The 144,179-nt window shown below is 39.0% G+C and overlaps 1 protein-coding gene across 1 annotated transcript; it reads right to left on the bottom strand.

Moving 5' to 3' along the window:
• Positions 1–48,473: 48,473 nt before the first annotated feature.
• Positions 48,474–140,130, bottom strand: LOC124776683 (acyl-coenzyme A thioesterase 9, mitochondrial-like). The gene is made up of 11 exons (XM_047251786.1): positions 139,789–140,130; positions 139,619–139,671; positions 113,144–113,268; positions 100,988–101,108; positions 97,599–97,714; positions 83,162–83,384; positions 77,669–77,871; positions 76,051–76,136; positions 60,904–60,991; positions 52,389–52,539; positions 48,474–49,106 (listed from the first exon to the last, which is right to left on the bottom strand). The coding sequence occupies exons 1-11, from the start codon at positions 139,857–139,859 to the stop codon at positions 49,021–49,023; spliced, it is 1,323 nt and encodes a 440-aa protein (XP_047107742.1). The 5' UTR covers positions 139,860–140,130; the 3' UTR covers positions 48,474–49,020.
• Between the last annotated feature and the right edge of the window lie 4,049 nt (positions 140,131–144,179).

Genomic DNA, 144,179 nt, shown 5'->3' with positions numbered 1-144,179 from the left:
ATCAGTGACCATGACACGATTGTGGCAACCATGATTACCAAAGTACAAAGGACAACTAAAACAAGCGAAAAGATATATATGTTAAGCAAACTAGATAAAAAATCAGCAGTGTCATATCTCAAACAGGAACTTGAAACTTTCAGCTCAGGTCAGTAGCATGTATAGAAACTATGGCTCAAGTCTAAATGAATAGTTGACAGCACACGGGATAATAGATACCCAGCAGAACAGTTTGTAATGGTAGGAGACCACCATGGTATACAGTAACTGTAAAGATACTTCTAAAGAAAGAGATATTACTGCATAATAGGTGTAAAACAGAGCGTAGGGCTATAGACAGAGATATGCTGAATTAAACACATTTGGCTGTCAAGACAGTAATGTTTGATGCCTTCAATGACTACTGTAGCAGAATATTGTCAAATGATCTTTCAGAAATCCCAAACAAGTTCTGGTCATATACGGTAAAGGCTGTTAGTGGCACCAAAGTTAGTATCCAGTCCCTAGTGAATGAGATGGGAACTGAAACTAAGGGTAGCAAAGCAAAAACTGAAATGCTTAACTTCGCTTTCCAATGTTCATTTACAAAGGAAAACCAGGAGAATTGCCACAATTTAATCCTTGTATCACTGAAAAGATGAATGAAAGAAGTATTAGTTTCAGCAGTGTTGAGAAACTGCTGAAACCGTTAAAATCGAACAAAGCTTCATGGTCCAATGGAATCCCTTTCAGATTTTGTACTGAATTTGTGGCTTAGTTGCCATAATCTATCACAGATTCACTGAACGAAAAACCATGCCCCAGTTATTGGGAAAAAGCGCATGTCACACCTGTCTACAAGAAGGGTAGCGGAGGTGGTCCACAAAACTACCATTCAATATCCTTGACATCGATTTGTTGTAGTATCTTATAACATATTCTAAGCTCAAACATAATGAGGTATCTTGAATAGAATGACCTCCTCAATTCCAAACAGCATGTATTTCGAAAACATTGATCATGTGAAACTCAACACACACTTTTCTCACATGACATATGGAAAGCTTTAGATCAAGACAATCAGGTAGGTGCTGCAGTTCTTGATTTCTGAAAAGTATTTGTCTCAGTACCATGCCTACTCTTATTGTCAAAACTACAGTCATTTGGGGTATCAATTGAAATTTGTGACTGAACTGAGAACTTTTTCGGTAGGGAGGATGCAATATGTTATCTTGGGTGGAGAGCCAACAACAGCTGTAGAAGTAACTTCGGGTGTGCCCCAGGAAAGTGTGTTGGAACCCTTGCTGTTCATGTTGTTTTTTAATTATCTTGCAGACAAATTAATAGTAACATCAGGCTGTTTTACAGATAATGCAGTTATCTACAAGGAATTACTATCTGAAAAGCTGCATAAATACTCAGATCTTGGTTGGTGAGGCGCTCAAAATCGTGGACTTCAGCTCCCATACAGCGTCTAAATCTTTCCATTTCCAGTCTCAGTTCTCCCCGAATGATGATGAGATGATGAGAACAACACAGACACCCAGTCCTTATGTGGAGAAAAATCCCCAACCTGCGCGGGAATCGAACCCGGGACCCTGTGAACCAGAGGCTGCAACGCTAGCCACTAGATTGGCAACTTGCTCTAAATGTTCAGAAATAGAAACTTTTGCACTTCACAAAACAAAAAAATACATAGTATCCTATGACTATAATATCAATGTGTCACTGTTGGAATCAGCCAACTCATGCAAATACTTAGGTGCTACACTTTGTAGGGATGTGAAATGGAATGATCACATGGGTTCAGTTGTATGTAAAGGAAGTGGTAGACTTACGTTTATAGGTGGAATACAGGGCAAGTGCAAACAATCTACAGAGGAGTTTGTTTACAAATTACTTGTGTGACCATTTACAGAATATTGCTCAAGTTTGTGGGACCCATACAAGACAAGAGTAACAGGGGTATTGAACATATTCAGAGAAGAGCAGCACAAATGGTCACAGCTTTTTTTAACCCATGAGACGAAAACTATCCCAAGAAAGTTAATAACAAAGATTCAAGAGCCAGATTTCAATGATTACTGTAGGAATATACTACAGCTTCCTATGTCTCACTCACATAGGGATCGTGAAGTTAAGATTAGAAAAATTACTGCACATACTGAGGCATTCAAAGATTCTTTGTTCCTGTGCTCCTTACGTGAATGGAACAGGAAGAAATCCTAATAACAGGTAAAGTGGGCTATACCCTCTATCGTGCACCTCACGCTGGTTTGCAGAACATAGAGGTAGCAGCAGATCGATTCATATCAGGATTTCACCTGAGTAAAGTACGAACTGGTTTTCACATTACTGATGTTTTTGGAAACCACGCTGGTTATCATCAAGGAGCTTATTCTGTTATGTACTCCTAATTATCTTTGAGTTCTGGATCTTCTGTGATCTTATAAAAGCCTTGGATTCACAAAACATTCCTTGCTTATCTAAAAATTACATAAATATGGGATAAAGGGCAATGTCCTGTAGTGGCTTACTCATACCTGCAGAACAGAAAACAGAAGGTAACTATCTCATCAAATGCAGTGAATTAATATTCTAAATGGAGTACAGAAGGAGTGCCTCAAGGCTCTATTTTATAGCCAATCTTCTCCTTCACATTCTGCATGAATAGCTTATCTATAAATGTAAATTTCCCATCGGTTCTTTTTGTATACAGTTCTCCTCCTTTAATTGAAATGGTGATGCCATGAGTACACTGGACACCCTGAAAAAATGGTTCCAGTTAAACGGGTTGAAACTGAACATAGCAAAAAAAACATATGTTACATATCAAGATGTTGATGCAGGTGACGGTAAATAAATACATGTGGTTATTCAAAATACATTTGTTCACAGCAATAGACATGTACTAAACAATTATAACAACAACAATGGAAATGTCTGCATTGGGTGGACACATGTCCTTTGTCTTCTGTAGCCACAATTCTACACTGTGTGCTCGATCATGGTGGAGTGTACACCCTCCAGGATCAGTGGTCGAGCCATCAGTAGGGGAACAGGCTATGTTCTGGTGCATTTTGTTAATGTGGGTTGCCTACATCAGGGGCAGGTATGAACTCAGGGGCAAACCGGTTTTTCTCCTTTGATAGACAGGTACTTAACCTGTTGTTCTCCTTTGATTGACAGGTCCTCAACCTATTGTTCTGCTAAAAGGATCCTTTCTTTTGATTGACAGGTCCTTAACCTATTGTTCCCCACCCCCTCCCTCTTTCCCCCTCATGAAGCTTCCAACCCACCCCCTCCCCCTCGCTGTTACAAGTAAACTTTGAGGTCTAAGTTATTGGAATAGCCCCACTCACTCACATCAATTAGATTGACTACTTAATTAAATTGATCAATTAATTAATCCCCTCCCCCTCTAGTAAACATCCCCTCCCGGAAATTGGCGGGAAAAATACTCAGTTGATCGGTCATTTGGAGGGAATTTGATTGCAGTGTATGGAATACTGTTTAAACAATTTACACAACGTATGAAATATTGTTTAATTATTTATGGTACTGTAAGGAATATAGTTTATTTATTTAGTTAAGGAATTTGTCAGGAAATCGACAACAGTTTATGGAATATTGTTTAAACAATTAGACAATTAGACAATGTGTGGAATATTGTTTATTTAAACAATTTAGGGGATTCAAGGCAGTGTATGGAGTATAGTTTATTTATTTATTTAAAGAATTTTTCCGGAAATCGAGCGCCCCACAACCACACCCACCCCTCTCCCACTCCCCTCCTCTACTTGCAAACTGGCGGCGCGGTGGTTGAGAGGAAGGGTCTCACGAAGGGAAATTCAAGGGTATAATGCTTATTTGTAAAAAAGTCACTTTGTGATTGTTGTTTTTCTCTTGCTCATCATTGTCCACTGTTTGGAAAGATGAAGGTCTTGTAGGAAGAAAATAAATCGATCTCCCTTCTTTTTATTCCGATTGCACAGGGAATACAGTCATGAAGCACACATCACAAGAAATTACACAGTTAAAAATCTTTCGATCACGAAGCATGTAGAGCCTGCCATCCCAGTCAGGGTGCACAGGCGGCCCCCCACGAAGTGATGACGCGGCCATCAGCTGCTGAACCATATGCAGGTGTCAGTTCGAGTCCCGCAAGGATGAGGCGATGGCATCTCTTTCATACATGACACCTGAGAAATACCTCTCGAAACACATGTTCACCTACGCACCGTTGCTGACGCAATGATGCATACCTGCTGGTCCAGCGCCGGCAGGGATGTTTGCATAGTGGCTAGCCCTCACAGATGCAACTAAAAGGTTTTCAGTGTTAAACTGACGTCACATCTCTATGGAAATAACAGCCAAGTCTCCCTCTGAACTCGCTATAGGAATATGTTGCGATGCTTCCCACAGTAATACAGGGTGCATTCTCCCTAGTGATCCTAGTGGGACAGCTCATCCATTACTTTTCAGTACCATCTCTGAATTTCTGGGGAAATAGTTAACGGTCTCTTTTGTTGTTGTTGTAGCAGATTTCGTGATGTCTCAGTTTGTCTGCATGGACAAGAACTCCCGCCAGAAATTCACGGCATGCTCATACTCTGCATCCGTTATGTTATCGCCTGTAAGGTTGCTGGAGAATGCAGTTATGTCGGGTAACCTGGTTTCGTTGAGTTTCGCCATACTATCCACATACTCTTATGGGTAGACCCACTTCCTAGTGCAGCTTGAACGATATGCATATCCTCCCGAGGTAGAGTTTAATGAGTTTCTGGAGTGACACCTGCATAAGACGTAGCATATCAAGGAAGTGGAACAGAATTCTTGGTGCCATTCGTTTGGGGAATTAAATGTGTTATTCGGCGCTCTCAGCTAGGACACTGACCTGATCTTTCTCCAAACCGAAATCAGCTAAGCGCTCAACTAGAAAATGAGCGTCATACCCGCTTAAATTGTGAAAGAAAACGGGTTTGTGCCTTAGTAGCTGGTACTTCAAAATGCATGCGTTGTGAGCTGCAGCACCGAACTTTCCCGTCAGATGATAGTGGTCCCTATAAGGAGTTTCTGTTTTTCTGTCTAATGGCAGGCCACAAATATGATAATCAACCGTGTTATTATACAAATCTTCGTTCTTCTTTAATTTAGTCGTGGGAACGTTGTTGCTGTAAAGCTTATCAACCTCCCATGAAAGATTTTCGAGCTCAGTGAGCAGTCAAACAGTAGGATTATCCTCAACATAAGTTTTCTGGTGGTTAAGACTGGAATCATAGGATGGTACAATTTGGTACACTGCTGCATATGGTATGTGATTTTCTGTAAATGTGGTAAGTGAGGCTGTATGGTCACCATCACAGCAGGTCACAGGAGCGAGGAAGCATTCAAAGTCAGCGTACACTACAAACAGGCATCGAGTCTGGTGGTGAGCATTCTTAAACTTTATGAATTTGTTTTCCTCAGTAGGCATATTAACACGCACTGGGGCCTTGGAACCACAGTCTACTAGATACGCTACTAATAACTTGTCTGAGGAGAAATAATACAGGCACCTTAAGCAAATATGCTTTACATGATAATCTGTTGGTAGTTGGGATTAAAGGAGTCAGGACATGTCCTTGATCCAAACATAGTGATAATTATCACCTTCAGAGAAGAGCAGCATATTTACATGCAGCTCATGCTCACCAGCACATTTTAAGAAATAGAGGAGCCAACGACAATGTGCTTGTCTTGCTCATCCGACTTGCTTTTCATCTCAAGGCCATAAACATGAACTGATATTTTGGTATTCTGCGCCTCAAATTTAGGTATGACCTGGATTTTGATGAGGAACTCGATACCATGAAAGTTATAACACTTATGAGTGTCAAGGTATCTACTGTATTGGTATGTGCACTCTGGATTCTGTTTAATATTTCTTTCACAAGCCAGGATTGACCATCCAAAACAAGCCTGATCCTTTCCATTTTGGACATTAATGCATACATGCTTATTAGCTATATCTTTAAGGAGCTAGATATAGCTAGACCCTCCATTTATCGAGTCACAGACATATGTATGGATGGCCAGGTGTAGTATTTGGATGAATGCTCTAGCTGACACTCTGACTTCCACCTCAGAAAAGTATAGCACTCAAGGTGGATTTATGAAACCACTCGGCGATTGAGGTACTCCACATTATCACGCCATTTTCCCCCCAAAGATAATGAAGAGTTGTCTCTTCAACACCAGAATCAACTTTGGGGGGATGCAACAGTTCGATGCAGAGAACCACACTGCATTTAATGGCGGGATACCGCGTATCATTGACTACTTTGAGGAACACTTTTTCCTAGACAGGAAGGCATGCCATTAGAAAACGAACAGGGTCACAGTACAATCCTGCCGGGTTCCCCATGAACAAGATTCAGTCCTCAAAGGCGTCTGCTATCATTGAGTATTCTAGCTGCGATATGGACTCACTGACCTAACGTCCTTCACTAAAGGGATGGGAGAGGGAACTGCCACTAGCCATAGGATTTTCTCTTACTAATACTATAATTACTAGTCAACGGACTTGGTGAGGTGGACAGGGGTATGTCCTGTACCTCAAGTGATCGACGAAAACGTGCTGGTGGAGGAGGAGGAGATGCTGCGAATTTGGGTAGCTGCAAGCAGCCTGGTTGCTGCAGTCCTGACCTGCTAGCCTGATGGAGGGTGGCTTATGGACGCCAGAGCGGTGCTGTGGCGGGTTGGAGATGGCGGCGGCGGCGGCTTCCCATGCAGCTACCAGCGGTGCTCTTGCTGATGAAGCATGGCGCACAGGGCCTCCTTTAGATGTTATAGGCTTCGCCGCCCCCTATACCTGAGCCACGGAGTATTGAGGGAATTACTCCCCCAATGCAGCCATTGTAGAACAATGAAAAAAAAAAAGTACAACGTTCTAGACATCGCCTCCTGTTGCTGCTGCTGCAAGAAAAGTAAGGATACTGATTATTTGTAAGCTGAGTGAGTATGTATAGCCTATTTCACTCTGGCTCCTTGACATTTCCCTCATCCCCTCGCAACGACAAAGGTCTCTCTCCATCTCCTCCACCCACTATGGCATTTCGCCCTTACCTGAGTTGGGGTGAGACCCTCGATTCATTTCCCCTATATCGCTCGCAATAATGATCTAATAATAAAATCATATACACACAGGAACTACAGGCAACAACAAAAAAAAATTTAAGAATGTATACTTACATGAGTGCACATGAGTGTTTATCTCCAGCACACACCCCTCCCTGTCCCTCTTCTTCGTATGCCAGGAAATCATCTGCAACAACATAAAATACGCACCATATTACATATATGATAAAATATAATTATGTAGACAGAGTACTATGGATGCATATACTCCATCAATACGAAATTCTTTCTGAAAGGAAAGAAGTAACGTTTTATTGTTTTTTATCCTCGAAATCATCTACAACAACACCAGCGACAACATGTTATGTAAATTATGATTTTTTTTTTAGAAAGAAACTACATATACACGACTTATACTGCACCAATACGAAATTCTTAGTGAAAAAGTATCATTTATCGATTTCGGTTCTTCTAAATCATCTACAACATCATGAGGCACTTTGGTCGCAACACATTACATTTTCGATGAAAGACATGTATTTTTCTTACGATGATATTGCTGCTGTTGCTGCAGTTCATGCCACTGTTGCTGCTGGTGCAGCTGATGCCACTGTCGTTGCTGTTGCAGTTGCAGCCACAGTTGTTGTTGCTGTTGCTGCTGGTACACCTGCAACCACTGCTGTTGTTGCTGGCACTGCTGTTGCTGTTGCCCCTCAGCTTCATCAGTTACCCGCTGGATGTATGCTGTGTAATAGGATTACCGAAGCGGGTGACGTGGTCGGGGTTGTAGGGCATGGCTGGGTAGAAGAAGGTGGCTGCTTTTAGCAATCTTCCTCTTTGTATTTGGTTCTTCCAATACATTTGCTGGTAGCTCAGCCCCACCGCTTGTGTTGTGGTGGAGACGTGCTGATGCGCGCAGCCCGGGGAACGCGACGCTGTGCTCGGTCAGCGACTGCACAGATGGTAGGAGGTGAGCTGCATGAGACCCATCCTAGCTCGCCTCCTGCAGACGCTGCGGCTCGTGACGACGCTGGGAATCGCCAGTGCAGCAGCAGGCAATGCCTTCCTCCGGCCAGTCCTCGGGGACAGTGTCACTGATGACAACGATGTAACAGCGACTGAATATCCAATCGGTCGAACCGACGCTGACGCCCACCTCTGATGCCCTTAAATAGCGCAGACCGCTGCTGGATCCGCCAGTTACGCGGCGCCGTGTTTATTAGATTGTTCTCGATGAGTTGGCTAATGCAACCACGCCACACACGGCCCGCGCCTGCGTAGTTCTGCTAATGCTGCGTTCTGGCTGTTGATGGCTGCCGCGCACATACACACATACCGACGCTCGTTGCAAAACTGTGCCACCTGCATAACGCGCCAGCCAGCCTATGTCGGCCGTCTGCCGTGAGGCTGGCGCATCGCGCACTGAAACACGCTAAATCACAATTTCGCACCATATTTCCTAAGAATAACCCCTTGTCCTCTACAGCTGAAACAATAACACATGTATTCAATACGAAATTCTTAGTGAAAAAAAAGTTACCGTTATCGATTTTGATCTCTCTCGAAATCATCTACAGTCTAGCTGGTCTCACCAGTACTACAAAAATGGGATATATGCTTACAAAGCTGCCGATGCTGCTGCTGTTGTCGCTGCTGATGCAGCAGCTGCTGCCACTGTGTCTTCTGTTGCACGACAGGGTTCGTTTCATCCACGCTTTGTTGTTGGTGGATATGCGATGAAACAATAAGAAGAAGATATATATTCAATACTACGAAATTCTTAGTGGAAGAGAAAAGTTACAGTTACCCATTTGAATCTATACTTACCAGGTCATTCCCCATCGTGCTCTAACGACCTCTACCGTTTGCGGCAGCTGGCACTACCGATGGTGTTTGATATTGCTGTGTAACGTTTAATTTTTTCACCTGTACTGCTAAAACGCATGCCAGAAAGGAGCAGACTGACGCACACGAGGGAGAGCAAGACGATCGACCTCACACTACGCTGGCTGACGACGGAATGAGGACGACTGGGAGTGGAGTGGCCCTTCTATACCCTCTGCTCCTCCTCCATTCACCACTTCCCTCATGGAGCCAATAGGGACGCAGCATTCTACCCCACCAGCAGCTGAATGTTGGTCTGAGCGCGCTGTACAGGTCGGTGTAAGTCTGACCCCGACGGAAAAGTCTGTGCCGGTCTGCGACCACTGCCTGTGTCCAGCTGGTTGTGGCATTTTTTGCTATTCGACAAAACCGAACGTAAGACTAAATGCAGGTAATGCTCGCCCCTATTTCGCTATAACTCTACTTTCAGCTTTCTATGTACCTAGGGTTGCTACGATTTCTGTCTGACAAACTGGAACATTTGTCTCAAACTGACTAAAAAATGCACGTAATTTGGGATTAGAAATCGGGACAAAGCGGGCTGTTTCTCTTAAGCTTAAAAAAGAAAATATTGGAGGAAATGCTGCTTTTAGTTGGGAACAGCTGCAGCTATACCAAAAAAGAATGAAACTTTGAAACGTCACTGTGTATTTGTTTGACAAGCGCTAAGAATTATTTCATAATTCTATCCTTTTGGTCATGTCCAACATACTCTCTTTTGCGTCTTCGGAAACATTAAACAGTTTGCCACTTAGAGTGAAAGTATAGTTCACTGATTTCAAGGACATGATGATGTCTAACGGTGTGGTAGCACATTGCTAATTTCATTGTTGTTACTACTTGCCCCTGCTTGAACGAATTCGAAACAAAATAACTGTCCAATTCTTTAAGTGCTTTCAGAGTGAATGGTTGATTTGTGCTTTACATCAGCTAAATGACCCTTAATATCTGCTCTTCCCCCATCCACAACATAATATCATAGCACTTACAAATTAGACACCCTGCTTCATAGTCGCGCTTCCCTCGTTTTATGAAAAACCATTCGTCGAAGTATTTTTCTTGGAATGAACACTTCGTCTTCGGCACCTTGAGTTCACCTTATTAACAAATTAATCGGGGCACGACTCAGATAAACAGAGAATCACGTTGCTGTAAAGCTTAAACTAGAGCAACGTAAGGGACACTGATGGTGGTCCATCAGTGTGGCATCACGCATTCGAGTCATAGTGCTCAAAGCGGGGTTCATGCATTGAAATAGGTCGGGTGGCAAATAAAATAGATGTCACATAGTAATGGTACACGTTGTGTAGGGAACATGTAGTACTCAGTTTGTCATAAATATCCGAGAGCACATTACACATATTTCTTGATTTCACCCACGCAAACACGCTGTAAGCAGTAACATTCTCTTTTCCCTGCAGATCCATAGCCCTCAAGGTGAACTGTCGTAACATATTGAGGAAGTAAGAGCTCTAGACTATTTTTTCGAATGTGTGGCTACAGCTCTGTTCTTGAACAAGTAGAGCTGCACAGTCGCTATCCCCCTTTAATGTTGTTGTTGTTGTTGTGGTCTTCAGTCCTAAGACTGGTTTGATGCAGCTCTCCATGCTACTCTATCCTGTGCAAGCTTCTTCATCTCCCAGTACCTACTGCAATCTACATCCTTTTGAATCTGTTTAGTGTATTCATCTCTCGGTCTCCCTCTACGATTTTTATCCTCCACGCTGCCCTCCAATACTAAATTGGTGATCCCTTGATGCCTTAGAACATGTCCTACCAACCGATCCCTTCTTCTAGTCAAGTTGTGCCACAAACTTCTCTTCTCCCCAATCCTATTCAATACCTCTTCATTAGTTACATGATCTACCCACCTTATCTTCAGCATTCTTCTGTAGCACCACATTTCGAAAGCTTCTATTCTCTTCTTGTCCAAACTAGTTATCGTCCATACAAATACTTTCAGAAACGACTTCCTGACACTTAAATCTATACTCGATGTTAACAAATTTCTTTTCTTCAGAAACGATTTCCTTGCCATTGCCAGTCTACATTTTATATCCTCTCTACTTCGACCATCATCAGTTATTTTACTCCCTAAATAGCAAAACTCCTTTACTACTTTAACTGTCTCATTTCCTAATCTAATTCCCTCAGCATCACCCGATTTCATTTGACTACATTCCATTATCCTCGTTTTGCTTTTGTTGATGTTCATCTTATATCCTCCTTTCAAGACACTGTCCATTCCGTTCAACTGCTCTTCCAAGTCCTCTGGTGTCTCTGACAGAATTACAATGTCATCGGCGAACCTCAAAGTTTTTACTTCTTCTCCATGAATTTTAATACCTACTCCGAATTTTTCTTTTGTTTCCTTTACTGCTTTCTCAATATACAGATTGAATAACATCGGGGAGAGGCTACAACCCTGTCTCACTCCTTTCCCAACCACTGCTTCCCTTTCATGCCCCTCGACTCTTATAACTGCCATCTGATTTCTGTACAAATTGTAAATAGCCTTTCGCTCCCTGTATTTTATACCTGCCACCTTCAGAATTTGAAAGAGAGTATTCCAGTCAACATTGTCAAAAGCTTTCTCTAAGTCTACAAATGCTAGAAACGTAGGTTTGCCTTTTCTTAATCTTTCTTCTAAGATAAGTCGTGAGGTTAGTATTGCCTCACGTGTTCCAACATTTCTACGGAATCCAAACTGATCTTCCCCGAGGTTCGCTTCTACCAGTTTCTCCATTCGTCTGTAAAGAATTCGCGTTAGTATTTTGCAGCTGTGACTTATTAAACTGATAGTTCGGTAATTTTCACATCTGTCAACACCTGCTTTCTTTGGGATTGGAATTATTATATTCTTCTTGAAGTCTGAGGGTATTTCGCCTGTCTCATACATCTTGCTCACCAGATGGTAGAGTTCTGTCATGACTGGCTCTCCCAAGGCCATCAGTAGTTCTAAAATAGCAATAACTAAAGAATAACCATACTTTGTACAACACACTTACTACCACTTCCCAGATTCACTATTAGAACTACGACAAATACCTTATAATCAGACATTCTGCACACACTTGAAGTTGAATAACTGAATAACGATTAATTCATAGTGATTATTCAGTTTCATAAAGCCAGTGCACTGAAAGAGACAACCTGAAGTCTATTGCATGCTTGTAATAAAGCATTCTTTGCATTGAGACGTGTGGGAGGTTTCTACATAACACGATATTCCTTTTTGAAAATTCTGGTCCCACACAGGCATGTTACAGGATCTAAACAGGTCTGTATCAATAAGTAACCATTTATCGCACATGTAACAAACAAAATCTTTGCATGACGCTCTAACAGGCTCTTTTGTTTTTTTCATATCACACTCAGTTTTGCCAGCTGAAACAACAGATTCGTCTTGCAGTGATCCTCCTCCTGCTCCAAAATGTTAGACAGGTACGGTGCTTAGCAACAGGAACTTCAAAATGTGCTTGGACTACAACAGTTTTGCGGTTTCCCCACCCATCTGCTCGGATCTGAGTGGTGGTCGCTATGCGTGGAACGCACTGACACAAACCCCTACTTGGCGATCTGTATATATAAAAGTCACCAATGTGTGTTGGCTTGATTTATAAATACCGAAAGTACAACAAGTTTTCGTGTATTTTTTTCCAGTGTGAGAACGACACCCAGCTGGTGCGAGTGCGGGCGTATCTTAATTTCTTTATATACCTATAGTTGATAGTCAGAAGCGTTATGTTGCTGCTTGAACGTAAAGGTACCGTAGCTTATGTTCCAACATTTCACCAGACGTTTGTGGGAAGGAATCAAACTACAGGGAGTCCCAAAAAGAACGACCCGATTTTAAATAGAATTATTTATTAGGAATAAAGGCTTAACACCAACAAATTGCATACTAAATTACTCAAAAAAGACAGACATTTATAAAAATCCATCATAAATGTTCAACATGTCCTCCATTGGCTGCACGGACGACATCCCACGCCCAGGTTCCCGGGTTCGATTCCCGGCGGGGCCAGGGATTTTCTCTGCCTCGTGATGACTGGGTGTTGTGTGCTGTCCTTAGGTTAGTTAGGTTTAAGTAGTTCTATGTTCTAGGGGACTGATGACCATAGATGTTGAGTCCCATAGTGCTCAGAGCCAGCCACGGACGACATCTAGCCGATTGCCGAATTCATCCTAAACTGAATGTAAGGTGTCTTCTATCACTGAAGCTACAGCAGCTGATATTCTGATTTTTAGTTCATCAATGTCACAAGGTAAGGGAGGAACGTAAACGCATTGTTTAACTTATCCCTACAGGAAGAAATCACATGGTGTTAGGTCAGGAGACCTAGGAGGTCTTGCAGTCCTGTATGCCCTGTCCAACGTTGAGGCATGTTGGCATTGAGGAAACTGCGCACGTTGTTGCGCCAGTGCGGAGGTGCTCCATCTTGTTGATAGATGAAATTATCAGAATCAAGTTGTGGGAATAACCAGTTCCATAGCATTGCAAGATATGAGTGTCCTGTTACAGTTTCTTCCTCAAAAAAGTAGGGTCCATAAACCTTGCTTTGTGAAACAGCACAAAAACATTCACTTTTGGTGAATCACGTTCGTGTTCAATTGTTTCATGAGGATTTTCGAGCCCCCATATACACACATTATGACGAGGAACCTTACCGCTAATATGGAAAGTTGCCTCATCGCTGAATATCAACTGTGATATAAAAGTGTCATCTTCCATGTCCTCTAGATAGCATTGCTGAAGTCCACTGTCTTCACTTTGTCAGTATCTCGAAGAGCTTGTACCAGTTGTAATCGGTGTGGTTTGAGGGCTAAACGACGCCGTAACACACGCCACACTGTCACGTGTGGTAACACAAATCCTCGCCTAGCACGACACGTAGACTTGTGGGGGCTTCTCCGCTCAAATGCTTGTCGGATTTGCTACACTGTTAGTTTAGGAACGCATGGCCAGCCAGATCTTTTGCCTTTACAGAGGCACCCTGTTTCTTCAAACTGTTTATATCACCATCGAATGTTCTTTGGTGATGGTGGTTTAGCACGAAATCGAATATGAAACGTCTGCTGAACTGCGTTCACTGATTGAGTACGACTAAATTCAATAACACAGTACACCTTCTGCTGTGCGGACGCCATACTACGCGAGACTGGCAGGTCCGTGCTCGTAGCGACATCTAATAGATTTTTTCTGAAATTCTAGACTATACCGATTACATCTAGTGCAGTTTCAGTTACCTAGTGACATTTATCTCAATATTATTATAAGTTAAAATCGGGTCATTCTTTCTGGGACACCCTGTACTATTCACGTAAAAACAAAAACAAAAAACAAAAAAAAAAAAACAAAAAAAAAACGTATGTCTAGTTGTAAGGGAAGGATAGAATTGACATGGTGGATTACAATTTCAACGCCTTGAGGAATATATCGAAACTTAATGGGTGACACAGCTGCACAATATAGCAGTGCAAGGGCTCAACTGGACCTGCTAAAGTGTACAAACAGGAAGGGTAGTAAGGCTGTAAAAAAACGTCCTCTCATCAGCGCCCCTAAGCGTATCCTAGTGTTTTCCTTATTGCACTATCGACAATGCTATTGATTACAGTACACCAACCCGTATCGGTCATGTCTTTCCAACCCTGTCGTCCGCAGGGGCGTTGTTGATTATCACGTAGTGCTGGACGCCTGTGCTTTGTTACACTTGTATAAAAGACTCTTGGCAGGCTGCAGCACCTTCCGGACGTGCTGACTGGAAAACTTAAACGTCAGATACTTTCCTAGGACTGAAGAGAATCAGACGCGTAGCTGGAGTGAGTGTGGGCATACCATAACTTTTTCGGACACTGTACTCATATAAACGATAACTGCACTGTTTGTCCGAAATGGTTATATGTCGCAGTGTAAAGTTACTGTGCCTTATGTTCCAGCATGTCCAGAGAAAATGATTGTGTGTCCTATCATACGGGAGATGTAGATTCAGCACGTGGATAACTGTAAGGGGAATGAAATACGTTTTTTATGCAGAAAATTATGTGCACTATAAACACAGAGATTCGTTCCACAACCATGGCTGTCAAGACGAGACATTTCCTGCACATCACTTGGTGTCAGATTGCAGCAGCAATCCTGTTTAATTGTAGTTACACTGATAAATATGTTCCTGGTTCCTAATATTCTTGTGAGTCTGGAGATGGCTGCAGAAAGTGTAGGAGCAAGCAAGCAGGTTGGGGCCAGAAATAACATCTCAGCAGACGCCTTTGTTCTGAGAGGGGGCTTGCCCATCCTTTGTTCACCAGTTCAGAGAATCCGAGAAAGCTTCTGGCTTATGACGATTTGGCTCGGAGCTCCCCCCGATGGGAGAATACTGAACTAATATCTAGTTTGTGTATACTCTACGGAAATTTGTGAAGATTCAATATGACGAATGTATGCATATTGACAGTGTTCTAACTCGTACCACTTAGGTCTTCCTGGGGTGGGGAGTCGTCCACGGCCAGCTGGCCTCTCTCTGCTGACACACACTTCTGCGACTGCAGTCATGGGCCACGTTTATGGCGGAAATATCCTCTGTCGCCACTGCGCTGCAGCACGGTGAGAATGTGGGATGTATTTGACGTTCTGTAGACCACTTTTGCGGGATTTAACTGACAGCGCAATATGACGATCTGTACAAAATAATTTTGCCATTGAAAGTCTCATCTGCAAAAACAATGGCGGACAGCGCTCCCACACTGGCAGCAGCAACAGTTTTATGGGCATGGGCAGTCGATCGCAAAGCATTCACAGCCTGCCGTCGCAGTGAGGGTGCACCAGCGGCCACCGCAAAGTTACAAAGTGGCCACCATCTTCCAAACCACGCGCAGCCCCAGACTGGTTGTCCCGTGAGGATCATCAGGAAGAATGCATTCGGTGTTATTTGAGGACATTTTCGTAAAAAGGTCTTTTGATCACAAAGCATGCACAGCCTGCCATCCCAGTCGGGGTGCACCGGCAGCCCCCACAAAGTGACAATGCCGAACCACTTGCAGGTGTCGTTCGGGATCTGCAAGGATGAGGTGGTGGCATCTCTTTCATACATGATACCTGAGAAATACCTGTCGAAACATATGTTCACCTAGGCACCATTGCTGGTTTGATGAGGCATAGCTGCAGGCCCCTCACCGAGAAAGATGTTTGCATAGCAGCTCGCTCTCACAGATGGAGCTAAAAGGTTCTCAATGTTTACCTATGTCACATGTCTATGTAAATAACGGCCCAGTCCGCCTCTGACTGCACTATAGAAATCTGTTGCAGTGCTTCACAGAATAATACAGGGTGCATTCTCCCTAGCGATGCTAATGGGACAGCCCATCCATTACTTATCAGTCCCATCTCGGAATTCGTAAAAAGTCCCAGAAATAGTTAACGGTCTCTTTTGTTGTTGTTGTAGGAGCTTTCGTGATATCTCAGCTTGTATGCATAGAAATTCTTGTCCATTTTAGTTGCATCTGAGAGAGTGAGCTGCTACGCAAACATCTCTCTTGGTGCTGGGCCCACAGCTATGCATCATCATACCAGAAACGGTACCGTGGTGAACATTTGTTTTGACAGGTATTTCTCAGGTGTCATGTATGAAAGAGATGCTGCCGCTGTCTCATCCTTGCGGGACCCGAACTGACACATGCGCGGGTGCATGCTTCGCGATCGAAAGATTACTTGTGATGTGTGCTTCATGACAGTATTCCTAGCATGATCGGAATAAAATGAAGGGAGGTCGATTTATAACTTCTTACACTACCTGCATCTTTCCAAACAATGGAGAATGATGAGCAAGAGAAATATAACCCCCACAAACGGAATCTTTTTCAAATAAATAATATACCCTCGAATTTCCCTTCGTGAGACCCTTCCTCTTCACTGTAGAGCCGCTAGTTTCCAGGTAGAGGAGGGGGGAGAGGTGTGGGTGTGGTGGTGGTGGGGGGTCGATTTCCTGAAAAATTCTTTAAATATATAAATAAACTATGTTCCATACAATACGTTGAATCCCCTAAATTGTTTCAAGAAACAATATTCCACACATTGACAATATTCCATACACTGCAATCGATTTCCTGACAGTTTTCTTAACTAAATAAATAAACTATATTCCATACAGTGCCACAAATAATTAAACATATTTTGTACATTTCGTAAATTATTTAAACAGTATTCCATACACTGCAATCAAATTCCCTCCAAATGACCGATCAGCTAAGTCGTGTTCCTGCTAATTTCCAGGAGAGTGTGTGTTTACCAGAGTGGGAGGGGTTAATTAATTGATCAATTTAACTGAGTAGTTACTGAAATTGATAAACCTGAGAGGGGCTATTCCAATAACTCAGACATGAAAGTGTGCTTGTAGCAGCGAGGGGTTAAGGACCTGTCAATCAAAGGAGAACAGTAGGTTAAGTACCTGTCAATCAAAGGAGAAAAATAGATTTGTCTCTGAGTGCATACCTGCCCCTGATGTAGGCAACCCACACTAACATGCACCAGAACATAGCTTGTCCCCCTACTGATGGCTCGACCACTGATCCTGGAGGGTATACACTCCTCCATGATCGAGCGCACAGTACAGACTCGAGGCCACAGAACACAAAGGACATGTGTCCAGTTGAGTGTGCAAATGTTCACTTGTGTCATGGATGCCGTTTAACTCATGGGTGCGAGAAACATAGTGAACAGGTGGCGGCTGTTTGATTTGTGTACGTGACAGTGGGGATTGCGCGTTGTACTTGACCCACATGGACTGTGGCTATTGAGATCTCAGAACGATGCGGATGTCTGTTGAATAACAGTGGCTAGCTCGCACTGGACATGTGTGAAGTGGCATGTCACATTGGTGAAAGCACCGATGGGCGTGTGGGTTTGTCTCCCTGCTTTGATGTGCTGGCATGCAGTGTAGGCCCGTGCCCACAAATGACAGTCCTTCTGGAGTGTCGACCAGACGAAACTTGCATGAGTGACACCATGGCGTTTGCATTGGGACTTGATAACCCATCGACAGAGTCGAAAGAGCTGCACTGGAAGTTTTTCGGGAGAAACGGTCGATGTATGCCTCTCATGAAGTTGCACCAAATCTTCCAGGAGGGGCAAGGGATGGGCACCAGTTCTAGATGTAAGCCAGTGGAGGAATTGTGCCAGAAGTTGTCCAGTTCTCCATCGCTCTCCTGTTCTTGTGCAACGTCTTTGAAATTCAACAGGGATAAGATAACAGCACAATCGTGGGACATGCAGTCGGCAAAGACGTTGTCCATCCTGAAATGTGTCGGATGTCTGTTGTGAACTGGGACACATATTCCAACTGCCTTAGCTGGTGCAGTGAACAGTCAGTATTGTTGATCCAGAAGGTATGTGTTTATTGCCAGTGACGATAATGAATAAGCGGGCTTCTACCTACAAACAGAAGCGTTTCACTAGCTGATACAGGACGAGCAGTTCACTGTCGTATAAACTGCAAGAGCGCTGCGCTGCTGTGGCGCACAGATGGGCGAGTTAGCTCCAGAAATTTGTGTGAAACATCTGTGAACAGTCTGGAGTATGCCACAGAACAATGAAGGAGCCTGCACACTGTTGTTGTCCTGCTATCTTCAGACTTGTCATAGTGTAGATCACCTGGGCATCTGCGATATTCGCAAGCAACTGGTAGTGTCTGAGAAAATCTGCACCCAGTATTGGCTCGGTGACGTCAGCCATGGTGAACCTCCACACGAATGTGTGACACAGTCCAAGATCCACATTCCGATGATGAGTGCCATATGTTTTTATGGCGGAACTGTTTGCTGTGGTGAGGCACAGTGTTTTGGCCTTCCTATGATCCTTGCATATGGTTCTGGGGAAAATAAATAATCTGACCCAGTGTCTACCAGGTGCCTCACGCCCACACTCTGTTCTACCACAAACAGATGCTTCAATATAACACTGCAGCTGGATGCATCTAGGTCTGGTCAAAGCTGGCATTTGTGTGTGAGCAAGCGGTGTTGCACTTGGTCATTTTCCTGCCAAAATGGGCGTGGTACCAGCAGATGCTGCTTGGAGTCTGCTATGACATCAGTGGGATACTGCTAGAGTGGCTGTTGTTGTGGTTCTGGCCGCACGAGCTGCACTGCACATAGTCTGGGCTGCTGCTGCTGCAATACCTGGTGCCCTCTTCCCACGAGCACATCAACCAGTCGATGTGTGTGCTGAGTGCTGCCAATCGTGCATCCTGTCTGCCAGGTTTGCTATGGCATTTATCTGCATGTCAGTCTGTGCAGCTATCACAGCTTGCATCTGGACAGATAGCGTGCAACAGCTAGTCCAGAACCATGTCAGACTGTGCAAGGCTCCGTAGATGGGACAGGAACTGCGAAGGCCTCTGGTCGCCGCATTGTTGTTAGTGCAGCAGCTGCTGTACTCGCTGCTCATCGGACAACGAAATCCAGATTACCAACTCATCCTTAAGGCGCTTGTTGGAGGACTGCTGAGCAGGGTGGTTATTGCATCCCACACTTCAGCTGTGTAATTATGGTCCAGTTGACTCACAACATGTCCTTCATCTGGCTAAACCACACGAATGGATTGTGGGGCCAAAAGGATGGCGGCCTAACCACTACACATCTGACGCCGGTCACCGGTCCAGTGATGACAGAGAGCGGCGGTGTGATGCTGTGTTCACGAGCGAATTTTCATGGGCTGGCATCAGGTTTCTGCGCATGGGCTGTGCCTGCAGCCTGCTTTCCAGCAACAGATCACGTGCCAACAGTCCTTCTAGTTGCCTTTAGAGATCCTCCATAGTCGCCATTGTTCTATTTTACTAAGTTCTCAGGGAAAAGGGACGTACTAAAAGTACCGAGATACACGCAAAGAAACCGCACACAAAAAGAATAAACGTTCAGGGTCCAAATGTTGTCTGTGTGCGAATAAAGACGAGCATACAAGCATTCGACAGTGAGTCCGCTGACAATTGCTCGTCACTCACGCCGATCGAGTCCGTCACCACGTGTTTTTACCTGTAAATGATCAAGTCTGGCTCAGAACTGACGCGAGCAGCCCATAGTTCTTTGCAACTTTCAAACATATCGTACTTTGGGCCAGCTTACTGCAGTGACCACGCGTAAGTCCAAGCTGTAGGCACGGGCGACAGGAATTAAATAAATGTTGTTATGCACAACACATTTATTCACAGCAACATATATACACTGAAAAGTTGTAATAATTACACTGGAAATGTCTGCGTGGGCGATCGCGTGACCTCGTTGAACGGCTTGAACACTGATCCTGGAGGGTATACACTCCCCAAAGATCGAGCGCGCAGTATGTACTCGTGGCCGCGCAGGACAATGGACGCGTGTCCTCCTCAGCATGCGAATGTTCTATCGTCTCGCGGATGGCGTTACTTTGCGCGCACGAGAAATGTAGTGAACGAGCGGCGGCTGTCCGGTTGCTGTACGCAACGATGGGGAGGGTACGTTGTGCTCGACCCACGTTGACCGTGGCTGGCGAGGTCATGGAGGCTGCGCGCCCGTCGCCGCCGCATCGCTGCCGTGCTTTGGAAGAGTTGAAGCAGGGTTCATCATCTACAGTAGGGAGAACAAATTTTACAGTTGTCGCTTTTTTTCGTCTTAGCTAGCGCTAGTACTACCACGATGTTTTTCAATCGATACTAGTACTATCGAAGGCGAAAAGACCGACATACGAAAAATTGGTTGGTTGGTTGGTTGTTTTGGGGAAGGAGACCAGACAGCGTGGTCATCGGTCACATCGGATTAGGAAAGGATGGGGAAGGAAGTCGACCGTGCCCTTTCAGAGGAACCATCCCGGCATTTGCCTGGAGTGATTTAGGGAAATCACGAAAAACCTAAATCAGGATGGCCGGACGCGGGATTGAACCGTCGTCCTCCCGAATGCGAGAAAAATTGGTATCCCATACTTTAGTTGATCTACACTCCTGGAAATGGAAAAAAGAACACATTGACACCGGTGTGTCCGGACACTGCGAGAGGGCTGTACAAGCAATGATCACACGCACGGCACAGCGGACACACCAGGAACCGCGGTGTTGGCCGTCGAATGGCGCTAGCTGCGCAGCATTTGTGCACCGCCGCCGTCAGTGTCAGCCAGTTTGCCGTGGCATACGGAGCTCCATCGCAGTCTTTAACACTGGTAGCATGCCGCGACAGCGTGGACGTGAACCGTATGTGCAGTTGACGGACTTTGAGCGAGGGCGTATAGTGGGCATGTGGGAGGCCGGGTGGACGTACCGCCGAACTGCTCAACACGTGGGGCGTGAGGTCTCCACAGTACATCGATGTTGTCGCCAGTGGTCGGCGGAAGGTGCACGTGCCCGTCGACCTGGGACCGGACCGCAGCGACGCACGGATGCACGCCAAGACCGTAGGATCCTACGCAGTGCCGTAGGGGACCGCACCGCCACTTCCCAGCAAATTAGGGACACTGTTGCTCCTGGGGTATCGGCGAGGACCATTCCCAACCGTCTCCATGACGCTGGGCTACGGTCCCGCACACCGTTAGGCCGTCTTCCGCTCACGCCCCAACATCGTGCAGCCCGCCTCCAGTGGTGTCGCAACAGGCGTGAATGGAGGGACGAATGGAGGCGTGTCGTCTTCAGCGATGAGAGTCGCTTTGTGCCTTGGTGCCAATGATGGTCGTATGCGTGTTTGGCGCCGTGCAGGTGAGCGCCACAATCAGGACTGCATACGACCGAGGCACACAGGGCCAACACCCGGCATCATGGTGTGGGGAGCGATCTCCTACACTGGCCGTACACCACTGGTGATCGTCGAGGGGACACTGAATAGTGCACGGTACATCCAAACCGTCATCGAACCCATCGTTCTACCATTCCTAGACCGGCAAGGGAACTTGCTGTTCCAACAGGACAATGCACGTCCGCATGTATCCCGTGCCACCCAACGTGCTCTAGAAGGTGTAAGTCAACTACCCTGGCCAGCAAGATCTCCGGATCTGTCCCCCATTGAGTATGTTTGGGACTGGATGAAGCGTCGTCTCACGCGGTCTGCACGTCCAGCACGAACGCTGGTCCAACTGAGGCGCCAGGTGGAAATGGCATGGCAAGCCGTTCCACAGGACTACATCCAGCATCTCTACGATCGTCTCCATGGGAGAATAGCAGCCTGCATTGCTGCGAAAGGTGGATATACACTGTACTAGTGCCGACATTGTGCATGCTCTGTTGCCTGTGTCTATGTGCCTGTGGTTCTGTCAGTGTGATCATGTGATGTATCTGACCCCAGGAATGTGTCAATAAAGTTTCCCCTTCCTGGGACAATGAATTCACGGTGTTCTTATTTCAATTTCCAGGAGTGTATATAGGTCAACTGAAGAATAGGGTACTAGTGCTAGAAAAGACCAAAAAAGGCAACATACGTAACATTGGCATCCTGTACCTCACTTGAACTATGAAGATAGCATCATGTTCTTCAGTTGACCTACATAGGTCAACTGACGACTAGGATACTAATGCTAGCGAAGGTGAAAAGGTGATTAACGATAAATTTGTATCCCATACTGCAGTTAGTCTATACAGATCAACTGAAGTTCGAGATACTACTCATATATGTTAACTGAGGTATTCCATGCCAACGCTACTTCATTTCCTTTTTTTTTTCTTTATTTTTTGCACTATTATCCCATTCTTCTGTTTAGTTATATAGGTCAACTCAAGCATAGGACAGTAGGACTCAAAGAAGCAATATACTTGATATTATCTTCGAAATATCAATGTATGTGATATTTGTCTACAATCTGTTTTCTCTGTCTTGCATTCCTTTGGTTCTCAACATTCGTCTCTGCTGTTAAATCTGTGCAATACATCATCTCAGGTAACTTATGACGTCATTGGTCAAAGCCAGCGGGTTCTATCCCACAACGACCTAGTTTATATACCTCCTTGGTATCCCATTTCCTTCCTCACGAAAGACGAAGGTGCGGCCTGAGCACTGGGTTTACTTTGGCCGGTGGATATGTGTGAAGGGTTCCTATGCCACACTTAATAACTTGCTACACCTAAACTTATGGCTCAAAACAAACAGTTTCATGAGTGCTTTCAATTAATCGGATGTATTTGAATGGCAAAATGTGATACCAATTTGTTGTCGTATCCACATCTATATTTCATTCAAAATAATATTCACAACTGCATTGTATGTGGAATAGGACTGAACTTTGGTCCTATTCTCATAGTAATAATAAAGAGGACTTCTTCGTTAATAAAATAATAAATAATTATTGTCAATGACATAATTTAATATTTTGTAAAAAATTATACCTCAGACAATACCCACGTAAATAATAAAAATCTCAATCTCTTTTTATCCATGATTTTGTAGAAAATCCTTCTTCTTGTTCGAACTGTTGCACTCATAGGTTGTGACTGATATCTCGTAACACGAGGGTTTGTAAAAAACTGGACTATGTTGCTGACTGATACTTGAAAATAGAGTTATGTGTTATTGAAGTGTATCTTCTTTGTTTGGAGTTTTATTTTATTGTAATTCTCGTTCTATGTGAATGTTTAGTTTTCTGCTCAGCTAGCGAAGAGCGCAGCCTTTACCGCTATTGATCTTCAGCGCAATTTATTGATAAATGGTGAATATTAACATGTCTTGCAACATTGAGAAATATTTTCAAATGTTAATGCATATAGTGAAGGTGAGAAAAGATTTAATATATATTATTATTATGAGTAAAACACGGCCTGAAGCAGAATCGATAAGTGATTGTCTTATGTTAACCGCCATCTTAGTGATAAATTGCAGCGGCAGTTATAAATTGATTTTCTATACAGACTTGAATGTTGTTGGTAGTAATTGCAATAATAATTGTGTATTGGTGGCGAAGGACCAACTGTGAGGTAATAAATTCCAGTTAGACTGTGAATGTATTGAACTTCTATGAATACAAACAGCCTCTTACGTATAAATTCTCATCTGCTGATGTATGAAGTCTGGTAATTTCGTAACAACTTTTATGAAATATTTTAACAGGAAAATACATTAGTGTTGTGTACGTGTGCTATTGTGTGACAAAACTGTTCATTTTGCTTAAAGAAAAGTGTTGCCACCTCGAATAACAGTAGCGTTAATTCTGGTAAACGATCTGCAACTAGCTTAGTCTTTTAAATAACAGCACTGAAATTACTGAGAATCATTAATATCGTTTAGTAGCTTGTTTGTTACTTTTGTCAATGAACTAGATGACATTTACACTGCTTGACAGACAACATTGCTACACGTTCACAGTTGGAGATTTCCTTGACGAAATGATGTTCGTTAGCCAGGAAAAGCAGTGATTAAATAAAACCTAATGGTGCATTAACAATTTTATTGTAATGTTGCTGAACTTGTAAAACACAACACATGCACAATTACACCACACGTCACATTATTGAGGCAGGAAAACTGTCCAATACGGCACAAATCATTTGACTCTGAAGCGGCGCACGCAGTATGAGCGATCGGCAACAACCAAGAGGCAAGAAGAATATAGTTGGTTCGCACGACGCGAGAACTACGCCCCTAGCAGATGAAACTGGAAACTGTGACATAAAAATTTTTGTTTGGAGGGGGCATAAATTTCATTGTATTCATTTATGGACAGTGTGGATGGAGTCTAACTTATTAATTCAGCAGCACTGTAAAGAGGACATTGTAATAATTGCACTATATTAATGCGGGCTTGAGTCCTGATTTGAGAAGTTGTACCTGTACTTAAGAAATTTGATGGAATGATCGGATTTCAGAAAGGACCTTTATGGTAAATATGTACCCAAACTGAACTTTCCTTTCATGAAATTGCATATACATACGGTAGCTAACGACAATTACATTTTTATTTTCTTTTTTAGGTGAGAGTCATATGATGTTAATGATTGCCAAAGAAACGGCTCCTGTGAACGTAAAATCATTTTCAACAAAAAAAGAACTAACTAAAACACCCGATACTGTAGTTTACAAACAAAAAGAGAAAAATTCTAATGAAGCAGTAGAACAAGTGGCTCCTCTATAAGAAGATATTTTTAAGAATTCAGTGTTAGATGTCAAGTTTTTTTTAAGGGTATCAGTAACGTTTTTCATCAAACATTTCCAGACAGTGACATTGCGAAACAGTTTTCATGTGGACTAACTAAGTGTACATATTTAATAAGCTTTGGGGTAGCATCATATTTCATGAATATACTGCATGATAAAATTAATACTGTGGATAGTTTTCACCATGCTTCGATGAAGCATTAAATAAATTGTTATAGGCCAAATAAATGGATGTACACATCTGTTACTGGGGTGATGTAAACAATATAGTAGAAACACAGTATCTATTTTCTGCTTTCCTAGGTCACAGTACTGTTGAGGATTCTATATGACGTTTTATGTTCTAACAAATAAACTGGACTTACGAAAGTTAATTCAGATTTCAATGGATGGCCCAGTTGTTAAGTGGAAACTATTCAGAATGATTCAAGGAAATTTAAATCAAGAGCTCAATAAACAGGTGCTTAATTTTGTCAGCTGTGGTCTGCATAAGATGAATAACGCTTTTAAGAAAGGAAACAGAGTGGCAAAGTCTAGATGCTTTGTTTACAGTAATTTACTGGCTGTTCATGGATTCTCCTTCATGTAGGGAGGATTTCTTAAATCTTCAACCAGTAATGCCACACGAATTTTGTAGCCATAGGTGGCTTGAAAATATTCTGGCAGCGAGAGGACGTTAGAGATATGGCAGGATATGGAAAATCTTTCTTGTGTGGAAAAAAAGCAAATTAACAAAACCACATTCAAAATATTATGAGACAATACAAACAGTTACCAAAGATAATTTGATAACTGTGAAACTTAATTTTTTCTTATCTGTTACCAGAATGTTAACCACATTCTTAGAAAAGTACCAAATCAGTTATCCAATCTTACCTTTTTTGCTGAGGATCTAAGAAGGTTTGTTCTTAATCTGCTTAGACGTTTCAATGTGGTAATAAAAGAAAGCACAGATAAACTGACCTCTGCAAACAAACTAATAGAATTTGATGTGGAAGATAAATCAATGCATACAGAAGTTCATAAAATTTGCTTAGGCTTTCTAGGAAATCTAATAGCAACAAATTTACTTCTTGAGAGAAAAGTCTTGGAGAAAGATATCTTTAATTTAAAATCTGATGCTCATAACGTTTTGATTTCATTATTTAAAAACTTGCTAGAAAAATCTCCAGTCAACTCACAAATGGTCCAAAGCTTATCTTCTTTAGAGCCAAGGCAGATGGCATTAAATTGCTTTGATTGTTATGCTAAAAAGAAATTGGTATTAAGAAATCTTATGAAGGTGGAAGTTATTAGAGAAGATGAGTGTAAAGTGTTGCTGATAGATTATAATAAATTTCTAAGTGGGCAAGTATCATCTATCTATGATGTCTTATAAAGTTTTCAATCCTTCAGAGGAAAGACTTGATTTTCTTTAAGTAAGTTCTTGACTCCAAATTTTTCAAAGCTTTACAGTGTCATCAAAAAGTAATTGATTTTATTTCAAGAGCATGCAGATGTAGAAAGAGGTTTCTCATCAAACAAATTGATAGCTAAGTGAAACATTTTTTGCCTAAAGAGTAATAACAATCACCTAAATTTTACTGGGGTATTAGTTAATTTTGAAGTGGGCAAGGAACTTCATTTACCCTCTGTTAATTCCAGGCAAAAATACACAATGTATCTTGAAGAACAGAAAAAACTTAGACAAACTGAAATCCAAAGTTCTAAAAGAAAAGCATTGTTAGATGAAATAGGTCGATTGAAAACGAAAAAGAGGAGATTAGAAGATGCTGTAAGTGAAGTAGAGAAATATGCTGATGATTTGGCAGAAAAAAGTTGAAAATATGGGAGATATATTTTCCAATAAAAAGTTTAAGAAGATCATCGAAGGACAAAAAAGAACTAACAGGAGTAATCACTAAAATTGAATCCATGCTGAAAGATATGGAAGTAAATTAGAATATGTAATTATAATTAATGTGTATATAGATGGTGGTATAATGTGTATATAAAATTAAAAGTACTTATAAAATACATATTTTAAAGTGACTCATAATGCTTTTTCAATTATGTGGAACTAGTGAATATTTTATCTTACGTTTGCAGCTTCTTTTTTTTAAGTTTTATCTTTAGAATGCATGTGTTCACAGGCCTCAACAAGGTCCTTATTTTCAGATTAGAAAAAGAATGGGAAACAGATTGCATGACTATGAACAGTTTTTAAAACATTCAACATAATAGATCATTGACGTTAAAATTGGTGCTTTCATAGATTAAAGATCACATTCATTGTAATCTATTTCGTTACACCACATAGTGATTCTATAAATTAGTCCAAAAGTTTTATTAACAAGTTGTTTGCTTTATAGTCCTAACCAATCTCACCAAAAAATGGGTTTGTATACTCTTGTATCAAACAACGGCGACTGCAAAGCGAAAAACCAGACAGTCTTGGTATTCCCATAATAGTTACATACATTGGTTAAGGTTAGTGATAATCTGGATCAATTAGAATTATTCTTACAATTTTGGTCAGATATTCCTTTCAGTAATTTTAAGTTCAGCCAAAATGTGCTTTTACAGTATGGTTTGTTTACTATGTTTCAAATCCTTTATGTAATGTTCTAATGCATCAGTTAATGCTTAACCCACTCAGATATGCCAGTGTGTTCATTCTCTGACACAGTGCTGTTTCCAGCTTCCACCACTAAGCACAACGCATGATTCGGACCAGGCTTTTCCAATCACTATGTTTTTTTTCCCTAGTGCTCTAAACTTTAAAATATGATGATTGTTTTAAGGTGACATGTAATATTTTATAAACATTTTCCATACAGTTTGTGAGGTGGAAGGACTGGTATTTGATAGTACAGGGTGCCCATAAACTAAGTATCCATTTTGCGGAAAACGTATATGTGGATTATACAGGAACCGTGAAGAGACATCACAATGTTAACAATTGTCGAAAAAAATCACAATTCTGGAGCATTGTTTACGTGGTGAAACCTATGCTGAGGTCCAGAGGCTGTTTGAGAGAAAGTATCGGAAGGATGCCCCTACATGACTTGCCGTTCTGAAGCTCGTCAACAAATTCCAGCGTGCAGGATCTGTAGCTGATGAGAGACACACTGGGCGACCACCAGTCAGCCCACAATCTGCACAGTATGTGAGGGAAGTTTTTGAAAGAAGTCCAACAGAATCTACCTGCTGGCTGAGTCGTGAACTATCCACGCCAAAATCTACAGTGTGGAAAGTGCTTCATTACACCCTTAAAAGAAGGTATATCATATCCAGGTGCTTCACCAGTTGGAGGATGAAGACCATGCAGTACGAGCAGCCATGTGTCATGATCTGTTGGGGGCTGTAGCTGAGGAGGACCTGATGAATCATGTTATGTTCAGCGACGAGGTGACATTTCATGTCTGCGATGTCATCAACAAACACAATTGCCAGATCTGGGCAGAGGAGCAACCCCATGAATGCACTGAGTGGCAAAGGGACTCTCCCAAAGTCAATGTGTGGCTTGGTCTTATGAAAGATAGGATCTATGGTCCATTTATATTTGCTGAAAAGACAATTACCAGAGCAATCTACCTGGACATGCTGCAGTTGTTCTTGGAGCCACAGTTGCAACAGGATGGTATCCTTGCCTCTGTCTTGTATTAACAAGATGGGGCACACCCCACTATGCAAACATTGTGCTGGATTACTTGAATGAGACCTTTCCTAACAGCTGGATAGGTAGAGCTGCAGGTCACATGTGGGCTGCTCGCTCCCCCGATCTCACTCCCCTGGACTTTTTTGCATGGGTTTTTATCAAGAGCCTAGTTTATGCTACAAGAGTGCCACATTTGAATGTACTGAAATGGTGAATTTGAGAGACATGCTTTCTAATAACCGCCCAAATGTTACAGCGTGTGTTCCACGCAACCACAAGGCGATAGGAACAGGGTCTTGCCAATAAAGGTGGACATGTTGAGCAGTATTAGCTACTCTCTCTAAATATAATGTTTATTTTGTTGTAGCACATATGGAAAATGAAAATGGATACATACTTTATGGGCACCCTGTACTCTAGTCATAGGTATCTGCAAGAAGATGGGGAGAGGCAGTGAATTTATTTTATATGTGAGAAGAATTGTAATAAATCCTGAAAAAAATAGGCCATGGTATGCTATATGCCTGCTCATTCATGCTTTATGTGTGGATTCAAGAGCAACAGTGCAAAAGAGAACGCTCCATTTTCTGAATTAGAAAAGAGAAAAAAAAAGCTTGGAATTTTTTAAAGTAAAAGTATGTCCTTTTTAAATCCTCTTGACCTCTACTGGGTGCAAGACAGCGCAACATATAGCTGCAGAGTTACAAATTTGGCAGTCCAGTGAGCGCTGCTGCGTAGTATGGTGTTTAGCTAGGGAGGTGAAGATACTCGTGGTTCAGTCTTAAGATGTTAATAGTCAGTTATTTAGGCCAATATGAAGGTAATTTTGGGAGGTTTTGTCACATTCATGTAGTTGAATGCTGGGTCTGGGGTGTGGTTACATAAAAAACTAAAAAAAATGTAGCTTGCAAAACAATTTGCTTGAGCTTTAATTATCTCAAGTCAACATTAATAAATAGATATCATGAAGATAATGTAAGAAATTCATTTAAAGGATCGTATGTGAAGCTTTGTATGCAAAGTGTTACAGATTGCATCAAAGTTAAATACTGATAGTTTTGAAGTTTATGTCCTGCATTCCACTTTGAGGAGCATTGCTCAATGATATCTTTTGTTAGTTATATTTGTTGATTTCCCATATTAATTTCTCAGTTCTGTTCTTTTTTCTCCTACCATTATTTCAGATTTTTTATTTTTGCTGTCAGCCTAATAGTATTGGCTTATAAATAAAATATGTTTTGTGTATGTAGCTTTATATCCTAACTCATTAGATACTCAGATAAAAATTAGGATCATTATTTAAAAATTGAGCAGCATCCATAATTTAATAATATAAATATAAAATTACATAATTTGTGTACCCCAATTAAATATACTAACCTGCCAGTTATCAAGGAAGTCTGCCTGTCACTCCTTTGAGTTACTATATGTTTTGCATTTTCTTCTTGGAGCACAACACTCACTGAATCAGCTATACCATTAGTGGCAGTTTTAGAATTGCACACCCTGTTAGGTAATTCCCACAGACACCCAAGGTTCCAGTCTTTGATGTTTATGTCAGCTTTGTTAATTAATGAAGAAAGAAATTCTCATTGGTACATGTACAGCAAATTTTATGTCTTACTATACAGCAACATTGTAGGTTAGCAGAATCTGAACACTCAGCTGTTTTGGAGGAATACTGAATTGTGAAGCTGATGTTTTGAAAGCATTTTTCACTATGTTCATAAAGACAAATGTTACGAGAAGGCTCTTCTTTAATGTGTGATGAACAATATTTAGAAGTTACATTTAACAATAGTATTATATTGACTTGATCAATGATACTATAGAAAGTAAATCAGTTCCTTAAAAATGAAATCGGTCACAGATGTTAATTTTAAGGAGGGTTACATCATTTTCTGTGAGGTTCCAGTATTAGATACTTTCTGTCAATGACTGGAACCATGGTGTTATTTTTACATTGAATTAAAAACATATCAGTTACCAAAATTAATTACATTACATCCCATGGAATTTTATTTCTATGCACATTTGTTCCAGTATTTGACATGTGTTGATCACTGCAACAAATAAGTGGAGCATCTTGTTGCAGGTATAGGGCCCAAAAGAAATGATAGAAGCTGTCCAGGCAGGCACACAAATGGTTACTGCAGCCAAAGAGTTTGGTGTGCCAAGGGTGGCACTGTATTAGAAACTAAATAGCAAAAGTCCTGAACTGTGTAACTTTGGCCCATCTGTTATACTGACTGAGGATGAAGGAAATATTCTAGTCTAGTGGCTTTTGCCAACTTAAAAAGTACACTATGCAGTCCTGGTAACAAAAGAAATATTGCTGGACAGTGTACAGTGGAAAATAATTAAACACAATAAATAAAGACAAAATCCATTTAGTAATGGAAGAGCATCCAGGATATGAAAAAAAAACATCCAGTTCTAGCTGAAAAAAAATCACACACTACTTGACAACTTACCATGAAAATGTGACTGAGCAACAAATTCATAACTAGTTTTTGGGAATGGAACAGCATTTGAGACAATACAAAACAAAACAATAGTTGAACAAGAAATCCAATGGCATATCATTTTTCATTGATGGACCTGTATCTCACATGACTTTTGTCTGAGATCTGTTTGGAGAATGGGATAGTGCTTATTGCATTGTTCCGTAACTCAAATATTTTCATGTTATAATTACCATAGAATTATTTAGAACCCTTTAAGTCTGTGTTCAGCTGTCAGTGACTGGTAGGCATACATGATTGTCCAATGACTGTTACACATGAAAATCTTGCTTATTGAAAACTGGTTCTAAGCCTTGGCTTACAGAATATTTTTGAAAAGTATTACAAACAATTTTATCATAAAAAATTAGTCATGGTATTCAGTAAATCCCCAAGGGAGCTCTAAATTATGAATAAACATGTTTTTAAGTAATATGTTGAGAACTGTGTATGAAATATATGTAATACTATACTGTCAAAGACTTACAAGTCCGCACCTGCAATGGTGGGAAATTGTCAGTTCTACTTGGTAATAAAACATAATACAGTGGTTACCTTATTCTTTCCAATGTATAAAAACAAGAGTAACAACACCCTGGACACCCGGTGAGTTTTAGGGATGCATAGCCCAAGTAGGCAGTTTCAAAAATTCTATTTTCGTTTTATGTTGGAGAGTTTTTATTCAAAATAGACAATGATTCCGTCAGTTTTCTTTTGGGCTGTATATTTTCGAGAAGAAAATGGTTGACTCTTTCTCACTAGGGACCAAAGTAAACTAGCAGTATGTTGTGCAGCATAGGCGACAGAGTGAGACCTACTTGGATGACAAGTGATTTCATGTTGAGTAAAAGTGAGGCATGTTTTGTTTTTCTTAGAAGCTGTCGCTAACATAATTTTATACTTATTATGAATAGCCATAATAATGATGTGCAGGCTTGTTCAATGTAAGGCTTAAAAGTTTTAAACATTAATTTCAGAAAGGGATTTGGAAGAGTGGGGACAGGGTATGGTATTCCGTATAGCACTGACAGTGAGACTCATGACACAAGTTGCAGAGATGCAGGCCTGACCTTACTCTTTTGATTAAATGCCATTCTGTGCATATTATGCCCTAATTGGATTAGGCTTACTAATGGTTAAATCTGTAGGTGGGTGTACGAGTACTGAAATTTATTGAAATGTTACTGTTCTGATGTAGACTTTTTTTCACTTTTTGTGTCAAGCATAACTGAAGTCAAAACATTAATCTAATACACCAGTAGATGCAGATAACTGCTGGAAAACCGTACATCATGACCGACTTGAAACAGCCTGGGGCCAAACTGGGACAGCATTCATCGACACAATCTGAACACAATCTTTTCAAACTTTATTGTGTAATTACCTCAGAAGATTATTATTGTGTTGGGAGAGGGGGGGGGGGGGGGGAAGACTGTCATTTAATCATTTATGTGTGTATAACAATTGACTTTTCTTGCTGTGTGAAATTATCTAATGAAAGTCCATCTGTGGCACATAATGTGGTTTTAATGTCTTGACTAATGGTTTATAATGTTGACCACACAATTTAAAAAGAATGGTGCATAGTATCTTTTAGTTGTTAAATTAGTGAAAGTAAATTTTATTAGAAGTTACTTTTACATATTATATGGAGGTAAAATTACACATTTAACAAATAAGTGTGTATTGCTGAACAGGTGCCATATAGTTCAGCGGAGCTATGGGCTCAATGTGACATTAATTGGCCCTTGACCCCTCCTAACTTGAACTATTCTTCTAGGTGTAAATCTATCCAGTCAACTATTTTTCTAAACTTACGTCACGATTTTTTTACTCACTCCTGTCCAGACTGAAATGTTTCAAGCTCCTCCTTGAAATATTACACCACTGCCTCTTTATCTAGTTTACTGAACACGTAAATATTCTCTCACTAACTACCTGGATGTAGACATCCTTTCATCCTTCATATGAATTTTTCAGTTTGTTTTAGTTGCCCTTGTACTATCATTGTTGCAGCTGCCTAATTGTTACTTATACCAGTTTCAGTGTAGACATTTGAAAAGAGGTCAGGTCTGTTTGTTGCTATTAGACCTATTATGTTTCTATTACAAGTAGGCTTCCAAACAATCTGCTCTAGATAGCTTTCAGAGCAAACACTTAGTGTTGTTTTGCCCGATTTCTTGCCATGCTCACCACTTAGAAAATTGCATGCTGCAGATTGTGAGCTTTATTGAAATTCTCCAAGAGCAATTAATCTTTTCAGCCTTTTCTTCCAGTCACTGGATCACTGGAATGATTCTAGTATGACTTGGGAAGCCCAGATGACAGGCACCATTTGTACTGAAGTGTGCTACAATCTACAGTTGGTTGCACTTTGTTCTGTCAATAGCTGCCTGAACAGCATCACCAATGTTTTGAATAATGCCTCCATATATCCATGCACGCACGCACACAGAATACACTAGATGTGCCTTGCGGTCCTTATTGCCATTTCCCAGAGGGCTACCATTATTTGACACACATTCACTGCTGATGATTAACAGACCCCAACCCTTTCATACATGTTCCCCCTGACATGGGACATAATAGGCTTCCCAACAGGTCAAGTGTGACTCACTGGTTAAGTTTCAATTTCAGTGGAAGACAGCATCTCAACTTTTTGGTAAGAAGATGAGCATAATACCCAAGGTTCTTCTTGGTGCCGCCCTTCCCTTTACAAGGCCCTTAGACCTACCACTGATATGGCACTTACAGCCAAGTAGATGAGTAGTAATAGATCCTGCATTTCTTTTGGTGGAGACTGTGTCTGTTGGAGAAGATAATATTTGGGATACTTTTAGTACCTCGGGTATGTGTATCTCAGTAGCTCTCCCGACACACCAACCAAGAGTAGTGTCCAATTGCTTAGCATCATTCAAGGTGATTTATAGCTGCTTCCGAACAGCATGTAACTCATTATGCTCCTGAGTAGGGCTGCATTGTGATGGTACAATGTTTTTATCATCCCATTGTTTATTTTCTGTCTATATGTATGCTATTAAAATATTATGTAATTTTGCTATTATTAAGTTAAGCAGTTAGGAAGTGAGTGTAATTTTGAGTTACAAGTCCAGCATTTCGAATAATAACATGTCAGCTGATAGAGACTGCCAGAAAAGTACTGTAGCAGAAGACAACAGCTGGGATATGAAGGATATAATATTTAAAATTATTATAATCCCCATCCGCTGTAAAGGATGACACACACAAAAATAAATGAAACACCATACAGAAAAAAGTAAAAAGACTAATGATAAAAATATGTACTAATGGCCATTGAAGCATATTATTTTCCAGTATCACTAGCAATATTTGCAATTAGCCATAGTCTTATCTGTGGCCCAATGAAACATCAATTGGATAAATGTCTCTTAATTGGATCCTTCTATCGCCCACTGGACTCATCTCCTGATGTAACTGAAAACTTCAGAGAAAACATCACTTCACTTGTACGTAAGTTCCCCAGTCATACTGTAATCGTTGGTGGAGACTTTAATCACCCAACAATTAAGTGGGAAAATTGCAGTTTTGTTAGTGGTGGGCATGATGAGACATCCTGTGAAACTTTACTAAATGCTTCTCTGAAAACTACTTAGAACAGCTATAGTTAGGAACCCTACTCATGATGGAGATATATTGGATCCAATGGCAAAAAATAGATCTTTGAGGATGTCCACATCGAAACTGGTATCAGTGACCATGACGTGGTTGTGACAATGATGAGTACCAGAGTACAAAAGGACAACTAAAACAAGCAGAAAGATATACGTGTTCAGTAAACTAGATAAAAATCAGTAATGTCACATCTCAATGAGGAACTTGAAACTTTAAGCACAATTCAGGAGCATGTTGGGGAACTCTGGCTCAAGTTTAAAAGTGGACCACACACTAGATAAATACATACCCAGTAGAACAGTTCATAATGGGAGATAACCTCCATGGTATACAGTCACTGTAAAGAAACTTCTAAAGAAATGGAGATTACTGCATAATAGGTGTAAAACAAATTGTAGGGCTATAGATAGAGAGATGCTGGATGAAATGCGTTTGGCTGTCAAGAGAGCAATTTGTGATGCTTTCAATGACCAACATAGCAGAATATTGTCAAATGACATTTCACAAAATCCAAAGAAATTCTGGTCATATATAAAGGCTGTCAGTGGGACCAAAGTTAGTGTCCAGTCCCTAGCGAATGAGACAGGTACGAAATTGAGAGTAGCAAAGCAAAAGATGAAATGCTTAACTCCATTTTCAAATGTTCCTTTACAAAGGAAAACCCAGGATAATTGCTACAATTTAATTCTCATAGCACTGAAAAGATGAGTGAAATAAGTATTAGTGTCAGTGGTGTTGAGAAACAGCTGAAATTATTAAAATCGAACAAAGCTCCAGGATCTGTTGGAATCCCTGTCAGATTCTATACTGAATTTGTGGCTGAGTTAGCCCCTCTTCTCACTATAACCTATTTTAGATCCCTAGAACAAAAAACCGTGCCCATTTCTTGGAAAAAGTCACTGGTCACAACCATCTACAGGCACAGTAATAGAAGTGATTCACAAAACTACTGTCCAATATCCTTGAGATCAATTTGTTGTAGAATCTTAGAACATATTCTGAGCCCAAACAGAATGTGGTATCTTGAAGAGAATGACCACCTCAATGCCAAACAACATGGATTTCAAAAACATCAATCATGTGAAACCCAACTCGCACTTTTCTCACATTACGTACTGAAAGCTGTGCATCAAGGCAATGAGGTAGGTGTAGGTTTCTTGATTTCTGAAAAGCATTAATGTCAAATGTACGATCACATGTGATGTCAAGTGATATTTGTGACTGGATTGAGGCCTATTGGTTGGGAGGACACAGCATGTTATCCTGGACGGGGAGTCATCATCAAATGTAGAAGTAACTTCGGGTGTGTACCCCAGCATAGTGCTTACAAGTTACTAAAGTGACCTGTTGTAGAATATTACTCAAGTTTATGGAACACGTATCAGATAGGACTAACAGGGGATATTGAAAGTGTACAGAGAAGGGCAGCACGAATGGTCACAGGTTTGTTTAATCTGTGGGAGAGTGTCACAGAGATACTAAAGGAACTGAACTGGAAAACTCTTGAAGGTAGATGTAAACTATCTTGCAAAAATCTAATAACAAAGTTTCAAGAATCAGCTTTAAATGATTACTCTAGGAAGATACTACAACCTCCTATGCGTTGCTCACATAGGGTCATGAGGATAATATTAGAATAATAACTGCATGCAAAGAGGCATTCAGACCATCATTCTTCCCACACATCATACTGAATTGTACAGGAAAAAACCCTAATAATTGGTACAATGGAATTAACCTTCTGCCATGCCCCCCACGGTGGATTACAGAGTATAGATGTAGAGTTATGCATGCAAAGACAACTGTGTTTCATTGGAATATTGCTCAACTTAAATTGTCTGGTGATGACAGGAGCTGTCTTGAGTCAGTAGATTTACTTATAAAGACTTCCTCTATTGAGAAGGTTGGCAGAACAGACAAAAAATGTGTTGGTTTTTATCAGAATAAATTCTCCACATTGAAGAAAAAAACCTGCCAAAGACTTTGAATTATGTACAGAAGAACCCGGACTGTCTCTTGCCGGACATATGTTTAATAGAATGCCAAGAACACAATATCTTGCTGTGTGTTGCAGGGGCATGCTCAATTGATGTCTTTTAAAAGGGGTTGATCTCAGAGTAGAAAGCAAGATGAATTCCATGTCCCCTGATACTTTACAAGAAGTGGTATGACTTGCTTTATTAATGGAGGGGCAAACCAATTTGTAACAACTGCAAGATGTGCGACTGATGCTGTGCACACAATTTCTGAGCACCATGTTGCAAGCATTCACATTAGTAGTCCATATGTAACAGGAATGCCATAGACTATGGTATCAGCAAAAAAGGAATCTGACGAGTATCAGAGGCACTCACAGAGGAAATAATAGAGGCCGAAATGCATTAGGAGCTGGAGTAGTCAAGAGCTTGAGCTCCCATTGATTCGGATTAATTTGGTGAGGAACCAAGGATTAGAAAAGGCACGAAATGTGATGTTGGTCGGAGAATTAGATAAGAAATAAGTGAAGATACTTTATGACATTGGAGCACAGGTGAGTTTAATATTAGCCCCCCTTAAAGACAGGTATGTCTTGTGACAGCCTCACTGTCTTCTGAGGGGGTTAGGAGGTGAAATAATACTCCCTGTAGGCTCATGGGAGATTAATTTGAAGATTGATTTGGAAGTAGTTGTGCTTACCAGTAGAGGTATTGTCACCGGAAAATACAGATTTTGATATGCTTCTGGGGAGTGATTTCCTGTGCTGCGTTTGCAGTACAGTTGACTTTTTTAGCATACTTTTTGAATAGGTGATCAAGAACTCTTGTTTGGCAGTGACATTAGAGCACAGGCATCTGAGAAGGGCATGAAAGAATCCATCCTAGCATCTGAAAAGGGCATGACAGAATCTATCCTACCATTACTGAAAGATAGAGTGCTTAAAACAACTGAATACGAAACTATACTCAGTGACATGAGATGGGCTCCCTGGGTGAAGGCCAAATCTAAATTCCCAGCACACCCTTTTTATCTGGGGGATCCGGTCCCCAGCAATAAGTTGCAAGTGCATATGAAAATAATTATGTGTCACCTGTTTGTACTGAATGAAGAAATATTTTTTGCTGTTAGTACTGATAATTTTTGTAGGACACATGCCATGATACCCAAGGGAACATTTTAGTGAGTGTACGAGAGTTGCCAGCAAATGAAACTGGGAAACGGGAAGACAAAGAAAAAGAAGGAACAGGAGAAAATTAAGATGTAGAAGAGAATATGTATATAATGTAAATGTAGATGTCATGACCACCTTAAAAATAGAACAAAAATGTGTTGTATTCATTACTTGAAAAATTTAGTTGTGTTTTTGAGGAATGGTAAGATTTGTCTGCTACAAATTTGATTCATAATGAATCGCTACCAGAGATGCAATGCTGACCAGTCAGAAACCATGTAGAATTCCATGTTATTTGCAATCTGTGGTTGAACACAGCAGTAGAGGACAGTTGGAAGGAGGGATAATACAACCATCATGCAGTACCTGGTGTTTGTCTATTGCCATTGTCCCTAAAAGGCACAAAATTGAGAAAAAGCTTACTGAATGTGTGTCAACATAAGTGGACTGAATAAAGTAACCACTCCAGACTCATATCTCCTCCCAAGGATAGACAAAACATTTTGGTCCATTTCGGCAACTGCCAATACTTAACAGTGTTAGACATGTATTCTGGATATCACCAAATATCCCTCACCCGTAGCAGATCACGAGAAAACTGCACTTGTAGTAGTACTGTTAGGGCTTGAAGAGTATTTGAGAGCTTCTTGGATTACGAAACGCACCCGCCACATTCCAGTGGTTTGTGTGTTTATTGTTGAGGGGAACAAAATATTTCATGTGCCTAGTGTACCTAGACAACATCATTGTTTTTTTCCACTTCCCTAGAGGAACATGCACAATGAACAAGAGCTTTACTTTCCCATATACAGAACACAAATTTCAGCCTGAAATAAGGGAAGTGTAAATTTGCGGAACCACAAGTTAATTCAAACCTTCTTGGCAGATTAAAACTGCGTGCTGGACTGGGACTCGATGCTGGGATCTTGTCTTCTGTGGGCAAGTGCTCTACTGACTGAGCTGCCCAAGTGTGACTCATGACCAGTTCTCACTGCATTACGTCCACCACTAGTTCATCTTCTACCTTCCAGACTTCACAGAAGTTCTCCTGTGTCATTTGCAGGATCAGCTCTCCCAGTCTGGAAGATTATTTTTAGGACGAATTTTCATTCTGCAGCAGAATTTTCACTAAACTTCCTGTGTGCTGGACCTGGACTTGAACCTGGGAAACAGTCCTGCAGGTTCCTTTCTTCCAGGGGATTTAATGCTGGAAGTTTTGCAGGAGAACTTCTGTGAAATATGGAAGCTAAGAGATAAGTTACTGGCAGAAGTAAAGTTGCGAGGACAACCTGCGAGTTGTGCTTGGATAGCTCAGTCAGTAGAGCACTCTCCCCATGATTAGCAAAGGTCCCATTGGAAGTCTCAGTCCGGCACACAGTTTTTACCTGCTAGGAAGTTTTGCATCAGTGCACACTCCACCACAGAGTTAAAAATTCATTCTGAGCACAAATTAATTATTTGGGCCACTTAATTTCAGTGGATGGGTTTTAGCCTGATCTACTATTAACTGATGCAGTAAAAGGCTTTCGTTCCCCATGTAATATGAAATAGTTACAGTCCTTCCTCAGTTTGGAAAATTATTATCATAATTTTTTGATGGAATGCACCAGTATTGACAAACCTGTTACCAAAATGTTAAAGAATGGAGTAATGTTTACATAGTCCTGAGTGCAAAACAGCAATGCTCCAATTAAAAGAAATTCTCACACAGTCACCTCTTTTGAGATCCCTGATTTTGAGAAACCAGTTACACTCTCGTGCGAAACCAGTGATTTTGCAATCGGGTGTGTTTTTGGTACCAGTTCATAGGGAATTTAAATAGCCTATTGAGTATTGCATCTAGGCAGTTAAATCAGGCCAAGCTCAACTATAACACAACAGGGATGGAGGGTGAACTAAATGTTATTTATACGGGAAAAGGTTTACAGTTGTGACTGGTCATGAACCGTTAAAGTAATTGTTGAGCATCAAGGACACTAGTAGTAGACTGGCTAGGTGGGCTCTGAAGTGAAGTGAAAAAAAAAAAAAAAAAATCTGCTTGTACAGGCTATGAAGGAATGACCGGCTGGCTACCATGTCATCTTCATCTCACAGGCGTCACTGGAAGTGCATAAGAGGAGCATGTGGTCAGCACACTGCTCTCCTGGGTGTATGTCAGTTTATGGGGCTGGAGCTGCTACTTCTAAGTCAAGTAGCTCCCTAGTTTGCCTCAAAAGGGCTGAGTGCATCCCTCTTGCCAACAGCGCTTGGCAGACTGGATGGTCATCCATCCAAGTGCTAGCCGAGCTTGATAGTGCTTAACTTAGGTGATCTGACGGGAACCAGTGTTACCACTGCAGAAAGGCTGTTAGCAAATTAAGTGAATATGGTCCCTTAGTAAGGGACAAACCAGGAAAGCTCCATCAAAGTGCTGATGTCTTGAGTCGAAAAGTTCTGTATATACAAGCCAACAAGATCCTGGCTGCTGAACTACAGAAAGACTAGCTAGAGCATGATGAATGTAAGTAATTTGCAGCATCACCGGACTTCATGGTGTTGATGAAATTATTTACAGTAAAACACACCAAGGCAGTCAGCCGGTTATTCTGAAATCCTTTAGAGAAAGAATTTTGCCAAAGCCACATGATAGTATACAAGCATGCCACAGGGGTAAGAAGACAACTAATGGAAAAATAGCCTCACAGTTCTGGTGGCCTACTTGTAAGGAGGACATTAGAAGTTATGTACACTCTTGCTTATAATGTGAACAAAGGCACAATATATATTACCAAAAACCCCCTTCAAACACATCCTCACTAAACTATTGACTTGGTGCCTTTGACATTGTGGGACCATTTCCAGTTTCAGCTGACAATGGTAAATATGTTTAATTAATTATTGATCACTTTCTTGTTTTTAATTATGGTGCCTCTGGCAGATATGATTGTAGAATCAGTTGTCAAAGCTTTTGTGACACATGTCATTTTGCCACATGGAAGCCCTGAAAACATCATAATAGATCAAAGGAGCAACTTCTTATCATCTCTTTTCATGCACATTTGTAAGTTATTAAAAATCAAGAAGTGAGGTACTACCCCCTTCCATCCAAAAAGTAACAGGCGTGTTGAGTGTGTCCATAAGTCTATTCTCAAAATGCTGTTGCATTATTTGAATCAAAGTTGTACAGACTTCTCTGGTTCACTTTGTCCACATATAATGCAGGAGAGCATGAACTGACTGACTGGACAGCATTCGAGATGGTATATGGATGCAAACTGTATTCGTCATTTGAACTAGATAAGTTTTCCCCAGATGCTGACGTAACAGCGGCAAAACAATTGTCCCTATGAGTGAGAATTATATGGAAACAGGTACTGCTACTGCTGTTGGTAGACAAGTAAAACAAGGCCAAAAGAAGGCAAGAATTCTTGATTATCAGCCTGGACCTCAGGAATCTGGACCGAATAATATGCTTAACCTCTCAATTAAATGCAGGTTTACAGATGCCAGGGTAAATATTTGTGGAGCACTTTGAATGGCTGCAACTTTGCCAAGGATGACATGTCAGTGACCAGCAGAAATCAGCTGATACAGTGCCCCAGACCCAGAAAGGCCAGCTGGCAGTATACTGTTATGCTCCGCTATAATTTACAATCAACTCCCTGTATCAGCATTGGTAAAATGACTGAGCACCTACCAGATCTGAGAGTAAATAGATTAAGACAGTTATTGATTAAAATGATATGCTATTCACTTTGTACCTTGTTTTATGTGTACTGAGTGAGAAATTACATATGTGGTGGGTAACTTTAAGTATGGTAAGGGTTCTAATGTTTTATGTTTGAAGAAAATGTCTGTAATTGATGCGATCAATAATGTTAGCTTTGGCATGTAGTATAGCCTTATGGCAATTGAGACATTAGTGGATGTGTTGGCAGGAGGACATGAAGCCATGCAGCACTCGCATAGTGACAGTCCTGAGAAATGAGAATTGGGGAGACTTAAATTTTCTCTGACCCTGTATAAAGGAAGAGAGAATCTGGTTTTGGAGTGTGATCTGGTAACATAAGTAATCGGAGGATGAAGATATAGGTACTTTTGTGTTCTTGTGATTTATTTGTACCTAAGGCAAAGCCTTCTGTAAGAACATAGCTTTTGTTTATCCACCGGTTTTCTCTTCCTCTGGGAAAGTACATAGGTTTCAATGGGACATCAGGATGGTATTAACACACAACATGTATAAAAAGATGAGCTAGATTTGTGTGCTCCTTGCATTTGAACCTTAGCTCATTATTATCTTTCTGCAGCAGCACAGTCTTGTGTTTCTGATGAAAGGAAAATGGCCTGACTGGCCAGTAGAGTCTGTCTTCCTAGCCCATCATGATTTCACATATTCGTTGGAGGCTTTCCGCATTCTAGTGGTATCCTTAGGATTATTCCCTTTTTTGGATAACATGTTAATGCTAAAACAATACCCACTGTTTTGATATTTCTACTCTATTGATCACATCTTTTTTTTGTACATTAATGTCAGACCTTAAGAGGGACTAATCAGACCAGTGTCATATAGAACCCTCCAACCATGCAATAATACCACTAATGTTCCCTTATACCTATTGATATATTTTCTAAAGTACATTGTCTCATTTCCCACTGAAGAGCAGAAAACTGGTGCATCAGATAACAGACATCACTGATAATGTGCAGTATGCAAGAACCTTTCCTAATTTGAATTTTCAACATTGAATTCAATTGCTGTGTGCATGCTGATTTCACAAGTAAGCTTCACAGTGCCATAAAGTCAGTGCTTTTGCATAAACGAGTTGACTGTGAATGCCTGTGGTGACACATGCAAGTGTTGCCTGTCAGTCACACAATGAAGGCTTTCACGACCGGATGTTTCAGCTGCCAAGAATTCTTCCGGGTTGTATGGCCGTGGTCCATGAAACTCTTCAATCCCTGATGTTTCGTCCAAGGCTACGTTGAACATCTTTGGAAGTGCTCCTGGTTTTGCTGAGTCTTGCCGACTGTTGGCAAGACTCAGCAAAACCAGGAACACCTCCAAAGATGTCCAATGTAGCCTTGGACGAAACATCAGGGATTGCAGAGTTCCATGGACCAAAGCCACACAACCCGGAAGAATTCTCAGCAGTTGCCTGTCAGTGTCGCACTACTGCACCTCGTCTCAGGTCAGCACTTCTGTTTTTGTTCTCACAAACACTTTGGCATCACTAGCAGCTACTAATTCTTATTTCATTTTTACATGTTTTCCATCTACCAATCTAACTTGTTATAGTTTCCACCTTTCATGCTCAGTTTAGAACATTCTGACCTTTTACCAAAACTGCCTAATTCTACTAATGGTGAGTTACTTACAACTCTCATAGGAAAAAAGCAATTCCCTATTTCCAGAGTAGCGTTATCATACCAAAATGCTTACTCCAATTTACATCATTTACAGTTGCAGATTTATTAATCATAGGAATATTGGAGTAATTGTAGAATGAAAGATACCCCTTTGCCTGCTGTTGCCCTGCCTAGTCCATATACTGAAGGAAATTGGAGCCTCCCAATAATCAGCTGATACTAATGAATAACTGTGTATTATTAATCCAATATTTTTTATCCTTACACATGTGCAAATTATATATACCATATTAAAGCATAGTAAAAGCATGCAAAGTGTGGCACCACATTTCAATTTGTTCCATGTATGTTAGTCATTGAATTTGAAAGAAATATTTTTACTTAATATTTTGGGAATTTATTCACTAATTTATATTTACCTCTATTAAGGAACAGATCATGCTACGTTATATTGCTGTATCTTGTGCCATTTGAATGATGTACCCATTTGAGAGATCAGTATACTTTGAACAGCATACATGGTATGAAGGAAGTCTAAAGTGGCATTATCCCATCTACTTCTCCCCATCCTCCCTCACAATTGAAAGTCATTGTGTTCCACATGTATTATACTTACCTTTTGGTTGTTGAATAGCAAGCATAATTTCTGAAGAGTTGTGAGTGCTAACAGACAAGCAACACAGCATGAAATAACACATACATCAATGTGGGACTTATAATGAACGTATCAATAATGACAGTGCAGCGAAATTTGGGGCTAATGGACTACAGCAGCAGACAACAGGTGAGAGAGTCTCTGCTAACATCACAACTCCACTGCAGCTTGTCTCCTGGGCTCGTGATGATATCGGTTGAACCCGAATTGAATGCTGTCAGCCACTGTGTTGTCCATGGTGAGAGGTAATGCCTGAAATTGGTATTCTTGGCACTCTCTTGACACTGTGGCTCATTCCCTAACAATTTCCAAAATGGAACGTCTCGTGCATCTACCATTCCATTTTCATAGTCTGTTAATTCCTGTTGTGTGGCCATAATCATGTCAGAAATCTTTCCACATAAATCACCTGAGTACAAGTGACAGCTCCACCAATGGCTGCCCTTTTATACCTTGTGCACACAATACTACTGCCATCTGTGTATGTGCATATTGCTGTCCCATGTCTTTTGTCGCCTCAGTGTACAGGCACCAGGAATGTTCTACTAATTTCACATTCACATTAGCACTGGTCTAGCTTTCCTACAATAACCCCATTGCTGAAGAGCTCAATTATATGTAATTCTTATTTTGTTTCACGATTTATTCTTGCGAGTATGAGTAACTAGAGGAGAATGTTGTGGCAATTATGATACCTATGTAGGAAACCTCTCCCCATTTTATCAGTTAATTCTGAAGATAAAATTGGTCATTTTGCTATATTTAACTTGGTCCTAGATGAGCAAAAGAGATCAAACTAATGTCCACTTATTTTCTTAATCATTGTTAAGGTAGTTAATTTAGAACCTAATGAAGCACTGGGAATATGTAGCTATCTAGTGATTTACATGTGCTTACAATGGATTATGTAGATCTAATTTATTTTGATTTCTCACAATATGCAGAAAGATATATAAACTACTTAACTTTGATTTTGTGATTGCTATTCTTAAAGCAGTAATATGTTGTTATTTCATTCTCAAAGCAAAAAAGTAAAAACCATAGTAATTACTGTTAACTTCTAAAATCTCGGTTTAACCAAAAGTTTTAAACTGTAATTTTCCATAGCCCTGCCAGCAGGATTATAATGCAGTAATTCCTCAGTCACTATGCTTGTATGATTCATACAAGTTTCAGCTCTGCTTCACATCTCTACCGGTACCAGCCTGGCAGTTACTCTGTTCTATCTACTGTCCCCATCGCATCGCCAGGCCACAGCTACCGCTCTTTGGAAGGCCAGTTACATAAATGTTATTGTTATTGCTGCTTTCATGGCCTTTGAAAATTGCATATTGTGAATGTAACACCATTAAACCCTTCTTCATCTTCTTCTTCTCCCATAGTTATAAGTCTCCATTCACAGCAAGATCACCATGTCACATGGGCCTTTGTGAGATGGAGAGGTGTAGAATGTAAAATTGTTATCAAGTATTGTAACAGTCCTGAAATTTTTGATTCTTCCTCCCGAGGCAGGGGTGATGGGGTGGGGGCCCTCATGCCTTACTGCCAGTGTGGTATCAGCATTGATCGTGTGGCATTTCTGAGACGATCAATGAGCCTTCCCTCACTTAGATCAGGCCAGTTATAGCTATAGTGGACCTGGGAGTCACATTGCTCTCTCTGTTACTGGCCTTGGTATGCATAAATTTGCAAAGAAGGAATGCAGACTGGCATAAATTCTAATTTCCAAACTCTCCAGCAGTCTTTATGCTAGCTGATCTGGGGGTGTGCAAAAGAATTCATACTGACTGCAGAGATGACTGTAGTATTGCCTCCAAATATGAGGAAGATACATGTGAAAAGACCTCCTTTACCAAGTATAACTTTACAGTAAATAATAACATTTAAATTGCTGAAGTAGTATTGTGGAGGTAGGTCATGGCTGAATTGAAAAGTTTACATTTCAAATACATTTACAACAGATATGACAAATATTTTATACTTAAGTCAATGGTGAATTGTAACCATAATTCACAGTTCTCTCTCAAATGGCACGTTTACAAACCTATGTTTGGTGCAGCATTTTTGCTTCTATTGTCATATACTTTCACCTGTGTTAATTTTCACTACCAATTATAATACATCCTATACATAAATTCACTTCGGTGCCTATACAATACTTGCACGGGGAGTCTGTGGCGCCCCTTTCAGCTGGATGCTTCAAACAGTTGCTTGTGTCACTTGGACCTTAAACTGGTCCTCAGTATCGCTTATGCCACACATGTACAATCAAGATTGCAATTAATTTGTACAAGATTTCCAAGTATTATTTGGGGAACTAGTCCATGTACGAGGTGCATTCAAGTTCTAAGGCCTCCGATTTTTTTTCTAATTAACTACTCACCCGAAATCGATGAAACTGGTGTTACTTCTCGATGTAATCACCCTGCAGACATACACATTTTTCACAACGCTGATGCCATGATTCCATGGCAGCGGCGAAGGCTTCTTTAGGAGTCTGTTTTGACCACTGGAAAATCGCTGAGGCAATAGCAGCATGGCTGGTGAATGTGCGGCCACGGAGAGTGTCTTTCATTGTTGGAAAAAGCCAAAAGTCACTAGGAGGCAGGTCAGGTGAGTAGGGAGCATGAGGAATCACTTCAAAGTTGTTATCACGAAGAAACTGTTGCGTGACGTTAGCTCGACGTGCGGGTGCGTTGTCTCGGTGAAACAGCACACGCGCAGCCCTTCCCGGACGTTTTTGTTGCAGTGCAGGAAGGAATTTGTTCTTCAAAACATTTTCGTAGGATGCACCTGTTACTGTGGTGGCCTTTGGAATGCAATGGGTAAGGATTATGCCCTCGCTGTCCCAGAACATGGACACCATCATTTTTTCAACACTGGCGGTTACCCGAAATTTTTTTGGTGGCAGTGAATCTGTGTGCTTCCATTGAGCTGACTGGCGCTTTGTTTCTGGATTGAAAAATGGCATCCACGTCTCATCCATTGTCACAACCGACGAAAAGAAAGTCCCATTCATGCTGTCGTTGCGCGTCAACATTGCTTGGCAACATGCCACACGGGCAGCCATGTAGTCGTCCGTCAGCATTCGTTGCACACTTTTCGCATTTTCAGGTCGTCATGCAGGATTGTGTGCACAGAGCCCACAGAAATGCCAACTCTGGAGGCGATCTGTTCAACAGTCATTCGGCAATCCCCCAAAACAATTCTCCTCACTTTCTCGATCATGTCGTCAGACCGGCTTGTGTGAGCCCGAGGTTGTCGGTTTGTTTTTCACATGATGTTCTGCCTTCATTAAACTGTCACACCCACGAACGCACTTTTGACACATCCATAACTCCAGCACCACATGTCTCCTTCAACTGTCGATGAATTTCAATTGGTTTCACACCATGCAAATTCAGAAAACGAATGATTGCACGCTGTTCAAGTAAGGAAAACATCGCCATTTTAAGTATTTAAAAAAGTTCTCATTCTCGCCGCTGGCAGTAAAATTCCATCTGCCATACGGTGCTGCCATCTCTGGGACATATTGACAATGAACGCAGCCTCATTTTAAAACAATGCGCATGTTTCTATCTCTTTCCAGTCCGGAGAAAAAAAATCGGAGGCCTTAGAACTTGAATGCACCTCATAATTGTGATCTTGATTATGCGTTATAAGTAATACTAAAAATACTTGTGTAGCCTTATCCAGACTTTTTTCAGTTGATAGAACATGACTTCACTGTACAGCACAAACTGAGCAATTCACATTAGCATTCTGATGTCTGAAATAATAAAGTCAACATTTTGCAGACAGATGAATCAGAAATTATGATTTTAAATGAGTTCAGAAATATAATAAGAAATGTGTAAGATATCCATACCTGTCAGAGTTCATAGCCAAAGATAAAATTTTGCATCATAAAAAAGAACGGGTAACATCTGCATTCACCAGAGTCACTTCAACAAACTATTATCTGTCCCTACTATGGTGGCATTTGAATGTGTAATAAGCATAAAGCCATTACGGATAGCAAAAACAGTTGAGGTCTAGAGAAACACACACTGAGTGTGTTTCCTTGCCAAATGTGTGTGGAATAATAGGCGCAAAACTTCATTATGAAGATTGCGAGAATCTACACATCCTTTTGAGGTAGTGGTGTTATATATTGTCAGATATTTGTCTCTCACTAGTCAGAATAAAAATTGGTAATTCATAAGTAGAGTTGAAAACAAATATTGTAGGATACAAAGCCATAGGCCTATGTGAAAAATTAGCGTGATAGCTCTAAACTAAAGATGTTGATTAACAGATTCCCTATTTACATGTTTTCTGAGAGGTTCTGATTCCAAAATAAAATATTCATTGAGCACAAATTATAATTCAGCTGATCAAAAATAAGGGTGATGTAACTATTGTGCAGACTGTTCTAAGGAAATGTGGTAACAACTGTCAGAGTTCAAAAATAAGACTCAGTTCATATGTAAGCTGCTCTTTATTTTAGTAACAATAGCCATTATATGGACAGCTCATTATATATATCAACATTAGTACAAGTCTGAAACTTAGTTATTTTTTGGGTCACCATACCACTACACTCTATACTTTGTGCACTTTTTTTGATAAGGTATGTTCCAAACAAATGCTTTCAATGACTAATGCTATCGTTTTCTCATTCTTGCTGGAACATGTATTTACATCAATATTCCCAGACACTTAAAAAAATTTTATGTTACCTTCATTAAGTAATACTGACAGAGATGCCAACATGATGTTACAGCACAAAAACTATTAGGGAGGTTAATCTGACACATAGTCCACATTGGCATTAAGTACATTTTGTGTGTGGAGAGAGAGGGAGAGGGGGAGGGGGAGGGGGAGGGGAGGGGAGGGGGGGAGGGGGGGGAGAGAAAGAGAGAGAGAGAGAGAGAGAGAGAGAGAGAGAGAGAGAGAGAGAGAGAGAGAGAGAGAGAGAGCGCTTTAATGAATGAATAATTTAGCAAATAAGATGACCAAAGCAAGTTTATGTGGCTGTTGAACTATGTGTATTGTCAGAAAGACCCATCACATGCTGAAAATGTCGTCTGCCATCCAGGTACATCATTGCCTCTGAAACAAAAATAATGCACAAATCTCATAAAATGCATGATTTCAGGTACGTACTATTAAACTACATGTTGTTTTAAATTCAAAACTGACTGTAAATATTGAAGAAAGAACATCAACACCCATAGTGAAGTTCAAATTAAAAACAAGCCTCAGAAAGTTAATAAAGCTGCTAAGTACTAGTATGGATGGCACTGATACTATAGTATTTCAATGTATTGCATCATTAGTATTCATCGATCCTTGCCCCTTCACAAGAAATTGGCTGCACACAAACATTTCAATTCTACTTTTTCTATGTCATCTCTTGGCTTCAACTAACTACATAAAATGTAAATCTTTCACAAAATTATATAATTGTTATATTTTAGTTGACATCACAACTGGCAGCACAGATGCTTCTTTTTCTTCACATCTGAAGGCATGTGAAGTAACTTTCATATCAAGTGTACTTTGATTATCAACAAAGGAAATACATTCCTAGAATGAATCTGCAATCATTGTGAACTTTTACAAATAACACTGTTTAGATCTCCCAATGGTTTTTTAAAAAATTACATTTTTCTAACATGTTTCACCTACTACCGTCATCAGACCCTATAGTTAAAAACGAAAGTCAGCAGCAATAAAAATATCACCCACCAAACTTAGAACTTCTGAAACAAAAGTTCAGTAAATCTTATGCCAAGGCAAGGTATCAGCAACCAACTTGGCTCAAAAAGCATAAATTTGACAGTTGTTGATTTGCTGGCATACACATCATATTTCTTACATTCTTTTGTTTTTTATTACTAGGTCTGATTATGGCTGTATCCGAAGCATGTTATGAAATAACCTAATAAATAAAAAATTATGGTGCAGTATTATTTGTAAAAATAAAACTTTTGGTTACTTTATATAAGTCTTTCTGTAAATGGTTAATCTAATGGATATAAAATTACTAAATACCCTTGAAGCTTTCTTCAGCTTCTGAAGAGTGAAAAAATGTAGGGTTTCCCAGCTTAATTATGCACCTCTTGAATGAATGGCATACATCATAACCTACAAGAAATACCTCTTAAACACAAAAAATATTTTTTAATGAACAAAAGCATTATCATGACTATCATGTCCCATGTTGTTGCCTTCAAAAGTAGGCACGTAAGTATATGAATGAACTGTGTTACTTTACTGAGTAGAGACTGCGGGGTTAGGTGAGAAATTGCTGCTAAGGACACAGAAAGGTGTGAAAACAAGCAGCAAACGAAAAATTACAACCAGAACATTAACAGGGCGGAAAGCAAAGCAATTGCATAACTTAACACATGTTTAATTTAACTTTCTTGTAACCTTTCTACTGCACTTAACTTTTTTTGGGCATAGTATTTTGTTGTTACTTGTTTGATTTTAAGCTCCAGTCATATTCGTATCATCTTTCGCTTTCTACTTAGCTTCTTTTAGAGGTATATGTTTGTCCATTTGAGAGTATCCTATTCTATTCTATTCTATTCTAGGTGAGGTTGCCACTCAATGCTGTCAGGATGGCTGTGTGTGTGTGTTTACATTTGATGAAGGACTGTATGATAGCTAATAGTATCGAACAGTCACTTCTGAATGTGCCCCTCTGCTGTTCAACACCACTGCTACATGGTGGGTAGCAATCTGTCCTAATTAATATTATTGTTATTTGTCTTTTTTATATTTTCCTTGCATTATATTTATGTGCATTACATTGTGTATCATTTCATTATGGCATGGTAAGTAATGCCCCTTTATGTATTGTAATTAATAATATACGAGCGGCGTTTCAAAAGTCCGTGCAAAGTCCGAGAGATGGCACCACCAGCATGTATCGAGGTCATGTTTAGTTAGTAGCATCTTTGGAAAGAACGCACACCAAGTTTCAGCCATATTGGTCTATTTCTTTGTGTTTGCATTCGTGTAAATCAAGGAAGTTGAGTGATTGTCAAAAAATGGACGAAAGAGAATTTCGTGTGGTGATTAAACATTACTTTATGAGAGGAAAAACGCCTCAGGAGACTAAAGAGAAGCTTGATAAACATTATGGTGACTCTGCACCTTCAGTTAGAACAGTTTATAAGTGGTTTCAAAATTTTTGGATTGGCCATATGGGCACAAGTGATGCTGAACGTTCTGGACACCCTGTGGAGGTTACAACTCCAGAAATCATTGATAAAATCCATGATATGGTGAAGGATGACAGAAGAGTTAAGGTGCGTGAGACTGATAGGGCTGTGGGCATCTCGAATAAACAGGTACATAATATTTTGCATAAACATTCGGACATGAGAAAGCTATCCGCAAGATGGGTTCTGCGACTGCTCACGCTTGACCAAAAATGGAATTGTGTGAAGTGCTGCAAGGGTGGTTTGCAGTTATTCAGGAAGAATCTGCAGGACTTTAAGCATCGTTTTGTCACTGTGGATGAAACATGGATACATTACTATACTCCTGAGACCAAACAACAATCTAAACAATGGGTTACCAAGGGAAAATCTGCACCAAAAAAGGGGAAACCATTCCTTTGGCCGGAAAGGTTATGGTGATTGTCTTTTGGGATTCGCAAGGGATAATCCTCGTTGACTATCTGGAAAAGGGTAAAACTATTACAGGTGCATATTATTCATCATTACTGGACAGTTTGAAAAATGACCTGCAAGAATAACACTGGTGATTAGACCGCAAAAAAGTCCTTTTCCATCACGACAATACATCATACACACCTCAGCAGTTGTGGTCGCAAAATTATTGGAAATAGGAATAGGATTCCTACTCGTTTCACATCCCCCCTATTCTCCAGACTTGGCTCCCTCGGACTATTATTTGTTCCCCAATTTGAAGAAATGGCTGGCGGGACAAAGATTTTATTCAAACGAGGAGGTGATTGCACTAACTAATAGCTATTTTGCAGACTTGGACAATTCCTATTATTCGGAAGGGATCAACAAATTAGTACAGTGTTGGACGAAGTGTGTAAGTCTAAAAGGAGACTATGTCAAAAAATAAAAAAGGTTTACCCCAAACACGTACGTAGTTTTTATTTTTGCATGGACTTTTCAAACGCTTCTTGTACTATCTAACAACGTAACAATGACCACTTCTTCCTATTGATGAAGCCATTTTCCTATTCTTCTGCCCTTCCCCATTCCATGAATGCACTTTAATTAATGATTACAAAATAAGCCTATAGGAGTAAAAGACAATGGAAGTTATCTGTGTCCGACTGGATTTATAAATGTCCAAATTAGACGTATCCAGTAGTCCTTTTATAGTGAGAATACTTACCCTGATAGGATTTTGGAATTATCTGTGGCACTTCTTCAGGCATTTCATATGTGTAATGAAACACATTAGTTGTATTTTGCTGCCCTCCACGAGGGTCAAACACTTCTGCATAAACTGTTATCTGCACATAATTGCATTCTGTATATGTAACCTGGAAGAATGATTTATTTTTATTTTGGTACAATAATGTGGTACATAAATTAGACGAAAATAAAAGCATAAATTAGATGAAGATGAAAGCAAGGTCGGAGGGGGAGGGAGGGAGGAGAGAAAGGGAGAGCATTATGGGATGGGAGAAAAAGGGATGTGAACTGTACTATGTACAATCTGTGTATTTTAATATAGAGCAACATTTTCTGAAAACCCTGAATACCTTTAAATTTGTCCTCCTTCAATACATCAAGAGAAAACAATGGAGCAAACAAGTTTCAGCACTGATTTCATTGCATTATCCTGTCAAAATTGTTGAACCACAGTTTCAGTGTGAGAGAAGAATCACTATTAAAATAATATTTAGTTACTGATACAAATATATGACAATTAGTAAAACAACTGTGTTTTATGCATATTTAATATAAGAAAAAATGATGATGGACAACAACCATAAAAACTTCAGGAAATGCCTTAAGTGACAACTAGTATGTGTCCAAAAGTTGGATAGCAGAGAACTTTCATTGTTCCATATAATAACAAGGATGTTTCACTGCACTTAAATGAAAGCAAGAAGTAATAAAATATCACAACAGTAATATACAGTTGTAGCAAATCAGCAGTGTCAGAGAACTGTCAATTTCATAAACATTAAATGTTAAATCAAGTGCCAGTAGAACACATTATCAGATAGCTACTATAAGCCTGAAATCTTATGTCTGCTCATTCTAATAAGCAAATGTGAATTAAAATAGCTTTCTGTGACTTCAGCTAAACACCAAACAAAGAAATTTCCTAAATTGGTAGGAATGTGAGCAACCCTGTCGAAGATTGTGTCGCCAACCCCAGTGGGAAACAGATTCAGAACAGATGGGGGTAGGAGTAATGGTTCTCTGAAGTACAGGGGGTTGGGCTATGGACAGATAACCGACACCCAGAAAAAAGTCTTATTACGATATCCCACGAAATACTGCCAGACAGGCCCCAAGGCAAAGACATGGAAAAGTAACAAGAACATGATAATTGGATCATGGAACATACTGGTATTATATGGAACTGGAACCCTTGGAAGCCTAAATAGTGGAAACATACAAGGTGGGTATCATGAGCTTGCAAGAGATAAGATGGACTGGACAGTGTACCTTCCAAAGACAGTAGTGTACTATGTACTACAGAGGCCACAATAGTGAACGCATTTTTGGTGTGAGATTTATAGTCAGTCATAGTACTGTACAACTAGCGATAGGATTTAAAGCAATAAGTCCAAGGATATATTACATGTAATTAAAGAGAAATTCTTTAACTACAGTATCCTAAATGCACATGCCCCTACTGAGTAGAAGACAGCAGAAGAGGAGACCTTCTATGAGGAGCTGGAGCAAGCTTATCAACAGTTTCCAAAAAGTGATATAAAAATGGTGATAGGAGATATTAATGCTACTGGATGGTAGGAGCAGGTCTTTTCCCCTACCGCTGGGGAAATACAGCCTCAATAAACAGAGTAATGACAATGGACTCTGCCTGATAAATTTTACTTAACAGTTTCTAGCATGTGGGTCCAGCATAAGAATATACATAAAATGATCTGAGTTTCACCAGACAACAATACATGGAACCTAACTGATCATATATTAATAGCTACCAGGCATTGCTCTGATGTGCTAGACTGGCATAGTTTCATATGTGCTTAATATGGACATTGATCATTACCTCCTCATAGCAAAAATCAGAGACAGCATGTCAAATGCACATAAAGTTAAAGGAGAAAGATGAAATCAGTATAATATCTCAGAACATGAGGACCTAAGGAAGGCTGAACACCTAGCTTTTAATTAGGAAAATAGATTGACAGGAATTGTGCACAACTATAGTCAAAACGTATAAGAGCAGTGGAATGCAACCAGAAATTAAATACAGGGTGCTGCAGAGGGAGTGATTGGTATGGAACAATAGACCAGAAGGAATGAATTGTATGATGAATAGTGTGAGGAGTTAAGACACTTGCAGGTCATTGAAACACTTACTAAACTCAATAACCTTAGAAAGGAATTCCATCCAGAAACAACAGCAGTATAGGGGGAAAAAGGTAAATTATAGCATCACAGGAAGGAGTGTTACTTGTTGGGCAGAATACTTTAAAGAATTATTATACTTGGGGAATGCGGAAGCACTGGAACTAACTGAAGACCAAGAAATGGAAGAAGAGGAAAACGGGATGCCCTTGATTCAAGAGATTTGGCTACCATTAAAGAAATTAGCCAACAATTAGTCACCTGGCAGTGACAACATGCCAGCTGAACTTATTAAATGGAGAACATCTAGTTAGATACATGCATGCCCAGATCTCAGATATAGGGACGCAAAAAGTCATCCCATATGATTGGAATATCGGCATAATATGTGCTATACATAAGAAAGGGGACATCCTGGAATGTATGAACTGTAGGGGGAACTACATTGTTGAACACAATACATAAAATATTTTCCTCTCTACTTTGTATCAATGAAAAAACCTTTTGCAGAAAAAGCAGCTGGGAGGTATCAGAAAAAAAGGGAATACAATATAGAAACACATCATACATACATTGAATTTAAAGCAGATATGAATCCATAAGAAGAAATAAACTTATTGAAGCCATGAACAAATTGGGCACACCATAACATGTAATATGCCTCGTAAGTTTGACTAAGAGAAAATCTGTATATAAAGTATGGATACAAGGAAATTTAACACCAAAATTTTGAAACTAACTGTGGACTTAGGCAAGAGGATGCACTTTCACATATGCTTTTCAACATGTCACTAGATAAGGTAATAAGGACAGCTCAAATCAACACAACAGGTGCAATATACAATAGAATGGCGTAAGTTCTGACCCATGCAGATGATGTCGATATTATTGCAAGAACAGAATCACTGGCATCGGCACAGTATCAATAAAACCAAATACATACAAATAATATGGCCAGAACTAAATGCAATGTTAGAAATTGACTAGGTGCAAACTGAATCTGTTAGTGAATTTGCCTATCTGGGAATACTGGCAACATCCCAGATTGTTATTGTTGTTGTGGTCTTCAGTCCTGAGACTGGTTTGATGCAGCTCTCCATGCTACTCTATCCTGTGCAAGCTTTTTCATCTCCCAGTACCTACTGCAACCTACATCCTTCTGAATATGCTAAGTGTATTCATCTCTTGGTCTCCCTCTACGATTTTTACCCTCCACCCTGCCCTACAATACTAAATTGGTGATCCCTTGATGCCTCAGAACATGTCCTACCAACCGATCCCTTCTTCTGGTCAAGTTGTGCCACAAACTTCTCTTCTCCCCAATCCTATTCAATACTTCCTCATTAGTTATGTGATCTACCCATCTAATCTTCAGCATTCTTCTGTAGCACCACATTTCGAAAGCTTCTATTCTCTTCTTGGCCAAACTATTTATTGTCCATGTTTCACTTCCATACATGGCTACACTCCATATGAATACTTTCAGAAATGACTTCCTGACACTTAAATCAATACTGGATGTTAACAAATTTCTCTTCTTCAGAAACGCTTTCCTTGCCATTGCCAGCCTACATTTTATATCCTCTCTACTTCGACCATCATCAGTTATTTTGCTCCCCAAATAGCAAAACTCCTTTACTACTTTAAGTGCCTCATTTCCTAATCTAATTCCCTCAGCATCACCCGACTTAATTAGACTACATTCCATTATCCTCGTTTTGCTTTTGTTGATGTTCATCTTATATCCTCCTTTCAAGACACTGTCCATTCCATTCAACTGCTCTTCCAAGTCCTTTGCTGTCTCTGACAGAATTACAATGTCATCGGCGAACATCAAAGTTTTTATTTCTTCTCCATGAATTTTAATACCTACTCCGAATTTTTATTTTGTTTCCTTTACTGCTTGCTCAATATACAGATTGAATAACATCGGGGAGAGGCTACAACCATGTCTCACTCCCTTCCCAACCACTGCTTCTCTTTCATGCCCCTCGACTCTTATAACTGCCATCTGGTTTCTGTACAAATTGTAAATAGCCTTTCGCTCCCTGTATTTTACCCCTGCCACCTTTAGAATTCGAAAGAGAGTATTCCAGTCAACATTGTCAAAAGCTTTCTCTAAGTCTACAAATGCTAGAAACGTAGGTTTGCCTTTCCTTAATCTTTCTTCTAAGATAAATCGTAAGGTCAGTATTGTCTCACGTGTTCCAGTGTTTCTACGGAATCCAAACTGATCTTCTCCGAGGTTGGCTTCTACTAGTTTTTCCATTCGTCTGTAAAGAATTCGTGTTAGTATTTTGCAGCTGTGACTTATTAAACTGATAGTTCGGTAATTTTCACATCTGTCAACACCTGCTTTCTTTGGGATTGGAATTATTATATTCTTCTTGAAGTCTGAAGGTATTTTGCCTGTTTCATACATCTTGCTCACCAGATGGTAGAGTTTTGTCAGGACTGGCTCTCCTAAGGCCGTCAGTAGTTCCAATGGAATGTTGTCTACTCCGGGGGCCTTGTTTCGACTCAGGTCTTTCAGTGCTCTGTCAAACTCTTCACGCAGTATCATATCTCCCATTTCATCTTCATCTACATCCTCTTCCATTTCCATAATATTGTCCTCAAGTACATCGCCCTTGTATAGACCCTCTATATACTCCTTCCACCTTTCTGCTTTCCCTTCTTTGCTTAGAACTGGGTTTCCATCTGAGCTCTTGATATTCATATAAGTCGTTCTCTTATCTCCAAAGGTCTCTTTAATTTTCCTGTGGGCAGTATCTATCTTACCCCTAGTGAGATAGGCCTCTACATCCTTACATTTGTCCTCTAGCCATCCCTGCTTAGCCATTTTGCACTTCCTGTCGATCTCATTTTTGAGACGTTTGTATTCCTTTTTGCCCGCTTCATTTACTGCATTTTTATATTTTCTCCTTTCATCAATTAAATTCAATATTTCTTCTGTTACCCAAGGATTTCTACTATCCCTCGTCTTTTTACCTACTTGATCCTCTGCTGCCTTCGCTACTTCATCCCTCAAAGCTACCCATTCTTCTTCTACTGTATTTCTTTCCCCCATTCCTGTCAATTGTCCCCTTATGCTCTCCCTGAAACTCTGTACAACCTCTGGTTCTTTCAGTTTATCCAGGTCCCATCTCCTTAAATTCCCACCTTTTTGCAGTTTCTTCAGTTTTAATCTACAGGTCATAACCAATAGATTGTGGTCAGAATACACATCTGCCCCTGGAAATGTCTTACAATTTAAAACCTGGTTCCTAAATCTCTGTCTTACCATTATATAATCTATCTGATACCTTTTAGTATCTCCAGGGTTCTTCCATGTATACAACCTTCTTTCATGATTCTTAAACCAAGTGTTGGTTATGATTATGTTGTGCTCTGTGCAAAATTCTACCAGGCGGCTTCCTCTTTCATTTCTTAGCCCCAATCCATATTCACCTACTATGTTTCCTTCTCTCCCTTTTCCTACACTCGAATTCCAGTCACCCATGACTATTAAATTTTCATCTCCCTTCACAATCTGAATAATTTCTTTTATTTCATCATACATTTCTTCAATTTCTTCGTCATCTGCAGAGCCAGTTGGCATATAAACTTGTACTACTGTAGTAGGTGTGGGCTTCGTACCTATCTTGGCCACAATAATGCGTTCACTATGCTGTTTGTAGTAGCTTACCTGCATTCCTATTTTCCTATTCATTATTAAACCTACTCCTGCATTACCCCTATTTGATTTTGTGTTTATAACCCTGTAGTCACCTGACCAGAAGTCTTGTTCCTCCTGCCACCGAACTTCACTAATTCCCACTATATCTAACTTCAACCTATCCATTTCCCTTTTTAAATTTTCTAACCTACCTGCCCGATTAAGGGATCTGACATTCCACGCTCCGATCCGTAGAACGCCAGTTTTCTTTCTCCTGATAACGACATCCTCTTGAGTAGTCCCCACCCGGAGATCCGAATGGGGGACTATTTTACCTCCGGAATATTTTACCCAAGAGGACGCCATCATCATTTAATCATACAGTAAAGCTGCATGCCCTCGGGAAAAATTACGGCTGTAGTTTCCCCTTGCTTTCAGCCGTTCGCAGTACCAGCACAGCAAGGCCGTTTTGGTTATTGTTACAAGGCCAGATCAGTCAATCATCCAGACTGTTGCCCTTGCAACTACTGAAAAGGCTGCTGCCCCTCTTCAGGAACCACACGTTTGTCTGGCCTCTCAACAGATACCCCTCCGTTGTGGTTGCACCTACGGTACGGCTATCTGTATCGCTGAGGCACGCAAGCCTCCCCACCAACGGCAAGGTCCATGGTTCATGGGGGGGCCCAGATTGTTAATAGTATGGAAATAAAGTGGCACATCGACATCCACAGTGATCACAAAGATTCGCACCATCAAGATTGAAGGCTTAGGAGTTCCAAACCATGCAGGACATTCAGCTAGGTATCCAATCTTAACGGTTGCATATAGGATCATATTGGCGTAATGGGGTGATGAGAGCTGATGGAATGTGATGGCTTTCACCTGAATGTGAAACAGCCTCTTGTGGAACTTATTGTGAAATTGGCTATCCTTCAATTTGTAGCTGTGGATAGGGCAATAATATGTTTTATAGGCATGGGAAAAAATAACATCCAGATGCCGAGTTTGTCCATAGGTGGTATGAATTATAGTGTCACACACTTTTTAGGGGGCATAGTGTGCTCTAAAGGAGTTAATAAACAGACCAGGAATCAAGCAAAAGCAAGTTATTTTGAATGGCTATTGACCAAAAGCAGTGCTCATACCATAGTTGTAGTTCTCTTAAGCCCATTTTACCACTCTTCCTTGCTGTGATGTAAATATTCCCTACTGCTCTTGCAAGATCTCGCACATGATAAGAACAGTAGGGGACAGAGTACCTCCAACTTCTCACAGCACAATAAATAACTTTTCAGCCAATTTACCACCCAGACGAACAGCTGACATAGTTGTACATGAATGCATTAAGGCATTGATGTTAGCTGATCTTGATACAACTTCTTAGTACCTCTAATTTCCAGTGTTCCTTTCATCTGTATTTCCTATTCAAATCCTGATTAGTTGGAGTTGAAAACAAATTCGTTACTGAATGATGGGATAAGTTTGTTTACCTCACCTACAAATGTTCAGGCCGATTTCGCAGTTTGCTATGCATCATCAAGTTGACGCTTTGTTTGGAATTTCGTTATCTTATGTCTTCAAATTTTGTTGCACTGTTTGAAGTTATTTAACCATCCACTGCTTCTCTTGAAATCACTATAATCTATACCATGTGCAATTTGGTGTGTGTGACATAGTCTGTGGCTATGAAGCACATCCTGTCAACTGTACCACGAATCCTTGAAACACGCAAACACCAGATTTTGTAACAAGTGCACCTTGTCCTTCCTTGAATACACATAGTTCTTTTTATGCACTGCACGGTCATACTGCTGTGAACTTATTCGAAATCTGTTTGTAAAATTTTTTTTTTACTGTGCTGCAGATGACCTTCTATGTATGTAATTATGTTTGATATTCCTCGGATAACAATGGTCCTTTACTATGTTTCACTGGAGATGGGATTTGTGACTCGCTGTCTGACAAGGATGATGAACTACATGACTCAACACCTGTTTCAGTATCACTTTCAGTTTTTAAGCATGTATCATCGTCATTGTACTCCTCATGTACATTGTGTGCACAGTCAAGTGTATATGACACCACACATTCCACTGTCTCAATGTGAAACACTAATATTTCATCTGCCACTTCTTTCTCACTCTGCAAAATTTCTTGGATTCCTCTCTGACGAAATGTCACCTTCGGCAACTGTTGTTGTAGATATAATGCAATGTTTGTTTTATTTACAGTTGCCATTGTTCTGTTTTGTATTAACACCACTAGTCCTGCAGCACTGTTGTGAGTCACTCGTCAACTAAGCAGTTCAACTATGCACTGTAGCATCATGCTGTGCTCATCATTGGATACCTCCAGTCTCGCCCCCTGCTTGCCATTAGCAGCCAATGTAGTGGTTGTATGATAGACAATATGTGGGGCACTGAATGGTGTACACGTCATTAGCCTTCTGCAATCTTGCATAGGTTTCTTGCAAGGCTTTGATCTTGGATGACATACAAGAAGACTTACAAATTATTGGTGTCAGAGGATGGAGCCACAAGATACTGGACAGGGACGAATGGAATGACGTTCTAGAACAGGCCGAGGCCCTTCAAGGGCCATAGAGCCAGGAAGAAGAAGAAGAAGAAGAAGAAGAAGAAGAAGAATATAGAAACTAGATTTAAGTTTTTAAAGTGTTGTATAATTACATACATACCAAGGAGTTCATTCGAAGAAGTGATCCAACATCAACTGGCTTGTGGAAACTGATGTCACTTATGTGACACAATCTGGGGCGAAATTTGCTGAAATAAAGAAGTGGTATAATTGTGTGGTGGTACTGTTACTACATAAATAATTAAATAAAGAAATCCTCTGAATGCATGTGGTTTATACTTGTGAATTATTGGACCTACCTTCAAACTCTTGTGAGCCATAAAATAACTAAACAATAGTATTTTGTTCAAACAGTTGTAATTTCTCATTCACAAAGTTCTCTATCCCTAGAAATTCAATTGCCACTGGATATGTTTCACTGATTAATCCATAAATCCCAACATGAAGGAGAGCCTTCAGGTGTATGGAATGAGTCAAATTATATGTTAACTGACAGAAGAAGCCACTTTAGGCTACCTATGGAACATATACTAAAAAACAAATACAATTAATGCTAAATTACACTCATTTATAATTATGGGACTTACTTCTAGAATAGCTTGTAAGCAAAAAATCAATTACTTTTATAAATGGCACTGCTGTTCCTCTTACACTACTCAGGTGCTATGTTTATTCACAAATACTCAAAAACTAAGCATTTATGTAATTTTCACATAACACTATGAGCCTTTCAAGATATCTTATTATGAGCCAGTCAAGATTTCTTATTATGAGCCAGTCAAGATTTCTTACTATGGGCATCTGTGGTAACTGTAATTGACTGCATGGATTCAAAATATCCTGATAAATTATAGGAGTATTTAATAAAGTATGGTTTCATTTAAGTTTTGAATATTAAGGATTTCCAATTTCCTGTCTCATTCCCTCCAGCAACTTGTTATAGACTCCTTCACCAGTATGTAAAACTCCTTCCTGGTCCAAGTCTTGTATGCGTAGACTACATGGAAATTATTGTTGTGGTCATACAATGTAGGCTTTCACAGCCGAGATTGTCTTCACTTAAAACTTCCGGGCTGATAGGCCGTGGTCGATGTATAAAACTTGGACATTTTGTTTCCGACTGTGGGAGACATCCTCTGAGGCAAAGTGCCAAACTGCAGAGAGAACTTCAGGAAACATTGATGATAAAGGCAGTACAGAGGGATAGGCAATACAGAGGGCGCCACTGTCCAGCAAGTGGGGTTGGCTATGAGACTGTCTTGGTAATGTCAGCATTCTCAATTAAATGTAATCGATTGTCACACTTCCAGTGCAAAGCTGACATCCAAATTTTATCAAGTTTAACGCCTTCCGCTTTCCTATTAAAATTATTATGGTGTTTATCAATCTCTATAGCCTCTCAATAAATGCGCACATAATAATGAGGTTTTAGATATGACACTTGTCTCACTGCATTTTATCTCATGATTACCTTCCTGGTAAATATGTTCTGCTATGGCTGATTTATCTGTGTGACCCAGGTGGCAGATCCTCTTATGTTCAACAAGATGGGTGTTAACACTTCTCTTTGTGGTACCGATATAAACCTGTCCCCAACTACAAGGAGTTTTATATAACCTGGTGTAGCCAAAGGATGTCGTGCATCTTTTGCCGACCTTAAATATTCTTTCATTTTTCCTAGTGGGTCTGAAAATAGTTTCCAGCCTATACTTGATTAACACTTTTCCAATGCGATCTGTGACCTTACTAATGAGCGGAAGAAAAACCTTGCCGTTGGGCAACTGTTGTTCATGGTTGCTCCTGATTCTCTGCCTAGAGCGAGGTGCTTGATCTATCTCTCTGCTAGAATAGCCATTCTTCACAAAAGTCGACTGTAGGTGTTCAATCTCATCTTTTAAATAAACAGGTTCACACATTTTGTACGCCTTGTCTACCAAGGTTTTTATTATAGTTCTTTTTTGTCTATGTTGGCGGTTTGAATCTTTATGCAGATAAAGATCAGTGGCCTTTCTATACACCATATGGCCCAGCGTTCTGCCCCATTGTTTAATCACAGACACACAGTACATTGATTTTCGGATTAATGCTGTTTAGATGTGTCAGGAAGGCATTCATCTCCACTGCTCCATGTGTCCACATTATGAAAGTGTCATTGACACAGCGATACCATCTGGTTGGTCTCTTACTGGCAGTCTGCAATGCCCATTGCTCAAAAGTCTCCATAAACAAGTTAGCCACCACAGGACTGAGAGGACTGCCCATAGCCACTCCATCCATCTGTTCATAAAAGTCACTATTATATTGAAAGCAGGTTGTGATGAGGCAGTGTCGGAATATCGGTAGGAAAAATATCCGCTATGCATGAAACAGCTTCGTTTACCAGAATCACAGTAAATAGCAATACAATATGAAAACTAATGAGGATATCTGGGCCAACACTCATTTTCCTTAACTTGTCAATGAAATGAGCTGAATTTTTAATATGACTGTCATTCCTACCAACATAAGGTGTCTAGCTAACTCGTGGGTGGGAAAGCCTACTACGCTGACAATTGACCTCAAAGGAACCTCAGGTTTATGCATTTTGGGTAATCCCTAAAGTCTAGGTGGGTATTCTTCTGTTTTACAAAGCAGCTTCTTATCATCGAAGGAGAATGAAGACGTTTTCACCAGTCGATTGGTTATTTTTAAAATCTTCATAGGAGGATCCTTCTGAAGTTTTATGTAGTTGGAGGGAACCAAAATATCATTGATCTTTCCATGATAGTCCTCACTCTTCAATGGAGTTACCCTTATCTACAGTAAGAACAATAATGTTTCTATCTGTGTTGATGTCTCTCAGTGCCTTCCTTTGTGACTGTGACAAATTATTGTTAGGTGGCTTATATGTAAGTAAAATCCTAGCTGTTTCCATCATAATTACATCAGCAGACTGCTGTGGAAGTTGATGGATACCTGCCTCAATATTTGCTACATTATCCTCCGTGGGTACATTTTGTACTTATTGTTACATGAAGTATTCTATTTTTTATTTAATATGTAATAATTACAGTATTGTGGTTGTGAAATTCACAATTTATCTAACTCTTATTACCTCATACTCTTATTATCAACCACAAAAAACAATTAGGGAGTAAATGTATGGACATCTAAAAAATTTTACTCTTTCATAAACATATTCACAGGGCACTTTTGAGTCTCATTTTTCCTAAAATAAACAAAGCTAAATTGAATAGAAGCAAGAACAAGGAATGGATAATTACTAAGATTTACATATCTTTTGCTACGAAGAGAGAGTCCACCTTGTTCAGGGGACAATCCACAGTCAAGAGAGGAAATTCCATTACCAGCAGCATTGTAAAATATTCCAATCAATTATTTAAAAAACCAAAACACAAGCACTATGACTGAGAAATTAAACACATCCAAGAATAAGGTCAAAGCAGTTGGAAATGAAATTGAGCCCTTTGAAAATAGCGGTAGCAGAAATGACAACATATTGCAATCACTGGCCGTCAGATTCAAAGATAATTTCCTCATTGTGGAACCAAATATTGCACCCATTAATAAACATGTGCTGTAAATTTACTTGTAAGTACTATGAACAGACATTAGTTTCCAAAATACAACCCCTAAGGAGCTTGCCGATTGAATGAGGTAGTGCAGTTGTTAAAACACAGACTTAATATTTGAGAGGATGGAGTAAGCTCTGTTTGGCCATCCTGATTTAGGTTTTCTGTAGTTTCCCTAAAACACTTAAGGCAAATTCCGGGGTTGTTGCTTCAGCAATGCCACGGCCTACCACCTCTCCTATCCTCATAAACATACTTATATATTTAGTGTGTATGTACATAGAATCTAATTATTTTCATTGTACTCATATTACGATGACAAATTCTGTATCATTGTGAAATGATACCTAAATGAATGTATGAATATGTAAATAGATTGCAACATTCACGAAATTACAAAATGTAGTAATTCAGCTAGCAGTGATAAGTGTTTCTAGCAGAATATTCAAATACCGTCTAGCTTGCTTTGATTAGCCTTAAGCTGTCTTTATAATCAACCAATGACTCAGAGTATCTTTCCTGACACACAGAAATCATGGTAGTAACACCCACCAATAAAGCAGAAGATAAGCAATCCTCCCCTAATTACAGACCTATTTCACTCCTTCGAGTCCCTGGCAAAGCTAAATTAGAAAAATGACCCTGTTAGTATATTTTGTGACCATGCCACGTTCAACTGTCTGGATCACAGAATTCGATTTGGAAAATTACTGTTACAGCACAAATGACATCCATCTTCAATGGATGGAGTACTACTTTCATAACACAAAGCAAATTGTTACATTGACAAACTGTGTCACAAACGTGAAACTAACCTCACAATGGGGGAACATAATATGTTGGCTCCTGCAGTGATCAATACTGAGCTCACTCATGTTCTTAATCTACATAAATAATATTCCAGTGAGTTTAAAGGACAGTTCAAAAATTATAATGGTTGCTGATGATACAAGCATGCTCATCAAGTCTCCCGACTCAGTCTCACCAGACACAGCTCAGATGAAGGCAGCAGTAAGCCTACTGCTGGTTTCAGTTACTTTTTTAAGTAATTCATCTCACAAAGACTCATAATATACTGATTTAAACAAACAGAAATGACCCACTAGCACCACTAGAAGAATTAGTGGGTCACACACCAAATGAGATATTCTGTGTAAAATTCTTTGGGGTATGGTTGAGTAACATGTTAAAATGGAGTCAGCACATAGAAAAACTAGTCAAGAATTTCATTTTCTCTTCTTGGAAGCATCACATGTTGTATTAACCTAAACACAAGAATGTTGTCCTATTTTGCATGTTTTCACTTCTTGTTGTCTTACAGAATTATCTCCTGGGAAAGTGCATCTAAAATAAATAAAGTATTTACTGCAGAAGTGAGTAATAAGGTAACTGTGTAAAGTAGATAACCAGACATCTTGCACTGGCCTTTTTATGGATCTTATAGTTCTTAGACTAACCTCTATACATTAACCCCTTAGTGGTTTTTGTTGTTTATAACAGAAATAAATTTCATCAGAATTATGTACTACAAAGTCATGAGTTCCTTCCAGTTGAATAATTTTCTTCAGCTATGTCATTAGATATCTCACTGACTTTTATTATGTCCACTTTGTCCACTCTGTGGTTCGACAGCATCCAAACCAACTCTAATTCACTCACAAGTTGTATTCTGCATGTTCCATCATGAAAGAAAACCTCAAGGGTTGTGGAACAAATCAAAGCACACTAAGTTTGATACAAGTATGGTGAAATGCTTCTATATACTACCATCAGGATATTTGTATTACTTATCTAAGGCAATTAAAACAGCATCTTGTTAACTACTAGTGTGGATAAACAGTTAATGATGAAGAGAAAATTTTTTATCTAATTTATTTATTTATTTATTTGGTACATCAAATCCTACATGTACAAGATATGTAGGGATATTGGATAAACCGAATTTTTTAGAATATAATTCTCTTTATGTGATACAAGCTTTTAACTACAACTTATACAGTACTGCTAAACAGACTAGCTTGTTTAAGAGAATTCACTAATAACTGAGCACAGCACAGCCATTAGACTAGATTTACAGTTAAAATCTTGATCAACTGCAAATTAGCAAAAAAATCATAATAGAACAACTCAGTCCAATTATATACTATTCCATTAACATACTTTTTTCCTTTATTCCTATATGCATTTCTACTTTCTGTAACTGAGAGGGGTAGTTTATTATAAAGCTCACTTCCCATATTTCTAATAACAAGCAGGCTTTTGGGCAGTCTTTGGCTATTTACATGAATGTCTGCACAACAACTAGTATTATGAACATGAAAACATTTATTGGTCTCAAACAAATGCAGATTCTGATTAACAAAGGCCCCTGTTTCTAAGATATAAATGCAGGGAACAGCAGTATTTTTCAGTTCACTGAAAATAAAGTTAGTGGAGGTATATGGAGACACATGGACTTCCAAGATGGCGTCAAGTGAAGTTTTATGTGATGATAAAGTGAACAAAAGTTACAGTGGAGTGGTAAAAAAGCGACCTTGTAGTGATTGCAATGGAGAAATTATGAAGTTAAAAGAGCGCATATTAAGTCTACAGTTCACAATGGATGCATTAAGACATGAAATTTCCCGCGTAACAAATGAAAATTCTGTGCTGAAAAAGCCACAGACAACGCATGTTCCTGTATCTCAGACAAGTAAACCTAAATTGCAAGACTGGAAACAAGTAAGTGCTGAAAAAGCAAAAAGGGCATCAATTGTAGCAAGTGAACAAAATATTATTGATAAAAATAGGTATAGTGCTCACAGTAAATCTACAGAACTTGATAAAGAACATAGTAAATGCAAACTTGAAAGAAACACTGTGAAAAGTACGAAAGTAAGATACAATACGAGATCCTCAGTTAAAAATTGTAAGGAACCTTTGAAAATTGCCAAAATGAAGTGTGATGAACTCCCAAAAACAAACGGAATAATGTCAATTAATAATGAAAATGGATACAGTTCAAAGAGTGAATATAAACATTGCAATGAAGTTAGTGACTCCTGCAACGAACTGTATAATTCTTGTAGTATGAAACAAACTATGAAGTGCATGTGCTTCTACTCTCAGATAGTCATGGAAGAAATCTTGCAGAAATCCTAAGTGACACGAGCAATCATCTTCAAGTGATTAGTGTTGTGAAACCCGGAGCGAAAACAAAAAACTTTATAGAAGACGCCGACATAAAAGGAAAAATGCTGCGTAGCAACGACTTTATATTTTGTGTAAGTGGTACAAATGACATGGGAAGAAATGAGGCTGATATCTGCATTGAAGCCCTGAAGAACTTCCTTGAAGAAAATAAGCAGAAAAATACAACTGTCGCTACTGTTCCGCATTGGCACAATCTGATCTACAACTCGTGCGTAAACAAGGAAATACGAAAAACGAATATTAGAATTAAGGCACTATGTTCAAACTATGGAAATTGTTCTATTCTAGATATAGGAAAGTTGGATAGAGGTCAACACACATCCCCACAGATTGCACTTAAATTATGCAGGTAAACGCTATTTGTGTGAAAAATTAAATTTAATCATAAAAGAAAGAATCGAACTGAAAAACTTAAATATATAAAAACAGTATGTTTACAACTGAAAGAAGTCCGACAGAAACTTTTTTAGACTAACTCAGCCTTCACCATACATACGTGAAGGCGAAGTACTTGACAACACCGCAAATCACAGTAAAATCAAAATAACATCGCAAAATGTCCAATATATTACCAATAAAATTGAACAAATTGACGAATTTCTAAGTGTTAGTAGCCCTCATATTTATCTTGCGAATGAACTAGAAGAACTACGCAGCATTAATTTAAGTAGTTATAAAATTGTCAGTGTCTATTGTAGGGAACAACATAAAGGTGGTGGTTCTGGTATTTATGTCAAAAATAATGTCCAGTGTGAAAAAATTGATTGGATAGATAAACTTGCATGTAAGATGGTTCTTGAAATAGCTGCCATAAGAATAAAGCTCAGATATAGCAGTTTAATAATAGCTAGCCTGTACAGATCCCCTAACAGTAACATGGAAGAATTCTTTTGCCATTTAGAGGAACTTATTGATAAACTCTCACCTCATAAAAAACAGACTATAATAGTAGGGGATGTGAGCATTGACTCCTTAACTAATAGTGTAAGTTATCTTAGATATATTGATATATTACAGTCCTATAATTACAACCACGTGAATTCAACACCAACAAGAATTACAGGTGACTCTCAGACATGTATTGACCACGTTATTACGAACTTAAGTAAGGAGGACCTTGTAGTTGGAACTGTTGAGAACCACATTTCGGATCACAGTGCATTAGTCCTAGAGCTTCAAACTGACAAAGAAATAGTATCTCATAAAGAACAATTTACTTATAAAAGAAAGCTTGACTATCATGCATTAAAGGAAAAACTGGCACACACAAACTGGTATCAGGTAGGCCTATATGCAACAGAAGACATTAATGAAAAATGGGAAACATTTTATACAACATTAACCCATTGTCTAAATCAAGTATGCCCAAGGGTCAAAATACTAAAGAAAACTGACAGTTCCAGGAATCTTAAACTCCCCCCTAATGTGATGAAATTAAAGAATGACATGAATGATCTATATATTCTTTTTAAAGACACCAAACTGCAGTACTTTCAGTCTAAATACAAAGCCTGTAAAAAACCTATAGGGAAGCACTTAAGACATTAAAGGAACAGAAGTATGCAGAACAGATGAGTCAATCCTGTAATGTTAGCAAAACAGCGTGGAATATAGTAAAGAAGGAAAGTGGGGGGAATGACAAGGCATTGTGTAACAACATAATAATAAGAGGCAATGAAAAATTGGTTAATGACCCAAAAGAAGTATGTGAGAGATTCATAGATCAATTTAGTAAGATGAGTAAGGAGGATGTGATCAACCCACCGCAGGTGCTAAATCCCATTAATGTCAGTAATTCATTCTTCCTGAGGTGTGTTACAGAACAGGAAATCCTGAGAACCATTTCCAACTTAAAAGCAAGTACATCCAGTGGCTGGGATGACATCTCAGCCAAATTTCTGAAATAATGCAGTAATGAGTTAATAAAGCCACTGCAACATTCAATAAACAGCTCTTTCAGACAGGGGTCATTTCCTGACTTGTTAAAAAGTCACTGAAATAAGACCAGTGCATAAAAAGGGAAAAACTACTGATGTACAAACTTATAGGCCTATTTCATTGACATCAGAACTTAGTAAGTTGTTGGAAAGGCTATTTTTTGATCAAATGGAATCATTTTTCTCTAAGTACAATATATTAAAAAGTTCTCAACACGGTTTCAGGAAGGGCAAGTCTACAATAACAGCCATAGCCACATTTACTCAAGCAGTAGTGAATAAATTTGATGATGGAAACAAAGTTATTGGCACCTTTCTAGACCTAGCTAAGGCTTTTGATACTGTAAATCACTCCATTCTTCTACATAAGTTAGAAACTTATGGGGTCAGAGGAGTGGCATTAGATTTGTTAAGATCATACCTTGCTGCTGTTAAGTTGTCTCATACAACTAGGGGACTTATACAAACATTAAAATCATTTTATAAAATTCTCAACTCTGGAGTCCCTCAGGGAAGTATTATTGGGCCTTTTCTGTTCATTGGGTACATCAATGATATAATAATTCCAAAAAATGCAGACCTTGTGAATTATGCCGACGACACCTCCTTCATAAGCTGGGGCCCTACAAAACAGCTAACAGTGCAAAATAATATGAAGAACACTAGCCTCATCACAGAATATATGACTAAAAATAAATTGGCATTAAATAAGGAAAAGACAGTTCTAATGGAGTTTATGCTAAATTACAAATCAAGACAAGTGGATACTGAGCCAGAGTTATCAATTGAAACAATTGATAAACATAAATTCCTGGGTATTATAGTTTATGAACATGTTACATGGAAGGAGCACATCAGCTACATGTGTAAAAAAATCTCGTGTAATACTTACCTGCTAAAACGCCTTTCTAGTATAATAGCGTCACCAGACAAATCTATTTTGGTATTATACACTCCCACCTACAATAACGGTATTGAGATTTGGGGCGGGGAACCAACAATATACATGGATAGGGCTTTTAGAGCCCAGAAGAGAGCAATTAGGATAATAGCGAATATTAGTAAACGTCAATCCTGTAGAGAATACTTCATTAAGTATAGTATACTAACAGTGTATTCATTATATGTTCTAAGGACTATACTGTCTGTAAAAGAAAATATGGAGCACAGTATAATAAATAGTGATATCCATAGTTATAATACAACAAGGAAGAAATAAAAAAGCAACCAATCATAATCCATTTTCCGCTGGAAGATTTTTTTACAACAGACTGCCAAATACCATAAAAATGTTAAAAGGAAACATATTTAAAATAAAATTAAAGCATCTGTTAATTGCTAAATCTTTGTACTCCATCAAGGATTTTTAATGTTGTGTGTACTTTATTTCTACTACTAAACTATTATTATTGTTCATGTATGTACTGACTGACTATGTCCACGACTGTAAAAGTCATTATGGACAAATAAACCATTATTATATTATTATTATATTATCTTTAGGAGCCTTTTTTGCACCACAAAAATTTTACCAAACACCGACTTACGCAGTGGGATTCCATAAGAGAGAATTGAGTATACTAAAGCAAAATAAACTGTTTTTAGTGTTGAGAGATCACAGATTGACTAAGAATCTGAAAACCATAGTACAGACTGCTCAATTTCTTTAGCAGCTTTTCTCTGTGAATATTCCATTGTAAGTTAGTGTCTATCCACACTTCAAGAAATTTACAGGATGTATATGTGGACAAGGAAGAAAAATTCCCAGATTTCCCGGTTAAAAATACACTTTCTCCAGGATGGAAACATAGTTTTTCCCTGTTAATTGACAGTATATTTTCTCTCGGAACTGTATAACTTATCAATCCTTTGAATGGTTATGGTTTTATACATGGGCGTAGAATTTCGCGGCGCTTTAGAAAACGAAACACCTTTTGGAAAGATGTTTGATGTGCAGTAACATGTACATTGCATATTTTCTTATTACAAAAGTATAAATTCGAATTCCACCCAAACACCGCATGTTACTTTCCGAAGCATTGAAATCGAGGTTGCGATGTGTATTTGTAAGCCAGTCATAGCTCATGTCACGTGATCTCGCCAGTGGTGTAGTCAGCCAATAGCAACATCACTGTTAAGTAGTGCGAACACACGAACAGGAAAATTTAAAGGTTTACATTAATATATGTAATGTTGCTACTAGAAAAACAAAGCTTTCACATATAAAATTGGTCTCTAAGGCCAATATGCTGCAAGAGAACCTAAGCTTTAACATATAATGTTGGTCTTTTATGCACGTATTACATTTTAAGATGTATCACACAAATGTGCCAGTAAATTTTTTAATAACGACATAAAAGTGTGATCTTTTGGGCTATAAATTCTTCCAAGTGGCTCGTCATCAAAGAGCTGATTTTTAAATGAGTCCCAGATTCCCAGTGAAGTAGGCATCGACCTGATATTAAGCTTTTCAATGTGGTTTCGGGATGTAAATTTCCTTGGGTACCAGTACTTTGTTATTTCATGTCTGGTTCTTTGTTATGGCATAATGCCATATGTGCTAGAAGATGAAAACGTAAACTTGAAATGCACCGAACAGTTGAAACTAGCCAATAGTTTGAAATTAAACTCTTTGTTTCAAATACATTGACTGCCTCAGCGGAAAAGATTAATAAAAGAAAATTTTTTCAGCAAACCGATAAAAATAACTTCATTGTTCTGCATGGCAATTAATGCTTGACTGTCAGAAAGGTGGAAATAAAATAAAATCTGAAACTAATAACGTATTTTGGCCTTCCGTAATTATGTGAATGTATTTTAATTGACATGATAGCTCCTGGCCAAAGAAATCAATTTTGTTTTCATTTGACGTGAGTGCAGTAGACAAAGAGGAAACAGCAAAATCACTAAATCTAAACACAGGTCACATCGAGACTACCCACTTTCCTATTATAACTCAGACTGCTCTGCGCATCAGACCCGTATCCACAATATTTCCGAACTGGGGTAGATAGTGGCGTCCCTCGAGCGTTTGAGATAGGACATAAATAAAAAAAACGAATTTTCAAAAATATGATCATTCTGTAGCGCGCATCTTTCTGAAGACTCTAATACATAAAACATACTTGTCGGAGGAATTTTAAGATATGTTAACTCATCTTAAGTGTGCCAAAGTGCAGCGCCACACCTCTTCACACAGCATTCTTCTATCGCATGTCACTGTATTTCGGTCTGTGGAATTGAAACGCGTATATTTTGTACTGGATGCCATCAAACTATATTCAGGACAGTGGAAATTAAAATGTCCTATGGTGCCTCTCCTGCTTCCAGTAGGCCAGTTTGACATCCTGCCCCTCTTTTTTTTTAAACTCTTCAGAAAACTTGCACTCTTTATTCCCTTTTAGATAACAACCTGCTGCTTTGTGTGACATAAAATTAAGTATAGGATACATAAAACCAGTAAAGAGAAGAGACAAGCAAGACAGTACACATTTCTTCAATCCTTAGCTCCTAGGATTTTTCTCTCTCTAATCTTGATACAGCTTTACATAGCATGCTTTCCTTTCTGCAAAAGGATCTGTTACCTCATCAAAGTTCGTCAAACGTTTTGCTACATGAAAAATCAAAATGTCGTTGTCTAATACTGAAAAAGCTGTAATTACAAATAGGCCCAAGACTGGTGTGGTTTCTCTGATTACCTATATTTTGTAACTGTCTGCGAGATAAAACAAAATAGGCGTTTATAATACTGCAGCAATTTTAACACATGCCAAATAAACGAGACTGTTTTGGCAAAAATGGTCATTTTTATAACACGGCAGAATATAATCCACAAAGTACCAATATCAAATGCCTATTAGGCCTACTACAAGCAAAAAGCTTTACATTAGGAAACAGTTTTACACTTCATTCATACATTCCAGTTTCTTAAGCATGAGATCGAAAAGTAGTAGTGTAAAATTTTTATATCAATTTGGAATCGTCTTATGCTTCCATAATTTGTGTGATGTCCCCGTTTCTTCTCCTTCCTCATTCTAACAAACAATGTTGTCATCACTAATTTTGTATCTAATCCTGCCAATGTCAAAGCTTATGCGCCGGTTAACTTCACTAACTCTGCCAGAATCAACAGTTTAGTTATCCCGCAGTTATTCTCTGGTTAGGTATTGTTACGTGTTCGTACAACGCGTTTTCCACGCTACTTCCAGAACAGACCTTAAAGCAGCTGCTTGCTGGAGATTGTACAACTGGCCCTTGCTAGTATAGCGATCTGGCCAAAAATTTTCTGTCAAAATTACATTTTCTTGGATACACCGAGAAGATAATACGTAATCTTTCTTACCTGTTATTCCTGTTAGTCGTTTATTCGCACTCTGGTAGTCTGAATCTATGGATTCGCTGGTAATCGTAACAACACTCATCATTCACAAACCCAATCAACCACATAATCAGACAGTGGTTGGCTTTCTTTCATTCGGCTATACTCTGCTCAGCTTGTATAGCCCCTTTTGTCTGCAGGAAAGTTTATTTCTAGATGTGATGAGGATTCCACTGACAGAGACATCACGTACACTATGCACACATTCACAAATCAACTTATGATTCATTCAGAAATCAACTTAGAATGTGTTCAACCATGTTCAAAAACCGACAGGGAGACGTTTCAAAGTCATACAAATAATCGATAGACCAACGTGCGCTGGATACTAGGTGCTTTGTGAAAAAGAAGGTTTATATGAATTTGCCCTCCCCCCCCCCACTTCTGAGCCAGGGCTGTTGAGCAACTGGTGGCTTGGGTGCGCCAGTAAAATTTTTCCCAGTAGCACCTAGCTGCTCCCCCCCGCCCCCCCTTTTTTTTTTTTGCTGCGACTGCTTACACATCCAACAGCCACGTTTCTGTAGCCAGAAGCAGAAGAAGATACTACTAAACTGCGCATGCGCATGATCCCACTCGTAACTGCTAAAACAAATCTAATATTAACAGTTGTGATGTCATGCTCATCGGAGGCAATTTGTTGTTATGAAGCATTGCATAGCCTTCCTGAAGCCTTTGAAACATTTTGCTGTTGGAAGACGCTTGTATGAGCACTGTGTTTTGTTGCTGTATATGGCGCATTTCCTTTGCAATTTAAGTTTTATTTAGTTTTTTTCTCTCGTTCATGTTTTATTGCTGCAGTATTATTCTGCAGTAGAAGGATACAGTAATATCCTTTGTTAGAGTATTCATTCTTACCAGTTAAAATTACAAAAATTTAACTGAGAACAAAAACAATGAAAAATTCCCGGAATTCAAAAAAATTCACGGTTTTTTACCGGATGAAAAAAATTCCCGGGTTTTTCCTGGATCCCCCAGGTCGTAGACACCCAGAATTTAATCCCATTGACTTGCTCTATTGTTTCATCCTCAATTATTATGAGCCTCATGTAGGTAGGGTAGTTTTTGGAGGCACTGAAAAGCATATGAGCAGTTTGCTTTTAGCAAACAGCATTAATTCACAGTTGATATTGTTACCAACAATTTCAATTCCTGCATTTCCAGAGCCCAAAGATTCAGGTAATTAATAGCAGAAACGATTACAAAGAAATACCTCTAACAGTTTTTTTTTTTTTTTTAATTTCCTGAGATGTATATTCTCCTACCTGCTGTACACTGTGAGCAAGTTAAGAGGTTTTCCATTGAAATAAGAAACACAAAACAAGAACATAAGATCCATATGGGACTTCTTTCTAATGCCGTGTACTGTCATTGTGAATATCACAGTACATTTAGATCTGACTTTTGTTATTAACTTTGAATATAGGAATGTGTAAATATATTAAAAATACATATGCTGAGACCATTTAAAAGACACCTACAAGATGCCAGATTTTAAGTATATGCTTTAGTTTTAATTGATACTGGAGCTTCATGGGCGGAACACATAAAACAGAATGAGTTAACCTAACCACACCATATATAGCGAAAGGGCTGAGTGAAGAATAAACAACCATCATGTGCCCCCTCGCCCCCACCCACACCTCCCAGCTACACACACACACACACACACACACACACACACACACACACACACACACACAGAGAGAGAGAGAGAGAGAGAGAGAGAGAGAGAGAGAGAGAGAGAGAGAGAGAGAGAGAGAGATGATGATGATGATGATGATCTGGTGGTGTCCCACGACATACTCACATGCAATATTTCAAATAAAAACAACATTAACATTTGTCGAAATATAAGACTGGAAAACTGTTAAATCTTCCTATATAATAGGTAGTGGTTATACAAAGTGCCTGAGACTGAATGATCATTTCTTACATATCTATACTAAGGATAAATTACTTAATACATATAGCTGCCAACAACTTCTAAAATATATGAGACAATGCAACTAACTCTCAATGACAGAATGCTTGTGTAATTCCATTTGAAGATTCCAGTAATGAATATATAAATAAAGAGCACCATAAAAATCATTATATCAAAATTATATCTTGTGTGTGCAATACCAAAATAATGTAGAACAGTAAATCATAATTATGATGTTACATACCTGTACAAATAACCAGCAGTCCAAGAGAGTTCTAAAGCCTGTCGCATAAGAAAGCCCCCAAAAACCTTGTTGTGCAGGTTCCGGTCCTAGAAAATGTGCATCATTTCACACATTTCAGTCATTGTATGCACCAATAAACATTGTGGAGAATAAGGAAGAAGACAACTCTTTAAAAGTCTTTTATATGATAAATGTACCTATCTTGAGCAGATATGACAAATTGTGTTGCGATCACCAGAATCAATTAACTATTGTGTAGAGTAGAGAGAAGAATGGAAGAATAGAGCTTAGAATTTCATCAGTGATGGGGCCACTAGAGGTGGAAAACATGTCCAGATTGGAATATAAAGTAAAAAAGTGCAACGTTCCATTCTTGAGTGTTGCTCATATCATGATATCCAGAATGGCAAGTGAATGTAACTGTCCACATAGCTCATGACACACTCTGCTGTTTGTACATTTTTAATATATGACAAGAAGCATTTGGTCACATACTGCAAAGAGTTAAGGCACGTAGTCAGGCAAACATACAGTTTTGAAAATTAGATTGGAGTCTCCTGTTATCATAACACAATTGTTGTAGTAATTCAAAGACTGGTGGTTCAAACCCAACAGGTCAAGGGAAATTTTTCCGATATTTGCCATATTAACTTTTCATAACATTTATTAATGTGAATGATTCTTAGCTCTCAAATTGTTCCAATAATACATGAAACAATGTTAATCATTCTCAGAATGGAACTACTGATATCATAAAATGTTCATCACTATCTCTACTGTTACGAAGTCTTTTCTGTTCCAAACTGCTGTCTTATTTCATCATCTCCATATATTTCAATATCTAAAGAATAATAAATAAGCTCTTTTTTAGACTGGGAAAATAGAAAAAACTTAATTTTTGAATTTGCTTAATACAAAAACAAAAAGACTTGCTGTTTCTTGAACTTGGAAAAAAGTGAACATAAAGATAAGAAGAATGATTACAAAATGTGAGATAAGTTGTGAAAGATAACTTTGACAAGTAGGCCGCATACACATAGGCATACGACACAAATGCACACAAAATAAATCTAAATATGAGTAGAAAATGTATACTACTCATCACTAAAAGAGTCAAGGTTGTGAAACACGCTTGACAGGCAACATTCTCGCAATGTAGTATTTATTTAAGATGGGAACATACTGACTAAAAAGGACTTGCAATACGGCGGCCGAACTTCCCCGCATGGGACCACCCGGCCAACAATGCCATACGATAATTTCATTCACTGACTAAGAGTGTTATTCAAAAATAAGAGTGAAAAGACAGACTCATGCTTTAGGTTAGAACAAAATTCTCACAAATATTAATACCTAATTATTGTGACAATTGCCACGAACGGCTTTGTAAATCCTGGACATTTAGTTGGAGAGCCTTTGTGGAATTGAAGCAATATGAGAAGTTGTTTCTGCTTGCTCTAAATTAAATAAAGTCTTATACAAAACAGAGCAATAACACATGCAGAAACTATCAGTAAAACTTGATGAAAAGACAAATGAGTTTGGAAAGACAGCAGTAAAACCATTAATGACATAGCACACCTTTAAGTTACTTGTAACTATGAATATACATACTTACTTCGGGGTGACTAAAAACAATATTGCTGAGTTGTGCATCTTCCATCCATAAGCTCCTGGGAGGCAGAATTCTTTTGTGGAACGACATTCTATGTAGATCAATTGTTTTCAGGAAAAGGTCATGGATTAATCTCTGCTCATTAACATCTGGTGTCATTTTGAAAAGTGATTCCTGCTGTACTTTTACACGTCGTTTCTTCCTTACTGAAACACATGTCATATACAAAAATGATTCTTTTACTCTGCAACTATGTTATAAACACATAACAGAGGACTCTGTAGATGTTTAAAGTGTTGTTCCATATTAAATTAAATTTAGCACTAATGACAGAGTTCTCACTGAAAATTAATGAGACATTTGAGAGAAAGCAGATATACATAACTTGCTTTTCCAAACATTTCTTCCTTGTTTACACTGAGTATTAGTACATCTATCTGCACTTACCTTCCTTCAGCATTTATAAATAATGACAGATGACTACATTCAGCAGGCAGCTGGAAAGTTTTACATCAAAATGCATGAGGTGCAATGCAAATGGAATATAGTAACAAGTAATGCCCATGTGTACTTGATGTTTTTTACAGCAGCCAATGAAGTTATTATCGACTGAGAACTTGCCTACTTCGCAAAAGGACTGAATATGGCTTACTACACTGCTTATCAGAAACTAAGATGCAGGGATAAATACCGCTTGCTCCATTTTTATTTTCTGTCTGCCTTAGGTTTTTGCCTTTTCTATCTTTCATTCCTGTTCTAGCTTTTCAGCTCTTGCTCTTCTTCTACTAAAAGTATAAAGACATGTGTGAAAGTTAACCAGAGAATGAGCAAGAGCTTGAAAGCTAGTGGAAATATTGTTTTCTGTTGCAGATTTCTATGCAGAACACATCAATCAGTCATAGGTAAATGGTTGCCTTTCCTTTCTTTGATGTATTATTCCACCCAGAAACATCGATTGTAGTTTATAATTTTAGGTGTTCTTAATTGGAGACTCAATATTTGTGATGACTTTAATATTGTCTTCCTGTGGGGGAGTGCATACCAAGGACATCTATAATTGTTGACATCCATTTTTTGCTTAGGCCTAACACTAAGCTCCCAAAAAAGGTTGAAAATCACACTGCAACACAAGATAATGATAAATTGTTCTCAGAACCAAATACTTTTAGTTAATTAGCTGTAAATGTGAAAGTAAATGGTTTATCTAACTAAAGTGTCAAATATTCTGAATAAAACATGTAAAACAGGTAGCCAAAGATCATAAGATAAAAATATTGTGAAATGGAATCATGACCAATACATTCCAGTCTGTAACTAAGAGTTCAAACTCTTGACATCAGTATTACAAATTTCCTTTGTCTGTTATCAAATAAGTAAAACACGCAAAAAAATATAACATGAAGAATTAAGTAAAAACAATCTGGGAATTACTATACCAGGGAAAGGAAACAGTGTTGTGAGTGTGCCTGATTTCGCAGACAATCTGTGACAGAAGTTATGATTAACAGAAATCACTGGCCACCAAATTCTATCATTACATCTTCACAATGACAAAAAAATAGCATCTGTTAACAGACAACTAAATACAGATAGAGTAGTTATATACCATCAACAGTTTATGCCATCAACAGCCATTAATTAAAAAAAATAAAAGAATACAGCGTCTCATGATTTTATAAAATTAATTTTGTTGCAAATTGTAGTAATTCTTTTAGTTGTAGTGGTGTTGAAATCAGAGAGTGAAAATCTTGTACTGACTTGGTAGCAAACTTTTATCCTGTCTTTGTAATTAGTCAACAATTCTAGGCATGTTTCCTGATAAACTTAAAAATGGGTTAGTGATGCTCTCATATAAAAATAGAGATCTCCCGTTAGTGACCCCTTTTACTCACTACAGTCTCTTCAAATTGTGTTGAGATAGGAGCACAACATATCAACTGCCTCTCATATTGGCTTCTCAAAATAGTTATCTACAGAAAGATATACATGATCTCAGAAATGAAGTCCTTTCAGAGCTGAACTATTAAAACCTGATTGTTGGGTATATTCTATGAACTAGTCAACAACTTTGCTTGTGTAAGGTATAAAATTCTACTACAGAAACTGAAGTTATGGCTTTCCCTTTACCTGTTTTACCACCATAATGGAAATTAGATGGTCACATGGATAAACTGCACTACAGTAATAAAATTAACCTCAGAATAGGGAAACCATGAGATCCAGAATGTTTAATTCTGGGTGTGCTCCTTTTCTAACCTACATAAATGATATTCTGGTGATTTTAAGAGGGCTGTTCAAAAACGGAAATGTTTTCTGATTATGCAAGCATACTAATTAATTATCCAAACTGAACTGTAACAGACACAGTACATATATAGATGACAAGGCCCACTCATGGCTCACAATAGACAGAAATATTACAAATGATGTAGGAAAAGTAGCAGTTTATTTAAATGGCTGTTTTTCTTCTAATATATGAGGTAATCTAATAGTAGTTACCATAATTATCAGTGCGAGTAGATTAGTAATAGCCATAATTTGTTGTCTGTATACTTTAGAGCAGCAGTTGTTGCTGCTGCTTGTTAATGTATAATTTGACTTGTTCCACATCCCTGACAGCTCTTGTTCATGATGGGATTTACAGAACATGATATGTGAATTAAACAGATGAGTGACTTTAATAACACAAAGACTCATGTATACAATTTAAAGAAAAATATAGCATGCTGGGACCTCAAAGAGGTAGTAGTGACCATACACTAAATGATACACTATGTTTAAAAGTTCCTATAATCCAAGTGAGCAACAATATAAATTTGATACTACACATATAGTTAAACTGATTAAGAAACTCAGCAAAGTGTGAGCTTGTCTTTTATGCTTATATTCCCTATTCTCTACTTGAATTGTAGGAAAATGCAATTATAATTAATAAGTTATTTATTCAGAAAAATTGAGCAGTGAGAATATAGTGTAAAGTAGGTAACTGCACATCTTGCAGACACATCTTCAGATATCTAACACGCATTTCCGTACATGGTTCCAGTTGAACTATGATTTTTTGATGGAGGACATTGAAAAAATTCAGAGAAGGGCAGCTCATTTTGCATTATCATGAAATAAGGGAGAGAATGCCCAGATATGATACATGAATTGGGATAGCGATCATTAGGACACAGGCATTTTTTACTGTGGCAAGACCTTCTGACGAAATTTCAATCACCAACTTTCTCCTTAGAGTGTGAAAATATTTTGTTGGTGTCCACCTACATATGGAGAAATGACCATGATAATAAAATAAGAGAAACCAGAGCTCACGTGTTAAGATTGGTAAGTTCATTTTTCCTGCACACTGCTCAAGAGTGGAACAGTAGAGAAGTAGCTTAAAGGTGATTTGATGAACCCTCTGTCGGCACTTAAATGTGAACTGCAAAGTAATCATACAGATGTATATTTTTCAACTTAACCAACTTCTGACATGGTAAACCACAGTACTCTTCTAGACAACATGTTCTTTGTGGTGGCCATTTATGCAGCAACTATAAATAAATTGCTGTAGCTTACAAGACAAATGCCTTTTACATGCTCCAGGTTGATTTCTTTATTTCATTTATGAGCCTAGACACATTTTGCCTTTTTAACAAGGCATTTACAATGAGTGTCACATCAGTGTCTAATTAAATTATTTGAAACTCGGGCAGCTTTCCTTCTCGTGAAAAACTAGTTGAAAGCCTCCAAATTTTGATGTAGTCACTGGGTTTCCATAACATAAGACTTAACATCACATAAATTATTAAAGCTTTATGGTCACGGAACCTTGTGCTGAACGCTTTTACAGACCACTTAAATTCTATTTATCAATCAGGAATTGATCCAAGTCTGGCTGACTGGTTGGTGTTATTCTTATTACGAGGTTTACAGTAAGATTATATTATCTGATAAGACTGACCAGAATGGCTCTCTATTTACATTTAATGAGCAATTCTATTTTAAAGCCACCACAAACTATAACATCACATCTTGTTGCACTTACTTTATTTTGGGACCATTCCATTTTTTTCCAGAAATATCTTTAATTTGTCTGATGGAGAATGTTATACTACAGCTATTATCAAATGTAACTTAAGAATTTTAATCACTGCCTCCTTGAAGTCTTTTTCACTGATTTGGAGGGTAATATTACCTATATTAGTAACTTCTATACTGCCTTGGGTGTGCATGGCTTCTTCCCTGCAGTGACCACCAGGTTTCCAATAATAGTCAACCAAAGATGAATTCATGTATTATTAACATATTTAAATGTTCTAATTTGTTGTAAATGGGCAGAACATTTTGGTGAAAGATTGTTGTTGCCAATTTTCATGAAATATTTACAGTATCACTACCTTGTGTTTAAATGCTGCTTGTCTGGCACTGTTGTTTCTATTATAAAGAAGTTCTTGTGGAGAGCTGATTTGTTTTATGAAATAACTCACTATCTTATAATTTTCAGCACAATATAATTGAAATGAATATGTGCTTACTTGAGACAAGACTACAACAACAACAACAACAACAACAACTACTACTACTACTAATAATAATAATAATAACAATAATAATGGTTATTGGCATATTTATAGTGATGGGGTTAGCTGAAATTAATGGGATTTGATCTGAACTGCACTACAAACTTAACTAGGGAAATAAATAGAGTACAGTATGTTGACCATATTTAGCTACTGGATTTATCTGAACAATGGTGTAATAATAATTATTTCACAATTCTGTTACTTCATTTGTAATACTTAGTTGTACTTGTCCATTTGCCTGAGTGATACTAGATATTGCTTAAAATTACCAATTATATTACTGAAAATACTATTCAATGCACTATACTATGTTAATTTAAGTACATTTCACCACACTGCACTTAAACCAAAACAAGAAGTTACTGTAATGCCGGCAGTTAGCTAGAGGCCAAACAAATTACAATTTTAATGACTAATGGGTAGTTTTGTTTGTAATTATTCTTTGATGATGTGGAAAATTGAGCTACCCAATTGCAATGTGCTGAAAATTGAGTTTGCCAAATATTTAAGCTTACTGAAAATTTATGACACATCATTGAGTGCCATCTCAGAGCTCACATATCCAGAGCAAGTTTAAATCTGCAGAAGACCCATAGCCTTGATGAACTGCATGGCCTCCATATTCCGCAAAATGTAATAATATTTATTTTAATTCAAAACTGCCAATACTTATCTTTCTTTTGTAATAATGGGCAGTGCAGCTTCTAGGTCCCTAACAGTGTTGGGCCTGTAACATGTGCAGATACCAGCACCATGTAATCTACAGACATGCCATATCTATGCATGGGCATTTGTGCTTTCTAGCTCTATCACCTACCAGGACATATAGGATCTACACCATTATGGAGTGCATCTATTTTTCATGTGAAAAGTGGCTCAACACACAAACAGGGAAAATATACAAGAGAGAGAATGCAATACTTACATTCACCACCTCTAAATATTTCCTTTTCTTCTTCAGTTTCGGGCTCAAGAAGGTTCACTATTGCTGGCCCGGATAAAATAGAATTTCGAGCTGCCATGAGGAAAACTGCTCTAGTCAGTTTCTGCCAAGAACCATGCAATAACTGTTCCAGCCACACAGTCACCTCAATTGAGGACTTCCCAACCCATGATACATGCCCCGACAATCTGATATCACCATCGTGCTGTCAAACAAGAAGAATACAACTTTTTAATACAAACCTAGAAATGAAACATAAATAACAATAAAGATTAGCAATGGGGACCAAACAACATCTGCATAAATATTATGCACATCACTACAGATTCCATGATATATTGTTGTTAGTCACAGGCTTATTACAATAAAAATAAAAGCTTCGGACAACAATTAATGTCACGTTATCAGGATGAAACTTCTACTCTTCTGCTATGTTACACATTTTTGAATTACCAGGACATATTAAAACTACACACTGAATAAAGGCTTGATATTAGATCTTTGACTTTTGCAGACAACTCTCCCAGCACGAGACAATGCCGTCATTCTGTCAATAAGTATGGGATATGATTTTAATCGGTAAGGATGTGTCTCCATTCTAATATACCATATTCAAGAAGAAAATAAAGTGCTACATACTAACATATGCACTCACAACCATCCTCCAGTTTTTTGGAAAAAGAATGGATTGCAGTAACTGACGTCTAAAAATGCCACATTACAGAAATTCCACTTCCAGAATATTAAACAAGAAATCTGATGTAGAAGTCAGTTAGTTGTTATTACTGCTCAATGAAAGCTGCAAACACATATAACTTTAAAATTTGTGCTGAACTCAACTCAGTCCCCTAACACTATTGATAGTTTCACATTTTGGTGTTTTGCTCAAATTCTAAATGACTTTGCTGGTGATTGAACATTGTTAGATAGTTGTATTATTGGTAGACAAATAATAGTATGGAATAGAGCACTGCATCTGTGGCAGACCAGCACGAATGGTGTTTGTTCCTCACTCGCTGAGTGGGGGCAACACGCGTCTATGTGTCTAGGGAAATATGGACTCTATACAGCTTCATCACAATATAGCAGCTATAATAGGCCTGGCAAGCACTTGAATCCATTTAGAATAAGAATTTCTTTTTACTGTCAATTTTCCATGTTTTCTATGGAGCAAGTGTATGCTGTACATCTGACATTCCACAAATATTACCAAAGTGGCTTAGAATGATTACATATGATGAAAAATGTGTTTATGGAATATTACATGTTATTATGGTCACTGATTTAGCTGTGGAACCTTAATTTTGTGTGAAGGAAGAGCTGATGAAATAGTGCTTTCATTCAGTCTCCAGCTGAAATCACACTGACAATGAGACAGATTTTGGACAGAATAAATGAAAAATATTTATATTGATGTATGTGACAACTTATAACAATTCTTTATTTATAATTAACAAAAGCATTTTAAATAAGCTACATAGTACCCTGTCACAAGGAAACAGAGAACATTAATTACTGGAACTTTTTACAGTAGGTAATGGTAACTACACTGAGTAGAAAGAGGAAGGAAGTGCAATGCAATGTGCAGTGGTAAAGGAAGTGCATCACTCATGTGCACATTACAGATTCACAACATATGTGTAAGTGAACACATGCCTGTGACATCTGCTTGGCTATTGACAACAGACATTTGGCTATTTCATTAGCTGAGGCAATGTCACTCATCTTTGCTAACTTCCGCCAAGCTATACGAAGTTTATTGGCACTCACTCTCACACACTACAGACAATTCAGATGGGCCACATGCTAGCAGAATTCTAATAAAGAATAAAAATGACTGCAGAACAGACAAGACATTGCTTTCTTATTAGGTGTCATTAAATTGTGCCCAACAACCTATGAACAAGAGCTATAAGCTATAGTTCTGTGAACTTCTGTACTCAACTTAATTTTGTCATTGTGGCTGCATCATGTTTTCAGTGATTTCTTTCTTTTTATTCTTTTTACACAATCACGAACATGTCATTGCTTTAAGTGCATAGTAATTAAATATAATAGTAAGTTGGGAAGGAAAACATAAGTACAAAAAGGTAACTGTGAAGAAACCATGGGTAACAAAAGAAATACTTCAATTTATCGATGAAAGGAGGAAATACAAAAATGTTCTGGGGAAACTCAGGAATACAGAAATACAAGTCGCTGAGGAATGAAATAAATGGGAAGTGCAGAGAAGGTAAGATGAAATAGCTGCAGGAAAAATGTGAAGACATTGAAAAAGAAATGATTGTCGGGAGGACAGACTCAGCATACAGGAAAGTCAAAACAACCTTCGGTGACATTAAAAGCAAGGGTGATAACATTAAGGGTGCAACGGGAATTCCACTCTTAAATGCAAAGGAGAGAGTGGATAGGTGGAAAGAATATATTGAAAGCCTCTATGAGGGGGAAGATTTGTCTGATGTGATAGAAGAAGAAACAGGAGTTTACTTAGAAGAGATAGGGGATCCAGTATTATAATCAGAATTTAAAAGAACTTTGGAGGACTTAAGATCAAATAAGGCAGAAGGGATAGATAACATTCCATCAGACTTTCTAAAATCGTTGGGGGAAGTGGCAACAAAACGACTATTCATGTTTGTGTGTAGAATGTATGAGTCTGGCGACATAGCATCTGACTTTCGGAAAAGCATCATCCACACAATTCCAAAGACGGCAAGAGCTGACACGTGCAAGAATTATTGCACAATCAGCTTAAAAGCTCATGCGGCCAAGTTGCTTACAAGAATAATATACAGAAGAACGGAAAAGAAAATTGAGGATGCGCTAGATGATGATCAGTTTGGTTTTAGTAAAGGTAAAGGCACCAGAGAGGCAATTCTGACATTGTGGTTAATAATGGAAGCAAGACTAAAGAAAAATCAAGACATGTTCATAGGATTTGTCGATCTGGAAAAAGCATTTGACAATGTAAAATGGTGTAAGATTTTTGAAATTTTTTAAAAAGCAGGGGTACTCTATAGGGAGAGATGAGTCATATGCAATATGTACAATGGCCAAGAGGGAATAATAAGAGTGGACGACCAAGAATGAAGTGCTTGTATTAAAAAGGGTGTAAGACAAGGATGTGGCCTTTTGCCCCTGCTGTTCGATCTGTACATCGAGGAAGCACTGATGGAAACAAAAGAAAGGTTCAGGAGTGGAATTAAAATTCAAGGTGACAGGATATCAATGATACAATATGCTGATGATATTGCTATCCTGAGTGAAAGTGAAGAAGAATTACATGATCTTCTGAACGGAATGAATAGTCTAATGAGTACAGATATGGACTAAGAGTAAATCGAAGAAAGATGAAGGTAATGAGAAGTGTAAGAATGAGGACAGCAAGAAACTGAACGTCGGGATTGATGGTTACGAAATAGATGAAGTTAAGGAATTCTGCTACCTAGGCAGCAAAATAAACAATGACGGATGGAGCAAGGAGGACATCAAAAGCAGACTAGCAATGGTAAAAAGGGCATTCCTGGCCAAGAGAAGTCTACTAATATCAAATATCGGCCTTAATTTGAGGAAGAAATTTCTGAGAATGTACGTCTGGAGTACAGAATTGTGTGGTAGTGAATCATGTACTGTGGGAAAACTGGAACAGAATAAAATCTAAGCATTTGAGATGACAGATGGATGTTGAAAATTAGGTGGACTGATAAGATAAGGAATGAGGAGGTTCTGTGCAGAATCGGAGAGGAAAGGAATATGTGGAAAACACTGATAAGGAGACGTGACAGGACGATAGGACCCTGACCCGCGGTTCTGGGTGACTTTCCCAAAAGTTACCCCTTTTCCTTGAACTCTCCAGTCCTTTTCCTTCACCCTTCTTCCTTCCCCTTCAACCGTTCTGCCTGAAGCTTGTTCATTCAGAGGGTCATAGTGTTTAGACGACTGAAGTGGTCGTTCTGCATCTAAATATATTTGTCTGTATTACTACTTATCAAATTTTGTTAGAATAATTTGAGAGTTTTTGAGTTACAGACATGTGAAATTAACTGTGAAAGTTTCTAACTAAAAGCTGATTATTATATATTTCAGGCAATAAACCTTATGAACTACACCAGTAAATTAGACTATAGTGTCATGTAAAGTAATTATTTACTTTTGAAAGATGCTTTAATTAGCTGAGGAAGATGTATGAAGATGAAGAAGATGAACTTCCATGAAACTTAAGAGGTGCAAAACACTTGGTATTTTTACAGTCTACAGTGTCTTGTTTTGATGTAAACGTTTCAGTGCTCTGTCAAATTATTCTCACAGTACCATATTCCCACTCTTCTTCATCTACTTACTCTTCTTTTTTCATAATATTATTTATTATTGAACCTTATCTGATTTGAGCCATTAGGCCCCCTCGTGCATCAGACCAGGGTTTCAAACGTACAGTACCTTTTTTTACATCACAGTGTCTAAGAAATAACAACTTTAATATGACAAATAGTATCAAAATGACTTGATTCTCTGTAGTGACAATGTGAGTAAATAATACTGACTATGAACTAATAAAGTTAATACTGGCAGCACCTGTACTACTGCTGCTAATAATAATAATAATAATAATAATAACAATAATAATAATAATAATAATGGCAATAATTATAATAATGACAATAATTATAATAATGACAATAATTATAATAATGACAATGGAATTTATAGGTGTACAAAACAGATGTTTTCTGATATAGCTAGTTCTGGGATAAGGAAATTTATCGAGACTGCACCAGCTAAGAATACTGGCAAATAAGGAAGATCTGGTTGTAAAGATGGTTGTACAAGTGTAACGAGTGTATACAGGAACAGTGGTAATCTTTATTGTTGTTTTAGCAGATAAGTCTTAACTCTCTTCTGAAGCAGGAGATTTTGTTCAGTTCTCTAATATGATGCAGCAAGTTATTCCAGAGTGGCGTTCCTGCTGCTGAGAAGAAAGTGGCCGAACAATGGAGTGGGACAGAAAGGATTTTGCTCTGATGGGAACAGGTGTTTCTGCCATCTTGTTCAGACAAGTTAAGGAGAGATATGGCAGACACTGCAGGTTATAAGACAGTAGAGAAGACTGAGGGTACGGAAATCTCCATGCTTGTCTGCATGCAGCCAGGATAGCTGTGAATATGATGGTGAAATATGATCAAAGAATCAATCATCATACATGTAATGAGCACAGGCATTCATAACCATTTCCAGGTGCTGTGAGCTTTCCTGAGAAAGGTCTTGCAGGATAACAACACTACAATTAACAATTGAAAGTATTAGTGTTTGTACAAGTTTCTTTTTCAGGTCAAGGAAGAAAAGATTTTTATATTTTTGTATGGCATGGCGAGTGCTGATACACCTTTGCACACTGCAGTTATGTGCTCTGTCCAATTTAGATTTTCATCTATGATTACTCCTAGACTACGCTTGTTGAAGGACATACATTGATATTTGTCCCTTTCAGGGTTAAAGATGGTAGGGATTCCCAATAATTTGGGCTAATTGGCTTAGAATGACCAACCAGTACCATTTGGGTTTTGGATTGTTTGAATTTAACCCTATATCCTGCACCCATTTTGATAGTCCACACAGGTCAGTAGTGAGATTCTCAGTAGCTGTCTTTGGGTTTTATTAGTTTTGCACTTACAAGAAACTCTTGGAATGAGAGGTCGCAAAAGGCCAGTGATGTTTACGGCATTCAATGCCCCGCATATTGTCTACTATGCAACCACAATATTGGCTGGTAATGACAACAGGAGGCAGGACTGGAGGTGTCCGATGGTGAGCGCATCATCAGGCTATGCGGCGTAGTTGAACTGCTTAGTCAACGTGTAACTCACAACAATGCTATTGGTATTGATACAAAGCAGAGCAATGACAATGCTAAACAAACCAAACATTGTATTATGTTTATGAAAACAGTTGCTGAAGTTTACATTTTGTCAGAATTTTGGAGATTGAGAAAGAAGTGTCAGATGAAATATTAGTGTTACTGCAAGATGAGTCAGTGGTGTCACATACACTCGACTGGTGTGGACAAAGTACATGATGAGTGCAATGAAGGCAGTACATGCTTAACAAGTGAAAATTATACTGAAACAGGTGTCGAGCCATGTAGTTCATCATCCTTGTCAGACATGTAGCCACAAATCCCATCTCCAGTGAAATGTAGTAAAGGTCAATCGTTGTCCAACATAAGAATGTATGTGGAAGATTGTCCACAGCATAGGAATAAAAAAAATTATGAACAGATTTCCAATAAGTCCACAGCAATATGACTGTAGTGCATACGAAAAATCACAAATATTCAAGGGAGAACAAGGCGCGCTTGTTAAAAAATCTGGTGTCTGGCATTTCACGGATGATTGGTACAATTTACAGGATCTGCCTGACAGTGATTTCAAGGGTGATGAGTCAGTGGTGTCACATACACTCGACTGGTGTGGACAAAGTACATGATGAGTGCAATGAAGACAGTGCATGCTTAACAAGTGAAAATTATACTGAAACAGGTGTCGAGCCATGTAGTTCATCATCCTTGTCAGACATGTAGCCACAAATCCCATCTCCAGTGGATGGCTGCATAACTTCAAACAGTGCTACAGAACTGGAAGACGTAAGTTAACGAAATTTTAAAGAAAGTGTCAACTTGGTGATGCACAGCCAACTGCTGAATCAGCCTGAAAATGTGTAGATGAGATAAACAAACGTATCCCATCATTCAGTAACAAATTTGTTTTCAACTCCAACCAGTCAGCCAATCAGGATTTGAAGAGGAAATACATATGAAAGGAACCCTGGAAATTGGAGGTATTAAGAAGATGTATCAGGATCAGTTAACATCAGTGCCTTAACGCATTCATATACAACTATGTCAACCGTTCATCTCAATGGTAAATTGGCTGGAAAGTTATTTATTGTGCTGTGAGAAGTTGGAGGTGCCCTGCCCCCTACGATTCTTTCTCATGTGTGAGATCTTGCAAGGGCAGTAGGAAACATTTACATCACAGCAAACAGGAGTGGGAAAACGGGCATAATGGAACTACAATTCTGGTATGAGCACTGCTTTGAGTCAATAGCTGGTCAATATTAACTTGCTTTTGCTTGATTTCTGGTCTGCACACAAACTTCTCTAGAGCACACTATCCTCATGAAAATTGTGACACTTTAATTCATACCACCTGGAACCAAGGGACAAATTCAGCCTCTGGACTTTTGTTTTTTCCATGCCTATAAAACATATTATTGCCCTATCCACAGCTACACATTAAAGGATAGCCATTTCACAATAAGTTTCACAAGAGACTGTTTCGTATTCAGTTGCATGTCATCACATTTCATCAGTTCTCATCATCCCATTACACCAATATGATTCTGTACGCATTCTTTAAGAGTGGATATCTACCTGAACATCCTGCACAGTTTGTAATTCCCAAGGAGTCTGGCTTCAATCTTGATGGTGCGAACCTTTGTGATCACTGTGGCACGCCATTTTACATTCAGTGTTCATGGTGCAAGTTAATGATTTGTTTTAAAAATTTCTTGAATGTCAAAAATGTCCATTTGATGAATGTAATGGGTTCATTCCATAGAAGGTTGATCTCTGCACCTCCCAGACACTCATTTTCTGTCACCCTCAAGATGCACATAGCTAGTCATTAGGAGCTAATATTTTTCCTGTCATAACTCTTTCAAATGAGCCTTACCAAAGACTGAACTTGTGACCTCACACTAAAGGGGTCCTTGTTAGATAAAACTAAGGGTCATCAGTATACATGTGGTATTTGCAATATGACAAAACTGATGACACATCAGTGACATACAATGAAAATTGTACAGAACCTAACATCAAACCTTTGTGGATGCCTGATACTAACTGCCCCCCCCCCCCCCCCCCCTGTGACTTCATGACGCATTGCTGGTAAGACATCGAGCAAGAGCGAAACCACTGCATTGCATTTAGCAAGAAATTTAGGCTGTTAAATGTGGCAAGTAACATGTCGAAGTCGAAGTAAGTGATTGTCACCTCTTGTGCACCCATGACAAGCTTCAGACCATCTGCTACCTTTATAAAGGCAGAAGATGTGCTGCGATGTTTACAGAAACCTAATAGGTTTTTGTCTAGTCTGCTATTTGTGGTTGAGTAGTTTGTTTACTGATAATTGATTATATATTCTAAGGCCTTGGACAATACAGGAAGAATGCAAGTAGGTCGGAAATCAGAGGGTGGTGTGGTAATGTCCATTTTACATAGTAGTTAAATTAGTCCCTGTTTCTATGCCTCAGGGAGAGGTTAAAGATATCACATTAGATTACATTAATACTTCTTCCATAGATCATGAATCCAGCATTTTGTAATGATGTGGAATGTGTCTGACTTTTTTCTTTTTTCTCTTTTTACAATTACTACTTCATATTTGAAAATTCATCTTCTGAGTAGAAGCAGTCGTCATTCAGAAATTCTTTTAAATTGTTTTTAAATGTTGGTTGGTTAACTGTCAGACTTTTAATGTTTTTTGATAAATGACCAAAGACTTTGTTGTGCAGCATAATTCACCTCTTTCTCTGCCAAAGACAGACTTAACACAGACCAATGAAGACCATCATTTCTTCTAATGTTGTAACTATGCACTTTGCTCTTATTTTTGAACTAAAATGGGATATTAAGGTTATTAATAACAAATTTCCTAAGTGAATATGTGTATTGTGAAGGTACTGTGAATACCCTTAGTTCTTTAAATAAATGTCTGCAAGGCGATCTTAGGTGGGCTGCAACTATTATTCTGATTACATGCTTTTGTTGCAATAGCCCTAACAGCATAAGTAACTGAACTCAAACATTTCAGCAGATCATAAACGTGTTTTTCCAATTCAATTTCTCATCAGTGCACACCCCCAGAAATTATGAATATTCTGCCTTAGCAACAGACTTCTGTTCGAAGTCTATATTTATTAATGGTGTTATGCATTTGCTGTACAGAACTGTGTATACTGTGTTTTCTCAAAATTTAGTGAGAGCCCATTTGCAAACAACCACTTAATAGCTTTCTGAAAGACATTATTTATAACTTCCTCAGTTAATTCTTGATACCTCTCCAGTTACAGGACTCTGCTGATTTTTGCAGACTATCTGTGCTGTTAATTTCAACATTCTGCATTCTTCCAGTTAAATATGAACTAAACCATTTGTGCACTGTCCCAATCATACCACAATACTTAAGCTTCTCGTGAAGAATATCATGATTTCACACACTCAAAAGCCTTTGAGGGATCACAAAAAATGTTTGGTTATTCAGAGTATTTCATATTTGATCAGAGAAAGCATATTCAGCATTTTCTGTTGAAAATGCTTTTCTGAAAACCAAGTTGACATTTTGTTAGCATTTCATTTTAACAAGTACGTGAAGCTACTCTTGAATACCTTACTTTTTCTAGAATTTTGGACTAAGCTGCCAGAAGTGAGATTAGGCAGTAGTTGTTACCATCAGACCTATCCTCCTATATATGCAATGGTTTAATAATAGCATATTTCAGTCTATCCAGAGAAATGCCCTGTTTCAGTGTACATACGTGGCTGAGAATCCTACTTATCTCTTGGGAACAAGTTTTTAGGGCTCTAGTATCTGTTGGAAATGCGATGAATTCCACATAAATTTTTATTTTTAAGTGAATTTATTATTTTCCTAATTTCAGTAGGAGATGTGGGCTGAATTTCAATTTTATCAAATTGTATAGGTATTGCCTCTTCCTTATACAGCCTTGCATTTTCTATATTCTCTACAACACTTAAAAATGATTATTAAAATCTTTTCTGCTTCTATTTGTTGACAAACTTTTCACTGCATTTGATAGAAATACAGTCTTCCTGTGCTTTCGGTTTCTCTATTTCCTTTTTAACAGTAATCCAAATTGTTTTACTTTTCTTATCAGAGGTGCTAATCTCAGACAAATGCACATACATCTGGATTTTTTAATAACTCTTATGAATACAGTGCAGTAGTTTTTATAATGTTTGACTGTTCCTGATTCATTACTCCTTCTAGTTATAAGATACATTTCCTTTCCTGTTTAAAAGATATTTTTATCCCTTAAGTAAGCCATGTTTTTTTTAGATGGTTTCTTACAATTATTTTTAGTCGTTTTCTTACAGGAACTGTTTTCAAACATACTCAAAGAGGTATCATGAAATAGGTTACATTTTAGATTAGCATCAAGTTCCCTATACACCTTATCCCAGTGTAACTGTTGCAGCCTTTCCCTAAAATTTGCAATTGTTAAATTGTTAACTGAATGCATTATTTTGGAGAACTGTTTTGCATTACTGTATGCAGCTATGTCATATACTGAAACTAGCTGTGTATCATGATCAGAAAGACCATTCTTGACAGGAAAAGGTTTTATTTGATTAAATTTATCATGGTCAATGAAAACATTATGTATTAGTGTGCTGCTTTCCTGTACTACCTGAGTAGGAATATCAATAACTGATGTCAAATTAAAAGAACTAAGTAATGATTTAAGGTCATTCTATTGGTCAGACTCTTTCAGAAAATCTACATTGAAATCCCCACAAACAATGATTTGCTTCCCATTGTCTGACAGATAGCACAACAAAGAACCCAGGCTTTTCAGAAATAGCTGAAAATTTCCCAGTGGGGACCTATACATAGCTGCAATTATAAAAGTACCACCATTACATTTTTTACACTATGATAAATTTTAATATATGTAAGTAGGCTGTTTAGGTTTTTATATTGGTAACGCCACGTAGCGCTCTGTATGAAAATCACTGGCTGTGCTGTGTGCAGTCTGTGGCTAGTTTGCATTGTTGTCTGCCATTGTAGTGTTGGGCAGCTGGATGTGAACAGCGCGTAGCGTTGCGCAGTTGGAGGTGAGCCGCCAGCAGTGGTGGATGTGGGGAGAGAAATGGCGGAGTTTTGAAATTTGTAAGACTGGATGTCATGAACTGCTATGTATATTATGATTTTTCAACACTATTAAGGTAAATACATTGTATGTTCTCTATTAAAATCTTTCATTTGTTAACTATGCCTATCAGTAGTTAGTGCCTTCCGTAGTTTGAATCTTTTATTTAGCTGGCAGTAGTGGCGCTCGCTGTATTGCAGTAGTTCGAGTAACGAAGATTTTTGTGAGGTAAGTGATTTGTGAAAGGTATAGGTTAATGTTAGTCAGGGCCATTCTTTTGTAGGGATTATTGAAAGTCAGATTGCATTGCGCTAAAAATATTGTGTGTCAATTTAAGGACAGTCATGTATAATTGTTCAAAGGGGACGTTTTACATACACGGCAACTCCATCTCTCTCTACAGTGTTCCTACTTACATGTGCAGAAAGCTTATATGCACCTACATATACCTTTCATATCTGTGACTATATCATCTTCAGACAGGGGTAGTACATATATTCCACCCTCAGTTTCTAAATCTTCTAAACAAAGAAGGAGCTCATCTACTTCATTGTTTAATTGCCTGATATTCTGATGCAATATACTAACATTACTTTTCATTGTACTTTTATGAGAATCTTGTAATATTTTAACATCTCTGGTAGCTACCTGTTTGATCTTCTCATTAAGTGTCCAATGTTTCAACAGTGAATTAATTTAATTCAATGTTGAAATATTGGACATTGATCTTAGCCTGATATTATGTTCCAGTGGGCAATAGTACGTCAATAATAAGCGTCATCATTTGGACTGCGATGCCATCATGTCCAGTAGATGCTGATCTGATATGCATAAAGTGGTCGATGAGTCTGTTTTGTTTGTGGTTAATTTGTGGTTGAGGTAATGTGAAGTGCGGGTCCAGTTCTTTTGCTTGGACAAATGGATCAGCTGCAGCTTTTACTTTGCCTATATCAAGACAATGCAGTTTTTTTTCCCCCCCATATGACAGCTGAACTATTTCTACTGCTAGTTAATGTATGGACATTCCTGAGGTTTGCATTTCTTACAGCTTGACTAACTCTTCCCCACTTCTGCTTACAAGCAATAAAATTTTCAGCCATGGGGCACAATTTGTATGCCCAATGTGCAGTGTCTCTGAGATTCATGAGCTGTTTTAGTTCTTCAGAAAGGCATGGCACAGGTTTCCTTCTTACTTTTCCAGTATTTAAGGGAGCATATCTGTTATGTAGTTGAGCAAGTTTGTTAGTAAATCCATGAAGTTTATCATTTATGTGCAATAAGGGAATAGAAGACATCCCCCCAAACTCTTTCTTGCACATTAGTTGCAAGTTAAGATAAATTAAAGGATTTCAAGTCTCGTTGTGTAGTCAGTTGTGGTTTCTTTCAGGGACATTCTAGTAAGTACATTATGAAAATTATTTCATCAACAAACATGCCAGGTGCAGATATTTGAGAGGCATGAATTACTCTATTTGGGGATTTTGTTGCAAATATATCTTTGAGAGTGTGACCACTAATCTTATGATGGGTAGGAGCAAGGTGAAATAGTGAAATGTTTGAAGAAGAAAGCATCCACTTAAATTTCACACAAGAAATTTATGTTAATGTTGCCAGTATTAATTATATGCTCAAATGTCCATTCAAGACTTGAAAGAGCAGTTTCGAAGCAGGCAAACCTGCCTACTTTAGGATGCTTGTACAGGACATACATCAGGCACTTTCTGTTAATGGATTTGATCTCTATGAACATATATTCCACTTGTTTATCTTCATTTTTGTTGGATGTGTGCAGCACACTAGCATATGTATGCCCCCTCATCTGTTACATCTGTTGTCTTAGAAAGATGTAGCTGTCTAGACTTAGCGAACTTGTGGGAATACTCTGTTTGAGCCAGGTCTCTGACAAAAGGATTACATGGATATCTGTGTCTTGAAATATATGATGGAACTCATCGAGATGAGCTGGTAGAGACTGGGCATGGGCAATGTGCAACTTGGTATGTTCAGGTGCAAAGCTCATGAAGATGCCACTGCTGGACATTAGCAACTCTGGGTGAGGTAACAATGGAGAGCAAAGTGCACTGAGGTAGGGGAGCATGGGTTCCCAGATGTGAAAGCAGCAGGTATCTCTAGGGAGGTGTGGAGATTTTGGGGCCAAGCACAGTGAGCTTTGCAGCGGTCGTTAAACAGCTGACTAAGGCAGATGACTGCTTCCAGGGACTATATAAAAGTCTGGCCAATGTGATTGCACCTACCATACAGCTGTCTTGATTATTGAGACATCCAAGTGATACCACTGTGGCATGGTCCATGGTTTTGGGCGGCTTTCGTCTCTCCCCTTCCCCGCCCAAAGCACGGCCGGAATGCCGTTGCCGGCCGCAGCACAGCAGCGCGCCTAACCGCCGAAACCATACAGGGTGCGCCCCTGCCTCTTCAGGGCGTACACCACTTCCATGGCCGTCACAGTCTTCCGCTTGGTGTGCTCAGTGTACATCACCGCGTTGCGGATCACATTCTCCAGGAACACCTTCAGCACTCTGTGGGTCTCCTCATAGATCAGACCCGAGATGCGCCTCATGCCGCCCCTCCGAGCCAGGTGGTGGATAGCGGGCTTCATGATGCCCTGGATGCTGTCGAGCATCTTGCAGTACCGCTTGGCGCCACCCTTGCCGAGCCCCTTTCCTCCCTTGCTGCAGCAGGTCATTGTTCTTCTTGTCGAGAAACGTGCACAAACAGCAGCTGCAGCAGTTCCTCAGCCGTTGCTTGTGAGTTGGCTAGTATTTAGTATTGGAGGGCAATGTGAAGGGTAAAAATCGTACAGATGAATACACTAAGCAGATTCAGAAGGGTGTAGGCAGCAGTACGTACTGGGAGATGAAGCAGCTTGCACAGGATAGAGTAGCATGGAGAGCTGCATCAAACCAGTCTCAGAACTGAAGACCACAACAACAACAACAACAAAAACAACATTTAACAGCAGCCAAATTTAGTTTAATTTAGTACTATGTTTGTGTCTGCCAGTGTACAAAAATGTTCAAATGTACAACAAATCATATAAAAGGAAAGAGAGCAGTAAAGGGAAGGTTTGCATGAAAACTATTGTGTTTCACTTGGGATGGTCTTGTTGAAGATGTGTGACTTTGCCTCCCCATGATGAGTGAACTGACTTTCACAGTCACTAGTAGAGAGACCCCACAGGAGAAATGTGGAGTCTGAATCATAGAGCAATTTGAATTTTATACCACACAAAACATTTTGACATGTGAGCACAATAATAAGTATACTATGACTGACCTCTGATTGACTTTTTGTTGGATAATACTGAAGGATTCAGCGATCGAGCCATAAACCATTCACAACTATTATTTATAATTTTTCTGAAAGGGCAACCTATATGATGGTACCAACAGTACAAACATGCTGACAGGTCATTTTATATTCCAACTGTAGCATTGTTAGCACACCTTCTTACCTTAGGAGTTATGTCAGTGAAATCAATTTGATCAACAAGTACAGTGACAATTACATATGGTGTTGGTTGTCCAGCTGGCTTTCTTGGGTTCAAGATGTGCTTGTGAGCCACCCAAGCTGTTGAGAAAAAATTTTTGTATATCATTATGGTTTGATAAAATAACAAGAAATTTTTACAAGAATTGTGTGTTCCGTCAGAAATAAGGTTGAGTTTTAGAGAAACAATATCTAAAATGAATTGTTATTTGGATGCATCCAAGCAAAGGAACTATAGTGATACAGACTGCTAGAAAAGAAATCAGAGAAACAAAATTGCAGGGTAAACAGTGATTGGGGAAAGGGGAACAACTCAATAAGACTGAAAATGTTGTTAAGTTTGCAGATGACATTTACTGGCGGTAACTACAGAACACACACACACCTGCACCTGCACTTGCACACCAACTTTATCCCAGCACTTCATCTCGAATGGGGTGAGGGGTTGTACTGGATGATGTGGGTGAGTGGAGAAAGGAGGCTGGGCCAGGGGCAGGAGGGTTGGAAGGAATGGAGGTTGATGCTGGGTGGTAACCGTGAGCTCGCTCTGGTGCAGACAGCAGGAGTTATGTGCTGTGCACAGTGATGTGGGAGGGTGGTGTGTTAGGAATAAATATATAAGAGGAAGATATGAGTGTAGAATAAGTTTCATATGAGGCATGAGGACAGGGGTGGAGGTGGATTTAAATCTGGCCAGGAGCTAATGGAGACTAAGGCCAGGAGGATTGCGAGATAGTAGGATGTGTTGTAAAGATTATTCACATCTAAATAGATCAGAGAAACTGGTATTGCAGGAAGGGGGAAAGAGGAAATCCAGGTGGCACTGGTTATACACACATCAAAAAAAGTTTTTCATCACCTCAGTTCCGAGAGTTCCAGAAATTGTACAGAAAATTTAAATAGCGATAAATATAAACATCATTTTTGCCCTTTTTATTGCTTGTGAAAACCACACATTGAATGTTGTACCACCATACACCAAGACCTTCAGAGGTGGTGGTCCAGATTGCTGTACACACTGGTACCTCTAATACACAGTAGCACGCCCTCTTGCATTTATGCATGCCTGTATTCGTCGTGGCATCCTACCCACAAGTTCATTAAGGCACTGTTGGTCCAGATTGTACTACTCCTCAACGGCGATTCGGCGTAGGTCCCTCAGAGTGGTTGGTGAGTCATGTAATCCATAAACAGTCCTTTTCAATCTATTACAGGCATGTTTGATAGGGTTCATGTCTGGAGGACATGCTGGCTACTCTAGTTAAGCGATGTCGTTATCCTGAAGGAAGTCAATCACAAGATGTAAACGATGGGGGCACGAATTATCATCCATGAAGATGAATGCCTCACCAATATGCTGCCCATATCATTGCACTAACGGTCAGAGGAAGGCATTCACATACCGTACAGCCGTTACAGTGCCTTCCATGACCACCAGCGGCTTATGTTGGTCCCACATAATGCCACCCCAAAACAGCAGGGAACCTTCACCTTGCTGCACTTGTTGGACAGTGTATCTAAGGTGTTCAGCCTGACCAGGTTGCCTCCAAACACATCTTCGACGATTGTCTGGTTGAAGGCATATGTGACACTCATCGGTGAAGAGAACATGATGCCAATCCTGAGCGATCCATTTGGCATGTTGTTGGGACCATCTGTACTGCACTGCATGGTGTCGTGGTTACAAAGACGGACCTCGCCATGGCCGTCGGGGGTGAAGTTGCGCATTATGCAGCCTATTGTGCACAGTTTGAGTCTTAACACGAAGTCCTGTGGCTGCACAAAAGCATTATTCAACATGGTGGCATTGCTGCCATGGTTTCTCCAAGCCGTAATCCATAGGTAGCAGTATTAGCCCTTGGACGGCCTGGGCGAGGAATGTCATCGACAGTTCATGTCTCTCTGTATTTCCTTCACGTCTGAACAACATCGCTTTGTTTCATTCCAAGGCACCTGGACACTTCCCTTGTTGAGAGTCCTTCCTGGCACAAAGTATTGTAGTATTGACTGTCTAGGCATGGTTGAACTACAGACAACACGAGCCATGTACCTCCTTCCTGGTGGGTGGAATGACTGGAACTGATCGACTGTCGGAACCCCTCTGCCTAATAAGTGCTGCTCATGCATAATTGTTTACATCTTTGGGTGGGTTTAGTGACACCTCTGAACAGCCAAAGGGACTGTGTCTGTGATACAGTATCCACAGTCAGCGTCTATCTTCAGGAGTTCTGGGAGCCACGGTGATGCAAAACTTTTTTTGATGTGTGTAAATTATTCATTGTAGCATATTGTGCTTAGCAGCATATTTCACTACTGGATGGTCAACTCTGTTCGTGGTTATAGGTTGCTGGTGCCCATTAATTTGAATGGACAGCTGGTTGGTGGTCATGCCCACATAAAAGGCTAAGTTAAAGCGTATGTGGTATATGATGTGATTGTCTTCATAGGCAGCCCTGTGTATGATGGGTTAGAATATATTTATGATGAGACTCAAGCAGAATGTGCTAGATGAGTGCATAGGACAGGTCTTGCACTAGAATCTTCCACAGGTGAATGATCATGTGGTAAGGGGTTAGGAGTGGGTGTGACATAAGAATGCAACGGGATATTTTGTAGACTGGGTGGTTGGTTGAACACCACTTTGAGAGGAGTCTGAAGAATTGTGGGTTGGATATTGCTCATTTACTGGATACGGTAAGTAATCAAAGAACTGGTGAAGGGTATGGTTCAGTTTTCCAATCCAGGGTGATACGGTAATGGTTGAGAGACAATGAAAGAAGTGGTCTGTGTTTTTGATGTGGGAAGTAGGCTGTTGGTAATGAAATGAAGGTGAAGGTGTTTGTCAACTCAGGAGGTTCTTTCCAGAGGAACACGGTAACCAGCTGCTGTGGGGCATTTTGGATGGTTAGATTTACGAATTTTGGAAAGCATGCAGAAGGTGGGAGTGCACGTTGTATTTGAGGTGACCTTAAATTTCATAAGTACATATAATTAAAAACAAAGATGATGTGACTTACCATACGAAAGCACTGGCAGGTCGATAGAAACACAAACAGACACATACATACACACAAAATTCAAGCTTTCGCAACAAACTGTTGCCTCATCAGGAAAGAGGGAAGGAGAGGGAAAGACGAAAGGAAGTGGGTTTTAAGGGAGAGGGTAAGGAGTCATTCCAATCCCGGGAGCGGAAAGACTTACCTTAGGAGGAAAAAAGGACGGGTATACACACACACACACACACACACACACACACACACACACACACACACACACACACACACACATCCATCCACACATATATACAGACACAAGCAGACATTTAATGTAGACAAATTCCCAACAAGGTCTCACCTGCAAATATATCCATGTCCTCCATAAGTCTCCCCAGCCGTACATGCCCAAGAAATGTCACATACTTTTCTTGCAGTGTTATATCTGTGCTCAGTGGAATTACTACACTGGAAAAGCTATCCTGAAACAAAAATGTCCATACAGTGAGATACAATAGTTTAAGATAGTGAAATACATTATCACTGAGTTGTTCATTTTATCATGTTCACCAGCAAATGCTTGGAGAAATTCATTTATATCAAACATTAATTAAAATCATATCTCAAAATGAGCAAGAAATTGACCTAATGAGAAAATATGCTATGTAAAGGAAGTCAGATGAAAGAACAGGAATGACGAGCAAAAACCACATGTAACCAAAAATGACATCTTTCATAATACTCCACTAGAAATTTAAGGTAGCAACAGTAACTGCAAAGGAGTTTCCAGAATAGAACCAAATGGAGTAACAACACAACTGCCAGATCATTCAACTGAAACTTATTACAACTTTAAAAGAAAATGAAAAACATTTCTTAATATCCACTATTAGAAGCTGCCTGATTCTCTGTATTCCAGGATTGAAGATTCTTATTTGCTGCATGACAAGCAGCAGTGTGTACTGCAAACTGTTCTCTATCACTGGAGATGTAAATGATTGTTATTCTTGCAATGCAGTCATGTATCTATCTGACTAGTAGTATGAGCTAAATAGCAGCTGTTTAAATAAACTATGAAATTAACAACTTTTTCAAACTAGCTTATTTCCTGTTAATTTTACTGTGTCAAACATTTAGCCCATGTAAAGACCAATAATATATATCAGTACACACATAGCTTATTGTTAATATAGTATACAGATTTACTTTCTAACAGATGCTTCACTTTTATAAATGTATACATTGAACCACTCCATGTTTCTGAAGATTATCTTTCAGGGTTGAATCTGTAGATTAAAATAACACATCGATTGGGATAATTAACTGACAAGAAACATAGAACAAGAAACGTAGATACAAAAAATGCAAGAAAGAACATTTCTACTTTCTTTATTGGTGTTTCAAATTGAAGGAATGTACTTATCTACTGTCTAATCAATGGTGACATCATTAGGTGTAAAACATCAGCTTATACTATGGGTCTGAAGGAAGAAGATTACCTGTAGTCTTATTATGGGAACTATTATGGCTTCCAGTTTATTATTACTAAAAGACATTATGAAAAAATTAATTTACATACTGGGAGATGGGTTTAGCCTAGTGGCTCTCATACTTGAAACCAGCTCTCCTGCTGCACTACTTCAGACAACGTGTGATGGTTCACCTTCTTTATTTCTTCGTTTGTTGACCTCGGTGTTGCTATACTGGCTGAAAAATTTGGGGGGTGGAAGTCAAAGACAGACTACTTTAAATGATGTAGCTGACAGGTGCACATTTGTGTTTCACAGATGTTTACTTTCCCTGTTCACAACCCCCCCCCCCCCCCCCCTCCAATAATACACAGTTATATGGCCAGTGCACTATTGTTTAACTTTTGATAAGTCTCGTTAATAGGTTGCAGGTGAACATCCACAGACTGCTTCAATAGTTTACTGTTGTATATCTACAAGAAGTAAAAACCTAACCACACAGTTCACAAATCCTGCAGACTACTGCAGTACATATTGAACAGACACTGTCATTGTTTTAACACACAGCCTAATTGTGTTACACTTATTTCACAGTTAATTTGATGCACTGTTGTTGTTCTAACCAACATAGGTTCTTGTCTCAAACTCGGATGTGGACTGATTGTCTCGGGACCAAAAATTGGGCCCTTATATATCCTCACAATAATGGGTACTGACACTACAAATTGTTTGAAGTTGAAATTACAGAAATTACAATTAAAACTTAACTCATTAAATTAAATGAATACATCGAAAAATTGTTCTTTTTAACAGTTTCTCCTACTGCAAGAGTTAAGCCAAATTATTTGTTTTAATCATGAAATTAACATATATAGTTATACAAACAATACTTTTGACAAAACTGTTAATTACTTTAGGTCTGGCTTTGCTGACATGTTTTCGAATAGAGCCAAATAGATCCTTTAAGATTACTATTAGTTGTTCCTCCAAATGTTTATATTTAGTACAAAAACTATATTTGTTTGTAAGTCAACAATAGAATTTAAGTTACAAAACAATCACTAATTTTGTTCTATAATGAAAAATACTAACCAAGAATAGCCAAAATAAATTAGAAAATCAATTACATACATAAAACTACACACAAAATTAGATCTGGTGTTATACTCTTTAAAACTGAGGGCCAACATTTCTTTTTTATGAAAATGCAGATTATATTCACGTACGTTAATGGTAATTGGTTAAAAGTGAAAAAATGAATTTTAAGGAGGCAGATGGCAAAACAAGAGTAGAAGTAAAAAATATCCCAGCTTGCTTCATCACAAATGCCATACATTTTCAGGAACACAATTAAGATGCTTCATTCACTGGAGAAAAATAAAAGTAGAAAATGAAGCAACACACTCCATAATACAACATTTCTTTTTCAATAATATGTTTTACAACTAAGGGATGTTTTTTGTTGAAGTGTAAAGTATGCAGAATTTAATTATATTATCTTTAAGTTACAACTCTCTGTTACATTATCCAGACATTCTTACTGCAGTAAATATTTTCCATCTATGGAAAATCCATGTGTTACACATTTTTAATTATCACCCATAAAAAACAATTTTTTCAACCTGCAACACAAAACATCAGATAAATGTGCAATGGACTTGTATTTTACATGTTATTTTAGTAAGATAAGTGCCATACAAAATAAACAGATATTTTTAAGAAATCTATAATTCAGTTATTTGGACATCCTTAATAACTCTAAATACGAAGTTCAAGAGAGGTTAACTGTTAGCTTTCGTTCACATTTACACCTTCATACATCATTATCTGTGGATTCTGAGTGGAAACAAAATACTTTCTTTGAAGTATATCAGTAAGAAGGATAGAAGAAAATCTAAATAGTTTCTGTTTGAGCATTTCTTTACTGATTCATTAATAGGGTTTCATGGATCACAACATGGAGCAAAACCTATAGAGCTGCTAATGAGTTTGGTAGACATTAACAATAAACACAGCTATGAATAAGTGATTCTGTTCACAGTATCAGCAGTTAATTAAGTAATTAATTTGCTTCCAACAAGTGACAAAAAAAGCACGAGCTTAACTTAGAACATTATATCTGTAATTCTTTCATTAATAGCACAACACAGAGGATTTATAATGCACATTTTCTTAAGCTACACAGGTACATTTAACAAAAAGAAAAACTGGTAGCACAACTCTTCAGGTTTTTTCTTTTTCTTCTTCTTCTTCCCCTCCCCCAACTACATGATTTAATTCTGGGGGATTTAAACACTTAGGTATAAGCCATTTCCTGCAGTCTCTCAGAAATTTGTCATCCTCTTAACTTTTTGTACTCACTGCGTATAAAGTTATAATACATGGCTCTTTGATATATATTAGTCTGAGTCTTCTGCAGTCAATAAATTATCACTACTCTACTACGAATTATTTGTGTTGCACAGGGAGCTGCCACTTTGAAGAAAGCTCACTTACATCAAATAGCTTCTATTTCTCTCTTACATAATTTACAGTATCAAACTGACACTCAACATACAACAACAGTAATCTTAAGTGCCATTTTGTAACGGCTTAGAATTTTAGCAGCATGGAAAGCTGCCCAATACTAAACCCAGGTCTCAGCCACAGTCATCCTGCCAAACAATGCCCCTGCTGATACTGTAATCCAAAAAACTCCGACACTTCTGTAACCACCATACGTATGTGCCACTGGCATAGGAGTGGAACAGTCTTCAGTAAGTTTCAGCAGTTTGACTGCTGCACAACAGTTGGATCCTGGTCATCAGCTCCCATTCCTGAGGCTTCCAGGCGATGTAGAAACATGGCTCTCCTGTAAACTCAGCACTGGACTGCCATATTTAAACTCCCAGGTCCAGTCTGCCGCCATCGGCACAGCTGGGCCTTTCTATAAAATACAGCCTGTGCCAGGTTGTCGCTGTATGTACGACACCACTACAGTACATTTGCTGTCTCTGGGCTGTGAAGCAGCGTCTGCTCTCTGATAGTGTCACCTGGGGCTGCAAGCATCTGCCTCTGCCTCCATGATCTAGGTCAAGCCAGGAGTTCCAGACAGCCCAGCAATCGCCACTGCCCACCACCGCTTACCAACTGGTAATTCCATATTCATTGCGTGAGTATTCCTGCTAGATTTGCCTGCCTAGCCCTGGCTGCCACGTGGCTCATTACTGTTCACCATAAATTGTCTGGTTGTTGCAGATGCACTTATTTGCATTGCACGTATGGCTGTTAATAAAGAGATTTGACAACAGATTGGCTGCTTAAATTGGCAGCACTTCCACCCACCTCCAACAAGGAACAACTTATCCACACCTTCCCATAACAATGACCCATTACACTTGGTTTTAGAACAACTGTTGAAGGCTGTTTTGGTGAACCAATTCAGGGCAGAAACAAAGATGATGCTGCAGCAGTGGCAATCAGTGCAAGTTTTCAAGTAAGTGCACTTTTACTTTTGTCTGGGCCTTTAAGGTTTTGCTTTTCTTTCTTTCCTTTCTTTTCTGTACACCAGTGATGGTAGTAGCAACCAAAAATGTCTGTCGGTGAGAAAGTTAAACTCCGGTGATGATATAGATTTGCTGAATGAGATAGCCAAAAAGCCAGCTGATAATGAGGCTTTGTGTAGGGAAACACATTGTTTAATGGATGAAAGAAAGAAATGGCTGACTTCTAACGTGTCTCCACGCACCTTTGATGCTGATACTGACTCACTGGTGTGCCCCATTTTTGAATAAACTGAGGAAGATGTTCTTTTTTCTTTAGGCCACATACAGCCATGAAGTTAGGTAAATGGAGTAACAAGCAGCTGTTAAGTACAGCTTGTTTAAAATTAGTACAGGATGCTAGAACATACGTAATGGGCTATGAGAAGTTGCAGATTTTCAGTCTTTTAGTATAAAAAGCATGGGTATTGGTAGAAAATTTTTTAATGTTAATACACATGAACTGACAAATGATGATTCAGCCAATAAGGCTATTCTGCTGGAAGCAGAACAATGGGCACTTGATGTGTTTTTAAGGTGTCTGCAGCTGAGATGCCATGGAAAGTGTGCATGGAATTCCTGAAAACCTTGAACGAAGCAGTAGCAACTGTGGCAGCTTTGTCTGTGCCAGTGTCAGTGACTAGACCAAGAGAGGAGCGGGTAGTTTTTAATACAGAGGTCATATGTTATTGATGTGGCTCTCACCACATTCAGTGGTTTTCTACAAAGCTACAGTCTAAAAGGTGCAAACAGGTGGGGCACTCTTTTCAGAAATAGCAGCAGCTGTTTGAAGATGGAATCAGGGTAACACGTGTACCTCCATTAAATGGGATGGGTGTGCTGTGATCTCTGCGCAACACTCCCAGTAAGTCTGACCACAGGACAGCCCTGTGTGAAATCAGTGGCAGACATTTGCCTGTCTGGCTATGTTAAAGGAAGACTGTGTATGTTTTTTTTTTTTTGGATACATGATCACAGGCAGGTATCCTTGGCTAATCAGTGTTGGTGCAGTCAATTTACATCAAACATGTTGTAGGCTAAGTCGTGTAGGTAGTAATAGTGCTCACTTGCTCGGTTTGGCATTGTTGGATTTCTGAGTGTGGAGGAGGAACTTCCGGGTGTGTCTGGAAGTTCACCTTAGCATAGGCATAAGTTGCGATGTCACTATTGGCCAGGACTTCCCTGTTAAACATCACACCAATGTCAATCTACAATAGCTGGATGGGACATTCTGTCTTGGTTTTAGTGCTGAGAGAACCAAACTGTTGCAAAGAACACCTGAAATGTAAGGAAAACCAATTAAACTGAACACATGGTCTCTTAGACACAACTTGTGGGATACAATATGAAAAGGATGGGAGGACTGCTTTGGTTCGATATAGGAGCTGACTTGCTGATAATACTTCATCTGTAATGAAGCCAGAGAACAAAGAACGAGTTGACTGGGGATTTCAGTGTAGAGTACATGAACCTAGGACAGTCTGTCAGTTTAATTGCACCAAGGGGAAAGGTGTTGCATCTGAACAGATGTGACAGAGCGGACACGGAGAGATTATTAGAGGAATACACAGAATTATTTAACCTGCCTGGACCAGTGCCTGCTATGTCACTAGTGCAGCACATAATTGCCACTGCAAACAGGTTGCCTATGTACAAGAAACGATATTGGGTCCCCCATCATCCACTAGCAGTGATAGGAGTTTACTGAACAACAGCTGCAGGACAGAATTATAGAAGAAAATGCCACTCCCTGGTCAGCACTGGTTGTCATTGTGCCGGAGAAGTCCTGAGATGGTAAGAAGGTTAATAGGTTCTGCTGCAATTATATCTATTTAAACCAGTGAACAACAACTGATCAATACCCCATGTCGAACGTTACGGAGACCTTAGACGGTGTGGGGCAATGCTGATATTTTACCCTCATGGACTTATGAACATTCCACAGCTTGTTGGATGGAGTGCTATGGGGGTCTGAATCCAAAAGAATACATGGTCTTCCTGGATGATATCATTGTTTTCTTCAAGGACATCTGGGAGCACATGGTATATCTATGAGAGGTATCTGAATGGGTACGGCAGGGGTATGACCCTGACTCTTATTGCCACTTCATATTGCAGGAGGCCTGCTCTTTAGGCCATATTTTCGGACATGATGATGTACGAAACTGACCCATGACTAGTACAAGCCATACAAGATTTCCCAACGACAAACAAAGTAGAAGAGTTGCAGTCATATCTTGGGATCAGCAATTTTTACTGAAGATATATTTCAAAATATACAGATGTAGGAAGGCCCCTTATGCCTTTGTTGAAGGATGGAGTAAAGTTACAATGGACTTCAGATTGCGAAACAGCATTTGAGTGATTGAAAAAATTACTAGCCTGTGGTCCCACCCTTGCTTTTCCCAACTACCAAAAATAGTTTATATTGCCCTGTGATTTGAGCAGCTGTGCTCTAGGCTGTGTCTTAAGCTGCCAAGAGACAGAAAGAGACAGGAAAGAACACCTACTAGCACACACTTCTAGATAGCTCAATAAAGCAGAAAAAAACTACTCAAATACTGAAAAAGAAATGCTCATGCTAATTTTTTGCATCTCTTATTTCTGCTGATATCTATACGGGCACTGTCACCAAGTTTGGGCAATGCTGAGTTAAAAGCAGCTCCATATGTAATTTCCCAAGCGAGTCTATTTGTACACTGCAATGTGGCTAGGCCATGCTATGCAATCATGGTGACATTGCAGAGAGACCATGCAATTACAAAACCAGCCTGCAGAGTATTTCTACACCATCATGAGGTGTTGATCTGGATGTGCCTAGAAGCAATGTATCATGACAACAAGTGTGCTATTGATCACTGCAATACCCTCTGTTTATAGCACAGCTTTGCACAGTCTGATAGCACCCTCCATGACTCTGGGTCCATGGGAGTCTCTATCATGCTTCACTCCATGGCCCAACCAGTTGCTAACATCAGTCTGGGCAGTCTGCTCCACGAGACTAGCTCAAAGTTTTTAGTCCACACCCATGGACTTAGAAAATCACTAAAGATAAGCCACCCTCAGGCTCCATGGCAGCACTGAAGCCCTGCCTTGGAGAGCAGCGATCTGCAGCCAGGGCGATAATGCTGCCATACTTCTAAATCAGTAGCAAAGGGTGCCTGTGAGAATTCAGCAGATGTTTACATTGCTGGCTTTGCTCATTCAGGGCCAAAGAGTGTAAACTGAGGCATGCACTGATGAGTGGGGTGAACAGCGTCAGCAAAGCAGGAAGTGGATATCAAACGGCGTCCTGCTGCCACGACTTTCTTGACATCACTGGTACCGCCAGTGGACCACGTGCCTGCAGACAGCACGGGTATCGCAGCACTTTGATTTTGTAGCTTAATATCAAATAACATGCATTCAACATTCACAACCTGCCACTCAACTACCTCTACATCATAGTAGCCACAATCATCCTAGCTTGCTACAGAGAGGTGTCAGAAGTATCTGTGGACCTCATCTGCCAACCGGCCAAAAAAGTCGATCTCCACACAGCATGGCTTCACAACCACAGCATGCAGTTTCATCAAATAGTGGGGTGAGTGAGAAGACTACAGGTTTTTGTGGTTGTTTTCTTTGTTTTATGTGTAGAGGGCATGTAGTCTAAGCAAGTGATACACGTTCACAATTCTGTGGCAATACAAAGGAGCATTATTTACTGCTTGTGATATGTGGTTAGTGTGATTTGCCAGGGCATTCTGCACCATGTGTGGATTCAGTACCAGTAATTCGTGTTAATTGTCATTGGTAAGGGCCTAGTCAGTGCACAGGGTCATGATGGATGATAATAAAACATAATACGTCAGTGTGAGCTGTGTCATACAGCCTGTTGTGAGAATATTGTGTGTTCTTTAAGTTTGTTTTGGAGATTAAGGTCCCTCAATGGTAGAGTCTCAAATGTAGTGTGTCACTAGTTGGGAGACAGTTCAAACATTGATTAATGAAATGAAATGGTGCAACTGAAAGCAGATAATGCATATTTGCATTATAGGCTTACAGCTAGGGAGGAATGGCTAGAATTAGCCAAACAAGCTATTCCTTTATTAGATCCAGCCACAGCCAGTTCGATCACACCCTTCTCTGAAAAGTCAACTGAAGACATAATGACCAGCAGTTAGCAGCTAATTTTTTTTTTTTTTGGGGGGGGGGGGGGGGGAGAGGGAGGGGGAGGAGGGGTGGTCACGAGATAAGTTATTAGAGGTGACAAAGTTAAGGCTAGTAGAGGAAGCCAACATGAATGTCAGTGATCTATACAGGTGAACCAAAATTCTCCCAAGAAAACAAGATCACCCATTCACCTTCCCCATTACAATCCTGACATGCTCATGCTCATTTCATTTCATATTGCTTTGCAATGTTGGTTTGTTTTTCCTACTCGTCTGCATTAACTTACATTTTTCTACATTTACAGCTAGCTACCATTCATCACACCATCTAAAAATATTGGCTAAGTTATCTTGTATCCTTCTACAGTCACTCAACTTCGACACATTCCTGTACATCACAGATTGCTGCCCAATCTGTCCACCAGATCATTTGTGTATATAGAAAATAACAGTGCTCCTATCACACTTCATGGGGCACTATTGATGACGCCGTTTCACTCACCATTGTGGAAATCATACTACTTAAGGGGTCTATGAGCCACTTTCATACCTGGGAACCCGTTGCGTATGCTTGTATCTTCGTTAACAGCATGCAGTGGCACACCATGTCAGATGATTTTTGGAGAAATATGGAATTTTCCTGTTGCCCTTCATCCACAGTTTGCAGTATATAATGAGAGAAAATGGCAGGCTGAGTTTTGCATGAGTATTACTTTCTAAAACTCTACTGATTCGTGAACATGTTCAAGAATTCTGCAGCAGTCCGATGTTAAGGATATTGGTGTGTAATTTTGCAGATCCATTCTTTTACTCTTTGGTAGAGAATTTTGTGGGCAGAATACAGAAGGTGAATGTGCTGACACATGATTTAGAGGAGAGTGACATGGGAAACAGAGCTCTACTCCATGAAACAGAACAGAGGGCATCGGACGCATTTTTAAGGGGTTCGCCGTGTGATGTGCCTAGAAGGGTGAGGAGGGGTGTTCCGAATTATTTATATCCTATGGTCAGTTTATCTATCGGTGAGTGTGAAGAAAGTGATGTAGTAACAGGAATATGGGATAAAAGTGTTCTTTATTAACGTGAGATGTTGCAGCTGTTGGGCAATGGGACATGGACACCACCAATGTGACTGTAGAAATGGTAAGGAGAAACGGGATGAATAAGCAAGTGTTAAATGAAAAAGGACACCCCAATTCTACTAGTATGAGTGCAGAGGTGGAATGTAGTAGAGAGGGAATAATGAAGGTATGAAGCACAAGTTGTTATTGGTCACTGGCGAGTGTGTGTCAGTAGCAAATATGGACCTTGTGGGTCAGAGGTGATTAAACCCTCCATACTACAAATAAGGTGGAGTTGGAGATAGTGAGTCTTTAGGCTCAGCAATGGTAGATTTTCAGGTGAGGATGTAGTGTTTTAAGCAGTGCATAGAGGTTGTAGTCCAGGTAAGTGATCATCACTGCATGGTCTAATCCTAAGACTTTCTGATAATGCAGTATGCCAAAATTGACCTTATATGATGTATAGTTGAAGGTGGAGGGACAACATTCCAACTGGAGGATACGGCTGCCAGGATATTACAAATGCGAGGTGCACCAATCTTAAGGAGTGAACCACCTAAACTGCTGTCAACACACTAAAGATAAATTCACATGATATCATGCTGCAAGTAAGCAGGAAGTTGGTCTAGGTAAATATGGGACAAAAATGGCCCATTTATGCATTGGGCTTTGTGGAACCATTGGTGAAAATGACAAATTAGACACATCACATTGCTTTTTAAGGAGAAGTATAGTATGCATAAGGGATGAATGTAAACGAAAGTAGTGTCTGTGAATTTAGATAATTTTGGTGCTGATGAAGTACAGCTGACCAAAGGAATGTTATTAGCTAATTTGGAAGTCCTGAGAACTTTCCTGGCATGTATAGTTTCAGTCATACTTGTCTGAGCTACTGGAGTTGGCAGTCATGCATGCATGCAGTTTGCTTCCTTGTGTGAATGAATGATGTGTTTCTCTTTTTTTCCTGGCAGAGTCTGTGGCTGAAAGATTATGCATAAATGTCTTTTAATTGTGTGTGTGTTTTATGTAGTGGAATAATACTTTTTCTTGTGTGAAGGTTAACTTTTTTTTGGTCAATTTATCAGTAAACTATACATCTCAAATGCAAATTGTTGGTAATAAGGATTTCACAGCACTTTACTGAGTGTGTCCACACCACTAATCAATTCTAATAATGAAACTGTAAAACTGCTGTGCCTGTCTGAATACACTAATCTCCAAAACTAGTAGACAAATTTTCAGAGCATTTCTTGCAGATATCTTGAGTGTACCTTTGGGCAACATATAGGCTTCATTTCATTATATGAATCATTTCCAGTCATCAGAACTCCACAACTGAAATGTATTTTATGAAATTCATGTTGGAAAATATATCAAAAGTGATTCTATTTACTGAGCCGTCATTTTTTATTTATAAGATCATCATCAGGACACAAATCATCATCTTGGCATATTATGTGCTTGTATAAACCATCATGTTCTTCATAATGGCCATTCTGACTGATGTTTCAAACATGCAAGGTCAAATCTGCTTCTAAATTTCTACCTTTGTAAATTTCAGATACAGACAACATTACAGGTTGAACATATGTGATGGATGTCATTAAACAGCTTAATGTGAATAGCCAACATCTACTCAAACTCTCCTCTACTGTCATGAAATATCGGACATGATTGAAGAGCAAAGTGTACAAAGTGTACATATCACATATGTCATTATCTGAAATGTCTTACACTCAAATCCTTGCAATTATTACATTCTTTGCTATTCTGTTTTAAGCCTTCTAAAGTGGTACACATACAATTACATAGTAATAGAGGAAATTGCTTTGGGTGTAAGGTGTAGAGCTATGAGTGGAGAGGAAATGAGATAAGAAAATGAATAAGTTTTCTGAACCATGAATTTCCTCAACAGCATATAGTAAAAGAAGAATTGACAGAGTTTTGATGCATAATGTACAGGAAATAAATAAAATCTCAAAAAGAAATACATCAGTAAAATAAATTAAAATTGTGTCTTATTTCAGATTCCACAACTGATAGGAGAGGATAGGAGGTGATCACGACTAGAGTCATATTTTTATTGATGTTATACAACATCTATTTCATTCACGAAATTTTGTCCAATTTGCAATCTTTGTAATGATGATACTATATCTACTGCTTACTCCATATTTCACTATGAATATCTTTCTTCTACCTCACAACTATGTCCCATTAAAAGTACATGTATACGTCTCAATAAATTATTAATTTATATGAAACAGCTAGAATTCTCTTCACAAACACGTTCAAGGAAATTGTTTTCTGAATACCTTCATCTTCCTAACAGGAAGTTCATCCTGGCTCTTTGGTAGGTACTCCAGCAAATGACTCCGACTCAGCTGTAATGGCTTGTAGCTGCGCTGAATCCCCATGACTTCTATAAGACGATTTTTCACTGTCAAGTAAAAAGAAAGAGGCACATTCAAGTGTGTCATATTGACATTAACAAGTGATCAGTGCCATGAATATATAGTACTTTTTTGCCCTGATAACATAAACATGTTAGTTACTAAAGGTATTTTTAAATAAATATGACCGCTAAACTTTTGTTTCATCTCTAAGCCCTAATCATGCTGTGGCTTCAAATAACTGAAAGAACAGAATGGAAAAAGAGAGTAAGTCTTCAGGGATGCACAAAATGCCAGTTGGTTGTACCTAAAAAGAAAATAAAAGAAATGGATCGATCTGGCTATAATGAGGAGATGTAACAAAGCTACAGATGATGATCATGATGCTTTAAGGAGGATAGCTGCAACAGAAAATCAGTGCAAATATTGATTCTTATCACTGTTAGCCAACAGTAAATTCCTTGCTGAAATTCAGGGAAATAGAATGTGGTTTGCAATAATTACATGAAGTTCCTGAAATATGTAAATGCAAGAAACTATAGGAAACAGTTCTGAGAAGTGAAAGAAAATAACACATTCACACTAAAACAAAATACAATATTTATATGCAGTGATCACATGTTATGAGAAATACTTGGAAAATAATCAGTTGGTCAGAGAGAGAGAGAAAGCAGGAGTAAAAGTATACACACAAAAGAATGCAGGGCTGTCACGAAATTGACAATATAGCTCTGAAATTTCGTAATATAATAATATAACAGATTTCAGTCAAGTTGGGTGAACATAATTCTTGCAAAGGTCCTGAGTTTGAGTCTCAGTCCGACACACAGTTTTAATCTGCCAGGAAGTTTCACTTCAGCACACTCCACTGCAGTGTGAAAATCTCATTCTTGAAACTTCCCAGGCTGTGGCTAGGACATATCTTGACAATATCCTTACTTCCAGGCATGAAAGAGAGCTTCTGTGAAGTTTGGAAGGTAGGAGATGAGGCCTTGGTCAAAGTGAAGCAGTGAGGATGGGTTGTGAGTCATGCTTGGGTGGCTCAGTCGATAGAGCACTTGCCTATGAAAGTCAACTGCCTATGGGAAGCAAAGGTCCCGAGTTTGAGTCTCGGTCCGGTCCACAGTTTTGACATTAGAATGGTGGAAGCAGTCAAAATTACCCCTGTCGTACTTTTTTCTTTCATTGTCATATCCAATTTATTTACTTCATTAATGAAATCATATGACTTTTCCTAAGTGTTTCTCTTGTGTATGGTGATGTATTAGGATTTACGAAATATATTTTTTTCTTCAACATTTCATTTAATATATCTTGAATGACAGAAGGGGTAAAATTCTTCTGAATACATATAAATTATCCAATGATGAAGAAGCAAGAGTCAGCAGTCATGCAGAGCAGTTGCTGCTTATTGTTGCAACTTGCCACCTGTAAATTCCAATCACAGTTATTACTGTGTCATTTAGGAATAGTTTTTGTCCATGAAAAATGTTTTCAAACATGTGTCAACAGCATGGACTTTCTGATGAAGAAGTGTTACATCTCTTAAAATTTGAATCAGAGATTGACTTCACTGATGAAGATGATGATACTGTACCTGAGACATGTGACCGAGGAGCGATTAGTGGAAGAGTATTCATATGCTGATCTACATCAATTGTCACAGCTTTCATCACAACAGGTACAGTTGGAAGAGTCTACAAAGATGGTTGCCATGGATGGAACAATGTGGGATATTGCCAATTTTTGAACCATGTGAGAGATTGCCAATTTTTTGTTTTCTGGAAAAAGGTCAACTGTGAACATTCTAAAGGAGAGAGGAGGTCCCATTGCTTACATCTGCCAATGAGTAGATGACTCTGTCATCAGTGCCTCCCGTCTTATTTTTGATGAAGGAACGCTATGTCTCATGAAGAAATACAAAGAATCAAATGCTCAAAAAATACTAAAAAACCAATAGCTGGATTGTGTCACTTGAGGAAATACATTTACCGAGAGCCATCAAGTAGGCTTGGGGTGTCATTTGTGCAAAAGGTATGTCGCACTCTTGGGGGACCTGAGCTGAATGTCTGGCACCCAACAAATTTGCTCTTGTAGCTGAAATTTGGGGAAAGTTGACTGAAAACTGTATTCCCTCTTAACACCCTGGAGAAAATATGACCACTGATGAGCAACAAGCAAAACAAGATGCAAGTTCACTCAATTCACACACAAATATGGTCTCAAATTCTGGTTGGTTGTCGATGTAACAACAAAGTATACATGAAATGCTTTCCCATACCTCAGCAAAGAGGTCATGCATAGAGAGAAGCAACCATTTGGAAAGTACACTGTTCTGTATGTCATGCAGTCATTTGGAAAAAAAGAAGAAATGTGATGAGACAACTTCTTTGTGTGTCTTCAAATTGCTAAGACACCCAAAGAAAAGAAAACTTCATTAGTTTGTACAATGAACAAGATTCATTGTGAAATCCCCCATGAAGTAAGGAAGCCCAATGCCGAAACACACTCCGCCACCATCCTACATCATACTGGCAACACAGACTGTGCCATAAGACTTTATACCAAGAAAATAACAATCAAAATGATGTCATTCTTCTGAGTACACTGCATGCTGAAGTAGCAGTAAGCAAGGAAGGAAGGAAAGAAGAAACCTGAGGCCTTAACATTCTACAAAGCACCAAAATATGGGGCGGACGTGGTTGACCAAATGACCCGTAAATATGCTACAGAGACTGCATGTAGGAGATGGCGAATGCAAGCCTTCTGCAACATCTTGGTCATGGTGGCAATAAATTCAGGAGTCGTCTACAACATAGTTACGAACAGGAAAATGGAAAGGAAGAAGTTCATACTTCAGCTGGTGAATGAACTCAAGGGAACGAAAGAGCAAGAACATCAGACAAAGAAAGAGGATATGGGATTGATATCATGTAGAAAGCAGAGGAAGTGCCAAATCAGCCCCTGCAAAAGCAACAAGACCAGTGAAAACTTTGTAAACTGCCTCAAAGCTGTGTGAGGAAAATGTGGGTGTAAAACAGAAATCACCTGTGCTAAGTGTATCTAGCAGAGTCCAATGACTTGAGTTGTAGAACACTTGTAAGAGTGATATGGACCAAAAATACTAAATGTGTCTAGAAGATTGTACAGATAGATGATAAATGAAAATCTATAGTTTGAGAAATTTGTTGGCATTAGCAACAATCAATTTGTAGGATATTTTCTTGTTGAAATAAATAAGTAATTATTAATTATCATGTTAAATAATTACTGTGACTACTAGTAAAAAAGGAATGGAATAACAAAAACTAAAATAAAGTACTTGTTTAAGTCAAATATGAAAATATTTTATGTGGAATCAAAATGAGTCCTTTCTGCCATTTTAGGAATGTCAGAAACTCTGCCATTCTAGTGTTAATCTGCCAGGAAGTTTCACATCAGTGCACACTCCACTGCAGAATGAAAATTTCATTCTGAAAACAATAACTATTTAACTAGTTTTTTTTTTTTTCATTTTAAGTAGAACTGATTTTCAAGCTGTGTAGCCTAGTATTACACTGCTGAGTGAACTCTGTGTTCCATCCTGTCATTAACGTATCTTGTATTAGTTCAGTAAAGTGTGGTTATGAGGTATTTTCAATTGTGTGTGAACAAAAACCAGTAAAATGCATCTGGAATTTGTAAAGGCATGTCAGCTACAAATGGACTTGGAAGAACAGTAAATGGAACAAGAGTGGGTACAGCAAGAGCAACGACTTGAGCAACAGGAGCAGCAAGAATGAAAGCTAGGAGCACAATTTGTGGAGCTTCATCTGGAGCAGATAGCACCCACCATCAGCCCCCCCCCCCCCCCCTCCCGCAGCTGCCAGCAGGACCAAAGCAGCCTGCAGTCTTGCCACATGCATTCTCGGCATTCAATGATGATAAAGAAGACTAGTAATCCTATAGACTGCAACAGCACTTCACAGCATTTGAGGTAAACCAATCTCAATAGTCAGAAGCAAGTCTTTCTTTCTTGGTATGGTCCAGATATGTTTCAGTTACTGCATAAACTAGCTCCAGCAGCAGACCCTGATTTGTTGCCTTTTGTAGAAATGTCTGAATTGCTAATGACATATAATAGAAGCAAACACCCATAGTAGCAGCTATACTGCATTTTCATCAGTCACAAAAAAGTCAGGCCAAGCTTATCAAAGCTTGGTTTAGATCACAAGTGCTCATTTTAATGTTGTCAGTCTCATATATGTGGTCAGTGTCATACATGAATTCACTGAGTAATGATATGCAGATAAATAAATCTGCCACAAAGCATTAAAATTACTAAATCCAAATTACTCAAGCAACAGACCTCACTCAATGGACCAATGCAGAACTTATAGATTAGCTTCCAGATATAGTTAAAGTATGAAGCTATAGAAGCTCATGTATGAGTAGTTCAAATGCTGCCACAGCATCAAATTGTTAGCCAGGCTTCAGCCAAAAATCAGTGCAGAGCAAGCAAATAGCATGCCAGCCTGGACAGCAACCTGAAACTTTTCCCACCTCATGGAATACAGGGGGAATGTATACAACATTCACACTTCAGCAGTCACTGTGCTCTCATTTCTTGCACTCAATGTTTCACTTCATACAACTGGCTTAACTGCTGTTTCTGTGATGCGGTATGACAGTGCTGTAACAAACAAGGCCATTCAGTAGTTGTGTACTATAGCAATTAAGTGCAGGGGTTCTGGGAAGGTTCAGCATGAAAAATAGACACAGTAGTAGCTAAATATTACAGAACCTGTGGTGGAAAAAATCCTACAAAATGTCAGTGAACCTAACTATAAAGTAATACCAAAGGTGTTTCTTAATTGCACTGGTGCTATAGTAACTTTAATCAACTTGGAAATTTATCATCAAATTGTGTCCATGCCACATTTGGTGCCATAGAGTGATCAGAGCACTCGAATATGGACACATTCAGTGCTGAAGCAAAGTATAAGAAAGTGACTTGCAACTATTGATAGTGGATCAGTATAGAATAACAAATATTTTGAGACACTGTATCTACAAATTTTGAATCCACATACAGGTCACAGTACGTTTAATTGAGCAGGACATTCTCTTCAAACCCTAAAATACTTACATAAGGAATTTGAGTCACTATTTGCACCAGGTCTTTAGTATACTAACAATTTCACAGTGCATATCATTTTAAAGCCTGAAGCAACATCCAAATTCTGCATGGTATACCTAGCGCCAACTGCAGCAACACAATCAATTAAAGAAGAACCTGACCACCAAAAAAGTTTGGAAATTCTCAAACCTTTCATGTCACGTAATTAGGATATAATGACAACAGTAAGAAAGAAACCAAGTGAATTACTAAGATAATGTGGAGATTTAAAATCAACAATTAATTATGAGTCAATCATAGATTCATGTCTAATCCCCAAGCTACAAAAATTGCCATCAAAATTAGCTCAAGGGGAGTATTTCTTAAAAACTAATTTAGAAGATACTTGCTGCAGTTGCCACTAGACAAAACTTCACAAAATATAATGGTTACCAAAAGTCCTTTGGCTTGTGCAAAAATATACTGCTTCTGGTTGTGTCAAAATTGTGCCAACAATTTCTCAGTATTATCTTGAGCAACTATGAGCATCTTCACTTGTTGCACAAGTTACCTGACAATATCTTAGAGACAGATCATAGCAAAACTGAGCACCTGAAGAATTTGCATGCAATATTTTGTCATCTTTAAGAAGCCGACCTAAAGTGTAACATTGACAAATATAAGTATTTCAAAAAGAAAGTAGAGTGCCTCAGCATGGATTAGCACAAAAGGCACCATACACGAAGAGCACCATGTAGCTGCTATCAGTGTACTACCATACACATAGAAACTATCAATACTACAAGCATTCTTACGGAAACTCAGCCATTACTCAATATTTATCACAGAAGCAGTTGATCTGCATTCATTCAATAAACAATGCTATAAAGATTTAATGTTTATTTGATTAAAGGAATGACAATTAACATTCCAAAAACTGAAATGGAAACTCCAATCATGACCCTTTCTAGCCATGTACACACCTAGAAAAACATCAGTGGTAGCAGCAGATGTGTCCCAATACAGTCTAGGTGCGGTGCTTGCACTTCAAAATCAAGGTGTAGCAGAGTTGCCCATTCATTCTGCTTAGAAGACGTTAACAGCAGTCTAAAGAAATTATTCACAAATTGAAAATGAGGCACTTACTGTAATTTTTGCACTAAAGAAATCTCATATATGTGAATGATGTGAAATTCCATTTGGTCACTGACCAAAAACCATTCCTTGGATAATTTGGTCCACAGACAACAAATCTCAGAAAAGACAGCTTAAAGACTGCAGTGGTGAGCACTGTATCTACGTTAGTACAACCATGCCATCTACTAAAAGTTAACAGGGAAACATGCAAGCACTGATGCCTAGACTCATTTACCTGCGGGTTAGGGACCATCATACAAGGATACAGTTATCTGCTTACAATTAGATTTGGAACTTCAGCAATCAACAACTTCCCTGTGACATCCCTGATCATTGCTCAAGTTACAAGTGACAGCTCAGTCTCATTACAGATTGTCATATACATAACAGAATGGCTGAAAAAACACCTTGTGGACATGCAGCTCAACACTTTTTCCTGATATGCCATCAGTACAACTATTAAATGGCATAATGATTTCCACAGATGATGATCAGCCGTGTCATGTCACCATTTTTCCACAGTATTGAAACAATGAGTTTTTCCTTCACTCCACCAGAGCCAATTGGGAATGACAAGACTGAAAAGCTTGGGCTCCCAATATGTTTATCGCCTAAGCCTCACCATCATTCTGCATCTCTGTCAACATCCATGCAGTGACTCCATATTGATTTTGGTGGTCCCTTCCTCAGTTCCATGAAGGTGGTGGTGGTGGTGGTGAAGTCTGTGCAGGTGAACACATTGTCAAACTTCCCTTATATTAATAAAATTATATCCACTACCACAGAAACATCAATTAGGGCAATGAACAAAAGTTTTCTTTTTAATTTTTTTATTGAAGACCTCCTCAGACAATAATTTATGACCATAGACCACAATTTAGAATGAAGAACCTTGAGGATTTCTGATATAAGAATGGTACATAACACAGGAAATTGGCACTATTCACCTTTGAAGCAATGGCAAAATGGAAAGTAAGATCATGACATTTGAACAGCGGATGCTGAAAACTTCTGGGGAGGCATCCAAGAACACAGCTCTAACTATTTCTTAACACTTACAGAACAATGGTGACTAATGGAAGGAGCCTGACTGAGGTATTTCACAGCTGTCAGCCAAGGATGCTGTTCCATCTCCTGCCTCCAGAGTCAAGAACATAATGAGCCTAACAACCATTGTGTTTACACACACTAGGATGTTCTGTTTCATATAGACGATACCTTATATTCATCCACGGTTATGTCTTTGCAGGGCTACCTCACGTATGAGGTTGACGCCAGTAGTGGGGCCTGCAGAGAAGACACCAAAATCAGTTGTAGCTGTGATGGTGACACCACCACCACCACCACCACCACCATCACTACACCCACCCCCCTCCCTCCCCTCATCCTCTGTAACTTCTGTAGCAACTTGAGCCAGTACTATGACAGCCACACCTCCTGCTCCAACTGACACAAGTCCCTCTCCAGAATGAGATTTTCACTCTGCAGCGGAGTGTGTGCTGATATGAAACTTCCTGGCAGATTAAAACTGCGTGCCCGACCGAGACTCGAACTCGGGACCTTTGCCCGCGAAAGGCAAAGGTCCCGAGTTCGAGTCTCGGTCGGGCACACAGTTTTAACAAGTCCCTCTAATGGAGATCACAACCAGGGTCTCTCAGCCAGATGCTCCAGTGGCCAGGCTGTTCCCAGACTGGGGACTGTCAGTGCTGCAGGGTCATTTTGGCCTATTGTACCGAACCCAATGGGGAGGGATATAGTATCCAGAAGCACTATTCATACAAGCCCATCAGAGATGGCTATGCAGCTTGGGGCAGTCTCTCATGAGAGGGAAGCACACAAGAGCAGGGCAATGTCGTGTTAAGGCCTTAGTGGCATGGTGTCTGGGATAAAGATCAATTAACATTTCAACATCAACATTGTTAGACTATGTTGTTTACCATTGTGATCTGCTATGTGGACCCATTGACAACAAATACTGCTATGATACTTTGTTTTGTCTCAAAAACTCTGCTTGGTAGACTAGCGTTTGTTGTCAAGTGAACTCATTGTTCCACCCTGCTATTTATGGTATCTTGTGTTTGTGCAATAAATTGAGGGCTCTTATTGTGGTATAGGAAAATATGCAGTGTCAGTGTCTTACTGGCACAAGATAGAAAAACAGAAGACAAAGGACCTTGCAGAAATGATGTCACAAGCTTTATTGGTTCATTAAGGACTATGGAAGGAATTAATCTTTGAAACAAGTAGTAAAGGCAGAAGCTCCTGTCATTTCATCAGAGAGGGAGGACATTGGGGCATAGACTTAAATGATTTTCATGCAACATTTTTTTTATAAGTCTTGCTATTATGTCTAAGATCTCTTCTCTATCTATAGTATTGTTTTTAATCTTAAATTTACAACAAAGTTTTCATCTGACTTTTCTCCCAGCTCAGTTCCTCTGTAATGAAATATGTGATTTAATTTTAATTTCATTTGGCCTCTGTTTTTTCCCCACCTAATAATACTACTGTAGTCCGTTTGATGTAACTTAATTTCTCTTCTATCTGCAGTTTATTCTCCCAAAATGTTAGAAAATAGAAGCAATTGGTTTTCTAATGTGTCATCAGCCAAACTTTGTACAGAAAGTCACAGAAACAGAAGTAGCTAGGTGTATCTCATGACCTAAAGCCATTACCTAGGTTCCCTTAATCCATTGCTCCCAGCAGCCTTTCACTAAGATCAGAATTCCGACGTGTGAGGAACTTGCAAGTGCAGTAAAATTTCCAACAACCCATCTGTGATATGCTAGCCTACCAGGCCCCGGTTCCATGAGACACATGAATAGTGCTAAACCTTGGCAGAGTTATGCTCACAGACACTTCAGCCCAAGCCTGAGTGTTTATCTCAGAGCCTGAGATCAGAATCATCAGATCCTCGGGTTGCTTGTCAATAAAATAAAAGTTAAATTTCTCATTAGTAGTGTGTGCCTAGTCTCCATCTATAGACTCTATCAAAGGAGAATTGGTAGTGCTGGTATGACATCAGTCCACAGCTCTGTACATGCTCCAAAGGAAGAGGAGTTCAGTATGTGATGTCTATGTCTTCTGTACTGGTGTTGGCAGGGAAAGAAGCATGTGGGATGCAGCAAACAGGTCTGGTGTTAATAACACAACTGATGTCTTGGATATCATAATTGTAATGCTGAATGTTTAAATTATATATGGGTCACAGATTATGAACAATTGCATATCCCCCCCTGGAAGCATGGACCTTGCCGTTGGTGGGGAGGCTTGCGTGCCTCAGCGATACAGATAGTCGTACTGTAGGTGCAACCACAACGGAGGGGTATCTGTTGAGAGGCCAGACAAATGTGTGGTTCCTGAAGAGGGGCAGCAGCCTTTTCAGTAGTTGCAAGGGCAACAGTCTGGATGATTGACTGATCTGGCCTAGTAACACTAACCAAAACGGTCTTGCTGTGCTGGTACTGCAAACAGCTGAAAGCAAGGGGAAACTACGGCCGTAATTTTTCCCGAGGGCATGCAGCTTTACTGTATGGTTAAATGATGATGGCGTCCTCTTGGGTAAAATATTCCAGAGGTAAAATAGTCCCCCATTCGGATCTCCGGGTGGGGACTACTCAAGAGGATGTTGTTATCAGGAGAAAGAAAACTGGCATTCTACGGATCGGAGTGTGGAATGTCAGATCCCTTAATCGGGCAGATGGTTAGAAAATTTAAAAAGGGAAATGGATAGGTTAAAGTTAGATATAGTGGAAATTAGTGAAGTTCAGTGGAAGGAGGCACAAGACTTCTGGTCAGGTTACTACAGGGTTATAAACACAAAATCAAATAGGGGTAATGCAGGAGTAGGTTTAATAATGAATAGGAAAATAGGAATGCGGGTAAGCTACTACAAACAGCATAGTAAATGCATTATTGTGGCCAAGATAGATATGAAGCCCACGCCTACTACAGTAGTACAAGCTTATATGCCAACTAGCTCTGCAGATGACGAAGAAATTGAAGAAATGTATGATGAAATAAAAGAAATTATTCAGATTGTGAAGGGAGACGAAAATTTAATAGTCATGGGTGACTGGAATTCGGTAGTAGGAAAAGGGAGAGAAGGAAACATAGTAGGTGAATATGGATTGGGGGGGGTAAGAAATGAAAGAGGAAGCCACCTGGTAGAATTTTGCACAGAGCACAACTTAATCATAGCTAACACATGGTTCAAGAATCATGAAAGAAGGTTGTATACATGGAAGAACGCTGGAAATACTGACAGGTTTCAGATGGATTATATAATGGTAAGACAGAGATTTAGGAACCAGGTTTTAAATTGTAAGACATTTCCAGGGGCAGATGTGGATTCTGACCACAATCTATTGGTTACGACCTGTAGATTAAAACTGAAGAAACTGCAAAAAGGTGGGAATTTAAGGAGATGGGACCTGGATAAACTGAAAGAACCAGAGGTTGTACAGAGTTTCAGGGAGAGCATAAGGGGACAATTGACACGAATTGGGGAAAGAAATACAGTAGAAGAAGAATGGGTAGCTTTGAGGGATGAAGAAGTGAAGGCAGCAGAGGATCAAGTAGGTAAAAAGACGAGGGCTAGTAGAAATCCTTGGGTAACAGAAGCAATACTGAATTTAATTGATGAAAGGAGAAAATATAAAAATGCAGTAAATGAAGCAGGCAAAAAGGAATACAAACGTCTCAAAAATGAGATCGACAGGACGTGCAAAATGGCTAAGCAGGCATGGCAAGAAGACAAATGTAAGTATGTAGAGGCTTATCTCACTAGCGGTAAAATAGATAACAGCCTACAGGAAAATTAAAGAGACCTTCAGAGAAAAGAGAACCACTTGTATGAATATCAAAAACTCAGATGGAAACCCAGTTCTAAGCAAAGAAGGGAAAGCAGAAAGGTGGAAGGAGTATACAGGGTTACAAAAAGGTACGGCCAAACTTTCAGGAAACATTCCTCACACACAAAGAAAGAAAATATGTTATGTGGACATGTGTCCGGAAATGCTTACTTTCCATGTTAGAGCTCATTTTATTACTTCTCTTCAAATCACATTAATAATGGAATGGAAACACACAGCAACAGAACGTACCAGTGTGACTTAAAACACTTTGTTAGAGGAAATGTCCAAAACGTCCTCTGTTAGCGAGGATACATGCATCCACCCTCTGTCACATGGAATCCCTGATGCGCTGATGCAGCCCTGGAGAATGGCGTATTGTATCACAGCCGTCCACAATACGAGCATGAAGAGTCTCTACATTTGGTACCGGGGTTGTGTAGACAAAGAGCTTTCAAATGCCCCCATAAATGAAAGTCAAGAGGGTTGAGGTCAGGAAAGCGTGAAGGCCATGGAATTGGTCCGCCTCTACCAATCCATCAGTCACCGAATCTGTTGTTGAGAAGCGTACGAACACTTCGACTGAAATGTGCAGGAGTTCCATCATGCATGAACCGCATGTTGTGTCATACTTGTAAAGGCACATGTTCCAGCAGTACAGGTAGAATGTCCCGTATGAAATCATGGTGCTCCATTGAGCGTAGGTGGAAGAACATGGGGCCCAATCAAGACATCACCAACAATGCCTGCCCAAACATTCACAGAAAATTTGTGTGGATGACGTGATTGTACAATTGCATGCGGATTCTCGTCAGCCCACACATGTTAATTGTGAAAATTTACAATTTGATCATGCTGGAATGAAGCCTCATCCGTAAATAGAACATTTGTGCTGAAATGAGGATTGACACATTGTTGGATGAACCATTCGCAGAAGTGTACCCGTCGAGGCCAATCAGCTGCTGATAGTGCCTGCACACGCTGTACATGGTACGGAAACAACTGGTTCTCCCGTAGCGCTCTCCATACAGTGACGTGGTCAACGTTACCTCATACAGCAGCAACTTCTCTGACGCTGACATTAGGGTTATCGTCAACTGCAGGAAGAATTGCCTCGTCCACTGTAGGTGTCCTCGTCGTTTTAGGTCTTCCCCAGCCGCGAGTCATAGGCTGGAATGTTCCGTGCTCACTAAGACGCCGATCAATTGCTTCGAACGTCTTCCTGTTGGGACACCTTCGTTCTGGAAATCTGTCTCGATACAAATGTACTGCGCCACGGCTATTGCCCCATGCTAAGCCATACATCAAATGGGCATCTGCCAACTCCGCATTTGTAAACATTGCAGTGACTGCAAAACCACGTTCGTGATGAACACTAACCTGTTGATGCTACGTACTGATGTGCTTGATGCTAGTACTGTAGAGCAATGAGTCGCATGTCAACACAAGCACCGAAGTCAACATTACCTTCCTTCAATTGGGCCAACTGGCGGTGAATCGAGGAAGTACAGTACATACTGACGAAACTAAAATGAGCTCTAACATGGAAATTAAGCGTTTCCGGACACATGTCCACATAACATCTTTTCTTTATTTGTGTGTGAGGAATGTTTTCTGAAAGTTTGGTTGCACCTTTTTGTAACACCCTGTATAGAGGGTCTATACAAGGGCAATGTACTTGAGGACAATATTACGGAAATGGAAGAGTATGTAGAGATATAATACTGCGTGAAGAGTTTGACAGAGCACTGAAAGACCTGAGTTGAAACAAGGCCCCGGGAGTAGACAACATTCCATTATAACTATTGACAGCCTTGGGAGAGCCAGTCCTGACGAAACTCTACCATCTGGTGAGCAAGATATATGAAACAGACGAAATACCCTCAGACTTCAAGAAGAATATAATAATTGCAATCCCAAAGAAAGCAGGTGTTGACAGATGTGAAAATTACCGAACTATCAGTTTAATAAGTCACAGCTGCAAAATACTAATGCGAATTCTTTACAGGCGAATGGAAAAACTGGTAGAAGCCGACCTCGGGGCAAACCTACGTTTCTAGCATTTGTAGACTTAGAGAAAGCTTTTGACAATTTTGACTGGAATACACTCTTTCAAATTCTGAAGGTGGCAGGGGTAAAATACAGGGAGCAAAAGGCTATTTACAGTTTGTACAGAAACCAGATGGCAGTTATAAGAGTCGAGGGACATGAAAGGGAAGCAGTGGTTAAGAAGGGAGTGAGACAGGGTTGTAGTCTCTCCCCCATGTTATTCAATCTGTATATGGAGCAAGCGGTGAAGGAAACAAAAGAAAAATTCAGAGTAGGTATTAAAATCCCTAGAGAAGAAATAAAAACTTTGAGGTTCGCCAATGACGTTGTAATTCTGTCAGAGACAGCAAAGGACTTGGAAGAGCAGTTGAACGGAATGGACACTGTCTTGAAAGGAGGGTATAAGATGAACATCAACAAAAGCAAAACGAGGATAATGGAATGTAGTCGAATTAAGTCGAGTGATGCTGAGGGAATTAGATTAGGAAATGAGGCACTTGAAGTAGTAAAGGAGTTTTGCTATTTGGGGAGCAAAATAACTGATGATGGTCAAAGTAGAGAGGATATAAAATGTAGACTGGTAATGGCAAGGAAAGCATTTCTGAAGGAGAGAAATTTGTTAACATCGAGTATAGATTTAAATGTCAGGAAGTCTTTTCTGAAAGTATTTGTATGAAGTGTAGCCATGTATGGAAGTGAAACATGGACGATAAATAGTTTGGACAAGAAGAGAATAGAAGCTTTTGAAATGTGGTGCTACAGAAGAATGCTGAAGATTAGATGGGTAGATCACATAACTAATGAGGAAGTATTGAATAGGATTGGGGAGAAGAGAAGTTTGTGGCACAACTTGACTAGAAGAAGGGATCGGTTGGTAGGACATGTGTTGAGGCATCAAGGGATCACCAATTTAGTATTGGAGGGCAGCGTGGAGGGTAAAAATCGTAGAGGGAGACCAAGAGATGAATACACTTAGCAGATTCAGAAGGATGTAGGTTGCAGTAGGTACTGGGAGATGAAGAAGCTTGCACAGGATAGAGTAGCATGGAGAGCTGCATCAAACCAGTCTCAGGACTGAATACCACAACAATAACAGCATTTTGTATCTATGTGACTGTAGGACAATCATATTATAACATAACTAGAACAGAGCATAATACTATTTTTGCTACATTTAAAAGAGAGCTATACAGAACAATTATGTAGACATTTTCTGTTTCATTTTTCTTCAACTAGTTTATCAATATTAGGAAATAATGTCTGTGATGTTTGTAATCCAAGACTGGGTGTTAGGTTGTGATCTGACAAGGTGCTTCAGGATTTGGACTTGTAACAGATGAGAATTGGTCTCCCATGTTAGTTGAAACAAAGATACATAATATCTGTGGAGTGAGTGCATACAACCACAAAATCTGGTTTGACTAACATTCTTGTAGAAATCAACAAGGTTTTCCTTGTGGTAATACTTGTCTTTCGATAAATCATCACACTGTACATTTAACAGTTCCATTTGGTTGCCAGTAGGAACTTTGATGACTTACTGAATAGAAGGTTGCAAAGAAACATAATAGGTGATGTTGCTACATCATGAAACCTGAACTCAAACTGGTTAAGAAGATTTTGTAGGATCTGCACATATTCATCAGAGAGACTAATATCTGGAGTACACATATGTGACAACTTCGGAAAATGCACAATGTATCCAGCCAGCAGTTGATTTGTTCACAGATCCAATGCCATTTGGACAGCTTTGATACTACAATACATTCCTATTATGATGAGGCCCTTGCCTTGGAATGATTTATTTAAATTAAATCAGCAAGGAAAGCTAAGTCACAAAATCAGGTTTTTTCTTGCAACCAAGAAGTGGACTATTTTAATTTGTCATGAATAATGCTATTTCATCTCTTAACTCGAAAACCCAATCTAACACCTTATCCTGGTTAGCCAGCACACTTCACAATGCTAATGGAGATCACAATACAGACTGCCACACTCTTCAAGAAAAATTTTAAACTCTCTGTGTCTAAGGTCTCTTGAAAGGATGGGATTTATAGCTTAAAACATGGTATCCACACCATTTTTAACTTTAATGTACCTGGCACAAAGATTCTCTTGATAAAAGATGCAGTGGATTGCAACAAGATCATAAGTCTTGCAAGGAACATGTTTCATATGTACTTTCATCTGTGTTATTAATCCAGCATTGACTCCTACCACAGAAAGAGCCACATCTGTGGCAGAAACCATCTAATTTCAAATCAGGCCAGCACTTTCAACAGCTCTTTGAACACCTTTGAAAGTGTCCAACCCTGCGGTGGTGCCCTTAAGGGGAAGTAAATCCAATACTTCCTCTGTGATGTTCAATTTGTCATTGATGACACCCCTAATCAAAACAGCTAACTGCCCAGTATTTGATATCTCACCACTCATCGACAGCCGATGAATAATATACAAGTTTACGTGTCATAACACTTAGTTTCTCTTGGACATCTACACCCATTTCCTGAATACACAATGCAGTAGTCTTAGGAGACAAACTTACTCTTGCGATTGCAGTCTTTCTCGGCGTATTCCAATGATGAATTCTTCTCGGGTTATCAGCCAGGTGGTGGCGCTGTCTTGTCGCCATCGTTCAAAGAAGCTGTGCAGCGCCAACGGTTTCTGGGACTTGATTTTCAAAGAGGCAGTGGAGATACATCTGCACAACAATTTAGTAAACAGGGATTGTGGTTTTCAGTTCAGTGCAGCGTGGAATCCCGCAACTGACAAAATACATCAGGAATGCTCCAATCTGAAGGCAGCGGCATCCGCAGACAGATTGATAGCCGGGCCGTGGCCCTCCACCACCACCGACATGGCACCCCCTTCCGGAGGAATGTGCTTGGCCAGCCTACAGAAGCAAACGATGGCCAAGCAGCTATTTAGATATGCAGAACACAGCATCCAGACACTTTGCCAGAAGATGATGGGTACAAAATTCATTGAAACGTTGCGACAAGACAATGCCACCACTCAGCTGATAGCCTGAGAAGAATACATCAAACTTACTCTTTCAAAGTCTTCCACCTGATGAGTACACATTTGTTCAGCAGGTATCACAATTACTTACTTCGGAAATTTTCCACTAGTAAATGGCCCTACTTTCTTGGCTATAAGAAGAACTATTCTGTGGCTCACATAGACAGATGCTTTGCTTCATTGACAGGCCTCTACATCAGCACGTTCCTTTAATTCCAATATTACTGAGTCCTGTTCTCCTTGCCATTTCTCATATTCATCTCCATGGTCCACAGAATAATGACACTGTAAATTACATTTCTTAATGCTCTTCACTTCTTCGTTACATACTAAATGTTTTGCAGTTTCACCACATCACACAAATAGAAAAAAAGAGAATCCCATACAGACAGAAAAACTGGCTGCTTTGTTTTACTTGTGCTCGCCATGTTATTGTCACTGAGACTACTACAGCTGATTGAACCATTCAGTTCTGCACTCACAGCCCCATTTCTCTAGGCAACATTGCAGTACACAGCTTCCATCTGACATCACACGAACTGACAAGCTTCCTCTTCATTCCAACATGTCACACCACTTAAAGCTGTCCTCTTCTGTACTATATAGTGTATGGAAACCTGTCACCATGGTCTAGAGGTAGCGATCTCAGTTAGTAGTCAAAACGTTTCAGGTTTAATTCCAGCCATTGTTTGAATTTTGAAAAAATCTCATCCCAAAAGATGGCCCAAGACTTCTGGTATATGGAGTCACACATATTCTGCCAACAGCCTTGTCGAAAAGAGCAAAGGAGTGGACAGAAGTTGGGGCATCACCTTGCCCTTGGTGTGGGACTGTCCCTAAAAGGCAGAAGAATCAGTACTGATCAATAGCTTGAGGATGTAGAAGGCAATGAAAACCATTGTATTAAAGACAACATGTACCAACAGGACAGGTGGCCTGTAATTGAAAAAGTGTCATTATGATCTCTCTATTAGCAAAAGATTCCTTTCGGATCTCTGGAAGGAGATTGCTAGAGTGGAGGTAAAAATGAGAAAATGCTGAGTAATCAACAAATGGGTAACATTATATGATTCAAAGTATGGAATGTCAGAAGTGTGAATGTGGTAGGAAAGTTAGAAAATCAGGAAGAGAACTGTAAAGGCTCAGTCTAGATATAAAAGGAGTCAGTGAAGTGAAATGGAAAGGAGGAAAGGATACCTGGTCAGATGACTATTGGTTAATAAGAGCAGCAGCAGAAAATGGTATAATGGGAGTAGGTTTCATTGTGAATGGAAGGTTGGGCAGAGAGTAAATTACTGTGAACAGTTCAGTTATAGGATTATTCTCTTCAAAATTGACAGCAAACCAGCACCAGTTCAGGGAGACATGCCCGTGTCACAAGCAGAAGATAAAGAGATACAGAAAGTATATGAAGGTAGTAAACACACAATTCAGAACATAAGGGGAGATGATTATGTAATAATCGTGAAGGATTGGAACATAGTGAAAGGAATAGAAAACTGAGTTATGGGGGAATATCAGCCAGGTAGTAGGAATGAGACAGGAGAAAGACTAATTGAGCTCTGCAATAAATTTTAGCTGTTCAAAAATCACAAGCAGAGATGGTGTACTTGGACATGACATGGAGACATGGGAAGATTCCACCTGAATTACATATTGGTGAGACAGGGATCCAGAAATGAGTGGGTTGTAAGGCATGCTCAGGAGGAGATTAATTTGCATAGAATGAAGTTTAAGAGCATTTTCCAGAAAAATCAATGTGGAAAGAATGGGGTACAGAAGTACCAAGGAATGATGTGAGTTTGTAATTCTTTAAGGCAGTAATGACTGCCACAGTAAGCAGTGTGGTTTTCTTCTTTTTCTTGTGCCTTTGTCACACGTCAGTGTATGATTGGCACGGTTACTTTAAGTTGTGGTCTGATGCCCTTCTTATCACCCCTCACCTCCGCCTCTGAGCCAAATATGTATACCTCAACTGTCTGCAGAGGTATTATTCATGTGAAAGTTTTCTATATGTTTGTGAATCATATAACAGAGGGTAGACTTGGGGACCAGCCCAGTGTTCACCCATTGGGATGTGGGAAACTGCCTAAAATCCACACCCAGGCTGTCCAGCACATCGATCCTTGCCACCAATCCAATGGTTGGATTCGATCCAGGGCCAGTGCACTTCCCCATTCTGAAAATGGTGCTTTAACACGCACTGCTTTCCGGGCAGGTACAGTAAGCAGTTTAGTTAAAAGGGAATTAACATCTCCAAAAGGGGTATCACAGAAGTTGGACAGACAAATACTGGGATACGAAAGGAGTAAGAGTATTATGTCTACTACATTTGCACTCTTTCGTTAGCATGCACCAGCCAGAAGGCTTGACATTCTGGAATGCACCTGTTTTTGGTGGCAGGAGCACTGTCAAGGTGCACCTCACTGTTCCAATATGTAAAGAGTGGACAGACAGGTAGGTAGGTGCCTAGAACTAGAAGTGTTGGTCAGATTGTAAAGATGGAGATTGGCAGCAGTAAAAGCTAAATGCAATATTGAGAGGAAGAATTATGACCTATAGGAGACTGTAGTAAAAGTTGAAACTGATGTAAATGAAAGAATCAAGATCTATTAAATAGTGACTTCTCTGTAAAGACAAATTATCTGTGTGGATTACAGAAGTGAAGGTTTGGAAGGCATAGCTCGAAGCATTCATTATTGGGAGCTAATAAACTAAGTTCAAATACATTGTTTTCTCGTTTAAAACAAACACTGATCAAGCGTAATTTCCAAGTCAATTGACTTTAATTAGAGAAATGTCACGAACAACTGGTAGATGGTTTATTTCTGTGCCTGATGTGATCTGTTGTAAGTCGTTGCCCTTTAAGGTCTGATCACAGAAAAACAACTACATACATACTAATATATATAAAATTCTAAAGTGAGACCTTACAAAGGTAACTGCAAAGAATTTTTTGGGTAACAGAAGAAATACTTCAATTGATCGATGAAAGAAGGAAGTACAAAAATGTGCAGGAAGAGAAAGGTATAGAGAAATTTAAGTCACTCAGGGATAAAATACACAGGATGAAATGGTTGCAAGATGAATGTGAAGAAATGAAAAAAGAAATGATTGTTCGAAGGGCCAATCCAGCATATGGAAAAGTCAAAACAACCTCCAGTGAAATTAAATCCAAAGTCTTCAATATTAAGAATGTACAAGGAATTCTACTATCAAATGCAAGAGGAGAGACTGGGTGACTGGAAAGAGTTCTTTGAAGGCTTCTACAAAGGGGAGGATTTGTCTGATGACAAGATAGAAGAAGAAACAGAAATCAATGAGAAAAACACTTGACATCTAGTATTGGAGAGAGATTAATAGAACTTTGGAAGACTTGAGATAATTTGGTGGAAAGCATAGATAACATTCTTTTGGAATTCGTAAAATCATTTATAGATTTGGCAATTAAACAACTTTTCAGTTGGTATGTAATACCTACGAGACTGTAAATATACCTTCAGAATTTTGAAGAAATATTGTCCACACAATCCCGAAGATAGCAAAGGTAGGTAAGTGCATGAATTATCCTACAATCAGCTTAACAGCTCTTGCATCAATGTTGCTGTCAAGAATAATATACAGAAGAACAGAAAAGAAAACCAAAACATGTTAGACGATGCTTAGTTAGGCCTAAGAAATGTAATGGCACTAATGAGGCAGTTCTGACATTGCACTTGATAATGGAAGCAAGACTCAAGAAAACTCAAGACACATTAGTAGGATCTGTTGCCTTAGAAAAAGCATTTGAAATTTAAAATGGTGCACGACATCCAAAATTCTCAGAAAAATTGGTGTAAGCTATAAGGGAAGATTGGTTAACACACAATATGTGTAAGAGCCAAGAAGGAAGTATAAGAATGGAGGACGAACAACATAGTGCTTGAACTAAAAAGGAGTAAGAAAAATGCAGCCTTTCTCCCCTACTGTTCAATCCATACATCCAAAAGGCAATGATTGAAGTAAGTAAAAGGTAGGTTCAGAAGTGTGATTAAAATTCAAAGTGAAATAATATCAATGATAAGATTTGCTGATGACATTGCTATGTTCAATGAAAACAAGGAAGAATTACAGGACATACTGAATGGAGTGATCAGTCTGCTGAGGACAGGATATGGACTGAAAGTGAACTGATGAAAGACTAAAGTAATGAGAACTAGCGGAAATATATTTCATGAGAAACTTACCATAAAAATTGGGAACCACAAAGCAGATGAACTGATGGATTTCTGCCACCTTAAAAGCAAAATAACATATGATGGACAATCCAAGAAGTAGACAAAAAGCAGACTAGCACAAGCAAAGAGACCATTCCTGTCCAAAAGAAGTTTCTATCATCAGACATTGATCTTAGTTTGAGGAAGAAATTTCTAAGAATGTACATCTGGAACATAGTATTCTCTGGAAGTGAATCATGGACTGTAGGAAAACCTGAAAAGAAGAGAATTGAAGTGTTAGAGATGTGATGCTATAAGCAAGGATGTTGAAAATAAGGTAGACTGATACTGATAGGAGATGAGGTTTCCCACAAAATCAGTGAGCGGGGGGGATATGGAGAACACTGACACGAAGAAGGAATGGAATGATAGGACACATGTTAAGACATAAGGAAATGACTTGCATGGCACTAGAGGGAGCTGTAGATGGTAAAAACTGCACGGGGGAAAACAGAGAGTGGAGTATATCTATAAATAATTGTGGATGTTGGGAGCAAGTGGCGTTCTGAGATAAATACGTTAGCACAGTAGAGGAATTCGTGGCGGGCCATATCAAACCAGCCAGAAGACTGATAGAAAAAAATCCGTTTATGGTACTGGGTTTCCATTCTCAGTAAATAGCTTCACATCTCCAATTCTTGCTGTGACGAAGAACTGGGAGAGTATAATATTCTTGGCAACTTCAGTGAAGAAAGATTATTAAAAGTTTTAATGTTGCACAATGCCTCTTTCTTCTACAATATTCCTCAGTAGAAAATCAAGAGATATGTAGAAACCCTTAAAATAAAAAAATTGGCAGTTATTTTTCTCACTTAAAATTTACAAGGTGATTTAATATTTTATCATTTCAAATGTTAACAGTGAAGTATTTAAATAACTTTAACAAGTAGGTTATTGCAGCTCCAGTATCCCAGCTCTCTCTACTTTCACTATCATAGCGTGTGTACAAATTTAAAATGTTTTATTTGTGTTATGAAATATTTGTTGATTACTGGTTGACTAACAGGGTATGATGTTAAATGCATATCCATATCATGAATTGAGTCATATCTTAATAGCGGAAAACAAATGATACAACAAGAGTAAATCTAAATTTGAGATTGCAAACATTAAATACCAAGTCCCAAAAGGCTTTAGAGAGCTTTTCAAAAACTGTGATGTTTACTGCTGGTAACTACATTGATGAAGGGCCAGAAACAAATTTAAACCAGACAAAGCCAGGAGTACAGTGGCGCACGCTTACAACTGGCTCACACCAAACAGTGTAATCCTTCATCTTATAAAAACTTGTGTTATATAATTGTGAACAAACAAAAAAATTGCTTACAGTTAGTGGAAGTTGGGACTGATGTGCCCACACAACCTCCTTGCATTAATTCTTATTAATCCACACAGTTAAAAACTGAGGTAAGGTGGCACCATAATGTGATTAATCAGAATGTTCAGCTCTGCCCTCTTTGTAGTCCGAAATCTCTCACATTGTATTATTGAGAACATACTTTCACTCAATATTGTTCTACTGGATAATCACAGCTAAGGTCAATACAGAATTTATTCTACAGAAGTGAACAATAAAAATATTGTGTACAGTTGATAACCAAGCATCTTGCATATGCCTCTTCTGGGATCCATGGATTATTACACCTTTGTGTCAATACCTATACTCTGTAATGGTATTCATGATAACTGACACGAGTGAGTTTATGATGAACTTAGCAATTCACAACCAAATTACTAGAAGTAGAACCATCATCAACAGAGACTATGTATACCTCTCTAGAGATCAATGGACAACAGGTATTCCAGTGGACACCATCAGGAATTTGAACTTGCTGTTATTGAAAGTAAAAGAATACATCATTAGCCATTCCTAAAATTTATCCAAATATTTAGACTTGGGGATATAAATTCAACATGACACTAATGTTTACAAGTAGATGTTGACTTTGCCAGTAAATGGACAGCTGATAGCAGTTTCTGTAGTCATATAAATTCTCTGTTTTCAGAACTGGATAAATATACCAACTAAATATTTTCTGGCAGATTAAAACTGTGTGCCAGACCAAGGCTCGAACTCGGGACCTTTATCTTTCTTGGGCAAGTGCTGTACCACGCACTTGCCTGCAAAAGGCAAAGGTCCCGAGTTTGAGTCTTGGTCCAGCACACAGTTTTAATCTGCCAGGAAGTTTCAGATCAGCACACACTCTGCTGCTGAGTGAAAATTTCATTCTAGCAACTGAATACTTTAAGAGACACAGCACTGACATTTTCTCAGAGCAGCCTTTTTTCTTGTAATTAATACATGCATACATACATCACAGTAACCTGGAAGTAATCATCAGTGTAAGCAGATTAGCACTAGTATACTTTACAGAAGATGGCTTCAGTTCTTTCTCCCTGTTAGTGTACAATTTGATTTCTTCCACACTCCTTCAAGATGACATTTACAGATCACCATGTGTGACATACTGAATAAATGAAAGAGTTGCCATGATGTTCTACTTATTTCACTTGATGAGCAAGTAATTTATTACCAGTTGTTTATGTGCATTGCTGCCAATTGATGACATCTCCTGTTTTACACCCTATGTCATCCTTGTGTCTGTTACTGTCAGGAGCAGTCAAAATGACCATCAGCAGCTTTGCATGCTTTGTATAGATTTATTTGATGATATATTTAAGTTTCTTGCATTTAACAACTTTCCAGTTGTGAGTTGGAAACATCACTATACTCAATGAGCCTGTTTAACAGGATATTTCCTTTTCCAGGATAATAACCTATCAAAGAATAATAGTGTATGTATTTATGAGTGCCAAGATTACAGTATTCAAAGGGCTGTTCACAGTTCATTCATTAATATGTACAATTCAGTACTCACCTTCATTGCTTGAGTAACAGCCACTCCTTTCACTGTCTCTGATCAACCCTAAATTATCAAAATTTACTTGTCTTAATTTTATTTTCATAGGAAAGGTTTGGCTTCTGCCTTATCAGGCATAATAACAAGCATAAATGTTATTGTCACAGCGATTCTCCCACAGCCACCATAACTGTGTTCCTATGTCCATGTTACATACAGCAGTTGATACTAAAGGTTTTGATGGGTCTTTGCATCAAGAAGTGTTGTATTACTCTGGTGGAGTGATGTGTAACTGTGTGTCTACACAGCTGATGAATGATTGGGCATCAACCTATTTGGAAGTTTCATTTATTTTTGCATGTAACAAATGTATAGAGGGACGCTGTGTGTCTTCAAGATAGGGTGAAAATTGCAGTAACTCCACAAGATGAAATACCTGCATGAGTGTTTGTGCAACTCCATGCATTGTCATACCAGGTTGGAGTAATGGAGCATGCCCAGAGTAAATGCCAATAGTGTAACAGTACTGTAAGAGATCCAGGTAGACACAGATGAAGCTTACGAGATATTCATTCATGTAACAAACTGTCACACTCTCTTAGGTGATGTTTCCCATGTAGTCATGTTGGAAGAAGATATGGAACAGTGCATGGAGATAGTTACAGCAGAAACTCTTCACCTTTATTTACAAAAGTTCCATATACCCTGAAGCATTTCAGTTCCAGCATTACACAAGACTGTGATATCAACCATGAAGTCTGATAACCTTGCACCATTATGGTCATCCATAGGCATATTTCAAGTGCAGAAGGTTAAAACTATGAGAAATAAAGAACCTCTAATCTGAGAACACTGCAGTGTTCACTGGTGTGTGTTTCATTGCCATTTTGATTCAATTTGTTTGCCTTCTCATATCAGTATTAAAGTTTTTATTCATCTATTTGCTATTTGCCACTTTTTTTGTGTCAAATATGCTAGAAACATGTATGCAATACATCAATCTGTGTCGTGTAATACATACTTCACTTTCTATTAAAACTATACTGGCTAATGCACTTTTCTGGCAGCAGCAACTGGTTTCATGAACTAGCTGTGCAAGAACCCTCCAGGGTGCAGCATTCACATTATGATGTGCATAATGGAACTCACTCAGGAACAATCATTTGATGATACTCTTGTTTCAGTGTTCCACTCAGAATTTATATGTTCATCAAAACTATTCTCCAATAATTTGTCAAATTGCCAAAGGATTCACAAACATCATGTGAATGTGTTTTTGACAAGAAAGTGTGCGATGTGATCCATGCATACACATACAAGACTTTGAGAAAAACTTGTAGGATGTGGGAAACACACAAAATTTGAAATATTCATGTATGACTGGAATTTAGGAGTTAAGAGGAGGGCAAGGAGATATGAAGGAAAAAGAGAGGTAGGGAAAGGTAAGGCAAGTTTCTGTTACAGGATTTCCTAATGCCTTAACATCACCTTTGGAAATAATTACATTGCAGTTACACAAAGCAAAACAATTTATTTATATGATACATGGACCAATTTTACTTTGATCGGTGGTTCCACAAATGTTCGAACAAAGACCTACATTTCTTAAATGACTTAACTATTAATAAACAACAGGCTGGATACTGGTACCTATTTTATCTATTTTTCAGGTATACTTGTATTTTATTATTGTTTCATACTTTTTGTCTTCATTCTAAGTATTTCCTTGTTTACTGCCTTGTCAGTTACCTAGTTATGTAGTGCATATATTTTTTAGTTGTCTGTTACATAGGCTAATTGTTTACTGTTATTGTCATTTACATAACTGTGCGGTATATGTTTAAATTATTGTCCTTTTATGTACTGACATTTATGAAGGTATTTTTTAACACACTGATTGCTTGTAAAGATGCTCAAAGACTAATAATGCATTTTTACTTATAATTACCTGCTTATCACTGTCAAACAATCAATACAGTCTCAAATTCCCCTATGTAACATAGTTGATCAGGTGTTTTTTTTTAACAATGCTATGAAATTTGCTGTGTAATGTACAGTTCAGCACCAGACAGAACACAAATTCATGAAGTATTTTTCAGAACTGTTCTCTGAATGCAGGAGATATATACAGAAGACCTTATATTTTCTTAAACAATTATCTATGTAATATTTTTATGCTCCACAGTTTTGAGAAATTGTACAAAGGGCATTCTTGGACATGTGATTACTGGTAGTGGGACGTGGTCTTTCATACAGTTCTCTATAATCCTTTATGGTGTGCTCAACATAAAGCTCAATTTCTGCACAATTCAGAGGGACTATTAAGTGTTGAAGTCAGTGCTTATTACTGCACCCCCTAGTTCACATTTAAACAAATGCCCAAATCAATTGTAAATTTGTGCATATCATATTTTGTAAGTGATTTTGTATCTTGGCAAACCTGTAATTATACATGTTATTGAGAAAGAAGTTCTGAAAGCTAGCTTTTGTTTCCATGTAACTAGATATGAAGCTATTAATTTACAAAGAGCAATTATTTAAAAAAAGTTCATACACAAAAATTAAAGTACTAGAAAAATGACACTCCCGAATTGTACAGTTTTGTTAATGTGGATAAAGTGTCCATGCAAGATACTTGAGTTAGTACTAAAGTTCACTCTACAGAGAATACATGCTTTCATCACTTGCCACAGTCTTCTTCCCTGACTTTGGCTATTCAACAGTGTGAACACTTAGGCTACTCAAAAAATGTTAGATATAATTTAGAATCAATGCTTTATTACAGTATGCTCTGAATATGAACTCTGGAGATTGCAGACCAGTAGCTTGGCTGGAACCCCACTCGAAAATGGACATAGTACAATCAAGTGTTATGCCCATACTTCACTGTTATTTAGGTAAATTTATTTAACACAGAAAGCACAGTGCTAATGAGCAAGATTCGGAAGGGAAGACCAGATATTTATAATAACGTGCAGTCCAAAAACAAACAACAAACTATGCAGCAGTTATAATTACTTTTAAGAGCTGTCAGTGAGAGTAAGCACCTTTTAGCAGTGGAAGCGCATCCCCTGAAAACAAAAATGCGTCTGCTAAACGCAATATCGTTCAGGTTTACTTACCATCTTGTACAGTTTCCACAGGAGCCTCCTGACTGTACTGACAAACCACGCCTCTGTTGAGGAGAAAATACTATAGCAAAAGAGTATTTGCAAGACGTGTACGAATGCGAACTAGCGTCTCCAGAACTGTTGTTAAAGGCGACTCGTGAAATAAAAATGCTCCAACTTACCTAACTAAGTTCGTTTCTGTACTTAACAAGAAACGTGCTTTTATAATTTTTCTTAGCGCTGAGGACGACATGGTAAGTGGCGGTAATGAATTATACCACTACTGTACAGACATTTGGGTTTCGATATGCCGATAAACATTCACTTGGCCCCTGTCATCGTCCTTTGCTTTTCTTCTCGCCGTCGTTAATCCGCCGACTATAATTGGAATTATGATGCCAGTTGTGTTATGCAGTGACAGCAGACTGAATTGTAGTCGATAATCGCTGTATCAAGTACAGTTCGCCAAGGACTGACTCATCAAGCCGGCATCCTGCACGAATCGTGAACTGACTGAGGCCATGGTTATATTTGACCATGACAGCCTACGAAACACTTTTTCTGCTAACGGAAAGGTTGTAATAACTGCAATTTGTAATCATAGTAAATTTCGTTTTTGGTGTATTTCTTTATTTGAAAACTGCATGTATGTACAATAAAATTATATTCAAAGGCTTCCAACAACCGCGCTATCCCCTTGACACATGGAGGTGCAATAATTCTTTGCCTTTTCTCTTTTTTTTCTCTTAATGTCATCTCGGAGTACGGGATGGGGGTTGTCTGCTCCGTATATTTTTCGTCTTAGAATATATCCACTTCCATGTATACAAAAGTTCCGAAGTTCAGCTCCAAGAAAACGAATAACATGACGGCGCCGGCCAACGACTTAGTGTACTTTTTCAATCAACCTCCGAACCTCGGAACTCCCGTCCCGTGACATGTCATGTCACTGCTTTCCTGTGACGCACGTCAAAATCTGTGACATCGCTGCGACAATATGAAAGCAAAGGAAAATTTCCGGGGAAAGATAAGATCTGGAGATAGCTGCTGAATATTTTCTTTTTGTTTCGCTGATAAAGGTAGTAAATGCAATACTTCCGTTAGAGCCTTAAACCAGTTGATTCCTTCCCTCGATTGTGTAAAGTGAAATTGAATTATTTATATTTAATAGTCTTAGTGAAATAGTGAAACAGCGATATATTTTTCATTAAGATATAAGGCCTTAGCGCTACTGTTATTATTATTCTATCTCTAGATCAAACAAATACCATGTCTCTTTATTCTCAATGCAAAATTGAAATTTATGTATCAGACTAGGCTAAAAGACGACAAGGCACAGTTATTCTACAGAATCCACCAGTCCCCTTTTGTACGTACCGCCTCCAATAACAAATCTGAATCGAAGTTAACTTTGGAACAACAACACCCACTTTCTTGTTGTCTTCAAGTCAGAAAATAGGATTTCCAACATTTTTTTTTTCAATACCGCGTGCCAAAAGACTCACCATTTTATTTACTCGATTTAGCTGTTTTGATTCAAATTTGTGATATATTAATATATCCTATACAGGTACCTCAGCTTAAAAAGATGGCAATTTTTCTTATTTGTCTTTGTTTATTCATTTTTAAACTGTTCGCTATCTCTCCGTATTTATTTGGTAGCCTTCAACGCGTTTCATTTGATTTTCTCTGAGGACTCACCTGGGACATATCTAATACTTCCTGTTTCTCCACTTGGTAAGACGGTGGAGCTGCATTCGGCGGGATGGCGACTCAAATCTCCGTACGGTCACGCTGATTAGGCTTCTCGTAGTTTACCCAAATGTCTTAAGGCAAATCCCAGGATAGTTCCTTGGAAAAGAGCGTTGCCTATTTCTTTTTCTCTCCTGCAATAATCCGAGCTTTTTTGGTTCAAATGGCTGTGAGCACTATGGAACTTAACTTCTGTGGTCATCAGTTCCCTAGAACATAGAACTACTTAAACCTAACTAAACTAAGGACATCACACACATCCATGCTCGAGGCAGGATTCGAACCTGCGACCGTAGCGGTCGCACGGTTCCAGACTGTAGCGCCTAGAACCGCTTGGCCACTCCAGCCGGCTGAGCTTTTTTGTTTTTGTTTTTCTATTATGCACTGCTAATCTAGCATGAATGATAACTGAGATTAATTTGTCGCTTGTTCCGTGCGTCATGTAGACAAGTTTCACGTTGCCTTACTTGAGTACTCCTCTGGCATATATAGAATGCAGTCTCAGCTTCTCTATGACAGACTGCTGAACTACCATAATTAATACAATAGTTTATTGTCTCTAACATGGCTCACTGTGAACTGGAATTTGTAGGTATGGTATTAAGTGAAAATAGAAATACATCTTTCAAATGCTTCTGATGGAAAAGGCTAGTTGGACTCACATTCAGGAGGACATAAGTTCAAATCCGCTACCAGCCATCCTGATTTAGGTTTCCGTGATTTCCCTAAATCGCTAAAGGCAAATGCTTGGATGGTTTCTTTGAAATGGCATGGCCGCTTTCCTTCTCCATCCTTCCCTAATACCAATTTCTGCTACGTTCCTAATGACCTCATTGCTGATGGGACGTTAAACACTAATTTCCTCCTACTTCAAATGCTTCTATGGCTACATGCTGCATGTGAAAATAGTTCTATTCTGATTAGGATGATCCATCCAATAAGTATGGTAAATTGAGTTAACACACGTTTCACCACTTTTTTTAAAAAAACTGTCTACACTAGTATATAGTATTAATCGAAATTTTAATGTTCAATTGGCATGAGTGTAGTTTGAAGTGATTCCTTACAAGTGTGTGATGTAATGACGAGAAGTAATGTTTGTTAAGGTACCAGAAAAATAATTTCAGGACATATAAATTTTTAAACATTTTGGGTACAAAAGCTCAATAATTTGTTCTAGTGGTCTTGTATAACTATGACAAAAACAATGTGAGCTGCAACAGTTCCAGTACAAATGAGTTTGAACTGTTATTGTATTAAGATAAAAATGTTCTTGTCATTTTGCTGTCTGATTTTTTTATATGCTGTAATATTTTATGTACTGCGCTCATAGTCATGAAATCTGTTTGCCAAATCCACATACCAGATCATATTTGTAAAACGCTGCCTGACTTTTTCTTCAGTTCATGTGCACTTACTGATGTGGATTAAATATCTTTAGTAGTGGGAACTACATACCACGTCCTTTGTTATGTCCTTTGAACAAGAACCACACACTCGCCGTTTGCACTTTTTGCCAATATAATATTTGATATTGTCTCCTCATTTTATTTTCTTCTGCAGAGTTTCCAGATTCAGTTTCTGTTTCCACAAAGTTAATTTTCAAGTGCATGTATCCCATACAAAGCTCCTCTGCTAGCTTCAGGATATAATTTCGACGAGTGATCTTCATCCCTGTTACTTTCGTGAAAATGATCCATGAATTGATAGCTGCCAACTCAAGATTATTATAAAATACATGAAGAGGCCATATACGAGTACCAGCTCGAACAGTGTATCTTCTTACCATTTGATTCATCACATCAACACCATATTTTGTATTGGTGTAGAAATCTGTTGTTTCTGGAGTTTTTTTTGGACCAGTTTGAAGTTCAACTTCTGATTGCAAAATGCTATACAGAAGAACATTCTTGTTTCATTTGCCTTGATATACAGTAAGAGTGCCAATGGAATGTTTGAAGGGATCTGAATCGTAAAGATTAGCCTTCATTGCCTTGACAGCATTAGGGATTTCTCTTCTTGATCGACTAGTTGTTCCAAAAATGCTAGTACCTTTAGTTCTCCACTTCTCGCCCAGTTTCACTGTTGCAAAAAAATTTTCCGTAGTCATGTTCCGCCCCTTCATTTGAATTGGCTCCAGCAACTTCAATGCTACACTTTCAGGAAGAGTCTGGTCGTGTGATCTGTGGTCGTCTTTTCCTAAATAATGATACCATAGCACAGAAACTTTGAGTCAAAGTCGTCCAGAAGTCAAAATTTTGTACAAAATGTATCTGGTTTGTTTGGCATATACTGTAAGAATGGACATCTTGTTTTGCTTTTAAAAAGCAATTTAATGAGTCAAATTGTCACCTGGAATATAGATCAAATGACAATTTTCAATGATTTTGTTCCAAATTTTTGATACTGAAGCGAATTTATCTGTCTTCAAATGTTCTGATCATGTGTTTCTAAAGTCGAAGCGCAAAAATGTTAGAATTTCTCGAATGCAGTTTCTCCTCATAGTATCACTGAAGATAGGTGGGTCTCGGTTTTATACCACAGTTCATCAAGTTCAGTACTATAGGTTCCAAGAACATCACGAGCATATAATAAAGCAATAAAATCATCCAGTTTCCCCAAACTTACACTCTACAATTCATTTCCTGGAACACATTTTGCCTCCATTTCTGTACACTGTTTTATATCTTCAGTAACTGATTCATCAATAGACAGACACCATGCACTCACTACACTGGCATCAGAAACGTATCACTTTGAATATGATGTATGTCCTACATTTTCTCTTACGATGTTATGGCTCGTCAATCTACCAGATATG

This window comes from Schistocerca piceifrons, chromosome 2 (assembly GCF_021461385.2).
Source record: "Schistocerca piceifrons isolate TAMUIC-IGC-003096 chromosome 2, iqSchPice1.1, whole genome shotgun sequence".
NCBI lineage: Eukaryota > Metazoa > Arthropoda > Insecta > Orthoptera > Acrididae > Schistocerca > Schistocerca piceifrons.
The sequence above is the reverse complement of the archived record's forward strand: the minus strand, read 5'-3'. Positions and strand labels throughout refer to the sequence as shown.

Bases quoted from the DNA above. Each gene is read 5' to 3' on its own strand.
- LOC124776683 (XM_047251786.1), bottom strand. From the start codon at position 139,859: ATGTCGTCCTCAGCGCTAAGAAAAATTATAAAAGCACGTTTCTTGTTA. The intron at 113,269-139,618 runs GTAAGTAAACCT...TTTACTTGACAG, and splicing joins TGTGGAAACTGTACAAGATG to TGAAAAATCGTCTTATAGAA. The intron at 97,715-100,987 runs GTGAGACCTTGT...TTTTCTCAACAG, and splicing joins GGACATGGATATATTTGCAG to CTTGGGTGGCTCACAAGCAC.